This window comes from Anguilla anguilla, chromosome 4, assembly GCF_013347855.1.
Source record: "Anguilla anguilla isolate fAngAng1 chromosome 4, fAngAng1.pri, whole genome shotgun sequence".
NCBI classification, from domain to species: Eukaryota; Metazoa; Chordata; class Actinopteri; order Anguilliformes; family Anguillidae; genus Anguilla; species Anguilla anguilla.
Window position 1 is genome coordinate 10551902 of NC_049204.1, and position 142093 is coordinate 10693994.

General features: G+C 42.7%; 8 protein-coding genes and 1 long non-coding RNA gene across 19 annotated transcripts; 7 read left to right on the forward strand and 2 right to left on the reverse strand.

Moving 5' to 3' along the window:
* The first annotated feature begins 732 nt into the window (after positions 1–732).
* scinla (scinderin like a) lies at positions 733–13786 on the forward strand. 2 transcript variants are annotated; one of them, XM_035415677.1, is made up of 17 exons: positions 733–845; positions 3649–3832; positions 6614–6768; positions 7561–7722; positions 7833–7982; positions 8240–8329; positions 8821–8953; positions 9048–9136; positions 9456–9671; positions 10068–10201; positions 10300–10390; positions 10675–10845; positions 11628–11802; positions 11968–12083; positions 12307–12384; positions 12590–12650; positions 13050–13786. In XM_035415677.1, the coding sequence occupies exons 2-17, from the start codon at positions 3652–3654 to the stop codon at positions 13208–13210; spliced, it is 2163 nt and encodes a 720-aa protein (XP_035271568.1). In that variant the 5' UTR covers positions 733–845; positions 3649–3651; the 3' UTR covers positions 13211–13786. The 2 variants fall into 2 exon arrangements, with proteins under 2 accessions (XP_035271568.1, XP_035271569.1); XM_035415678.1 differs by lacking the exon at positions 733–845 and adding an exon at positions 882–898.
* Positions 13787–16340: 2554 nt separating this feature from the next.
* Positions 16341–18846, forward strand: zgc:109982 (uncharacterized protein LOC553564 homolog). Of its 2 annotated transcripts, XM_035415759.1 has the most exons (6): positions 16341–16644; positions 17085–17246; positions 17483–17662; positions 17753–17846; positions 18149–18332; positions 18573–18846. In XM_035415759.1, exons 1-6 carry the CDS (start codon positions 16548–16550, stop codon positions 18804–18806), a joined length of 951 nt encoding a protein of 316 aa, XP_035271650.1. In that variant the 5' UTR covers positions 16341–16547; the 3' UTR covers positions 18807–18846. The 2 variants fall into 2 exon arrangements, with proteins under 2 accessions (XP_035271650.1, XP_035271649.1); XM_035415758.1 differs by having other exon boundaries at positions 17483–17846.
* Positions 18847–19126: 280 nt separating this feature from the next.
* Positions 19127–22371, forward strand: dr1 (down-regulator of transcription 1). The gene is made up of 3 exons (XM_035416145.1): positions 19127–19962; positions 20338–20501; positions 21237–22371. The coding sequence occupies exons 1-3, from the start codon at positions 19743–19745 to the stop codon at positions 21384–21386; spliced, it is 534 nt and encodes a 177-aa protein (XP_035272036.1). The 5' UTR covers positions 19127–19742; the 3' UTR covers positions 21387–22371.
* Positions 22372–24658: 2287 nt separating this feature from the next.
* Positions 24659–28137, forward strand: LOC118226481 (GTP-binding protein Di-Ras2-like). 4 transcript variants are annotated; one of them, XM_035416142.1, is made up of 2 exons: positions 24659–25812; positions 26715–28137. In XM_035416142.1, the coding sequence occupies exon 2, from the start codon at positions 26891–26893 to the stop codon at positions 27488–27490; it is 600 nt and encodes a 199-aa protein (XP_035272033.1). In that variant the 5' UTR covers positions 24659–25812; positions 26715–26890; the 3' UTR covers positions 27491–28137. The 4 variants fall into 4 exon arrangements, with proteins under 4 accessions (XP_035272033.1, XP_035272034.1, XP_035272032.1 ...); XM_035416143.1 differs by having other exon boundaries at positions 26768–28137; XM_035416141.1 differs by having other exon boundaries at positions 26823–28137.
* Positions 28138–36197: 8060 nt separating this feature from the next.
* si:dkey-44g17.6 (guanine nucleotide-binding protein G(I)/G(S)/G(O) subunit gamma-12) lies at positions 36198–88991 on the forward strand. 5 transcript variants are annotated; one of them, XM_035412336.1, is made up of 6 exons: positions 36198–36364; positions 36436–36504; positions 57225–57284; positions 87274–87312; positions 87423–87531; positions 88110–88991. In XM_035412336.1, exons 5-6 carry the CDS (start codon positions 87439–87441, stop codon positions 88233–88235), a joined length of 219 nt encoding a protein of 72 aa, XP_035268227.1. In that variant the 5' UTR covers positions 36198–36364; positions 36436–36504; positions 57225–57284; positions 87274–87312; positions 87423–87438; the 3' UTR covers positions 88236–88991. The 5 variants fall into 5 exon arrangements, with proteins under 5 accessions (XP_035268227.1, XP_035268226.1, XP_035268229.1 ...); XM_035412335.1 differs by having other exon boundaries at positions 36198–36504; XM_035412338.1 differs by lacking the exon at positions 57225–57284.
* Positions 88992–95777: 6786 nt separating this feature from the next.
* On the reverse strand, positions 95778–98758 carry gadd45ab (growth arrest and DNA-damage-inducible, alpha, b). The gene is made up of 4 exons (XM_035412454.1): positions 98559–98758; positions 97857–97958; positions 97454–97667; positions 95778–96587 (listed from the first exon to the last, which is right to left on the reverse strand). The coding sequence occupies exons 1-4, from the start codon at positions 98606–98608 to the stop codon at positions 96474–96476; spliced, it is 480 nt and encodes a 159-aa protein (XP_035268345.1). The 5' UTR covers positions 98609–98758; the 3' UTR covers positions 95778–96473.
* Positions 98759–101674: 2916 nt separating this feature from the next.
* On the forward strand, positions 101675–120750 carry sec16b (SEC16 homolog B, endoplasmic reticulum export factor). Of its 2 annotated transcripts, none has more exons than XM_035412380.1 (25): positions 101675–101867; positions 102977–103315; positions 103946–104049; positions 104188–104290; positions 104409–104496; positions 104718–104859; positions 107566–107717; positions 108087–108148; positions 108387–108525; positions 109051–109293; positions 110095–110192; positions 110885–110966; positions 112755–112872; positions 113110–113221; positions 113487–113592; positions 113919–114056; positions 115123–115236; positions 115806–115890; positions 116007–116276; positions 116606–116634; positions 116848–116961; positions 117088–117186; positions 118204–118315; positions 119447–119514; positions 119626–120750. In XM_035412380.1, the coding sequence occupies exons 2-24, from the start codon at positions 103008–103010 to the stop codon at positions 119512–119514; spliced, it is 2886 nt and encodes a 961-aa protein (XP_035268271.1). In that variant the 5' UTR covers positions 101675–101867; positions 102977–103007; the 3' UTR covers positions 119626–120750. The 2 variants fall into 2 exon arrangements, with proteins under 2 accessions (XP_035268271.1, XP_035268272.1); XM_035412381.1 differs by lacking the exon at positions 101675–101867 and adding an exon at positions 102549–102655.
* A 3520-nt stretch (positions 120751–124270) lies between these two features.
* Positions 124271–129640, reverse strand: znf648 (zinc finger protein 648). Its single transcript, XM_035413102.1, has 2 exons — positions 129241–129640; positions 124271–127583 (listed from the first exon to the last, which is right to left on the reverse strand). Exon 2 carries the CDS (start codon positions 127573–127575, stop codon positions 126106–126108), a length of 1470 nt encoding a protein of 489 aa, XP_035268993.1. The 5' UTR covers positions 127576–127583; positions 129241–129640; the 3' UTR covers positions 124271–126105.
* LOC118225077 lies at positions 128991–131470 on the forward strand. Its single transcript, XR_004764762.1, has 2 exons — positions 128991–129071; positions 130648–131470. It is a non-coding gene; the product is annotated as an uncharacterized LOC118225077 (long non-coding RNA).
* The last annotated feature ends 10623 nt before the right edge of the window (positions 131471–142093 follow it).

The window sequence follows — 142093 nt, forward strand, 5'->3', positions numbered from 1 at the left end:
CTATTGTTGTGTTCACAGACTGGAAAATGAAAGTGTTAAAAAGTTTAAAACGTTTAACACTCTAGCGTTCGTAAAATGGCAGACAGTGGTATTACAGTACATAGACGTAACTGACGTAGGATAAAGACACCCTGGCAACTGACGGAGGGTTTGGAAATGAGATGCATCTGCATGGGATTTTCACCAACAATAGCCGTGCGTGCACGATTGATAACTGCAAGGAAGCTTTTAAATACATGTCTTTTTCAAGATATTTATTCGCTTTGAATGCCCGGCTGTTTGAACTGGAAAAGTTTTGCAAACCAAATTTTAAGAGAATACGCCCTGCTTGGCATCTTGTGGTTGTATTTCCTATGTCCCCGATTCTACAAACACAAACGTTAATTCATTTGTTGCTTTTCCTTAAGCAAAGCAATATCGTTTGGAAACCAAGACTTCCTGTCCATATATGCCCTTACCATTACAACTGGCAATGAACAGCATCGCATATTGTAGCAATAGGCAATAATGCACAATTTCAAACTGCTGTAAAATACAGAATGGTTAATATAAAAATAAAATCAGTAGCTTGATAAAATATAGGTAAAATTTTGCTTATTCAAAGCTTTGCCCAGAATTGCAGAAGGCGAGTATGAGGTTTAAAAAAGAGAAGAAAAATAGACAATAGAACCTTCGCAATGTGTTTCCTTGACTATTGGCGGTCGGCCAAAAATACCCCTCCCTGCCGAATGTGCCACACTATATAATCGCCACTTTTTAGTAAGCCCGTTGCAGAACCTGGACCACAAAGCAGCAGCCACATCTGCCTTCTTCCCTGAGTACGAATCTTCAGTTCTTTGTCGCTAGTAAGTGACGACGATTCCACAAACAACTGGATGCATTTTCCAGTATACAGTAGGTCAGCGATGACAGAAATTTCCCTTTTGCGGATGCATTTGTCTTTATTTTTGGAGATGCACATTTAGAAACGGATTTAGGCTTTGCAAATACAACTTTTTTATGAAGCCCATTTTCAGATTAAACGTATTTTTCACATGATAAATGTGCTTTACAAGCAGACTTTCACGCTATAGCTTACAAAATATGTTAAGTCGATGTACAGATGCTACTGGCCTCTTTTTCGTTTTGGAGGCGGTGGAAATTGAATGCACTGTTCAGTTGTATAACTTTCTTGGGGTCCGTTTGCTGCGGATGTTCGTTTATCTATAATGTCAATGGAGGGTGGAGCCCAGTAGAGCCAAAAATAACTATTTTGACGTTGTAGTCGATTCAGCAGATTGTGTAGGGCAAAGTTTCTAAGATTGCCATAACCCATACAGTCAGAAGTACAGCGCGTTCCGACTGTTTTTTTCCGGGAAGGAAAATTCCAGAGTTGGGTTCGTGGTTTGCCTTGAAAACCCGCGAATTAAATTGCTACGCCACATTGTATGAATGGTGTTTGAAACATACAATAGTGTATGCAGTGTGGTTTAAACGTTGTTTCTCTTCAGACGTGTATTATTGCATTTTGTTTCTTAGTGTTATTGTTGTGAAAATTTGCCCAAAAAAAACAAGTTTGGGTACTTTTAGTACATCTAAGTAAATTGCAGTTGAATTATTGAGAATACTCAAGTATGGATTGTGTTTAGAAATGGTCCACGTCAATGGGAACGTCACTGACTTTATTGTATCACCTGACTTCCCTCATTTCAGAACATAAAACATATTAAAGCATACCTACTGGCAGAAAAATCTGATGGAAATGTACAGAACTTATCTTTAGGTGCTTTCCAAACCACATTCCTCTCCATATGTTATTTGTTTGAGCAAAAAATATACACACTTTGCAGACAATTTGCGAAAACAAAAGTTTGTGATCATCCACATCGTAATAAACAAGGTCGGTGGTGACTACCCTGACTGCATATACTTGCAATTGTCATCCCGACCAATCAGTGTTGGTGCAGGGCAAAATAATCGACTGCCTTTGTTGCATGAACTTGCATAGCAGATTTGGATTAGATCTGACTCACTGCTGGAGAAGTGCATGGGTGTGTCTGTTTAAAGATGCCTCCTGAATGTAAAATATTTTAAAGACAAAATACCAGTGGCATCAAAGTGTGCTGTTTTCCTGAGAAGTTGACATCTGGGGACTCTTCCTCATTACGACTCTCTGAGCCCACATTCATAAAGCATGTCAGTATAGGAGTGCTGATCTAGGATTAGCCTTTCCCCATCCCTATGTTGTAATTTAAAGGCTAAACAAATCCTAGATCAAAGCTCATACTCTGAGGCACTTTGTGAATACAAGCCTTGAAAGCTGACTTGCTGGGTTTGTGCACAACCTCATGGGACATAATGATGCACACATGCGCTCATACAGTACATTAAACACACATGTGCACACAACTGCACGCCAACATGCACACATACACACACACTCTTGCTAAGGGGAAACATTAATTTTGTAACATTCCAGACTGTGACAACATTACCCCCCCCCCCCCCAAAAAAAAAAAAAACAATGATATAAACTATTATAAAAAAAATATTTAAATAACAAATACACTACTGTTGCTTACAAAACAGGTATGGAAACAGAATAAATAAATATAATTGCAATATTATTGAATTAGGATAAACTTATATATTATAAAACTCTATATTATACAAAATTCACAAGGAAAGAGGACCTTGTGAATTTTATCCTAATTCCTTGTTTCCTTGTTTCTTTTCCCTGAACATGCCAATACCAAAAATTCAGGTAAAGTCAGATAAAGATAACAGATCAAGAAGTGATTTTATTTCATGTTAATGCTTAGCTACTCCTGTTGTGATTAAACAGAAGCTTTGAGCACGGGGACAGAATGTGCGGTGAACTCATGAGTCAGTGTTTCTGTCTGTAGTTACAGCATCTACACCCTGGTGTGTAAATGCTGCTCTCAGCCATTTTATCATTATGGCCTTTGGGCAGAAGGCCATACAGTTTGAATCATAAATGGCTTTCATACCAACAGGTGCTTTCCCAAGTTTTTTTTAAAGGTATATTACATTACTTTATGTTGTTTAAGTTTAAGTTTCTGCAGCCAGTAATTATACCAAATTTGTATAATTACTGGCATATTATTCACTTATTTCTACCCTAGCAGTCTAGAAATCCATTTTACCATTGGTTTATGAGCCATATCATTGCATCACCAGCAAGGAAGAGCTGGTGTATAAATTGTCTGATAAATGTGAGAGATACATATTTAACGGTATTTGATTATACATATATTTTAAGGGGGAAATATGAATATTTAGTCAGCCATGGTATTTCCTTGCTAAATATTCAAATTGTGTGTAGTGCAAAGGTACCAAATAACACATTTGTGAATCTGCCACTGTAGTCAAGAAAGTTGTGTGAGAAGTCTCAGATATAATTTATTTTATTATTATGTAATTGTGAAATACATTGTAACTTCAAAAGTGGATGAAAAGTAAATTAAATGGCAATATGAGAAATTAACTAGTTTTTTGTGCACCCAGCACAAAATTGTATAAAATAATTTTATTGATTATTAAATAAATTAGCATATTATTGGGAACAATACAGAGTGTCTTGGTTTGGAACAGCATCTGTCTGGAAGTTTAGGATGCTTCTCACTCTGGTTTCTTACCTCCCTTTAGACCATGGTAACCCACAAAGAATTCCAGAATGCTGGGAAGGTGCCAGGACTTCAGATCTGGCGGTTGGAGAAAATGGATTTGAAGCCTGTTCCGAAGGAACTCTACGGCAACTTCTACACCGGAGATGCCTACATCTTGCTGTACACCACCAAAGCTCCATCATACAGTCTTCACAAGTGGCTGGGTATGCTTTGAGATCTGTTTATACTCTGTTTATGTGCTCAAATTCCATCCTCATCATTTAACCTAAGTTATTTAGATTTCAATCCATTTCTATCGCGATCCAGGGTTGTTAAAAAAACTGGGTTGAGGTGTATTTGAGACTGTGATTTATACATTTTTTTGGTGGCAATAAATCACTTGTGGTTTGGCTCCAGTATTGCGGATACATCAGTCTATCTTCAGCATATTTTAATAATGTTTGTATTTTTTTTTTATTCTTGAAAGGCACGCACTCTATTTCAGCTTAAGTCAAATGCAGGGGGCAACGCTATTTTGTATTAGCTTAAGTACACCCCAGTAATTTTCTTCATAGTGGATTTTCAACAAAATGCCATGATGTAAATTCCATAGTTTTGAGTACAGTTCCATATAAATTGATTCTAGGTTTGCACTGGTACTGGGGCAGTTCTTATAGCATCATGTTCTCTGTTTTACAATTCAACGATTCCCATGAATTCGGCAAAAATATGGTGATTCAAGCAACCTGTCAGGGATTGTATCCAAATGTTAGTATTTCAGAGGAATTGCATGTGAGTTTTTTATTTTATGTAATCTGCAGATTGGTGTGCTCATCTATATTAGGCTTCTGCGGGTTTTTTTTATGAAGCAATGCTTTGAGCATCAGATGGAAAATTGCTACAGCATTTCCTGTTTCAAGTGCAACTCAGTCTGGAGAAATATTTCATCACAACTATGTCTGAAGAGTCCAAGTGCTTTGGCTGAAGGCAGCGCTCAGATAATCTCTTAAACCACGGGAGTTGAGGCCTTCTTTGCTGATGCATGCACAGACATGTACAACACTATCAACTGCTTGTTTGGAAGTATGTCATCATGCCTCAATAGATGTAATAAGTGTAATTATGAGCAATATAGTTATGAATATGAATATTATGAACAGTGCTTCTGTAGAGTAACCAGAATAACTTTAACGATCCATGTGCATGTGCTTCCCCCACCTCCTAGCATTCACTGCACCACAGATGTTCTACTTACTGTAAAGGATAACACTGTATTTTTAGTGTTGGCAACATATCATATGAAAAGACCAAAACCGATAGTGAAGTCAAATCCTTGAATAGCTTCAGCATACATTGTTTGGGGTTATTATGGTATGTATAAAACACCAGCAACAGTATAAGAAATCAATGGCATTGCAGTATTGCTTTATATCAGTCTAAATACTTCCATCTATTCCTATGTGGGGATTAAATGGGTGGAGTTCAATTTATTACCAGGCTCGGAGCTATTGGGTCCAGGTTCTTCATGAGGTAAATAAAAGTATTATGCCCCACTAAAACAGAATCGTTATAGAGATTTGTAATAGTCAGCTGTCGTTTGTTTTCTATGTTTCCTTTCTTAATCTATCTATCAACCTTATCCTTCTCCCTGTCACTTTAAGTAATTAATCTCTTTTTGTCAGATTTTTATGGGAGACCTGACTTGCCTCATCTTGCTATCTTGTTTAGTTTTGATGGGCAGGCACAGGGTTTAGTCTGGGGTAGTGGGGAGGTCGGTCATTAACTCTGTAGTTTTCAGTGCTTGATGACAGGCTGATATTGAGCACCATGTGAAGCTGTCCAAAGTAACAGATTGTTTGGCAGACAGTTTTAGTAAAAGAATGCCCAGCTCCAGGTAGGTAAATCTGTTCTGCTAGGGTAGCTAAGGTAGATAGTTTTAGCAATTGGAATTTCTTTATTTTGCTATCTGATATGCCTGAGGTCCATTTCATTGCACTCACAGCCTTAAAGCCCACTGCCATTCATGATAGATAGATGTAGCCACGCTAGCCACATGTGTTTGTATACTGGAATGTTGGAACGTTCTGGAAGGAGTTGAGGGGGAAGTTGGGGTGCCCTGGGCGGTCCTAACCACGCCCATACAATCCTGCGGTTTTCAGCTGCGACTGCAGCTCTATAGCTCTGTCTGTCGGTCGGTCGGTTGGTTGGTTGGTTGGTCCACAAAAGTGTCCCACCCCATAGCGTCCACAGTTTTTGCCCCAGGAGGCAGGAATTTGACATGGAGGATGGTCATGACCGAAGGTAGAGCTGAGTAACTTTCAGGCCGATTGACCAAGAAGGGGAGTGGTGATGGGCGTGGCCTATCACGAAAAGGCGCATAACTCCCGAATGGATTCACAGATTTGCACAAGATTTTGTGGAAAGGTTGGTCATGAGCCAAAGAAGAGGTCACGTGTTTGTGTGAGGGTGTGTACATGGGTACATGCACACATGGACGCATGCACGTGTGCAGTCGCAGCTATTGCAGATTCGTGCTTGTTTCTATACAGATTTAATATCTGACTTTTTGAAAAGTTATTATAGTTATTAACTTCACTTTAAACAGACATTTGGGGGATGTGTAGTGGAGACATCCCTCTGAGATAATTCATGGTTATTTTAACTATTTTCGGCCCCTTTACAATCACTTTAAGACTTGATCTGTGCTGTTCATGTATCTGCTATTCTCCATTGGCAAAATTCACAGGAGAGATTATGGTTTTGGAATACAATGAAAAACAAGCAAAATCAAAAGGTTATAATAATAATAATAATAATTATTATTATTATTATTAGGATTCTTATTATTATTTATTTATTTTTTTTAATTTTTTATCTGCATCTGTGGCATATTTTCACATTTGTTTGAAATGACCTAAATGGGCAACTCTAAACTATATTAGATTCCCTCACATCACATGCAAGAGGGCACTTCCCTGATGTCATCTGATTTTCTCACCTAACAGGAAGTGAGTGCTCTCAGGATGAAAGTGGTGCTGCTGCCATCTTTGCAACACAGCTCGATAACCACCTGGGCGGCAAACCAGTGCAGTACCGCGAGGTCCAGGGGGAAGAGTCCCTCACATTCCAGGGCTTCTTCAAGTCTGGGATAAAGTACATGGTGAGATTCCAGCATACCAGTCACTGGGACAGACATAGCTAAGTAATTCTGTGCCAAAGTGTTGCATTTGTAAGATAGGCTTACAAACTATGACTTCTGTTGTAATTTTTATATGTTGTTATTTATTCAATTTTGTGATCTCTGAGTTTAAATTTGCTCTGTTTTGACCAAGGATTCACTCAGACATATTTTGGACCCAGGAGTCACAAGAGTCAGCCTTGCCCTCAAATGTGGCCTATGGCAGAATTGATTAAATCTGTGGAAATTTACAGAAGGACTGCACACTACTAATTACGTGCCTCTTCTTGTGAAGAGAACAGTGTCTTTGTGCCATTGGTATCATTTCCACCCGTTTGTGGTTTATTTACTTCACAAATCCATCTGTTTTATTCAAGCCATTTGGCTTTATTTCAAAACTACCTCAGAAGGGCATGGCAGGATTTGAGTTTGGATGATGAACGATTTGTCCGCTATGATTATGAAGAAGCCAAAACAAAAAGTTTTCATAATATAAAAGCCTTTCAATTTAAAAGCCTTTTGACAACATCAACTTCAATAGTTCTAAAGTCAGTTTGTTTATATAGAAATATTGGCAGCCTGTTTCATGTGGAAGGAGCTGCTAGTTCAATACCTCAATATAACAAATCGAACCATTTTATTTTCTGTTACTGTGTCACATGATGCTATTAAAACCCACAGTGTTCTATAGTGGTTATGCAGTAGAACAGGAAAGTGCTTTGACGACCACATCCCATCAACGCTTGGCTTGATTCTAGTATCTTCTCTCTCCAGAAAGGTGGAGTGTCATCTGGCTTCCAGCATGTGGTGACCAATGAAATGAATCAGAAGCGGCTGCTGCATGTTAAGGGTCGACGTTCCATCCGAGCCATTGAGGTGGACATGTCCTGGGACAACTTCAACAAGGGCGACTGCTTCATCATTGACCTGGGCAGTGTAAGGACAAGAGCGACAGTTGTCCTGGGAGTTGCTCCATAGGCACTGATACATTCCTTTACATATCTGAATGTGTACGTTATTATACATGTATATCATCCTCTTCTCAGATTATCTACCATTGGTCCGGTAGTGAGTGCAATCGCTTTGAGCGTTTGAAGGCCACCGAGGTGGCCGCGGACATCCGTGACAATGAGAGGGGTGGCCGTGCCAAGATGGAGATGATCGACGAGGGGGCTGAGCCACAGGCTGTCATTGATGTGAGACAATTTAGCCGTTTCACACCACGCAGGGAGTTTGCATGCAAATTCCGTTTGCACATTAGGATGAAGATCAATAGGAGTTAATTCAGTCTAAATTCTACCCGCTTATTCTTCCCTTTGGAAGTCATGCTAATTTTTTATTTTAAATTTTCTGGGTACAATCACATTGCTTATTTGGGGAGCTGGTTGTAAATAAAGAGATTATTTTGGCTTCCTCTCCTCACAAAAGCACTCACAGTATTTGTTCATTTTAGGTTTTGGGGCCAGCACCTGCAAACATTGCTTCTGCAGAACCCGATGAGCCTGTGGAAATGTCTAATCGTAAGAAGGCCTCTCTGTATATGGTAGGTTGTCATATTTCTGTACTGATGTGTCCAATATTATCCTCATGATGCTACTTTATATACTTCACAAAGAACAATATTTTAGCACTATAATTAAAATTCTGTTGCTTGTAGAGACAATGCAATGTATCATCACTTCTACACAGTAAAATGTCCAGTTTTAATTCAACTCTAACAGGTTCATTCAACTGTTCACAGATAACATTTGGTCCCACATTCCAGAGTGGGACCAGATGTGGTCTGTTGAGAGTTCAGCTAACACTGTTAGAGTTAAATTGGCACTGGACATTTTGCTGTGTACTTATTCTGGTCTGGTCATCCAAGTTCCCCTGGCGACCACACGGGCAAGTGCATTAGTGGCTTGGTCATTGCAGGAAAGGAGACTTGTGATATTGCCAGGACCACGGTGCGGTAGTCTGCACTTTAAGTGTTATATTGCAGTATGTGGCACTTTGGTAGAAGTGTACAGTAATGTGAATGCTCTGGTGCAGATCTCCGATGCCTCTGGCTCCATGAAGGTGACCTCGGTGGCCGAGTCCTGCCCTTTCAAACAGGACATGCTGTCGCCCGACGAGTGCTACATCCTGGACAATAGCAAGAATAACAAGATATTCTTGTGGAAAGGTAAGGGATTGAAGTGGCTTTTCAGAAATAACTGGGGACAGCAAACTCTTGTGTTTTGAAGACCACAGAGGATGCTGACTGTTACTTACTGTAGGACAAGATGCCAACAAAGCTGAACGTGAAGTTGCCATGTCTGCTGCTGAGAAGTTTGTCAAAGATAAGCAGTACTCCAACTCAATCCAGGTAAACTCGATGCTAAGTTATTTGACACTATAGTCAATGTTTTTGTGCATAAATAGCATTCAAAACAAGCAATGCAATGTTCCACTTCATTGCTATGGATGCTTAGAAATATTTCAATGCAACTACGACACAAGATGTAACAGTTTGGAGCACTTTGGCTCCTGGTTTGTGGAGTATCACTAGTGTGCCATTTAGTGTTTCTCTAGACATTAAGCCTAAAGCAATACCCAAACAACCTCATTGTGCTGAATTTCTCTCTATGTCAGAGCCACTTACTGGCCGTGGGTTTATAAAACATTTTGGTCTCTTGTGTGTGCAGATTGTGGTGCTCCCAGCAGGAGCAGAGACTGCCCTTTTCAAGCAGTTCTTCTTTAACTGGAAGGACAAGTATGAAACCACAGGTCCCGGCCAGGTCTACACCATTGGTAGTATCGCTTGCATTGAGCAAGTTCCCTTCAACGCCTCCTCCCTGCATTCCAACAACGCCATGGCTGCCCAACACGGCATGGTGGATGACGGCTCTGGAAAGGTCCAGGTAATCACAACGTGTAGCTTATGACTCAAAAGCCCTGCACAAGAACTACAGATGCAGCGCCTCACCTTGTGTAAGAAATATGATTGTGGAATGCCAGATTCACAGTGCAAACTGCAATGCATGAAATACAGCTGAAAAGCAGTGTAGCAAGGTGAAATCCATTTCTTCTTCCATCCAATTCTTGTGATTCAGTAGAATCGTTCAAACATCAGAGAAATGTGCTGCCTATTTTATAGGTAAGAAGCAACACTGATATGGCATTGCTCAGTTTGCATATACTGTGGATGAAAAAATGTCTGCCTCTTTTTTATTTAGTCAAACTGAAATCATAGTCGTCTACAGCTATGTTCCTTGTGTAATAATGGCTTTTCCTCTGTATCTGTATCTTGTCTCTAGGTCTGGCGCATTGAGGGGGGAGAGAAGGTTGAAGTGGGGCCCGCGACATATGGGCATTTTTATGGGGGAGACTGTTACCTCATCCTGTACAGCTACAGGCTGGGCGGTGGGGAGAAGCACATCATCTACATCTGGTGAGTGTTCGCTGTGTGTGTGAAATTTGTGCGCAGCGTTTTGAGGTCGTGCATAAAACGTACTGAAATGCTGCCTCATCTATAATTTTGTGTTTTAGGCAGGGGCTGAAATGCACTAAAGATGAGCTGGCCGCCTCTGCCTTCCTCGCGGTTCAGCTGGACGACTCCATGGGACAGACTCCTGTCCAGGTTGGTTTGAAACCTTTCGAACTTTCAGGGAACTGGTATTTGGGGTTAACCATATTGATGTGTATCTTATTCATACACCGCTTGTACTTACCTCAGTTTGTATTGCATTTGATGCCTGTCTGAGAGTTTGAAAACTCAATTGCTATATTTATGCACAAGGTGTGTTCTGGGTAATAATACTTGTTCTGGTTATGGTAACATTCGAGAGGGGAGGACATTTTGTGCTGGCTTTAATGTTAATGGGAAGGATGCGCGTTCAGCTGCGTTGGTGTCGTGTCCCGCAGGTGCGTGTCACACAGGGCCGGGAGCCGTCCCACCTGATGAGCCTGTTCAAGGACAAGCCCATGATCATCCACTTGGGCGGCACGTCCCGCAAGGGGGGCCAGACGCAGGCGGGCGGCACCCGCCTCTTCCACATCCGCCGGAGCACCACCCAGGCCACACGGGCTGTGGAGGTGAGCCCTGCCTCGACCCGACAAGTTATCTGACCTGTTAAATCCCTGTGAAATTTGGGGGTGTGTTGGTAGCGGTAGTTTCTCAAGCTGATCCATGTTTTCCCTGAAACTTTTGCGCACTCCCGATCAGGGATTTCTTCCCTCGGATATCTCTGAGTAAATCATGGACATGATCATTTCAAAGCATGTGTCGAGAGGGGGATGGCCATGTCTGGTAATTTATGCCAAGAGCACCTCTGTGCACGAGATTATGTCAGTTCCTGACATTGATACGCATCCACAAATTTAAAAAGATGAGATATAGGCCAGCTCGCTGTGGTCAGATCAGTCACATCCCAGCCGGCAAGCTTGCAGAGCCCATTAGCGGCCGCCTGTTGGCGCATCCATCAGTCCACCAGCATTTCGCAAACACACTACAGCGAGATATGAGGCCAGGTGTGAATATGAGGGTTAGCTGTTAAAAGAATGCAGACAGGTGGTGTACAGTCCCTGTCACTAGTGGATCTAGTCTGATCTACAGAATCTCGGCAGACCAAGAGATGGCGCCGGTAGCAGTCCGATAGGTGCCGGCTTGCCAGGCTGTTGCATGTAATGCATATGAGCTAGAGACACTGGTTAATAAAGGATGCAGAATACTGTGTTGTAGATTGGCCAGAGAAAGTTGCCGATTACACAGAAATTCCACGGAGCTGAGAGCCACACATTTCTTATCAGGGGAAATGGTAATTTTGTTGTGATGTGGACAAATGGACACACTGACCAGTCAAGACGTATCCCCCCAGGTTGAGCCTTCCGCAAAGTCTCTGAACACCAACGATGTGTTTGTGCTGAAGACGCCAAACTCCCTGTTCACCTGGAAGGGCGTGGGCTCCACAGAGGAGGAGATGGCGGCTGCCAAGTATGTGGCCGGCTTCCTCGGAGGAAGTGTCACCGCGGTGACTGAGGCAAACGAGCCAGGTTGGTGACCTGTGGGTGCCCACTGACCCATCCACTCAGACCCATGGGAAATGGAGTCACATTTCTGTCATTTGTACAGCCATGTATACAGTGAGGTTATTCTCATGCTTGTGTTCAGTATGTGTGAATTCAAATAGCTATTCTGTAATGACATCTCCCAAACAGCTGGTTTCTGGACCGCTCTGGGTGGGAAGAAACCCTACCAGACGTCAGTGGCTCTGCAGAAGGTGATCAAGCCTCCTCGCCTGTTTGGGTGCTCCAACAAAACGGGCCGCCTCATTGTAAGTGATGTGACGTCATGTTGGCATTATAGTGCATCAGGGAGGTTATTGCTTACTGCTTAAGCATGTTCCTTCCTGCTTTTCCTAACAAGTTAGTATAGCCTTGTAACATGGGTATGTATGTTAAGTGCATTTCACTGTGATTTTTGTCACTCTCAGAGGTCAAGCTCTCTCCTTGGCTACTTGTCTTACTCCCTCCTTTTTTTACATCTGTTTCTTCCAGGCAGAGGAAGTGCCCGGAGAGTTCACTCAGTCTGACCTGGCCACTGATGATGTCATGTTGTTGGATACCTTGGATCAGGTAAAAGGATGGCATAAATCTGTACCAGCAGTGGCATAATATTTAAATTTAAAAAATATTTACATCGGCCCATAGTCTTAATTTGGTGCACGACAAAGGATCTACCTTCAGGGGAGATGGTCATGTTCTCCCAGTTATGATTTGATTTTTTTTTCTAAATCCCCCGGGTAAAGAAATCCACTGACTGTGTCCTTTCATTGCCCAGATCTTCCTCTGGGTTGGAAAGGATGCCAATGAAGTTGAAAAAAAGGGATCAGAAAAAATTGGTAAGAGCCAAAAGCGTGGTTCTCTGTTCATAGTGACACACTGCATCATTGACTTGTGGAAAAACACTTTTCACATTTATTATTTATATGATCATTTTCTTGTTTAATGTGAGGTCTTCAGTAAGACAGATTTGGTTAGTTTTCCAGATCGCATTCTTGCATTCAACTTTTACTATTGCGAGTATTATCAAGCTTGAGTTGCTCAAGGGTACAGAAACAGGTCCCATTTGAAACCATGGCGCATATGACCATAGCCACTAATGGCCACTAATTCTAAATAAACTCCTTTAAATGCTGGCAGTTGATATAGGATGTATACTGAAAATTACCGAATTTCGTGAAATGCATTAAAGAATGACAGTTCAGCCAGGAGTAATATTCACATGTCCTTTTTTTCAGCCAAAGACTATCTTGAATGCGACCCCTCTGGCCGCACCGGCATTCCCGTCGTCACTCTCAACCAGGGCTCTGAAACCCCCACTTTCACCGGGTGGTTCCAGGCCTGGGACCCCAAACTGTGGGAAAAAGACCCCTTTGAGCAGATCAAAGCACGTGTCTAAATGTCACGCATCCATCCTCCTCCAACCACCACACCCACGCACGGCTTTCCTTACTGCCTAATACACCTACATATCTCGACATGTCAGCAGGTTTCTCATCTGTCAAGCTTCATTCAGTACAAATTGATAAGTGCCTTAAGCTGCAAGGTCCCCATACATAACAGAAACACTCTGCTTCATATATTTTCCTCTTTCCTCCACAGAATATTGTTTACAATACAGTTCCTAAGTACTACAGTGGGTTTTGCTGGGAAAGCATTAATCATATAACATTGACATATGAACCCCATGCGGCAAATGACCCCTGTGTTTACAGGTATCTACTCGGGCTGTTATGATATTTCATCCAAAACCAGGATTAAGTTTTAATTGCATTAAACAATAATGAATACATTGGTTATGCTTTACCCTGATACCTGTAAACCTTAAGTCTCACTGTAGCGACCTTGCCATAGAATGGGCATTAATTCAACCAAATGAAAACGGCTGATGTTCATATCTACTCATATAAATGCAACAACATATCAGAATGTGAGGGTGATTCATTTTTAATAAACATTCTGTTTTTTGAAAGTGTTTTTTTTTCCTTTTTTGGGTTTTGTTACTCCAATAACAACACAAATAGCAGAATGTATAAGTTAGTGTGAACACGATGAATTACCTGACATGAACAAGAGGCATTCTTGAATGACAGCTGATGCCTTAAGGAAGATGACATATTAATATAAATTAAACCAGTTCTAAAAAAGTATTACATTTCTTTCATCGCATAAACCCGGACCAGCTCACTAGCTGTGGATTAAATCTGCACATGACCATTTAAATTTCTCATGAAGGGCCACATCCTGTATATCTGTTAACAGAACCCTACCTGCCTACAAGGGCCGTATTTAGTAAAAATGGGCGTAGCAGCTAACTGAGGTGGTGCTTTATAACCTAGACTACATTTGCACCACCGGTGAGGAAAGGGCCAGATGAAACCATTGCCACCAGCCTGTGAATGAGTAGCCTGCAGGTGAGATTTATAACACAACAGGCTACTGTACTGTTTGATTTTCCTTTGGGTTGAGTCTGAGAACAGGCGGAACAAAATGGGAGCTGCCAAGGCGCTCTCCGAGAGCACTGATGTACCCCGTGGACCGGAACTGAATTTTTGTCATATAGGTGCCAACTTTGGCCAGCAGTCTGAATACCCGAAACCAGTTCTAAATATCATTTTATACTGGAAAAGTACAAGGCAAGTACTCAGGAACTAGGAAGAGTAACTGTGAACACCTTTGCAGCTATACTGTACTTTGTCACCTCTTTCTTAGTCAAAGACAAAATTCAGTGATACATTACTTATTCTGGTACGGTGTAAGGTTCTATTATTCTTCTATTCAAGGAATGAATCTGTAAGTAACCAATCTGACATGACTTTATTTAGAGATTTATATCTTGCAGAGCTTGATTGAGTGGCCCGCACATCTAAGCCACCATCTGTTACCACCAATCTTATTTTTTAAAAGCCTAATGATCTGTGTGAGAAGTCCATGCTTGTGACAGATAATGGAAGAGTGTGGAGACTACAAAAATGACAGATTTGAATGCATCACAATGATGATAATTTCTTACATGCATAATTGTTTCTTCCCCCATTTCTGTGATGTAACAATAAAGAGTTTATACACAGCACATAGATATAGCAGATGCTCCCTCTACTGTTATTTGGATTTAGGAGCACTAAATGGCTGTTGACATTGGCCAAAAGGGACAATTTTACCATCTTGAATGTTGGATTACATGTCACAAGTTGACCAACTGTTTATAGTTATATTCACAAAATGGCAAACCAATGAAACGAGAGATATAACTAGCATTGGTACATTTTATTTAACATGAACACAAACACAATCACGAACACAAGTTTTAAAAAAAGTAATTGAGATCTTTTAATATCTATATACAGTACACTTTTATCATTTATTTATCAGAAATTTGACTAAAAACAATATTGATACTGAGGAATAATTTACAATAAAGTACTATCAAAAACTGAAAAATGCTAGCTATATAAAGAATGCTGAGCAACCTTCTACACAATTCTATGTACAGACTTTGCAGTTAGTGTACACAGTTTCACGAGACTGAGCTTACTTTGCAGTGTTAGAGTGATGACCTTTTTTTGTAGGCCAATTCTTCCACCATGGGTTTCCTTGGCAGATTTCCAATGCTTTTTTCCCATAGGGATTTTGTTTTCTGCCGAAAATAAGGTCTGTGGTTCACGTAAGCCTAAAAGAGTTTCAAGAGAGTTTTGTTCTGCTAGATAAATTACACCCATTAATATCTCTACTGTGAATTTCAAAGCCTTTACGTGCTTTTTAAAATTAAGTTGCTAACAAGTAAGTTGCTATAAGTTGCTATATTGAAACTACAATGGCTGTCGTGTGCAGTCGGGGTAGTATGGCAACTTGAGTGGCAGTTGCCAGAATGCAACCATTGTTGTACTTTAAATGTAGCAACTTGTTAGCATTGTTACATTGTTAGATTGAAACTACAACAATGGCCACATTCTGGCAACCGCCACTCAAGTTTCCATACTGCAGAAATCAAAATCCCTATGGGAAAAAACATTGGAAATCTGCCAAGGGAACCCATGTATCAAAAATGCAAACTCACTTCCATGCTTCAGGACTACAACTTCTAACACTTTATTTGGTGAGGCAAATACAAATTATTTTATTACTCACCTACAGCTGAGGAGGCTATATCTGATGTTACTGAGCATTGTGTGAATATGCTTATATTCATGTACTGAAGTCAATGTTGAATCTCTGCTGATTCACTTTAACTTATCCTTTTTACTTTATCTTTATTTTTAAATTGCAATTACAAAATACCAGTATTGGCAGTGTGGCAATAACTACACCTGTGTAGGCTTACACACTGTCTGCTGTGCCACCGGTTATATAATTTCTTTTCATAGAAAATGCTACCGAAAGGTCACCCCCCAAAGTGGCTAGTAAGAGTGAATGAATTACAGGCTACTGGCAAAATGTACCCACATTTGGTGAGTGGTGGGTGTTAATCTCAAGCCCTGATCATGAGAGTAATTTTTACTTCAGCAGGTAGACTTATGTAATTACTCTAAGCTGCAATGTGTGCTTCACACCATGTGTGCGGCTTTAATTTGCTCAGTAATCCTGTGTCCAGGTGGAGAGGGCTGCATCCCTGAAATCCACCTTCAGCTGAGTCAGATACCAGAGGATTAAGGGCTGGATGCTCAGAGCCTCCCCTGAATCTTTCACATTTTCCCTTGAGAGCAGATACACACACACACACACACTCAGACGTTACCATGAACCAGAAGGTTGTTCTCATCACTGGCTGCTCCTCTGGCATCGGCCTGTCTCTGGCAGTCCGCATCGCAATGGATGAAAAAAAGAGATTCATGGGTAAGCATAATTTTCTGTAGAAATCATAGGAACTCCAGCAGCACTGTACTGAATGGTACCTGAAATATTCAAATACATGCCGTAACGCCAAAGGAGTAACATTTAAACGTAAGCAACAGACATTTAACCTAACACTGCAAAGCATGTAATTACATCAAAAGAACTGTTACTATCATTGTTGTGTTCTGAGTCCGGTCTTGCAATATCTAAACAAAGGTGATCAGTTCCAGTTACAAATGCATTCTTATGAATTTATGTCTCAAAACATAATCATTTAAAATATCACTTTCAATATGAAAATAATCAGATGTGATTTTTTCATGTTCAAGGATAGATTAAGACTCAAATGCTAGATGCCCAGTGACATATTCAATAGGTGAGAATGTATCAGTTAAACAGGGTGTATTTAGCTGTGGCTGTGATGATACTGTGACCCTCAGTGTATGCTACCATGAGGAACCTCAGTAAAGGGGGGCCCCTGGTGGAAGCAGCAGGCCGGACACTGGGAAGGACCCTGGAAATAAAACAGCTGGATGTGTGCAATGAGAAGTCCATCAAGGCTTGTGTGGATAGCATCCCAGAGAGGAGAATCGACATCCTCAGTAAGAAACTTCTGAAAACAGAAGGATTCATTCTCTGATTTCATCCCCTGATCTGTCATGCCATTTGATCATTGGTATTGTCCTATCGGTCAGCCTGTTGAAGTTCATTTAAAGAGCATCCAGGAAAATAGCTGAAGCTAATGACAAAACTGCTACTTTGTGCTTGTGTTCTGTGAAAGGCCAGTCAAAGTCTAACTATGTGTAAGGTCTGATGCCTCTTTGAACTTCCCCCACAGTTAGCAATGCTGGGATGGGTCTGATTGGGCCCATCGAGTGCCAGACCATAGAGGAAATGAAGACCGTCATGGACACCAACTTCTTTGGCCTGGTGCGTCTCCTGAAGGAGATTCTCCCAGACATGAAGAGGAGGAAGAGTGGTCATATCGTGGTCATCAGCAGTGTCATGGGCATTCAGGGTGAGAGAGACTGCAATGAGGATTGTGTTTCAAATGTCTTAGAAGCAAAGCAAAGTTTTGTTTTAATGGGGTATTGTCTTATTTCCACAGGCATATTGTTTAATGACATTTATGCAGCATCCAAATTTGCTGTAGAGGGGTTCTGTGAGAGCCTGGCTGTCCAAGCATTGAGGTTCAATCTAAAGTAAGCAGTATTCATTTCATCTCAGTCAGTCTGTTGCAACATAATGTTTCTCAATAACATCCTCAAACAAATGAAATTCACATATTCCAATCTCCAAACCAGGATGTGTAAAAAAAAAACTCTCCCATCTATCTTTGTCCTCCTCCAAGCTGAATGCTGAATTCTTCTTGAAGAATATTGCCCTTTTCTAATTTGATTCATATGGAAGTCTGAAAGCATCAGAAAGTAGACCCACACACACACACACACACATATATATATATATATATATATATATATATATATAATTTTTTCATTTCCAGCATAAGCCTCATTGAGCCTGGCCCAGTGGTGACAGAATTTGAGCGCAAAGTCTATGAAGAAGGCATGAAGACGGACTTATCAAAAGCAGACAAAGTGACAGCTGACATGTTTACCAACATCTACCTGAAGAACTATAATCAGATCTTTTCCAGTCTTGGACAGACACCAGAGGACATAGCAGAGGTAATGCGATGTCAATTTTAAACATTGTGCAAAGTAGGCTATATGAAATATATTTTTGCCGAACAAACTTAATAACTATGGAGATATTCTTACTCATTTAAATCAACCATATACTTATACATTTCTGCTTAAAATAAAGCATTAGATTTGCTATTGTTATAGTACTGTAAGATCATCCTATTAATATAACTGGGTGTTTGTGTCTTTACAATCTTTATGAAATATGTGGCTTTTCTCCAGCACACACACAAGATCATCACCATGGAAAATCCACCATTCCGTCACCAAACCAACACCCTGTACACGCCCATGACAACCCTGAAATATGCTGACCCTAATGGTGATCTGCCCATCGATACCTTCTACAAGATGGTGTTTGAGCATGATAAAGTCTTCAACGCCAGCCTCAATTTCCTCAAGCTGCTCCGCTGGAGGAGTCGCAAGAGCTTTACTCTGGACAAACCTCAATCATAGAGCTTTACTGTTCTTCAGTTTATCTTGCACTGTTATTTAAATGCATCTACAAATGTGCTGAGAAATGCATTAAAATGTGTTTCACTGTGCGCAACAAATCACCGTTGTTTAATTTCTCATTTGACTTGCCCAATGTATAATATCAGTTATCATAAAGGTAATGAAAAATGAATACATACATACTCACTACACCAAAACTTTCGAAGAAGTTGCTATAAGAAACTGCGTAGGATCTGAGTTTTTTTTTTTTTTTTTTCAATCTTGTAAATCCTGATTCATACTCCTGTTCAGATGGTGGCGGTAATGCACCACTATGCTGTGTACCAACCTTCATAAAACAGAAAAAGAAGTGTGCGGTTGTTTCCGGTGGAAGCCAACATTTACAGCTTAGTAATTGTAAAGAATTAATTTAGCTACTTTCTTCTTGGATTTATTTAGTTTAGAAATCTCGTGTAAGCTAAATTATTAAGAGGACTTGAATCGAAGTAAGAAAACTATTTTTTCTTCGATAATAGTCAGCTAACAACCATGTTCATAAACGCGGACGGTAGCAGGTAGATGTCTGACTGGCTAGCTTGTTGGTGGATACATTGCCATCTTCATGCATAAACCTAGATAGCTCACGTTAGCTAACTGGGTTGCTAGCCAGTTATAATGAGATTTTACTGAATGAATTTTATTTTTATCACTGAGGAGTTCGGTGTTTATATTCTGTTTTTGGAGAGAGCAGCGAGAACAAGCTAGCTCTAACGTTAATTTATTTTAATGTTAGTGCTACTCTAGCTACATGGTGTAGCTCTAGCTAGCGGCGAAGTTCCTCTGCAGTTTAATTAGCTACCCGGACAACCACAATTGACAGGGCACTGTGCGACTCTGCTAGTTGGCTGGCGAGCTAGTTTAGCTTGCAAGCGTGTTTTTGTTGTGCTCTTACCAAGGATGGCATCTTCGTCTGGAAACGATGATGATCTTACAATACCCAGGGCAGCTATCAACAAAATGATAAAAGAAACTCTTCCTAACGTAAGGGTTGCAAACGATGCCAGGGAACTCGTGGTGAATTGTTGCACTGAATTTATCCACCTCATCTCTTCCGAGGCAAATGAAATTTGCAACAAGTCTGAAAAGAAAACAATTTCTCCTGAACATGTTATAAACGGTAAGATAGTTTTAATGTTAATTCACACTACGATGTATCATTTGTCTTTTCTAGCTACTAAATACACGAATAGTCTTACCAGCTTTGCTAGATTTCCTTACCAGTAGATAAGCTAGCAGTGACCTACGGTTCGTCACTTCAATTCAATATGTCCGGCCCGCGTAACTAATATGGTGTGTTATATTTGCATTTAAGAACCACTGCTTCTGTCCTATTTATAACTAACAAAACTCAAGCCGTCATCTGAAGTGAGTTTCAAACCCAAGATGATCTCCCTCGCTAGATGGACTAATCAGGCTTTTACAAAGTTTTTGAGCTAGGTTCTATAATGGTCACATTTGTCCTGGCTGCTCTTTTCCCCATTATTTTGCTCAGCGCTTGAAAGCCTTGGTTTCGCATCCTACATCACCGAGGTGAAAGACGTTCTACAGGAGTGTAAAACAGTAGCGCTTAAAAAAAGAAAGGCAAGCTCCCGCCTAGAAAACCTTGGCATTCCCGAAGAAGAGCTGCTCAGACAGCAGCAGGAGTTATTCGCAAAGGTAAAAACCATACATCTGTTTAAACTTTGCCTCCAGCAATTCATTTAACCGCTTTCAGGTTTTCTTTTCAAGGTGGTCTGCTTGCCGCAGTAGCTCATAGTTGACTATATTAAAATCACGAATGTTAACGTTACATTGGTTAAGTGCAATCACAAAAGTGTTTTGACCACGGTGTGTATACATTTGTTAGAGTTTTTGGACCCGTACCTTGTGTTTTAATGACTGTTTGCATACGGAAACCGCACTTCAAATATGCATAATACTAGACTATAACCGGTGCTTTTCTTAAAGGTCACTCTTGTGATGTTAGATGTAAACATGTATATAGTTCTACACGCTATTTTTATGTCGACTGAGCGCTGCAATCTTTGTATAAAAGCGTGCACTTGAACATCACCCGGATGTCAAATGCGCAGTTCTGTATAAGCAGAGAGCAGGAGTGGATTTCACCTTAACCCAGATCTTTTTTTTATTTTTTTAAATGATTGTTGGAGAGCACCTGCACTGCTTATCTTTGCTAAGTCACGCAATCACTGTTCCCTGCTGCAGTTCCACTTTATTTTGAACTGTCAGTCCAAAACAAATCCCACCCCTCACCCCTTTCCTTGTTGTGTGGACACTTGTACCAGTGGTTACTTTGTGTCTCGTCAGCGCACGCGGAATGCAGGTGTCCTTGATCTGACAGCGCGGATCGTTTACGAGTCCGCGGTGGTCTGACGGTGGTCTGTGTCGCAGGCACGGCAGCAGCAGGCGGAGCTGGCCCAGCAGGAGTGGCTGCAGATGCAGCAGGCTGCGCAGCAGGCGCAGTTAGCTGCGGCCTCCGCTAGCGGGGGTCTGCAGGCTTGCTCTTCTCAGGACGAAGAGGACGAGGAGGACGACGTGTAGCCACCGGGGCAGAGCACGTCACAGGCTGCTGCCCCCTTATCTCAGCGAGGCGAGGCCAGCACCGGCTCTGCTAGTCTCCCCAGCACTCTGACTCTCAGCCCTGACTGCCTTGTGCCATTTCACAGTGGAGATTTCAAAATCAGATTCTGTTTGGTCTTAAGGTAACTGTGTTTTTGTTCCTCTCTCATTACATGCAGGATGAGATCGGTCAAAAGTGAAATCTTTGTCATATGTACACTCTTGGTTAAGTTAGAGAGGGAGCACTTTTAACCTTTGGGGTACTTTCCCTTTTTAAAGTCAGTTGTATTTATATTTTTTCCCTTTGTTTGATTAAAATCTTCTGTTAGAATATTGAAACAAAATGTTCTTGCCGAGTGAGGATATTGTTGTTTTTCCCTGGTAAATTATTTTCCCTGAAATAGATTTTTTATGGAAAGTGACTCTTCACTCTTGATGTATGAATTATACAGAGTTTAACTCTGAAACACTTCCAGGCCTGCCATGTAAATTTAGTTTGATTTGTAAATATAATTTTAAATAATGCTTTTGGTTATTTCTGGGTAGCCAAGCTATGCTATGGTGTATGTTGGTTTTTGGCTTATTCCACCCCTTTTCAGTATTGCTGTCACTGCTTTCAGAAGTCTAAATGAGGTAAGAGACACTTTTTTGCTAGAACCAAAGAGAAGAGAGGAGGGAGCCCTGTATGTGGTTGAGTAAATTTTTCATCGCAGTCATGCATTTGTTCCTCCTATATGAAAAACAGAAAAGTTTGGTTTGTACTGTACTTATTATCTATTAAGTGAACCTTAACTTTCACTTTGTAAACCGTTGTTTTGATATATGAACTCTTTTTCCATTGTGATGCATAGAAGTTGCATTGTGGATGTGTGTTGAAATCCAACAAGTAATGATTGGTTGACACCCATTCTCATGCCTTCTCATCATTTCTCTGAGCAATAAAGTTGACATGTTTTGTTAAGTTAAATGTTTTTCTTTCTTGCTTCTTAGAATATATTCAGCACGCACATACTCATTTGGAGCACTTCACCCTATGCTCTACTTTCCGTTTGTTTTTATCTTCAGTGAAGATTTTTAAAGTAGTTGGGATGGAGTCCAGGTCACACCTGTTTTGCAAACAGCAGTGCGTGATTTGAGTGGAAGATTTGTTAAGGAAATGTTCAGGTTGTCATGGGTATCTAGGACTCTGCTTCTGCCATACTGTACTTTTCTCAGAATTCTTATGATTTCGATCTTTACAGAACACAATTGGAATGCAAAATTTGTAACTGGCAAAAGTAAGTTGAGCTTGAATGGGTTGGAATTTAGGTGTGTACATGACATTGAACTGCTGTCAATTATCTTTATATCCACAGTGATATTTTTGAGTTGATTAAATATGCTTGCTGTGGCATAAGGCGTTGAACAAGGGGAATATTTTTTGAACAACTAGGTACATTATCATAGGAGATATAAGTTTAATTTTGACATCTTGTATTTTGTAGCCCATTGATTGAATTATTTTTTAAATATTAAGCCCCAAATGTTTCACTGACATATCAGTATTGGAATGAGTAATTTCTTCTCTAGCCTATATATCTACCTAAAGTAAATTCCAAAATATTCAATTTAATTTTGCATGACTTGCAACATGGATGCTTTATATGTAATGTGACAGAGATGAATAGTCTTAGTTGCAGGTTAAATTTAACTTTCTTCTTAACAGGGGCATCCAACTTGAAAATCCTTGCTACAGTATTTGGGCTTCATATATGGGGACAGTACTGACTGTAACCTTGGAAGCCTCTTTGGTAATTTGGAAACCTTTTTGGTAATTATGAGTTTCTAAATAAAAATTAAATCATAAGTCAGATATAACAATTCTTTCCGCTCAAATATTTTGAAATTGTATTTCAGTCAGGACAACTCACATATTTAAATGCCCTGTTAGAAATGGCAAGAAAATGCAAATAAATTACAACATGCCTATATGTAGCTGGCTCTGATGCTATAGATATCAGCTTGTGATAAGATTAGAATATGTTTTTTTCCCCCCACCATTTTTTGTAAGCAAGAAGGCTAGCATTGCCAGTTTTTTTATATAACTGAGAAAATGAAGATATCAGGAGTTAACACTAGGTGGCAGCGTTTTGCATATAATGAATCCATTTAATTGCCAGGAATCCTATGGGGTGACAAAAAATGAGTGTGTGGGTAGTTGCCTGGGTTGAATAAGCACTGGTAGGCTAACCTGCCTGCATCAGTGGCACCAGCAACACAGTCCTTGGGCACAGTCACTGCAGAACTGCGATATTAGCAGATGCTCTTGTCCAACGTATCCACTTAGCAGATGCTCTTATCCAACTTCTCCACTTACACAGATTACATTATTTACATACAAACAGTTTATGCAGCTGGAGAAATTGAGTTTAAGTGTTATCTCCATGCACTTAAACTCAAAGGCAGCAATCCAGCTGCAAATTGAAACTTTTAGTTACAAGCCCAGGTCCCTGACCATTCTACCTGACGTGTTGTGGAGTGAAAAGAACTTGTGTCTGACTGAACAGCTTTTACAAGATGCTCAAGTAAGAAGACTTTGGTAGAAGACAAAATATGGAAAAAGTTGTTTAAAACAATATGTCTACCTCCAGAATTTATATAATATATGTGTAGAGTATATGCACATGTCTATGAACGACCGATTGAAAGATACAGATAGCTGGGTAGCTTTCAAAACACTTTTTATGCTTTACTGAGGTTTTTGTTTTGTCTGAAACTCATGTGGTGCACACTTGCGATGAGCAGGCCCATTCAAATGAGCTTTTGGGACTATTCTGATGTTGGAATGAGATGAGCACTGACATTAGCTACCTTGCTCACGAGTTGACAGAGCAAGTGTAACGTTAGTATAGACGCCACTGAAGCCAGTGTGCCATAGTGCTACTGGATTATAGTACCCAACCCTGTTCAAGATTCTGACAACTACATGACTACGAGGTAGGCCCTAATACCTAAAACTACTATTGCAGGCTTAGCCCAGCCAAGGGCTTGTTTTGTGGGGCTGCTGCAACGTTACAAGCAGTGATCAATATCATTCAAAACATAGAGAAATGACAGGTAGTTTGACTGTTCATCGCCATTTAAGTGAGTATGTGTTCATAACTTTATTTCCTTTATTTCCAAAATTGCTAATCAGGGCAGCATGGTGGTTCAGTGGGTAGCAATGTTGCCTCACAGCAAGAAGGTCTTTGGTTTGAATCCTGGCCTGGGCTCTGTGGAGTTTCCATGTTCTCCCTGTGTGCGTGTGGGTTTCCTCCAGGTACTCCGGTTTCCTCCCACAGTCCAAAGACATGCAGGTAGGTGGATTGAAGAGACTAAATTGTCCATAGGTATAAATGTGTGAGTGAATGGTGTGTCCCCCCTGCAACAGATTGGCGACCTATCTGCTAAAAGTATTGATATCAAAACAAGGCCAAGTAACAACAAACAATATCTTAGCTCACACAAATTTAACAAGCTTTATTCCAAAGCAACGCTACCCAATGTTTCCTCATTTATTGAATGTAATTTGGCTGTTTGTTTTTTCATCTTACCATCTGCAGAGAATGTTGTGCATTCTAAATTTCCCACATCAAATAATACTTAGATAGAATACTTCATGATCCCCATTGGGAAATTTTTATAGCGGCATGTAACATTCACATTTACAAACAGACATTTCTACCAAGAAACATACAGTCATTTATACTAGAGAAATGGGGAAGGGAATTCATAAATAATCAATAATAATAATAATGCATTTATTCATGGTGTGTTTTTCATACTCTAGTACTGTACTGGATGCAGGAAATTGTTCAGACATATACTGTAGTCATTTTTACAATTTTTAGTGTGATAGCTGAATTGCAGATTATTATTTGCAGATGATTGGCATTTCATACTTTCATGTTATACATAACATTTGAATGACCACATTCTCTTCAGATGGTAAGATCTAAAAAAACACAGGGCCAAGATACATGAAATAAACACTTGCACTAACATTGCTTTGGAAATGTGTTTCTGTTGAGATGTATTCGTAAGCAGTGTCCCGCATGCAATTTACCAGTGTTCCATGAATGGACTAGTCCATGCAAAAGAAAATGAATGAAAAAACAGGGTGGTCATGTTTACTGTCTCGGAAATTGCTGCGACATTTTAGGCTCCACATTTCATCAAATCCAATTGTTTTGATTAAAATAAGGACATGAAAAGTGATGTTGACCTCTAATAGCGAGACAAAATGACAATATTTATCGACCGATATTAACGTGCGATTCCCCCGTTGCTAAATGGTATTTTCCTATCTGTGTCGGTCATATAGTAAGTACACAACACTGGAATTTTATTTACAATAACGTACAGCATCCCGACCAGCCGATTGTATCAGGTAGGTGTGCACAGATACGCTTTTTAAAGAATTGGAATCCAGCAGGAATAAAAAGCAGTATTTGCATTATTGTAAGCAATAGAATATGTTCGCAGAGCAGCGAATATAAATGCAGTGAATAGTTTAAAAAATAAAGAAAAGGAAAGAGAGTCAATACAGATTTGGCACCGTTTGGGAGTGTCTGCCGCGTCGATGTGAATCAAAGGGCTCCTTCGGGAGTACTTGCCATCAGTCCAAAAAGTGTGGAAAGGATTGACATTCCAACATTTGTTTCCGTGTTGTTTTCTTGTGGTGGCCGGTAAATACAGCAATTGTACTAATAAATGAATAAAGCCAACAAAGTGATATCTGCTGCGTGAACTGATACTGTACGCAACCACTTCATCCCGTTGCTCTGTTACAGCTACTAATTTAACTGAATCTGGCGAACGTTGAATACTGTATTGTAGCTCTACATTACACATTGAATTGACTAAATCTAACACGAACGGCTTTATATAAATACTTTTTTCACTTTTGCGAAATCATTGATGGTGTCCTTGAGATGTTTAAATAGGAAGCTTGTTTTATAGCTGAAGATATTTTGATGTAAATCAATGTTACTGTCGTTTATCTGTGTTCGTGTAATTGTACTTTCTAATGCTATTCGGGCGTCTTCGTAGATATCACCGGTATAATTGCACAAATGACTATGTGACCAAATTATTTTCTCTTCTTGATAGTTTAACACTGGCTTTATGCCCCAGCAAATGAATGTCTTATCACTCGCTAACGTGATTTTTCTAAACATTGTGCGATGCATGTGTTTCACAATAAACTTACTGAGATGGCAGAGTCTTACAAATGTCATGTTATAAATGTCATGTTATTAAGTACTGTTCTATATTCTACAATTTTTCCAGGCACTCCACATATGTGAAATGTCATTGGCAGATCTTATTCTCTGTGTTTTCAGCAGTCTAATTGAGTCTGTGGAATGTGTAATCTCAACTCTTGCCTGACATTAACAGACTAACATCACTCTGCATTCTGTGATCTGGTACCCACTGGAACCTCCAGAAGAGGGATTGGAGAAGCCATGCCCGAGCAGAGCAATGACTACCGGGTAGTGGTCTTTGGGGCAGCCGGTGTTGGTAAGAGTTCTCTCGTGCTGCGGTTCATCAAAGGCACCTTCCGGGAGACCTACATTCCCACCATTGAAGACACATACCGACAGGTGATCAGCTGTGACAAGAACATCTGCACCCTGCAGATCACAGACACAACAGGCAGCCACCAGTTCCCTGCCATGCAACGCCTCTCCATCTCCCGAGGCCACGCCTTCATCCTGGTCTACTCGGTCATCAGCCGCCAGTCTATGGAGGAGCTGCAGCCCATATATGAGCAGATATGCCAGATAAAGGGCATTGATGTACAGGGGATGCCTGTCATGCTGGTGGGCAACAAGACCGACGAGACCCACCGAGAGGTGCAGACCAGCGAGGGGGAGGGCCTGGCTGCCCGCTGGAAGTGTTCCTTCATGGAAACCTCGGCAAAGACCAACTACAACGTACAGGAACTGTTCCAGGAGCTGCTCAACCTGGAGAAGAGGAGAGTGGTCAGTCTGCAGGTGGATGGCAAGAAGTCCAAGGCAATGAGGGCCAAAGACAGACTAAAGGGGAAGTGTGCCATCATGTGATTGGTAATGAAACTGCATGGCATCACGTCAGCCCAGAACATTCAATCAAATATACCCAGTTCTGTTCTAAATCAGGCAACCCTGGTCGTGAAGTGTGAAAGATGTTCCTGGTTTTTTTGCTCTATCCAAACCTAAAACTGCATAATTTGATTAATTATTAGGCTTAATGAATGCAAGTAACCATGTTCTGGAGGTGTTCTGCCATTTCACCAGTCTGGCTCTTCAGTCTCTAAATAATCAATCAAACTCTTGTGATCAGCACAGAAGATGTGCCTAACCATGTGCTGTATATTAATGTATATACATGTAATCACGTGATGGTTCCAAATTGGAGGACACAACAGTTATATGAACATTCACCCAAAGCATATTATCCTCTGACAAATTAAAAAATTAAAGTGCTTTCATTAGTATCATGAGTGTAACGGCGACCCTGGTACACATGAAGCTCGGTTAATGTCAACCTGCTGATTTTTTGTGCCTGAACTTTATTCGTAAATTTTTTGTGATTATGTTAAGGCACTTTCATGTTGCAGCATGATAAAAATGTTTTCAATGGTAATATGTTGCATGAGTTTATATTCTGATCCTACCAACTATCATTAACTTATATCATTATGTGAACCATTAAAATCAGTTTTTATTTACTGAAGTGTTTTTAACGAAAGATGATTTTGGCCTGACCAGAATAAGGTTGCGTATTGGCATGTATTTCATTTGTTCATAAAAGAGTACAAAATGCTGTATCACATGTTCTGTTTTCTTAATTTGAAACTGATTAAATATAGGATATCCAAGGTCTGGATCTGCTAAGCTGTGATCACAGCTATAACATAATCAAGCATGTACAGAGTGGTCCTCGTGTTGTTGCAGTAATATTAGTTATTAGTCAGTGTGTCCAAGACTGGTGTGCCTAAATCATGATTTAATGGGGTGTAAATGAATGGAAATGTCACTGTTCCTCGGGCTGTCAATGTAGGTACATGTGATGAATTATATGTAGCCATGCAACTGCAGTTAGGGTTTAATCTTTATTTTGCATATGATTACACTTGGTGACAGCAACAGTAAACCAGGAACCCAGTGCATTAAGCAAGACTGTTATTATTTCCTGAATAAGTCTAAGCATCTCAAGTTAAAACTAATTATGTATTGATCAATATTAACACAATGTGTCGGTACTTTAAATCAGTGTAGACCCAGCTCACCTAAAATGGACGAAAGGGAATGTTGTAAAAGGCCAAGGTGCTATTTTTATTGGTGTGCTCATTGTTTATACACATTAAAGATATGAAGTCTCTTGTAACAGTTATTAAACAAACAGTCATGAGGTAAAGTATGCTTCATTCCATTAATCTGTGGATGGTGTTTATGTGGCAGACATATTCTTAATCTTAGTTATTCTTAGATAAACATTTTAACACAGGTGACAATCTGAAAGTAGATAAAAAACAATGTAGCTTGTTGCATACAAATACCTAAAAGATACTCAATCATACTATCATCTAATTACTACAAAAATCACAAAATGTAGCTATGAAAATCTGATTAAATGAGCTGTAAATCCTCATTTCCAGTAATTAGCCCACCAGTTCTATGAATATGTGTGAGGTATAGTTTTCAGAATGGGACAGAGGTAAGTAGATAATAGTGCTATTGTAGTCTTTTAGTGAGAACAGATGACTGACTAGAAATGTAGTTTCAAAAAGCACAAGTCAGCCTGTGGAGACAGATGACATAGTTTAAGTAAATGGAGACAGTGTGGTTAAGGTACCCATTATTCCAGTTCCATATAGGATGAAATTGGTGAGCAGCAGATGGCTATGAACACATAGATGGTCTTTAAGTAGATGGGCACAAAGAAATTGAGACAAGGTTTTATGTATCATTTTTGTAACTAGTTGATACAGACAGCATATTAGGAAACATGCATAGATAAAGTAATAGAGAATAGATAACATCTGAACTCTTCACTTCAAACACATGGTGCACACTCCTGATTGTCCCAGAGATTGTCACTCGGGGAATGTGTGTGTGCAGAGAATTGCAACCAACCTAAATATTTGTATACAGCAATTTCAGTGCTCAGAGGTATGGCAGAGAAAGGGAGTCCCTTCTGCTGTCTTCTCCACTACATTGCATTAGCCAGACCCCCTTCATTATGGATGTTCTCTTGTGTGTGTGGGAGGGGGGGATTGCCACCCCCGCTAACAATGTGATTCCTCACAATGGGTGCTCCCCTGGGCCCTGCTAGGCCCAGTGTCACTGTGGGGGAGACCTCACGCTGTCAGAGTTGCATCCAACAGTACTCCCAGGGTCTGGATCCTGGGGCTATGTGCACGACTTCTCTGCACTCTCTCTCTCTCTCTGTGTATACTGTGTGGGAGGAAGATCAATAGAAACAGGCATCCTTTCATATTTTTTTGTCGCAGCGTGATCACTGACGTTCAGCGGGGGCAGAGGAAAGTACGGGTCGCATGTTAAGGATATCCACAGTTCTGAGGGTGTGTATGTCTCCTGTAATGGTGAAGGAATGCTTGGGTGAGGAAGGATCCCTCTGCAGGTGGTTTTCTGTAATGGTGAGGTCACATGGAAGTGATACAGTGGCCCACACCAGTCTTAATTAGTCTGCCTATAAATGTTTTACCTACAAAAGAATTGTCCTATATGGATGCGCTACAGAGACATGTCTAAGAATGCCATGCAGTGTAGTGTACTTATCAAGCACTTTATTTTATTGATTGAATGAAAGACAATTATAATTATATATACATGTACAAAACCTTTTTAATTCTATTTCCATGACAATTTCCAGTATGATAGATTAATTTGTTACTTGTAATATTGTGTTCACAGTGGAAATAAATTCCAAAAATATATTACAAGATGATAATAAATGAATACATTAGACTTGAACTCAACTCATTTAATGCCTCTCTTTATAGAATCCACTGAATTATTGACTTGAATCAAAGCTCCAAATTAGAAAAAATCTCAAGTAAATTTAGCAGATAGAAATATATTCAGCTGTCATTCATGTCTATTAATAAATAAATAATACACTGTACATATGGTGTCTAAGAAAAATGTTGCATGAAAATCTACGTGGCAGTGGCATTTTGTGTCCACATTTTAATGAATCTAAAGGGGGCTGTGACAGCAATATTATTTCAGTCATGGAGAGCTACATTGACTTTGCAATTTCCAAAGTCTACTTACACCAAGTCTCCAATAAATTACTCCCTTGGCCCACATGACCATAAAGAATTATGGCAGGAGTTGGCTAAAGCAATAAACCACTCAGGAGGTGACCTTTTTAAAACTGCTCTATAGTATCCCAAGGCACTAACTTATTATTGTTTCACAACAATAAAATAACAACGGCATTGGAATATGTCCTATTGGAGTGTTGTATTATTCTTCTACAGATAATTGCATTTTTAAATAGGTTTGTATGGTCTGAAGAATGCAGTTAGCTGTAATGGCAAAATAGTCTTTTCTGAATGGAATTTCACCACACCTAAAATTTAGGTTTAAAGGGACAATTCACTTCATGGAGTAACACACAGTAACAGACATATCATGGCTAGTAGTGATGAGCTAACTGTATACGCCTGCATTGCTTACTGATTTTTCTTAAACTCAAGGTCATTGACTCAATCTATTTCCTTTAATTTTATAGACATACCCAGTTGTGAGCTGGTGAGGTTAATATCAGTCTGCTGTTTTTTGGTCCATTTTCCTTCAAGACTTACCCCACCACCTTCACCTCTCTTTGGTGATTTTTGTTAATGCGGAGCCACAGTATATCCACATCTATATCATATTCTAATTATGAACTAATCATATACAACATGCAACTACATACAGGATTTCCTGCTTAACAGCTTTGGAATGAATTGAATACATAGAACAGTATATATCTAAGGAAAATAATAGTGACACAAAAGAAAAGAGAAACAAGATTGCGCACTGGGGAGGAGAAAAAAATGTATATACATAATTTGCATGTCTTGATAGCTTTGTTGTTACAGGAAAGCTTCAAAGAATTAATATATTGTTCTACATATTTGCTGAATACATGAAAAAAAATTGTGGAGGGAAAATTTACAGGTATGAATATAAAATGAGGATAAAATTATAGGAAGGTTAATTAAATATATCTCATTACTGTGATTGTCTTCTGTCACAGTCAGTGCTGCTTGGATGGGATTTCCTCTCTCAACATCAAGCTGTTCTTGACGTTAGACATGGTTCACTTCGTCTGAGGGAAATTCGGATTACTCTGCTACAAATGGGGGCCTTTGTACCTGCATGCTGTGAAGTTTCGATTTCATCTAGTGTGTCTGTTCCCCCATTAAGCAAGATGACTGTTCCAGTGTGAGTGGAGTCTCCTACTGCATCAGGCTCCAAATGACTGCTATTTGAAGCCTAGTACCTATGACAACACCCAGCTGGAAATGGCATGCCCTATGGTATTAGTGAAAAATGGCTTTCCAGCAGCTCTACTAACCAAGCCCTGGAGGTAAAGCAGGGGGCACACCTGGGAGTGTTCAATCATATTGAGGAGGGGCATCTTATCTGTGACATACCTAGTTCCTCCTGTGAGTATTATGCTACTACGGACTCAATGCCCTTGCCTCCAATGCCTCAGCATGGTTCATCACTCACACCTGAGCTGAGATACACCTTATGTAAACACCAGAACACCTTCAGCTCAGCCATGCAAAACACAGGGCAATGCGGACCGATCAAACACCACCTCAGGACTAGTGACTCTGCCCCTCTCAAACAACAAGCACATCGCACATCACCTGACAAGCGACAGGATGTTGATGGGCAGGTGCCCCCTCTGCTTTCAGATGGAACAGAGGATAAAGCTGACACGCATCACGTTGTCCCCAAGGAATCTCCTTGAGTTTTTGTTTTTTATTTTCACTAACTCCAGACTCCCAAATTTAGCAAAACTAAGACGAATTAAAGTTTTGTGAATTCAAACCATTCATTTTATTATTGCTATATTGCATAAGGGGGGAAAGTTACCCATGGACCTAGCTATAGCTGTAGCTTGTTTTCTGCCCAGTGGCTAGCTAACTGGTTTTCAGCTCATCTAGGATTTAACCCTCTTTTATTTCAAGCCAATGTCATTTAGCTTGTTCTGTTTTTTCTCACAGGGCTTGCTGGTGAGGAGTTTATTTTGTTGTTATTTAACACGTATATACGTAACAAGCTCTTGACTCATTCATTTACACCTGGTATTCTGAGTTGCTTGGTACAGCCTTCATAGTCACTGTCTGTACTAGAGCCTAATATATCCCAAGATCACCATTATAAAACAGAGAAGCGATGAAGCTGTCTCCAAGCAATGGATAACTCAAAGCATTGGATGTTTGGAGGAGGCTAGATTGGAGCACCATCACAAGAGTAAATAAATGTGAAAGTTCCAACTTTGATGTATGTTCCAAAACTTTAAATCACCAAGAGGCTTCTCCTTAGCTTGTTTGTAAAGCGAGACTAATATGGCTTTGGCTGTAGCAACAACCACATTCACTGCATTAATTGCCAGCGGCCGCAATGATAGCTTCACTGTCTCTGGTCAGATACAATCTTTCTTCAACAGGTCCAGCTCAGTAATTGTAGGCGGGTGTGGGACCACTTTCATTATGGGAGAAGGCACAGAGGCCTTTGTGTATCGATTGGGCCTTGATGATGCATCCGTTTCTCTGTTTGAAATCTGTCAGCATCGAACACAATTGCCTGCAGGAAACCCTGTCACAGACAGATAACTACATTGTGGAAAATGACAGACACCATCCCGCTAAGATCTTTGACAGCATTTTGCTGCAACTGTGTTGTCTCAAATAATTTGTGCCAACATCTATGTATTTTCTCTGTTGCTCAGTCATAAAGCATTTTGACAATATTTGACACAATGAAGCACAGAGGTTTTTGATCAGTCATGACTCATTGCTCAATCATGCTCAGCGCAGAATTAAATAAAAATAAAAATCATATTGTTTGTGGAGCTGTTTATTTATTTGTAACAGAAAATGAATTAGATGAACACTGGCAAAAAAAATAATTAATAACATTAAAAACATTAATAATAATAAATAATAAGAAACAAAAAATAAGAACATCAAACTAAACTTGGAATTCACAGCCAGTCCCAGGTATTCTTCACTTCTGAAGAAAAACTACACAATTCCTAAAGAATGAACGAGTCTCTTTCATACTCACATTCAAATGAAATAGCAGCATAATGCATGTATTTCCCATATTACTGCAATACTTTTGTTTGCATTGTATCATTTTGTTTTGCTGTAATTTCGAGTAGTCCTGTGTGTTATTTTTCTGTGCAGCAACATCTATCAAGATCATGAATCAATCTGTCTCGTATCACTAAAGATATTATGCGTGGCAACTTGATTGATTTTCCTTAGAGGGGAGGAAAAAATGTAGACATGTGCTTCCTTAAGCTTTTGGCCATTAATATGTGGAACTTATTTCCAGTAATCCTTTGTTCAGGAGACCACTTATGATGAAGGACAGGAACAATGAATCTGCTAAGAGTGCTCTTTAACTAAGCCTCCAAGAGCTCTTAATCATTTCTGTTTTATTTTTGGTCTTGAGTAACCATAACAATTTTCTGCAGAAAGCCATACTTGCCGTCAGATTTTCTTTTCCCTTTCAGCTACACAGGCTACACCACTCATACTGACCTGTGCCATCTCTTAAAGGGTAGTTTTGGTTACCAAACTAGACAATGGGCTTCATTCATGAAATGTATATGATAGTAAACTGAGCGTAACTGCATGTTTCCATGAACATTTTGCCATTCAGCATCTCTTTTACTTTGTTCTTCAATATGATCAAAATCTATGTGCGTTTTGAAACAAGTGTAAAGGCATATACACAGGTTTTAGATTACTTTTGATTATTTAAGTTAGGAGGTACCTGGTAAAGAGCCAGATGTCACGTTTCCTCTCCTTGTCTCTGCCCCTTAACCATTCGTCATTTTTCATTGGTTAAGGTTTCAGCTTTGTGTTTGATTTCTATAATTACTACTGCTCTATAAATTTGGCCTAAATGCTGTTATTGTTTCTGTTTTTATAGATCACTGGAATCAGTGCTGTTTTCCTATAGGATGATGGTAGTGAGTTGGCCAGGTTCCAAATTTCTCATAGCTCTCTGGCAACTCCCGCCGGTCAGTCTACTTGTTCAAACTTCACATGTATTGTCTTTCTCTGACTCACGTCTGTGCAAACTTGGCTTGTGGGTTGTGGTGTGACAAGAAACAAAATTGGTATTCACCTGAAAAATGTTCTAAAGGCAATTTTAATCCCAAAAGTTAAGAAAAAGATCATTTTGAATGAACTGAGAGCAGATGGGTATGTTGATGACCTTTATAAAGATATACCCAAATGTATGCAATAAAAGTACAACAATTTTTAAAGACAAGCAAGAGTATGCAAGCAGATTAGACCAAGGCCACAAGAAAGGAAAGCTAAATCAAATTACTGTACTAAAAAGTATACCTAACATGCCTTGTTGTGAAGTTCCTAGCTTTCTGGATTATGTTTCATTTTCTTGACTGCTGTTCCCTTTTTATCTTTTATATGGCTCAAGCACATTTTCTGGCTACATACTTATCAGAAGTGAATGCCTTTACCAATGTCAATCAGCTTTAAAAAGCATTCCAGTGGATCACTCCCTGTGACTGAGATTGATTGTCCTGATCGCATAATGTCGAGCCCTGGCTCAGTCAGACACACTTGTAAATTCATAATGCATTGTCATCTTGCTGAGCCAAGATCCCACAGATAACCTTCCAAATAACAGCTTGCCCATACTTCTTCAATTGTCTGAATGCACCTATCTCTCTCCCATGTAGTCTGTGTTGTACTGAATTGGCTTTAGGATGGTGTTATTCATTTTACCTTTAATTTACCACTAAAAATAGAATCATACACATTGTAAATGTAATGAATTTTAAATATTTTAAATATTTAGTCTTCCATTTTAATTAGATTGCTCTGCACATCTGAGGGATATAACTCTTTCCTTTAGACAAATCCCGCATTCAACCACTTGGATGATGAATAATGGCGGCCCCCATTTAATCCCTTGGCTGTCAAAATAATTGATTCTTGAATGTGTCCTCCTTGCAGCTGTACAATTATTACAATTATTCCGTCCCCCCTTCTCCCTTAGTCATCTTAGTCAGTTTCTTGTGATGGGAGTTCATAAAAATATAATTTTGAAGGTATGCTTATTAGGTCTGTTGATGTGTTCTTTTTGAGGATACGTTTACAGTTTGCGTGTTTCTGATTCTGAAGTATTTACATTGTTTTAAATTTTATTTCAAATTCTGGCTTAAACTTTATTTGTATTGGCAGTTTTCAAATATGCTCTGGCTATGGGCCTACTTTATCTTCCACATTTAACAATAAAAACAAACATTTGTAGCGTTTTTCAAAAAAATTTCACAAAATAATGACATCAAATAGACTAACAGTTATTATTTAATGTAAGAAACAATATTACAAATATAGTATATAAAATGACTGCATATAAATTTGAGCCGTAAAGACCACTGTTTAAAAAAAAGCTGGAACATAAAAGCTGAAACATTCACAGACAGAGGGCGCCTTGGATGAAGAAAAAAAAAGAGACAAAAAATAGTCAGCACAAGTCCTCCATCGTTCCCACCATTCCGTGTCTTAGGCGGAGCGACGTGAAAGGTCGGCTCTTGGTCAGCGATATAGTCGAGAGGAGTTGGTGAAGTAAACGAATTATGTTTTTGTACTGTAAAATCGTGGAGTAACAGCAATCTATGAAAAGTGAGATAACCTGAAAGACAGAGAAAACGAGGTAATTTCTTTAGACTATTACAAAGAGCTCGGATTTGGTATACAAGTGTCAAAGAACAGTTTTGTTCTTAGGTTGGGAAGCTCTCCACCCCTTCTCTTCTGGTTTACGGAAGGTCCATCGTAGGCAGAAGCTGTGGTCAGGTAAGTGTACACACAACTGTAGATCGCCAGCTGCCTCGAAGTAATAAATAAACAAAACTGGCTTGGCACTCTAAGCGGCACCACAACGAACGTGATCTACCATTTTTAAGCGAAGCATTATTTAAAGGTTAAGGAGTAATTTCGCGTGACAGTAATCGGTACCATTGATTAATTATATACAGCTGTCTTCATGCAATAATAACAATGTTTCGTTACCCTCGCTTTAACAACTACTGACGTATTTATTCTAATGATAAATGAATTTTACACGTTTCAGTCGGATGTCGTTTTGACACCTTTAAATGATTGAGGTAATGTAGGCTATTGGTCAGTTAGATTTTACACCTTTTGGTATATTGTTTTTTGCATTTTTCTTTAACTTGATGGAAACGATATTATGAAATGTATAGCTAGCCTATAGGTAGTTAAAGTATTGATCTTTGAGAAACCTAATGCTATTAGTGAATGTGGCTATTTTCAGTTTGTTTTAAGCACTCTTGTTGGGGTGGTCAGGGTACTGAAAGGATGGTAAGGTCTTCAACCATGTGACGTGGAAAGCAATTATGTCTGCCAGTCTTAATGCAGGGTAGTGTTAGCTATGAATGTAGGCACAGGTACTTTTTATTTTTTGTTGACTAGGTTGATGTTTAACCTAGTCCATTTCGAAATTTTGAAAGACTGTGTTGTTAAAATAGTTATAGTTTGTTTGTTCTAATAAAACCGCTATAGTTTATTATGTTTTAAACCAATAATAAATCTTAAATGGATGTCATACTTCCACATTACTACTTCAGCTTCTCTGAAATGCAAATTTAGAAAGGGCTGGATAAAAAGAGATTTCAATGGTAGTTTACATTTGCAGTGTTTTTCAAAGGTTTAACATTTGTTTAATTTACAATCTGTGATTTGTGTGCATGATGATGATGATGATGATCTTGATGCGAGTGAGGTCATGTTTTCATTGTGTGGAGAAGGAGTAGTTACATCACTGAGTCTTCAGGGTTGGTATTGGAATGTATAGTAAGGTTTTGCATTTATTGCTATGCAGTAAAACGTCCAGTGATAACTAAGCACTAACAGTAGAATTAACACTGTTAGTGTTGAGTTAACACTGGGCATTTTACCATGTGTATTCATATCTGCCGTGTTATTTCTGACCAGAAGAGTGATAGACTGTCGTGTCATGTACCTCTTTGCATCTTTCAAACTCAAAAGTAATGGTATTGGGATATGTTTTTGATGGTTTGTTAATTCTGTTTTGGATGTTACCTGTAGAACTGAATAAAAATATAAACTGGTATGGTTGAAAACACTCATGTAGAAGTGAACAGTTTGCGAACATGTCTCAAACTTACATCTTATACACTGGCTGGTTAGATCTTGTTTAGTTTTTCTGAACTAAATTCGCCATTGTTATTTTTGGTGTGCCTACAAAGGAAAAGGCCGGTGTACCTTTGAGTAGTGTGATTTATAACTTAATAATATACTTTTCCTTTCTATCTTTACGAAAGACACCAGATATAATTTTGATAGGTTGCCAGTCTTTGCCATGTTCATGCCATGACCAAAATAACAAAATATAGTGTATCATATCACTATCATAAAATTATAAAAATGATTAGCAACGAGTAGCCGCTCTCAGTTCTGGCTTTAATGCCCTTTGATAGATACTTGGCTGGTTAATGAAACGGGTGATGGAATTTTCTGTCCATGTGATGAAGGGATTGAGGCCCTGGCCCCAGGCAAGTACATGTGTGCAAACAAAACATCCCTTTGTGTTCTTCCTGCAACAAGCACCCGAATACGAGAAAGATCACTGACTGCAAATAAGCTCATCAGCAATTTTCATCTATTCCACATGCCTTCATAGTCATTTTTAAATCAAATTTATTTTTGACTGAAATACACATAACAACACATTTCATGAAGACAAATCACTGGTCACCCAATATACACTATTCCAATTGGTTATTGCATAACTTGTGATGTAAAACAAGAGTATACAACTAGACATGTAAACATTCAACCACACAAATAAAACATTTTAATTCCTTAAATGAGTACCTACAGAGATTTTGTTAATGTGTCATAATATGTAAAAAGTCATAGGAATACATTTTTGCATATTAGGGGGTTAAGATGTAATCATGTAGGGCGGATCAGGGGGGGCAATTAAAAAAATATTTTTTTGTAGAACAGCTGTGAAATGATCATTTATGGTGAATTCTAATGGGAAAATACTTCAGACTAGTCTACTGATTGGTATAACCTAATTACAAGATGAAATCCCCATATTTATTATATTAAATCATTTCTTCACATGATAATGATATATTTATAGGGGGGTTATTTGGCCTGTTTTGTAATATTGGAGGGTGTGGGTTGTAACTCCCTTATCCCTCAGAAATTGTGCCCTTGTTGTAAAGAATGAAACATCAGCACAGCATCTCACAATTACTGACAATTTTTCGAGCACCAAATGATGTGCCACTATTATTGTTATGAGCCATATGTTCTGCCCCGTGCCACATTTGTTTTTGGGTCTAATTTTGTTCCATAATGTCGTGCCGTGCGCAGCTGCCTCTTCAGTAACCCATTTGAGGGAGGTGTTAACTCTGAACACACTCTCTGGCACTCTGAGGCATCTTTGGCCACACACAGGGTCTCATGTGAACAGAAGGCTTTGTCTCTCTGTACTGTCTGCCAGCATAGGGTGGTAGTGTCAGAACAGGGCTTGTGGCTGTATGTACCTTGGGGGGGGGCATTAATTCTGCTTGCTTGTGTTTTAGGCCTAATTGCAAATCTGACCATCCTGACCACTGGAAGGCTTCAGTTTTCCCTCTGTGTATTTCATCCTATGCAGAAGGATCTACTTTGCGATTGATTAATGGCCTGTCACTTGTAGTATGTCACAGTGCATATTTAACCTAGGACATGATGAATGGTGACATCATTCTTCCTCTGTTACTGGGTGATTTCATGGCAGGCATGCAGTCTAGTAGAGACTTGGGTGTTTTTAGAATATGTCATTTTTTCAGCCACTGTAAAAACTGGAAAATAAGCACATTGTAACTGCTATGTGAGACAAATCAGCTGGAAGTTTGATTGTAAATATCATTTAAAAAATCAAACTGGTGTCATAGCAGGCACCACTACATAAGTAGCATATAATATGATATATCTTTCCTGAAAAATGGATCTTTGAAATCAAATCTAGGTTTCATGGTTGATATTTCACCCCTTACCCTGTAACAGATTTCATAATTCCCTCTGCAATTAGAAACAGTAGCCTACTATTTTATGTGGTTTACTTATTTTCTTTGTGCAAAATAATGCCATTTGCTTCTAAGTTTGAGTAGGATTAGATAGGATTCTGGGAAATTGAGTCTAATAACCCTTCCGTATCACAGTAAATCTTAATAGGAATACCAACCCTGCTACTGCAGATCGACCATCCTGTAGGTTTTCATTTCATTTTACACCTGACTCCATTAATTAGCAGATCAACAAGATAGGCCTATCTAGCTCTTGAATGAGGTGTGCTTTGTTAGGATAAGAGTGAAAACCTACAGGATGGTAGATCTCCAGGAACATGATTGGTTACCACATCTTTGTGGTGCGCATACACTCACTGTATTTGGGGTAGACAGCCCTTTGAACTGTCTTACCTGGAATATGACACCACGACTGTTCTTCAGGGAGGAACAACTTTAAAGCACCAGCTTGATGACGATGAAAGGCAGTAATGATTTTTGATCTTGCAACATTCAGGCTGTCAGTAATCCCATGATGCAGCTACTCTTCCAAACCATTGAAGCTGCTGGTGAAATGGCTTCCTGCTGTCCTTTACAGGTGTGGCTCTTGTACATAACATGTAGGCCTACTCTGTGTGCTGAATACGCATTCTGGAATTCACATGCTGGCACTGGGGACAGTCCAGGGAGTATCTCTGGCTGAACTGGCTGGCTTCAGAGTAGGACTCGGATTGACGCTGACTAAAACATTTCAATATATTTACAGTGCAAAACAGTGCATTCATAGGTGTGCTGCAGGTCGATCATCAAGCATTTTGCAGGGTGTGCTCTTTGGCCTCCGATTGAGAAACTATCATCTGATGTTTCAGGGGACTGTTATTGTTATTGGATTTTCTTCGAGAACTGACTTGTACGTCAGATGGACAGTGTCTACTGGTCCTTTACTCCTTGGCGATATTTAGGAAAAGCTGTTGAAACATGATTTTTGATAAACACAGCTTGAATGGTAATTTTACCCAAAATAACATTTTTCTATTTAGTCTTCAACCTGCAGGTTATGTCTGAAAATAAAAAAAATTCTAGATACCCCATGCTTCTCATTTAAAAAAAAAACACTGGGTTCCTTGAGCGGCAGGGAATGTTTTTGTTTTTTTTAAAACATGCCTTAAAAGAGGAAGTGATATGTTAGACCAGGAATGCAGCACATTGGTGGAATGAAAATGTGAAAAATGCTGCCTTGATGCGGAACAACTAGACAAACAACATGACTCGGCTGCAGCAATTACTGCCTGGAAGCCTTTCATGGTTATGTACCAGCTGCAAAATATTGAGGTTAAAATGAGTGGCGGGTCTTGCCCTAGGATCTTCACGGATCTTCCAGGTTAATGGCCTAGAAGTAGATGTCTAGCTTCATAAGAAAGGACTCAGGTCATTTATGAAGTGCCTTTACTGTATTCATCATGTAAGCACACTTGGCTGGGCCATCTCATTTATCCGATGTAGCTCAAACTGGACATGCTTTGTGTCACACAAAGTCCTGGAAATATGTTCAAGTGTGTGCTGGGTTTGAGTTGTATTTCATTAAAAGGCAAAGCTTTGAGCCTTGTGGCTCTTGGGAACGTGGCAGTTTAGATAATTCGTGGACGTCGTTCCCGAGTTGTAATTATGTCAATCAATGTAACAGGATGTGGTCTGTGGAGAAGGTTTATAGAACGTAATCTAATTGAGACATCTACAGCTGTGGTGGGAACCAGGAGACACTGCTAATGTGAATTTGCACAATATATGTAAATGCATTTTCTGTATTTCTTTCACTATATGTGCCAATGCAGCAGATATGGTTTTGGCACAGTCAAGGTATATCAGTGTTTCTATAATAATGCTCAGTCACTGACAATGAAGAACATTGTTTTGAGAAGAGTAATTTTTATCCCATATATAGATATATCATTTATATCCATATCCATATATTTACTCAGTGGTACTTCTCTGTATTTGAGTTAAAGCCTAATGCTTTGTCTAATCATTGCTACACTAATCATTAAATTTTGTAACGGTGCCCAGACGTTCTGATTAACTTGCACGAGTTTTAAGAACATTTCATTCCAGGCGTGATCAGGCCAGGTTCCAGTTTTCTTGTCAGCATCCCCCACCACTGAGAGCGATGGAGTACTGCACAGAGTTGTGGGTGGGGGGGGGGGCTCATTGTTCAAAGTGGATTGCGAGAGCTGACAGGGTAAAAAAATATCGTTTTTATGCAAGCCCGTTCCAATCAATTGCCCGATTCATTCGTACATGCCTCTCAGTTAACTGACAGCTTTTATGACCCACTCCCCCCCCCCCCTTCTTAGCATTTAATCTATTGGAAATTCAGCAGGGGGTGGGGTCAGTCGTGCACGAACGTTGTTCGTCTCCAGCCGTAACTTAGAATTGGGTTGAGGCAGGTGCTGCAGGGAGCAGTCCTGGAGTAGCGACTACGTGTTCAGGGGAAAAAATTTATCAATGCTAAGATGTTTTGATGCTGCAAGAGATTATGATCCCAAGAAAGGCTGCACACTTGACATGACAAAACTCCCTCTGGACTCAATTCCAGGATTTGACAAGAACTGTTTTTCCAATCCGGTCAGTTACAGATTTTTGCCACAAGAAATCAGCATTGCTGTGGTACTGGGGAGTTCTGGGAAAGTTTGCAGATGTTCCTCATAAGTCATAAACTTGTCCTTTCAAACCAACACTTGTTGATGCAGAAAGACGTGCCGACAAGTTTTTTTACTGCAGGTGATATAACTGCAGTTTTTATGTGTGTAGGTTACTTCCCTCTGATTAAAAATGGACAACATAGCACAGCACTATAAAAATATGCTCCTGCGACATGTTTGTGGTTTTAAAAACCACACTGCATGCAGTATGTGACAGTGTGGGAAATGTTTTGTTAATCATTGGCAAATGATGTATAGATGTGGATGACTGGGGAGGTGTAGTGTAACACACGCCATCAGAGAAGGCTCTACTGATGTCATGCTGAGAGACGACTGAAGTTGAGAACTGCATTAAAGGTGACACTAATCATAACCATTCCAGGTCTTTGTATTCAGTGGCTATAGTAGCTATTCTAGGTCTTATTAGGAGCAAGTTTGTGCAGAGTGGAATCCAGTTAGCAGACAGCTCTCACTCAGAATACTCTCTAACACCTGACTCATACCTCATTGGAAGAGGTTTTTTTTTGTTTAGAATTTTGCCACTGTTTGCCAGTCATTGGACCATACCTGTTCCAGTCTTGGAGAGGCGAAGGAGAATAGCACCTCCTTGCTGATGTTGCTCCTTGCTGAGCACAGGTGGTTTTAATCCCGCTTTGTTCAGTTACAGTCCCCTCCTTCATAAGAGCAGCGTGATTAAGCTGTTCCACGGCTCAGATGTCATTAGCGCTGTCGGGAGGATGGCACCCACCGCTGTGACGGATGTCTGCTCCAAGAAGCAAAAAAAATGGCTGGCTGCAGAAGGAATTAAACACGCTGTGATGCGCTATTTAAAAATACGTAATTAGCCCCTGTTGAGTATTCTCTTGCAAAAAGAATCTGCATACCAGCTTTTAAAAAAATTTTTTTAGCAAAGAGCAATTTAGCTTTACATTTTTTGGTGCAGATGCATGTACGGTTGCTTGTTTTTTGCACCACCGATGTGGTTCAAATGCTCGAGCGAAATCTGATCAGGCAGCTGGAGGGACGTCCTGAACCGAGGAAGACCAGAACGGGTCTTCATCGTCCGCTCCCTCAGGAGACGGCCGGTCACACGTCGGCGTGTCAGGGAGGCGTCCCGGCAGCGGTGCACCGCGAATGCGGACGGCGGCCGCGGCAGAGCACGCGCGCAGGGTACGGCTAACGGGCATCCCGGCTGCAGGGCGGCCCTTATCTCTCCCGTGTGACCGCTTGATCCAGCTACCTCTCTTAACGCTTAACCGCGCCACGCAGCGCCTAGCTGAGGTCAAGCGAGGATAGCCGATAACGAACGAATGGAACCGACGCACCGACTCGCCGGGGTTTCGCATTCCCGTGAAAAGTTTGTGCGCTCGGAATGCCTTGGGCCGCGCGGCGTTTATGAACGGGCCACCTCAAATTGCCACATCGGGTCTTTCCAAAACCGTTAGCCCAATGGCGGTGTAAAGCAGTGTTCGCTGTACCCAGCTTTGACGATGCAGATGTGGACATCGGCGTCAAATAACCCTGCGAATGCTTATGATTAGGCTAGCCAGACAGACTTTTACTACGCCCTGATGAATTCCCCCAATCGAAACTGCAGGCAGGATTCCATCAGCACTTTGACCCGCCCACCATTAAAAAAAGCTCAGACCCACAGCTCACAGCAGGTTGTGTTTTGTGTCAGCATTTTGCCTCTTCTGTAGTGTTGAGAGGACACCAGGTTTGTAACAAAGCTTCTTTGGGTGGGTTAACAGTATTGATGTGGCTGAATAATTTAATTTGGCTACAAGTGAATATCACTCCTAGCACTGCCAAAGAGGGAAGCGTAGCTTCAACTCATGAGCGACACAAGTAACTAATATCTGGTTATTCACCGAATACCAACTATATTAAGATGGTTAGGTGAAAAGTTAGCCACACCATGTGGGTTGTGCTCTATCTATAGGCGGCGTGCCAGTTCATTTAATTACACAGCTAACAGAACTCATTCAAATGATCAGGAAGAAAAAGGTTTACAGATTCACATTAATCTCAGTTAAGACTAAGCTAAACTGTAGCTACTGCCTGGGCTGTTTAGTCGGCCTTACTGAGGCCATTTTGCACACGTAGATACACGCAGGCTGAGGTCCTTTTCCGTATGCGCTGTCATCTCGTCTGGTCATCTGAGGATGTGCCTTTTCTGCTTGGAAAGTTTGTTTTGCTGCAGTTTCTTGTGGTCAGCTAACACAGCACTGGGTGCATGCTAGGTTCCACATGGGTTGGAGTACTCACTCCAGGGCGAGCTAAATTGGCAGCACCTATTTGCTGTGGGAAGCAGCTTCATCTGTTTGTTCAGATTGAAGTTTCTATGACGATAACAGCAATAGCTAGACATTTTACGAGTCTTGGAATTTAGGAGAGCTCCACAGAGGTGTGAGAACTCCGGAGATAGGTCAATGGAAGTTCCGCTTAGTGTGGGAACTCCAAGGACAATGTCCGATCGCCTGAGGTGAGAGGGGAAGAAAGGGGAGCGCTCAGTTTTATTACCTTGGTGGGGGATGGGAACTTTCACACCTGTTCACTGTGCGACGTGGATTTTAAATGCTGCACGCACAGGTGACATCATCAGATGTGCTTTTATGTTCTTAAAGTGAAAGTCACTGTTTCTGCAAGGACTGTACAGACTGACTTGAGGGTGCCTTCAGTTTTAATTTAATTCCAAGCCTGGAAACTGTTTTTACAGGTTCTGTGTGGTTTTTAGCAGTCTTGCTTTTCTGGGATCGCTGACTCTTCAACCACATCACAGTCCAGTCAAGCTGCATTTGGGAGTTGTTTTTTAAAAAACTTTTCTGGTGTGTGCGGGGCTTTTGGGTGCAAGGTTTAAAGGTGTGTGTGTGTGTGTGTGTGTGGGGGGTCTTGATGCTAAGAATAATAATTTATAGATCTGTTTTTGTATTTTACATTTTAGAGCATTGTCTTGTTGTTTATCCCAGGACTGTGTAAACACATCTAAAATGAATTCTTTATTTGCAAATTGTTCTCTGAAAGTCCAAAGTCCCACTTGACAAGGCATCATAGGATGTGATCTATAAAATAAAAAAGTTCTGTGGGTTTTAACGATCACTAGTGACCAGTTATACCGTACTCATTGTGAATTAAATTGAGCTGTTACTGCTGGAAGGCCTTTTGAACTGACGGGTTGCGTGGAACGACACCGTAGTAAATTGGTGTGATTCTGAGGAAGTAACTTGGATGAGAAGAAGTGGTTGTTATCTCTGCAAGGTCCAGGAAGCTGCAGTCTATCAGACGAGATTTTTGAATAACATTTTATAGGCCAAGGCATGTGCGTGTGACTTGGAGGGACGTCAGAGGCCGGTTGCCAGGGCAACTCAACAGAATAGATGTAATTGTAAAGTTTAGTCAGTGCGAGTCTGATCTCATCTTGTGTCGCTCTGTTAGCAGAGTGTTTTCTGTTTCCTGTTTCATGCAGACACCTGATCTTGTTGCCCTGCACATCACTGCTCCTTTCTGAGCTGAGGCTGATTTGGATAATGTACGTGATGGTGTGGATGTGATAATGAAGGAACTCCATTTTGTCTCAAAGACCTGATTGTTGACTTACTTCCCTGGGAAAAGGAGCTTCAGTTTGTTTAGCTATAAAACAAAAATAGCAATAAGAATGCTTGGCCTTTTTTATTGGCTCCCCAAGCAATCACATTTTAGCCAACTATGGGAAGCTCATTTGAATATTATTAGGCCTATTGGTAGCACTGATGATTTCATATGGGCAGGCAAACTACAGCTACCTATAAAGTGTTGTTAAATATTGTCACTGAATAGATCTGGTGTTGCTGGACACCTGTAAAATTGAGTGGAGCTGTGTCCACCACACATTTCCCAGTACATGTCAATCAAGTGACAGTCATGGGAGAGTCAAAATAAGGTTGTCTCCCCTCAGGTAAACATGTAAAGATTTTAAGTGTCAGAGTGTTATATTTTGCGGTCACTTTACAGTATAAAGATGGCAATATGATTTACAGTGAGACAAACTGACATGACGGTGATATCTCTGCTTTGAAACTATTTCCTGCCTGCTTGGCTTTTAAGCGTCTTGAGAGTCTTTCATATGCTGGAGCCTTTTGGAAAAATCCAGTTGAAATTGCATTTTATTCCCCTTGAGTTGCGTTTAAAGGGGCTGTTTCCCTGAGGGTGAGGTGGGTGTGAGCAGGGGAAGGGGGGGGGGGGGCTATTTGAGGAGGTTATTTTCAGAAACAGGCAGCAGTGGGATTTGGCCCTTTGGTGATGCTCACCGTTGCCATATGGAAACCGCTGTGCCGGGTATCTGGCTTAGCCCCACCAGCCTTTGGTCCCATTGATGGCGCTACCCTGGATTAGACTGGGCTCACAGGGAGTTGATTTCATTTCTTTATCTGCAAGCAGCAGGGGAAGTGTAAAAACCATCACAGTGATGTGTAGTGGTGTCCCCTCTGGCTAGTGATCTCAAGGGTCATGACCTGCAAATAAACAACGTCTGACTGCAAGTGTCAGCTTTCATACGGCTTGGCATTCAAACCAATACATCACCCACCTTGTCTTTGAAGAATGATGTGATGTATTGCCAGTGCAATTGACAATTCAGTGGTTGTCCAATAGAAAGCATTCAATGGTTGTTCAAAATGGTAAAATTCCTGTTTCTGCTTGCATAAGTAGAGTAAGGCATTTCTTATGACTGTTGGTATATATTCTGCTGTGCAAGATCTCTGTACCATTGCCATTTTCCATTAACGAAATCCCAGTCAATCATTAATCACTGCTCCATCTCCCAGAGGAATGTCACCAACTGTTAATCAAACAGGGGGAGCGGGGGGGCGGGGGGGGGGGCAGGCTGGCCATTTACTCTGACAGCTTCATTAATGAATACAACCGAGCTTATGAACAGTGCCAATCTGGGAAAAGTCAAAACGTGCTGCGAGAATAGTTCCTCTGTTTGCAGAGTGAGGTTTCTGTCTGCAGGTGGTTTTTGGCCAGTGACTCCGGGCCCCAGACATAACAAATGTGATTGATGGGCCCTGAGCCCTCATCCTTATGGACTCCAGAACTGCTTCCCAAGAAAAGACTAAATGGAAAGAAATTATCTTATTGTTTCAGTTACCCTTTTTCCCCTTTGACTGGGCAGTAAAATGTTGGTGAGGGAAGCATTTCACGATTGCTATATTTAAATAAGGCAAGTCACTGGCACATTTTAAGTGCTCTTGTTTTTAATTAGTCTAACATGGACTTTTGTATACATACTATCCTGTTAATTAAGTAGCCTTAATTAAGATGAGGTTTTTTGTATGTTCATTTTGTAACATTTTTTAAGATTGAACTTATTTTGTATTAATCAACGTACTTGAATAGAATACATTTTTTTTGCTGCCATAAATGCATCACATTAATTTATTTCGCTGCTGGAGCTGCCAGTAATGGAGCAGCATTCTTTTAAAATAACGTAAATCATGCGTTAAAATCCCCCGACATGATTCTTTCTAATTCGGTAATCCTGAATTATACTCATTGAAGCATGAAACCGTGTTTAAAAAAGCGCTCCTTCGTGGAGTGAGCGAAGGTCACGACGCGCTGCTCGGATAGCGCCGTTCGCACGAGTAGCTGCCTATCTGGGTCATACTCAGCCGACCCTTCTGCTGGCACTCTGTGGATGACTGAGCCAGGACTCTCCGAAAATGCGCTGGTCACGTGACAGGATGAGCCGGTGAAAGCACGACGCGCCGGAACGTGTTATATCTGCATCGCTCGCGCTCCTCAGCTACCAGTCCCCAGCAGAGCGACGCGTTTGGAGAATTTAAACCACTTTAACACCGGAGGTCCCAATGTCTCCTACTCAGATTTCCAGTTTAGAAATATATGGGAAAAAAACATCTGGTTTTATTGCCACAGTATATGTGTTACAGTCAAATATGAATCTGGTGAGAAAAGGCTATGCAATAGCAGAGCACTTACAAAATGTACTAGAGGCTGGTGAGTTTCCTTGTAAGTTGGCAGGAATATTCCAGGTAATTGACTGTGCTCACAGCTGCTATCATGGAAGGGCACATTGAATCTGCCTGTTTATGGTGTACATCCAGAGTGTCAATTAATCATTTTTCATTTTTGATAGAGTAGCCATGTTATAAATGAGTTTAAATGCTATTTAAGCTTAGCTATTACTAGCTAATGCATCATCTGAACTTATTTACCCTACACACCAATTCACCCGCTCAGATCTTCTGGCACATCTCCATTCCACACACACAGCTATCTAACACGGGCACCAGATCATTTTGTGCCACTGCCCCTAGACTTTGGAACACCTTACCACAACACCTCCATGAATACAGTAATCTCTCCTCCTTACGTAAAAATGATACTATCTCTGGTTTGTATATAGTCTCTGGAACAACATGAGCCCAAATAAAAGTTTAACCAGTATGGGTTTAGCTGTCATCCATCCAATGGGACCTGCCATGTGCAAGCAACGGCTCAATATGGAGAGCATTCTTCTCAGTATGAAGCCAGCTAATGGCAAGTTTTTATAGTGACGACTGGAGAAGCATTTTAGCCAATGAAAACACATTTCTAACTGTGTTAGGTTGTTAGGCTTGAATAAAAGGACACACATTTTTTCTCCTGTGTAAACAAACCATAACTTTTTTAGTATGCCTGCTGAGCACGTTACACACAGGACTAAAAGCTCTTGAGACTTTATTTCAAATAAGTTTATTGTTTTCCAACACACTTTTATTTTGCAAAGCCTAAAGTCTAAACAGAAGACTTGGCATTTGGAGGCCTTGGAAGTACTCACTCGTCTGAGTGAAAATTTCTGAGGAGGACTGTGAAAACAGCTTTGACTCCACAGCATAGGGCATGTTCAGTGACTAACTTGAACCCATTTTATATCTGTGAGCATCTAAATACATCTAAAATTCTCAAAGTTTTTTTATTATTATTCATTACACTTATAAGTAAGGAGTAGGCCTGATTTTGAATAATAATAAATCTGAATTTGTGGGATGTGTTTCACATGATGGTGGTAGGGGTGGGGTATTTGATTAAAACTTCAATCAGTGGATTAGTAAACCAGATAGCTCTGCTGCTGCCAGAGCTGGCAAGGGGAGAGCATGGAGAGGGAGACGTTGTGGGAGGGGGAGAGTGACAGACAGGGGGAAAGCTAGCTAATTTCAGCACACTATTTTCACAAGCATTATACAATATATAGCATTTCATACCTCTAAAGACCCATAATATAATTTGGTTACCAAGTGTCCTTTTGGAGTCTTCAAATGGCCTTTTTGGAAACCTGCCTAGACATAGCTACGAAAAAATAAACAATGCAGAAAACTCATTTTTGGTGGTATTGTCATCAAATTTGAACCAGGATTTGTCCAGCGTTGTGTTTCTAAGCTGACGAGACACAGCCACAAGCATCTATATCCGCTGAAAAGAAAAAAGATTTTTTTGATGAGAAAAAAAGGTAATATTTAGAGTAGAGACTCTTGAAAACAAACTCCCAGGGATTACCTTTCTGAAGGTATCAGGATTATGCCTGTAGTAAAAAGGGTTCAGGAATAGTAACAATTTTATTTTGGGTATGTTATTTTCAGGCTTGTGCTAAAAAAAAAGGGGGGGTGGGGTGCTACAGATGGGGTTAACAGCTAAATATAGTAAAATGCATTCTTATTTTTAACATTTTTATCCAATGAGATAAGGTATTGCTTTTATAGTACTATTTGTATAATTCCTGATAAAGCACACCATGTTCCACTTCTGCATTTTTCATGTCAGTGTTAATACCACGTTTTTCATCGAGGGCTGGAGAACAATGGAGCCGATACACTGTATGAAGAGTCCCAATGCGATGTGGTTTAAGTAGCCACGAGTGCTGATGTTCTGCGAGCAAAAAATAAATAGAAATAAAAAAAATACGGCAGGAGCCACGGCGAGCCCAGAACAGGAACAGTAGTAGCAGGTTGCCTAGCAACTGCTGGAAACAGTGGCTCACAAAATATTTTTTTCCTCAGATGTCTTGCAGAAAAACGCATATTCCGTATCCGTACGAAAACCAAGTGTCACCTATTGTCAAGGCCAAAGTGTGTTCTGTAATATGTTTTGATTGAAACTGAGACAATGATTATGAATTTGTTCTAAGAAGCAGAGATGTCCCTTGAATACAAAGCAGTAGGTTATGGATTGTTCTGTGTTGTTGACAAATAGGCCATACAGTACACTTGCTTTCAGTTCTTTTGACATTGAGGTTTCTCTGTTCTTAGGATTATAACCAACATAAAATAAATCGCATGGCACTTTGCACATGGTACAGGTTATGTTATGCTGCTGTTACTTCTTGTAAGTGAGGGAGGCTTGTACAGTATATACAAAGCAAATAATTTGTTATCTTTACATAATTTTAACCATGAATTTCTATATGCAGTTTATATTTCCATTACCTGTACGTGTGTGATCGAAAGTAATGTGCTGGTTTCTGCTGTGTGGTGTTTGAAACATTTGAATAAAAACAAGGAAGAAAAATGTTTGGACTTTGACTGCTGTCATCCTCAGTTTATGACCTGCTTTATTCAAAACCTTTTTATCTGGAGAGCTCACGCTATCCATCTCTGGTGTTCACATACTGTAGAGTTGCCTGCCTGTTGCCTAGCAATCCATAAACCTGCATGAAGGCTTCCACCCTTCACCCTTCTCTGAGCGACAGTAATGAATTTTACATTTAATACTGAAAAGCACTGCAATACCTATGAATTTGATGGGCTCTTTTAATAAAGATGAGTCAATTTGTCTCTTGCAGTGTTAATACAGAGTCTAAATGCCAAATCTTGTGATATTGCTTTGACTGCTGTATGGTGTTTTTCTACTGTTAGAGATTGGAATTATGGGATGCAGCTGACTTATTTGGAATGTTCTTTCTGGTGATCATTTTCACTATAGACTGAGGGAGTTGCATGCTGTTTTAGAGGGACTGTGCACCAAGGCATTGGCTTCTGGCAGGATAGTTATTGAAAAATGACAGATTGGACAGATGATTAGAGAGAACGACAAAAGGAAATGTCTGTGGAAAGAAACAGCACAAAATAAAAGCATACTTTTGCAAAACAGAAAGTCCCGGCAAGGGGCCATTAAGGGCAATTGTCTACTTATGACTTGATGGACTTGGATACATTTTTAAAAAAATCAGTCTGCCTGTCCTTGAATGCCTTGAATTTTGTGTACATAAAGCAGGGCAGTAATTAATGCATTCCATCCCTCGTGTTTTGTATTCTAAAGAAACCCTGCATAGTGTGCCTTTAAGAGCATGTGCAATTCAATCAAACCAGGGCCGTGTTTCAGGAAGCAGGATTATGGAGCTGTCGCTGATTTGTCACCATCTATGCTCACTAACTTTCACATGGATGAAGGGAAAATGTTTTGATTTTGTGATTATAGAAACAATGTAGGTTATCCCCCGGTGCTCTGTGGGTGCAATCAATGGCACCCAGAACACCAGGGAAACCAGGCAATGTTATAAAATTCGTAATATTCTTTTTTTTCACCGTCAAATGATCCTCTGACGATGGGAATTTAATAAACTGCCAGCCAGCCTCCACAAGAGCATCTGTAACACCACATGTTACCGTGCATATGGTTGACTGACTTACACCAGCAATTTCACCCATTGCAGTTTGAAAGGAACCGCCAGCATCGAATTCCAAACAGCACAGGTCTTTGTCTCCACAGATAGGGAATGATTGCGTGCGAATATGTTGCCTTGTAAATGGTCCTTCAGAAGCTGCTACAAGGATTTTGTGCTGCCTCTATCAAAGAAATAATGATTCTGAGGGAGACGATCTGGCAGGTGTTCAAAATTTCGATGGGCTTTGAAAGTACAAGGCCCAACTTTTCGCTCCATTGCAGGACAAATTACTGATGCCATATTGTCATGTATTTTTTCTTTTTATCCGAGTGCTTTGTCAGCTGCCTTTTATTACATTAATAACAGGACGCCCACCTGTTTTGAATAGCGTCTTTTAGTAACAGATGTGTGGAAGCCATTGGCTTAATTATATGGCACTTATTAACTACGTCACTTAATTATAAGTCAGCGTTAAGGACAGATAATTATTCACGCACCTGGCCAAAATTTTATTGTTGTTCGACTAAACATATTTCATATTCTGATCAATGAGGATATTTCATAGCTATGACATTTGCCTTACTTTTTATGAAGGAATGATTTGGAAATTGATAATATGTGCAGGGTCCCTTTAAGAGAGGTCCTGCCTCTGTTGCCACTGTCTCTCCTTTCAGACCACACCTGTTCCCGTTTTCTGGTTTTTCAGTCCTCATAAGAATCAGGCGAATCCGTATGGACATAAAACAGGTTTGATTGAATCTGCAGGTCTGGTTTGCCCTCAAACTGGCAAAGTGTGTTTGATTGAATTTGCATGAATTGTCCATGGACCTTTTTTATTTGCAATTAGTGCTGTTCATTGGTCTATCTCAAATGTATTTTTGTTATTAGATATTTAGTCTTCTTTATAGTGTTTTCAGTTGTCTGTGAGTGCTGGCTGTGTTTTCGGTTTTTAGTTGGCAGTAATATCATTCCTGGGTAGGGCTTGGTGCGTACTGCAGCTCCCCCAGGCCAGCTCCGTGGTTGACTGATCAATCAGCTGATCCATTTGATCAGTTGATCGCGCCCATTTACCGTTTATGGAAAATTAAATGTCACAGAGCAAACAACTGAAAGGCAATGCACAGTTGTATACAGTGCCTCTGTATTAGTGCAGTCAACCTCATTTCCTGCTTGTCAGGTCTCATTTCATTTCCACTCATACACAAAAATAATTCAGAGCAGGCTTTGCGCAGTGAGCTTTCAGTATGATGTGACAGACCATGGCTGCACCTCTGAAATCTTGCTTTGCACACCTTACCTCATTCATGAACTGGTGTCTAAATGGTAATGTCACAGTAGGCTTTCACATAAACCCAAAGCAGACCTGTAATGTCTGCAGTACTCTGCAGAAGTTCTTCAGCAGTAATGCCTAACTAATGAAACCTTAAGCCATTGAGAAGGCAAACATATGTCAGCAGTCTTCACGCAACGCAGATGTTTGAATTGGCAGGTATGGACAAAAGCTGCGAGGAAACTAGAACCACAACTCACTGAACAAGGGCAAGATCCAAGGCTAAGCAATAACTGAGACTTCCTCTCAACAGACAATGACTGCATTTACAGTACATGGACACATTATTCTGGATAATACTCCTTATCCTGGTTATTGTCATATCCTCCTGGCAGGAAAAGTATTGAAATTTTTGACAGAAAATGTTGCATTGAAAATATTTTTGAAAATATTATTTATTTCTATGTCCTCTACACAGGCCAACAGGTTTCGGCGTAGTAGAACGTGGTTTTTGAGATTAAGACCAGAGACTTGTGTCCTCTACTGAGGACTAAAATGAATTGTCGGGACTTCCGAACGACCTGCTTACATTCACCATAAATTCAGTTGATATTCTGGTATAAATTGCCTTCAGGGTACCCAGCCTTGTAAAGCACATGCATGAATTTTCCTCCCCTGTTGTTTGGCAGTGATGCTCACTTTTACTTTATGATGTATGTTTTAAAAGCACATTATGAAACTATAAGCAAAATAGCTTGTGAATCAGGGGAATGTGGCACAATCCATAGTGCAGCTGAATCTCAACCTCTATATGAATTCTGAATTTGAATTGAGTGACCACATAAACGAAATTAGCCATTTGGCTAAATTTGGCACATTTACATTACAGAATAGTGATGTTGATCAATGTGTATTGTCCCTGTCAAATAAATAAATAAATAAAACTAAAATAAATTTTTTGAACGGCCCTTCACAATTTAAATGCAAGCTTGTCATGCAGTACCAGACCACATTGCTGTCTCTGGCTGTTCCACAGCGTAAAAGGTCAGAGAGGCACTCCATGTTCACAACCCAGTAATCCATACTGGTCTTGTGTAAACGTGGGCTCAGCTAGCCATGCAGGAAGCACTGTTCCCTCAACAGCCTCCCCGTGTCCATTTCAGAACCTATGGAAAATCAGTTGGGCTAAAAATGTCTTTCTGCGTTTATCAGCCGGTGACCCGCTTTATCTTAAGTGTGGGTTCTCAGGCTGAGAGCCCTGGGCTTGGGCCTCCTGCATTTGGGCCCTTTGTTTTTCGTTCCTGAGTCAGCCTTGTCAAAGGCTCTCATAACTGACTGTGCCTGGTGGCAAACATATGTAAGCCAAGGTCAGCTTCTGTTGGTTTTTATTGCAGTTTGTTTCGTTTGGATGGAGGAAAGGGCGAAACAGGATCAGCAAGCGCAGACGTTTGGTAGAGAGCTCTGCCCGGGCTCCTGGCACGGGGCCCTTTTCTGAGAAGGGCCGCATTCTCCGCCATTTCTGCCGAGGTGACGTGTTCGGTGTGCTGGCGGCACGCGCAATGAGGAAGAGGGAGTCTGCCACACTCCTGTTTGCTCCTGGTTTCTCTCCCTTCATGAGCCGTTGATAATGTATAATTGCTTCTCTCAGCCTTCCGGGTCATTAGCGAGCCGGTCTGAACCGGGGAGCCCCTGTCTTGCCTGGTTGTCGACTGAGTAGACGTCAGCTTGCGTGACTCCTAAGTGCTTGACCGCGCAGTGGAGAATCCATCAGCACGGGCCTGTGGACGGATATGAAACCGTTAGCGGCAGCGGCTATTATGGTTGAGCGAGAGAACCGAGAGTGGCGGTGTCTCCGCCCCACGCTGCACAGGAGTGCCGAAGTGCCGGGCCAGGCAGGAGAGCAGCGTAATGGAGCGCTGGTTGACCACAGTGTATGTCCCAGCGGGTGTTTCCAAAAAATCTGTGATAATGAGGACCTGCTGGTTTTAACGCAGTGCGACAAGGAACGTTTGACGAGAAGCAGCGGGCTCCAGTTCCTCTTGGAGCCACGCTGCTAAAATATTTTCCAGTGACGGTAAACAAGAAAACTATCCATTATATTTAAATCGTTTAGCGCCTGACACTTGTCCTATTAATGGGTTCTTTTTGATATGACTGCTGCTTCGAATGGCGATCAAACAAGTCGTTCATTGCTATGTGCTATAAGGCTTTGTACTAAGTTGGGTGAACGCTTTGCCCTTTTCTTTGTACTAAGTGTCTGTGTATGTTCTGTAGTCTGTTCTTTACTGTCAAAGCACATTCTTGTTTTAATGCCTCTCGGAATTTAACCATGCAACTTTCTAAGTCGCAATGGACAGGAGTGTCTGCTACATACCAAATTGCAAATTGTAATGTATTTTTGAGGTGATTACAAGTCAACTTGCTGCAACATCATCAGGTAATATGCCTGTTATAAAACATGTATAGTAGCCCAAAAAGTGGAACACGAATGAATGTGACGTCACAATAATAGAGCATTAAGCCTCCATGTGCCACCAGAACAGCTTGTGTCTGATGTGGCTAAGAATCTACCAGTGTGTGGAATTATGCAGGGGGGATGTGGCACCATTCTTGTATGAGGAAATCAATCAACTTTGGTGACTGAGAAAGCCAAACCACTGGGTGACCACGCATACTCTGTGGACAGACAAGACACCCCTCATGGCTGGAAAGAAATGGTGCAACCTGGTTTTGTGCAATCACAAAGCAATGATTAGCATTGACCTTGCCCTCTAAGGGATTGAGTGCGCCAAATCCTTTCCAGGAAAATGCACATCATTACGGAACCACCAGAACCCTTCACCGTTGGAACAAAGCGCTCTACTTAAGGTCGCTTTACTTGTGCACTCATCCAAGAACAACGTCGAGGATGATTCATCTGGCTACATCACATTTCCCCATTTAATTGTAGACCTTTTCCTTTTCTTTTCTTTCTGGGTCACTGCTTGCAAGCGCCAGTTAATTGATTTGGAGCTTCTCGCCTGTTTAGCCTTGAACCTAATGCATGGTAATCCAGGGGTATGAGTGTTTCCATGCCAACATAACCTTAGGCACTGTTCTTCTTGAAACATCAGGAAGTTGAGCCGTTTTCATCATGGAAGCTCCTGCCAAAATGTTGTCTTGTGGTAGCCATGCTAACCTTTAGTATAAACAACTAGTGTGGGAGTCACAGATGGAACAGCAAGCGCAATAATTAGGATATCAGTCTAAATGCATAGAATCAGATGTGAAGCATGTTAAAAAATCAAGTGAAATCAGACGGTCGTACATCATTTATAGATCCGATTTTTCAGCTTTATCTGATGTGAGTGTGAACAGAGGCTTTGTGGACAGAACATTGTTTTCCCGACGCTCGACAAAGTTCCATTAGCCCCATGGATGTGGGTAGCATTGCGTTTTAAACATCAATCCATGCTCATTTTAATGAGCAAGCTGCCATGGATTAGCCTACTCACAAAGCATGTTAGTTCTCTACTGGGAAAGGGGCTATTTTATGGTTTGTGGGACTTTCAAAGGGAAACTTGAATGAGCCACAGGTTTTTTTTAGCAATTTAGCTAGGCCATGGGTGTTTGCAGCTGGAAATGTGACTGCCTCCAGATTGTGTTTTCCTTGCGGTGGCAGCATAGACTTTAGCATGTTTTCTGGCCTCCCTACCCCCCCACCCTTATGGTTCTGGAAGGTTCTGAGCGGCTATATAGTGGGCCATTGTTAGCGTGGGCCTCTGCATCCTGGGGTGTGCATCGCGCCCCCCTCAGCCTTGGGGCACGGTTGTTCGTTCTCGTTGCTCTGACTCAGCCCTCTGTCGTCTCCTCTCCTCCAGGTTCGACATACGCTGAGGGGCAGGACACGTCAGAGCTCCAAACCCCGATCTCTGCACACGGTCAGTTTCCATCCGCTGAAAGATACCACTCGCCCTGCTCATTTTTTCAGAATGCGAATGTGAATTGAAGGGAAGTGTGATGTCACTTAAAGTACCATCCTCATCACACCAAGATGTTTGTGTTCTGTTTGACGCATTGGTCTTACCTGGGCATTGTTATGTTATGTTGTTGTTCCTATTTGAAAACACAAAATGTAATTGACTACTGTTACCTGGCTTACCTTGCATATTTAAATACAGACAGTAGGCCTTCCTACTTTTACGCTTTTTTCAAGTGCAAGTTGTCTGCACATGGAATTATGATAATGGAAGTCCTTGACAATCATGTTTAGTGTTTGAGGCTTTGTAGGAACTGATCAGGTTCCATGCGTTGTCTAAAATATCAATTATTTGTCTCGTGCGGCCAGAACTCCACCTAGTGAAAAAATCAAACCTGCTTGAGAGAATTGTGGGATACTACTGCCAACGTGTGGTGACATTGCAGTACTGCTTGAGACCTGACACAAGCGCAGCATTGTTTATGAGGGAATTGCCAGTACCCATCATGCCTTTGGGAATTTCCCAAAATTTCTTCCTTTAGCAGTCCCAGTTTATTTTTCATCGGCCTTAATAAGGCCTTCGTACAGCATACACTAAGCCTTCACAAGCATGCATTACTGCATTATAAACTGTTGTTATTTACCACGGGGTGTGTAAGAGTAATGAATTATGTTGATTAAATGTTATAACATCATGAGAGCCTGTAGTATGCACAGAGAAAACATAATAAAGAAGCTACAAAGGCCATTCACATGGACTCACAGTTAGGAGGAATGAAAAGAGCACTTTGGGTGCATAGCATACAAGTATGCTGACAAGTATGGTGTGCATCAGTTTTTACCATTTGCATTAACAGAAAAAATTGAGTCAGATATACGCCAATTTGAAAAAGTATTCTTTCTAGTTTCATTATTTTAACTTTCAGTTGCCTTACCATTGAAGTATTTACATTGGTATTTTCTTTATTTTACTGTTTGGTGAAACTTGTGAACATTTTGTTAGTTTCTCACACAATTAACACATAAATGATGCCTTGTTGTGATAATTGATCATGTAATTAGCATGCTAATAATTTGAATCATCTAAAGACTGTGCTTCTGCTTTCCAATCAGGTGATGGCACATGTCACAATTCATTTAGCATGTAGCATGATTCATGTAGTGTGTTTGTGTGTGTGTGTGTGTGTGTATGTGTGCGTCTGTGTGTGTGTGTGTGTGTGTGTGTGTTACAGTAATCCTTACTGTTATTACAGTGAGACCCCTCTGCATAACATTATGAGTAAATATCAGTTATTTTATTCTGAGCAATTGCAGAATAAAACTTTTGTGCTTTTGTAATAAAATTGTCATTCATGATGTTTGGTAAAAACATTGAAACATTGTAAAAACGTGCAACCATTGCATTTGAAAGAAAGAAAGAGTGAGGAAACCTACAGTAAGCCTAACTCAAACATGAGCTGTCATTACTTTTCCTCCACTAGAGGTCGCTGTTTGTCAGTAAGTGGGTTGTGTGTGTTTCTAAAAAAAAATGTTCCCCGATTGCTTTCCTGAACTTTTTATTTTGAAAAATATGTTTAATGTGCACGTGAATTAAGCTACACTGGTGATACGCAGTGAATACTCTTGCACATTGCACGTAATGTTAGGTAGGCTCCCCTTATTATTTTCTGTAGTTTTTGTCCTTACCTTTGTCCAACTTCAAAATTTTGACATCTGGTCCTCGAATGCGATTTGTGAAGGCCTGTCCCCAGCTGTGTTTGGCGAAGGTATTACCGAATCGCCTCACGTAGCGCCCGGCTAACGACGACGTACGGGCTGTGCGGAACGGGCCTCCGTCAGGCGCCAGGCGGGGCGCTGACTCGCGCGGCGGGAGACGAAAGGGCGCCCGCTCGAGCGCAGGTGCCCCGTCTCGCCCCCCGTCGGGAGTAAACTGCGCGCGCCGCCGAAAGTGACTGTTGTGCGCTCGTCCCCCGTGATCGTCGCCGGAGGAGCGGGCGAGCGAGGCTGAAGCGCCGCCCGGCTGGCTGCGCAGGTGTCTGACAAAGGCTCTTTCTCCTCCCGGACAGGTGTGCCAAAATGGCTGAACGAGGCCTCTGTGGAGAGTACGGTCGGCCTGCCCCCAGATGGCTGTTTCTGTAAATATTGCCCCCTCGCCAACTTGTTGTCGAAAGTGTCGGGGGGGGGGGGAACCTGCCCTCCAGCTCGTACGCGCGGTGGATTGGCTTCAGTTTACCGCCAGAGCCGTGGCTGTTTTTAATGCTGCTGAATCGGTGTTTTAGGCGATTCCTGGAACCGCAAGCTTTCCTGCTAAACGTACGCAGTTTTTTTTTCACTTTTGTTTTGACTTGGCTTTTTTTTTATTGCACGGTGATCCAAAGCAAACCTGATAAATAAAAAAACAAACCGTGAGAGCATTGCTCAGGATGTTTAGGGTAATTGTGAGGCTAATTGCTGTTTGGGTGAATGCCGCGCGTGCTTTCCAGCCTGCGGTTACAGACCATGTGACCTGGGCCGCGACGAGGCCTTCTCCGGTCGCAGCCGAACTTGCACAACTTGCGCACGTGCGCACAGTCGCGGCGACCGCGCTCTCTGTGGAACCGGCCCGGCTCCCGTCGGCCGCACACGCCCTGAAATCCCGCCGTGAGTCGCCGCTCGATCGCGTGCCTGCGTGCGTTCGCACGTGCGCAGTTTCGCGGGGGCCGGGGCCCTGTCACGAAGCTGAAAGCCTCTGGAAATCTCCCGGCGTGTGGCCTTGTGGTTAAACTGGGGATTCGTTGCGTGTGAGATTAATGCAGTTTGGGCTCTCTGTGCTCCTCGTTCATCTGGAAATCAGTGGCATGTGCACAAGTCCATTTCACCTTCATGGTTTCATTTATAGTTTTAAAATACTAAACATATTTAATGAAAAATGCACTGAGATTATTTAATGTCTTTTTTTGCTGAATTGAATGACAATGATAACTAAGAGAATAATCTGTTACCTCCTAGGACGTAAGAGCAGTTTTAGGGATAGGAGAGTTTTTTTTTTGTTGGGAATTAGGTGCTTCTCTCAATACACTGTTGTCAAATTACATTGCCTGTGCTGGCCATTTCCGAGCCTTTCTTGTCACCATTTTTCATAAGCGGCTGCCCATATTTGGGCATTTTCCTCCCCGTGGGTGTGACCTGCTGAGCCTGATTACAGGCAACCACTTCCTGCTTTTCATGTCGAGAAAGCGAAGGAGTTGCTTCTCCAGTGCAAGGGTGTGCCTGAAGGAAGTGCTTTCTCACTGCTTCTGATGGCAGCTGTCAAACAGACCTTATCTCTGTGTGGGTGAAAAAGAGGAATTGATATTATTTGGGGGAGGTACAGGATGTAGGCTGGTATTTAGTTCTCACAAAAGTTTGCATGGAGTTGCATAATTTAGCAGTCCAACTTTTTTCCCAGTGGCTGAAATTGTCTGAAGGCCAGTGAGCAGTTCCTCTGTGTGTTCTGGAGTAAGATACTCTTTGTATCCCCAAGCAGGATCCACACTTTACCTTGGAGTAAGATACTCACTGCATCACCATGCATGATCCACACTTTAACTTGTAGTAAGATACTCACTGCATCACCATGCATGATCCACACTTTAACTTGTAGTAAGATACGCACTGCACCTCAAAGCAGGATCCATACTTTACCATGGAGTAATATTACTACCCTAGAGTAGGATGATTGGGTGTTGAGGAGTATGTGAGCGGGGCGAGTTCTGCTGAGTCACTGTGCACTCCCACTCTGAAGGGCTCTCCGACCCCTATTGTTTGTGTCGTATTCCTGTGAGTAAATGGTCGAGCCGCTGGGTGCTCCACTTGGCTGAGGGCTGCAGGAGGTGGTGGAGCCATGTTCCACATGCACCCAGATAGACTTGATGATTCACAGATCTCGTGCTTCATAAGGCCACAATCCATTAACGTGCCTTTCAGTCAGATGTGGCATGCTGTGACTCACCTGCTCTAATGCGATTTGGAGAAACTGAAGTGGAGATCAATATTGCAAGAGCAAAGCCACACCTAGGGCAGTGACACCAGATGACGGGTTTTCGTGGCAGGTGTCCAAACCACTGACCTGTACTTGCACTATATATGCTGTTCTATTCAGATAGGCCACCACTCATGTATCGCACTGAAGTCACGCTAAAAGTGCTTTGTGTTGTGTTGTCTGACTGTGGAGCTAAACTTTACAGTAGAATGCTTGGCAGATGGAACAAATGTAGTGATAGATGTGACTCTTCTTTGAACTGCAGCCCAAAGACCCTGAGGATCGCAAACAGGATAATTGGAGAGGCCAGTAACCTTGATTGCTGTATCTGCTGCCTGTAACGTACAATATAGTCATAGTAATGTGGCCCAATGTATGTATGGGTGGAGAGCAAATTATGACCATTTAAGATGAAGCCAGTGCACAGACAAAAGAAGTGCATGCTTGGTATTCCCACCATCAGGCCATGTCTTTAGGTGTGTGTGTGTGTGTGTGTGTGTGTGTGTTTGTGCGCATGCACACGTGTTGTGTGTGTATTGTGTGTGTGTGTGACTGTGTGTGCATGCGTGCGTATGTGTGTGCGTGTGCGGGCACGCAAGTGTTGTGTGTGCGTGTTGTGTGTTTTTGTGTGTGTATACGCACGTGTGTGTGTGCATGCACGTGCGTGTGTTCGTGCATGTGTCTCCCATTTCAGCACAAATGAGCACAGCTTAATCCTTTCTGAGCTGATGTCAAAGTCCCACCTTTCATGTTTGCCTCTAGGCAAATTCTGATTTAAACGCAAACCGGACAAACATTGTTGATTTTGTCTGCAACCGCTCTGCTGTCTGTATTACCCTAGCTGTGCCACTAGATGGCATACTAGTGAACGTTGCTAATCTGGGAGTCAGTCAGGAAGCCAGTCAGCCACTTGAGTAACTGAGCGACAGACAAACAGAGATACAGACATTACCCTCTGCGTTGGTGGATAAAAAAAAAAAAATGAAGGCTCAGGAGGTCATAGCAGAGCAATGCTTTGTCACATAATCTCTGCTCTTCCACTTCATTGTGAGAGCAGGTGAGGGTGTCAGAAGGCCATTGTCCAAAGGACAATACAGGAAGAGCAGAGGATGCATTCTTCCCAGGTAGCGACTTTATTAACCTGGATCCTCTGGCCCCAGCCTGTGGCCCATTTCAGCCTTTTCACAACTAGGTCAGGGCAGATCACGTTGCCCACAGCATGATTTTTTTCCTCCGCGTTGTTTTCAGCCTAGCTTCTGGCGTGAGTAGCAGTCGTTCCCCCTGAAACCAGTATTTTTCCATCCCACGGTAACAGGCGCTAGGAGGAACAGTTTCAGCTTAACGTTTCCAAATACCTGAAATCCCCCTAAATCTCCATCCTGTAAAAAAAAACTAAAAAACTGCTAAAAATCACTCATGTTTCCTGTCCTTTTGGTTTCACGTCCTCGAAAAAGCCCGCGGACCCCGAAATGTTCCCCCCGTGGGCCGCGCCGCCCACGGCCGTCCCGCCCCGGGCTTTTCGGGGAAGGGCGTCGCCTAATTAGCTCGGGGGAGCGCGGCGGCGAACACGGCCTGTCTCTTGTGGGCAGGGCCGGGTCGTTTCTGACGTCGTTTCATGTGGGGCCCGGCCAAGCGCGCGCTCTGCCCCCCCCCCCCACCCTCCGTTTGGGGCCGTTTTTGAAATCCGACCCCGCCGAGACGCGAGCGCAAGCGGGAAAGAAACTCCTTTTACGCGCGTGCTCCTGGAGCCGTTTCTGGCGCGGGAGCCGGCTGCTGGCGCGTCGGCGCGGGAGCTGGACGGCGGCAGGCCGCTGGGCGCGAGGCGCAGTCGGAATCTTTGTGCGGTTACGCGTAGCGCTCCTTCCAGGGAACGCATGCCTCGCATTCCAGCCGTCTCCCTTTCATTTTTTTCCCCTCCTCCTGTCGTCCCTTTCAGTGCCTGTTTGAAATGGTTCTCTGCCGGTTAGGTCAAATAAAGCACACACAAGCCTCAATTCATGCCTTTCATGGTAGAAAAGGTACGTTTTTGTTAAACGTTTGATATCATTTCAACGGGGGGTTGTTCAGAGCGGAACCTGATATTAGATCTATGATTATTTCTCTCCACAGTCACCGCCTTGCATTTTCCTAAAAATTCTCATGGTGATGGATACCTCGTATTACCACTGAATATGGAACCGGATCCCTGGAATCCCTAACCCTTAATCCCAGATGTAAGGTGTAAGGTTACACAAGCAATTGCTTAAACCAGCCCTGGGCTGTAATTTACCACCTTTTACATAACCTCTCTTACTGCCCCCCAACCCCCCCCCCCCCTCCCAATCGTGGAGAGGATCCCCCCGCCCCCTGCCCCTCACTGCCTTCCCGTCATGCTGCTCAATTCTGCCCCTCCCTCTGCACCGCTGTCTGCGCTGCTGGAATGCTCAATGAGGCAGGAGGTTTTGTAAAGGAACTGGGTCAGGGCAGCAGTGGTGCTTCCTGCTGGATAAGCCCCCTCCCGTGTCCACTAACTGATCAATGACTGCACCTGTTTGATGTCTCACGGGCTCTGAAACAGCAGTAGCTCCACCACAGAGCTGGAAAGTGAAAGTGCAGAAGCCAGGTATCATCTGTGATATTTTTTGTCACACAGTTCTGCATGACAGAGGAGTGGTGAAAACCCATCTGTTAAACCCAAGCACCACAAAGAATCTTCACATCCTGTCTACATCAGTTCAGTAATTTGCATCATAACGAGCCCAGATCTTTATATCATGCCGATTGTTGTATAGGTTCTCTTTTTTGAGGAGCTCAATCCTTGCCCCTCAGTGGACACTAAAATGTGATCCAGTCTCTACAGTCAGGAGGTAAGAACACCAGATGATAGCAGGTAAACACGTGCTTTCGCCTCCTCTCCATCCCTGCCCTTTTGCTGTTCCCATGCTTCCTCCACTTGGCGGTCAGCACATACCAGGCACCTCGCAGGATGACGTGCATACCCATAATTCCACTGGTGTCCATCGCGTGCCGCCAGGGCCGTTAACGTAAGCCCATCGGATCAGTCTGATCCGAGAACTTGGCTGGCAGTGCCAGCACGGCAGGTGGCATCTCCCGGAGCCCTCTGCCATGGACGCGTGGCGCGCGGGCACGAAGGCCGAGAGCGGCGGGGGTGAGTGCCGGCCGGGGGTTGGTGACTCAGGCTGCGTCACCCAGGTGCAGCTGAAACGTGTCGCGGTGTCACCTTTACTTCCGGCGGTTCGCATTGTCGGGCTTGTGATTAAATAGCTCTCGGCTAACGGTACGGGATTCTCATTTTGGTTCATTTATCAGTGAGAGAAAAAAAAATGGAGCAATGTGGAGTTTGGGGGGAGCATGGAGTTTACTTGTTCACAGAGAGCTGTGAGCGTACAATGCCCTTTTTTCTACCGTTATGACAAGGCTGTCAGGAAAACTGAAACCGTTGATATGCTAAGAGGTGTCAGCAGCTATTTTTAAAGATAGCAGGTTCAAATCAATCTAACATTTGTTTGTTCTGCAAACATTTCCACTTCTCTCTAGAGTGATGGGTGTGTAATAGCTATTGTTTTGTTAGATAGGCTAACTTCGCATTTATAACGGAAACCATTGTCACGCGATTCAGTGGTTAATATAGAATATTGTTGCCGGTATTTTTTTCATGTTAACATGCAGATACCATTTGCAAGTTTTATGAGCTTGTATAAGTTTATATGCTTAAATTGCTTCATGTGCTGTGATGTCACAGAGCCCTTTTATTCTAATTTGTTTGGCGTCATATGTTACCCTCAAGTTTCTGCAGTGAATACACAGGAGGGCCTCATAAGCCAACCCTGGCTTTGTTTTGGACGGACTGTTCAGCATGTTCCCTCTGCGGTAGCAGAGTACCAGGGAACACTGTGGCCCTGCTTTTGGGTACAGTACTTCATCTGAAATGCTAAACTAGATGGCTACTGTGCTATGGCTTTAATGAATATACAATATCTGCTTTACAACCTCAACCCAGGTGCAGTACTTTCGTTTCATGACTATTCATTCGGTAAATATCTATATGAACTAGTGCTGTGTATGACGCTGGGCTTTTAATCAGTTTTTTTTTTTGTCAGTGATTAACATTTGTTTTAGATTGGCACAGCTACAGTGTATAAAGGCTCAAAAATGAGGACGGCTAGGTGGCGCAGTGGTTAGCACTGGTGCCTTGCAAGAAGGAGGGTTTGAGTCCCGGCTAGCCCAGATCCTCTCTGTGTGGAGTTTGCGTGTTTGTCCCCGCGTTAGCGTGGGTTTCCTCCCACAGCCAAAGCATGTAGCCCAGGGACTACAGATGAAAATTAGCCTTCCTGGCTAACACGTACATTTGCAGAAGCACTGTCCCTGTCAAGTGAGCTAATAAATTAAAAGGGACGGCTTTAGGTTTACTGTCTCCACCTCTTCCTTGACCACACCCAGGAACTCCATTGAGTGAGAATGTGGCCTCTCAGGTTTTGTTACCTCCTATACGTTCACAGCAGGGCAGCAATCCTTGATGACTCCCAGAGGGCTTTTTGAAGCAATTAGGCATTGTAAACCTGGACTAGGACTGGCATGGCCTGTAATCTGCCATTATGTGGTACTCTGCAATAGGGTGCAATAGATACTGAAATTGAGGTCAAAACATTAGTTTTTAAAGAAGCTAGCAAGAATTCCCACATTGACCAGAGTAGTGTTTGTTTCTCTAGGCTAAGCATTCAGTGTTAATGGACTTGTGGCTGGCCATGTTAAAATGTAATTTGTTATGTCAGTGGTTCTGAAACTTTCATTTACGTGCGAAAGTGTCTTCTCAGGTTGATGCACGCATACAGCTAAACACTTGTGGTTGATACATTGAAGCTGTTACCGTAATAAGCAAACAAGTTTGTTTAGTCAGATCCACCCTTTTATTCCTCAGAATAGCCCTTGGGTTGTGAGTGCGATGAAGATACTTCTGCTGCAAGTTTCAGTGCTGTGTCATCATCTGCAGGGCACACCAAGAGATACTAATTATTATTTATTAATGAATTAAGAATGCTTTTTTTTTTTTGCACCAGGGGGGTTGCATCCCCCATTGCTCAGCAGGTATTCACTCACATTACTGAAGTCTACTTCCTTCTACAGCTCTGCGTTCCTGTCTTCAGCCAACTGAAAGGCATTGGTCATATTTCCTCAACGCAATGCGTTTCGACAGAGTTTGGATGATGCAAAGTTTTCAGTGTTTTCTGTCCTGCACGGGTACTGCTTGACCCTAATGAAGTTACGGATGTTTAATCATAATGTAAATATGCCAGTGAATCATTGTGTGTCATGAAACATTGAAGGATGTCCTTGCCTCTATGGTTTTTGGAAAAGTACAGGACTCAATCAAACACATTTCTTGGCTACAGATGTCCTCCACTGTGGGCGTTGCAGGACATTTAATGATTGTGGTTTGATTTGCAGATTAGTGTTGTAATATTTGAGCGCAAGCTTTCTTTGTGAATTAATGTCAGTGTCAAACTGTTTTGCTCATAAAAAGTAATGTTTGTCTTGGTATGGCTCCATGTGCCTTCCGGGAAACATGAAATGTGTCTCAGCATATTTCGCTACAACTACGTGTACAAACTTTTGTATAAAGGTCTAATGGAGACTGACAAATTGGTGCATTATTTTGAGTGATGATATTATTCTAGTGGTCTCTGATTTTAAAGAACCTCTCATTAGTTTTTCCTACATGGGGTCGTTATAATTAGAATTGGACTCGTACAGCACAATCAAAGCGGATTTAGGATGGAATGTGGGCTCAGTTCTGGAAAATTATTTGGGGCAAACAGCTTTGAGTGGGGTCAATACTATGTGTACATTTTGAAATGTCTCCCCCCACCTCCACCTCCATTCTCTAATGAGTTTGCTCTTTATTTATCAGAATGAGGCACAGTCTGTCCTGGGTAAGTTGACCCTGGATTGGCTATTGTAGACAGGAAGCGTGAGGTTACTGTATGCCTGCATAACCTACAAGTTACGGGAACGCACGCACACACACACACGCCACTCTCAGAGCCAAACCTTCCATCTATTGCTTCCAGCTCTTTTTTTTCTCCTGGCAAAAGCCCACATTTGAGAGGAAATGAGCGTGTGAATCAGGGAATGGAACCTACTCTGCCTCTGGCACACAATGGCACTTTGAGAAAAGCAACCTGGGGCTCTTCCCACCACTAATAAAGTACATTTTCACTATTCTCTCTCTCTCTCTTTCCTCTCATTTTCTCAGTCTCTCACTCTCTCTCCTGTGTACGTTTCCCCTATTGTCTTTTTTCCCTCTCTCTTTCTCTCACTCCCTCTCTGCTGTGTGAGTTTCCTTTTGTCTTTTTTCCCTCTGTCTCTCTGTGTGTCGAACAGGAAGCAGGACTCGAGTGGAAACGCATGCCCTCCGAGCTCGTTCGAGGCGGTCATTCCCATGAAATGCCGCACAGAAAAGGCTTTGGATAGCCCTGAGAATCTTGCTGTTTGTGGTGGGATCCTTTTACCCTCCCTCTTTACCCTGCAGTGTAAGGAATGGGAAATGGTGATCTGGCTGTGGACTCACTAGTGACAAGTTATAGCCTATTCAGTTTGCGCGCCATTGTTTCAGAGATGCGACACCCATCGGGCATGTATGTAATGTGCGCCGGGGGATTTTCACAAAAGACGTACAAAAATGTGTAGAAACCTGAACCGCCTTAATGTAAGTACAGTACTGCCTCTTTTAGACGTCTTGCTCTAGATGTTTCAAAGTGTTGTTGTCGTTCCTGCAGAAGCTATTATCATCAGCATTCTCCACAGTGAGGGAAAATTAAGTTTGACTATCTTAAGAGGGGAAGCGTTTTTGGTTGACTTACTGTAAAGCTTGCTGTGCTTCCAAGCAAAGAAGGCAGAATTCATCAGCAACCCTGATCCCCTCAAGATATGGAAATTCACATTAATGTGCAAATGAACTGGGAAGGAAGCAATGAGCAGTTTATAAACTCCCAACCTGACGACAAGGTCTCTGAGACCCCAGCACATCGAATGCATTGCCATTGGTGTTATATATGTGCATTTTTCTCTGCTGCAGATGAATGGCAGTATTAAGCAGCAACAGAGAGCGGGGGATGGGTGGAGTCACAATGGCTGACGGTTTCATTATGCTACCGTTGCAACTTTTGAGCGTTGCCCGCGGCGACACTGGCATCTGGCGAACTTGGGGCAGCCCTTTCTCTTGAGTGCTGGCTTTTTGAATGAGGAGCATTCATTCCAGAAAGTTCCAGCTAAGCCCCCCCCCCTTCCTCTCACCCACTTGCCACTCTCTGCTGCCGCACAATGGTGTTTGTTTTAAAAAGGTGAGCCCTGGACGCGGGCTACGCTGTGGAGCTGCGCCCTGCTTACGCAAATCTGGCATTATCTACGCCGATCGTGTTTGCTTTGGATCGGGTCGCCCTTTCCCGCTGACACTTAATACGGGCCTGGCCCGTCAAGTGCGCGCCAGAGAGGTCTTTAGAACGTGCAGGCCAGAGCCCCCCCCCACCCCCCATACCCATCTGTCCACTGGTGGCACAGCATAGGGAGCTATTTTCGGTACGTGGAAAAAAAGACGGCAGCGCACGTTTGTGAGACTGAAGTGCTCAGTTTTACTTAACCTGTCACGCGTTCAGTTTCTTTGCAATGCGTTTAGCAACGTCAGGAATGAGATGCAGAACCGGAGTGGAGTTTTGAGATTCCGGGAGCTTCGACTGGTGCTCTTTCACTGAACAAAACAAGCAGCGCCTTTCATTATTCAGAAAATAAGATGTATGCATTGGACCTGGCTGAGTGTTGTTAGTTTTACTGTTGCAGTAGCATTTTGCTTGTCATTGAAAAAGACCTGGGCCCAATTTTCTGAATCCTCAGTAGCCCTATCATTGGAAAGTGCATCACATAAATTTTCTAGTTATTTCCCACAAGCTTTGTATTTAATGTTGTGTTAAAAATCTTTATAACAAGTACCACAAACCTCTTGTAGAAAGGCTAAATGCTTGCTATGGACAAGAAATGCAATTATAATGCTGCACAGTTGCTTCACAGGAAAACAAATTTGTCCAGAAAACAAAACCTGTATAAATTTAGCATGTTGGCAGCATTGCATTTTTGTACAGAAAACAAAACCTGTATGAAATTAGCATGTTAGCAGTACTGCACCATAAGAACCATCCTAAAGACTTACTGTAAGTTCTGTTGTGTAAATAGGGCTGATGGTAGTGATAGAAATGGACTTTGGAGCAGGTGGTAGTTAAGGATGAGGTGGCCAGTCCAGACATTTTGCAATGAACTCAGTGTTAGTGTATGTGTGTACATTCCACTGGCTTCCAGGCAATGATTTCATATTGTGCCTTTCTGTTTCCCTTAAAGTCAGACCCTCCTTCTTCTGTCCCTACGCTGAAGGAGAGGAATATCTTGGCAGCTCCCTCAGCCTGTCACAAACTCAGTACTTCTCTGAGCTGCTCAGTATTCCTGGCCACTGCTCTGGAGCTTTCCAACAATCCTGCGAGGGGGGGGGGGGGATTTCCTGTTAGTGAGGTCAGCGGTGTGGCTGCAGAGCTACAGAGAGGCTCCGCCTCCTCAAACCTCTCTGGCTGGCCGCGATACCGTCACCCGAGCCAGCGAGCCTGTTAGGCGGCTGCAGCAGGGCCTCCGTTCTCGGATCATGGAGGAGCAGGGATGCACAGGAATTCCTTATATGGAAAGTCCACGAGCTTTCTGGTGATTTCATCCCCCCCTCCCCTACCCAGCTGATGATGCCATCATTAGATCATCCCTATACCTACAACTGCATCATCTTTTTTTTCCCAGTTTGTTTTCAGATTGAGTTGAGTCGTCTCTATTTTTACCTCCTGCCTTGTCTGTGACAAATGCTTCAGGAGAATCCACTGGACCACGGTGAGCAGTAGTGCTCTGCGTTGCTTCTGCTACCCCTCAGCGAGGTGAAACACACGTAGCTCAGAAGAATGAGACACCATGCCCAACTCCTGGTGCCCATTTGCATCCTGATTTTTTTCCAAATTTCTGTTTTAATGCTGCACTATTGGTGTGGAATTTGCGGTCCATCCTATTTCAGTGACCTTTTCCTAAAACACCTTGGACATATTAAAAACAAACCAATGCCTCATTTACAAGAGGTTCTTGCAGATGGGCAGACCATTCGTCCATGGGTTTCGGATTTACTAGTGGAGTCCTGAATTACGCGCCAACGACTTAGTCATTTCAAATGATCAAATATGCAGCTTGCTACCACGCCTGGCTCATCTGCTAATTGTGCTACTAAGCAGAATTTATGCATCTGTTTGTGTGTATAGCCCACCGTAACCCCATGCACCAACAGGTCTGGTTTATGCGTCTGTTACACGTGGTTTAGGGTACATCTTGGTGCTGAAATCACTGCTGTATGACAGTAAATTGGTATTGAACAGTGGCCACGGTGGCACTGTAGGGTGTGAAACTAGACACCTGCAATGTGTGATGTTCATGACTGGCTTGTTAATGCCAGATTGACCCAGTTTGTGCTAATACAAGTGTTCCTGTTCTGGTGCGGCCCTGGTGTTCTGTTTCTTGGTCAGAGTGTCCCTGATAATCAGTTTGTCTTCCAACTCAGATCGACTAATGATGTCCTGCAAGGCCGGTTAAGATCAGGCTCTGGCTGCGGACACTGTGAGATGTGCAAGCAGTTTCCCGCCCATTTACACTGCAGCAGTTTCATCTAGTATTAATCCTGATTAGTGGCTATTTCAGTCTGGGTTGCTAATATATACACTCCTGCTGCCTGACAAACAGTACTGTAGGTTGGCTCATCACATTGTACCATGAAAAAGCAATCTGAGCTTTTCACAGCCAGGAATAAGCACTAAAACTACAGCTAAAGGGTTTTGAATTACATCATTTGATTGATGTTTGGGGGTCCAAGATTCAGCATATGTACATCTGTGGCAGGAACAGAGAACTTAACGACTTAAATCCCACTTCTTGTCGTACTTTGAGAAGTGTGCATTAATCTCCTTGCACAAGACGTGTCTGGGTAGGGAGTGAGTTGTTTTGCTGTGGAGATTATGTAAGAATGGTATTCTAAATTTAGCCCTGAACAGACTGTTTTGCACCTGCATGAGGCCCGAGCTTAGCGACAGTTGGTTGATTTGGCATTTGATGGAACAAAAGAAAGGACGGTCTATAGGCTAATCAAAAGGACTAGGTTCTACACCATAGAGATTTCTATTCACCTCCCATCAGAGATTAACCTATTTGCTTGGGTACCAGAGTGTTTCTTTTTCAAATCCGAGACATCGTTTATGCTTACACATTTTTAAAAGTCACGTTTAACCTTCTGTGTAGGAGAGCTTACTGTAGCAGTGTGCACATTGCATGTGATACTGACCTGAGAAAAAAGAGAAATGACACTGTGTGTGTGAGTGAGTGAGTGAGTGAGTGAGTGTGTGAGTGTGTGAGTGTGAGTGAGTGAGTGAGTGAGTGAGTGAGTGAGTGAGTGAGTGAGTGAGTGAGTGAGTGAGTGAGTGAGTGAGTGAGTGAGTCTGTGTGTGTGTGTGAGTGTGTGAGTGAGTCTGTGTGTGAGTGAGTGAGTGAGTGAGTGAGTGAGTGAGTCTGTGTGTGTGAGTGAGTGAGTGAGTGAGTGTGTGAGTGAGTGAGTGAGTGAGTGAGTCTGTGTGTGTGAGTGTGTGAGTGAGTGAATGAGTGAGTCTGTGTGTGTGTGTGTGTGTGTGTGAGAGTGAGTGAGTGAGTGAGTGAGTGAGTGAGTGAGTGAGTGAGTGAGTGAGTGAGTGAGTGAGTGAGTGAGTGAGTCTGTGTGTGAGTGAGTGAGTGAGTGAGTGAGTGAGTGAGTGAGTGAGTCTGTGTGTGTGTGTGTGTGTGTGTGTGTGTGTGTGTGTGTGTGTGTGTGTGTGTGTGGTCACCCACATAAAGGCCGATCTGCTGCACACATTCCATACGGGTGCAGCCTGTGCGATGCGTCACTGCTGTGTTCTTCACCACAGACCGAGGGTTGCTATCTCTGCTGCTTAAACTCTTTTGTCTCCTCTCTCTCCCTCCCTGCATTCCTTTTGAGTGGGGTCAGGTGAATTATGTGCGTTTATGTACAGTTCTGCACAGAGCGCTTGGTTCGTCAGGAGCGAAGCTCTCGCCCGAGCGGGCGAAACTCGTTGCGTGACCGCAGGTATCCGCACCGCTACGGCACCGCACGAAGTAAACAACAATTCCGGTTCTGGTCTTATTTATTTATTTTTTTTTAATTTGGAGTGAAAGCAACAGGCAGCAGCTTTAGGTTTGATAACCAACCAGGGATTATCTGTTGCATGACTGGACACATTCCACTGTCGTGAGTGTGTCTATTAAGAGCTTTTGCAGTACATGCAGGAGAGATTTGTGATCTGACACCCTGCTGCTCACGTGGGTGAGGAGATTGCCAACGTGCTTGGCCCATTGCTAGACTGCATCACGATCGGGTAGGGCTGGCATTTAGTGTCAGTAGTTATTGGTACATTTGATTCATGGACAGAGATGCACATGATTAAAAAAAAAAAAGTTTATGCAGTAGTTATCATATCCATTGCATGCGATGGGAAATCTGCTCTATACATTTTTTTCTGGCTGTGACATCCAGTTGGTGTATAAATCCAAATAAATTAAAGGGGTAGTTGCTTAGTTACAACATTATAAATGGATCGAGTTGTGCATATTGTACTGACTATAGTATTTATAGTGTGTTTTGTGGTGCATCTATTTAAAGGGATAGTTCACCCTTGAAATTTGTTGTCATCTTCCAGCTGAGGTGACTATTGTACTATTTTGCGAAGATGTAGCTGGTTTAACCCCAGGACAAATGATGAGTCATACATAGTCTAGCATATTCATCAATGAATTATGTTAATCACACTGAAAAGGTGATTCTGGGAAGTCATGTCTAATACTGACAAGTGACGCTCAGGGTTTATATCTGCCCAGAATGCACTGTTTCCCTTGAACAAACACTTTTGACTTTTTAGCCCATTGAAAAATCCTTGAACAAAGTATACAAAATCCTTAGACCTATAACATACAGATTAATTAATTCTCCAGTCATTCACTCCAAGAAGCTACAAGATCAAAAATCACTGTGCTGTATGCATATCTATTATCATATTGCAGTTGACATATTCTGGGTATTGCTTGTCAGTGAGGATTATGTTTTCATATGGGTGGAGTGATGAGCTCATTTTAAGGCTGATCTATTGGGTAATTGACTCTGTATGTATTCCCTTGCTGAAACAGCAAAGCAGATTGTCACAAGCTTTTTCAAAACAACTTGCTTTCTGGTGCCTTCTACATTTCTCTCAACCAAACATAAGTGTAAGGATAGTATACTGTACTGCAAGTGTACTAGTTTTACGGAAAGTGGGATACAAGCTGAGGATCAGCCTGTGAGTGGCGATGCCCGTTTCCCCTGCAGTTTCAGTCATTGAACCAATTTCGCAATAATCTTGTTTACAGTTCCACTGAATGAGTACCAATAAAGATGCAGTCTGAAGTCAGATTTTTATACATCCATCCATTATCTATACACGCTTATTCCTGGTCAGGGTCGTGGAAGGTTCTGGAGCCAATCCCAGCATGCATTGGGCAAGAGGCTTGAATACATCCGGGACAGGTCGCCAATCGATCACAGGGTGCACACACACATCATTCACTCACACACTCATACCTATGGGCAATTTACGGTGTCCAATTAGCCTACCTGCATGTCTTTGGACTGTGGGAGGAAACCGGAGTACCTGGAGGAAACCCACTTGGACAGAGAGAACATGCAAACTCCACACTGAACAGCTCAGGCCGAGATTCAGCCTTTTAGCTATGAGGCGACAGTGCTAACCACTGCACCACTGTGCCGCCCTCAGATTTATCATGTTTATTTTTGCAATCAGATTCAATCTGCTGTACATGAAAGCAGCGGTTTCTTTTTTTATTTGTTTAAAACAAAGTCACACTTTAAGAGTCAGTAATGACAACATAAAACTCTTTTTTTCCCTGCAAATATAAACGGCTGTAGAAAATCTGATGTTGGCATTCTTTCAACCGAGCTTTGAGTGGCCCTCCCTGTTGACTCATTTCACATTTAGGTACCTCACACTGGCTCAGTAAGTGCCAAATAGGGGCATTACAGAGTACTAAACCGTTGCTTCTATTTTTACCTCTGTTTGGGAGGGTATGTTTATTGGAAAAGGGGGAAAAGTTTGACGGTGGCCAACTCTAACGGCCTTGGCAATGTTATGATAGGGAAGTGAACTTTAGACGTTCTGTAATTGCATACCTAAGATAACGTGACTGAGTGTCATTCTGCATCAACGGGACGCGCCATGAAAATGAGTGTGCTAATTATTGTATTAGCCGTGAGCTGGTATGAACTGAAAAATGTTGTGGTTTGAGAAATGCAGAGGGTCACGAGAAAAAATGTTTTTTTTTTAAACTGTTGAGTATCTTACTAAATTGAATGCCAGACAGTTATTTCCCTTTTGGTGCAGGTAAGCCAAAAGGCATTTAATTCTTGTGGGTACCTGTAGGCTAGCCTATAACATAAAGGATGTCTGCTAAATTCAAAGAGGCTGTACATCACCTCAAACTTCTTAGGGGGTTGGAGTAATAAACATGAATCGCGGTTTGTTATTAAGTGCAGTTGTGGGTTTGTCGGATTCCTCCAAAATTAGTTCAGTCTAAGCTGCTGTCTAGACGGAGAAGTTAGCGGAGCGAACATAACAGCTCGGCCCTAGAAGTCAAAGCCAATCAGAATTGGCAGGAAAGTCTCCACTTGTATGTGCGTGCGGAAGGGGAGGGATTTGCTTTTTGGCACTTTTTTCCTCGTTAGAGCTGAACAAATTACCGGTTTAACCATCTTTGGGTCCACTCCAGCCGTCCAATTGTATCTTCCCTGCGTCCCGCGAGACGGTGGAGATGCTTTATCCGTGATACGCGACTCCCTCGGCTGCAATTGCAGGAATGCGGTCTCTAGGGATCCGGCAACGCACTCGGCTCGTTTGTGCGACAGGAAGCCATAACGTCGTCACGACCACCTAACTGATAGCGTTACTCAAAATAAAAGTCCCTGCCCAGAACAGCTCGGCTGAAGTTGCATCAGGAGGCAGCCAAGCCAAGCTCTAACAGGAAGGGAATTATAAGCCGTTAGTTGTGCAAATGCCTGGCGAAAGCGAGTTTCCACCTTTTTTATTGACTTGTGTTTTCAAATACTTTATACTTGGGAAAATATTGATTTAAATGAAGTAGTAAATCGTTTTTGAACATTGTTTTCGTGTTATACTTCTGGCTCTGCAGGCACGTGTTCATAGTTTATTTTTGGTTTCTTTACCATGGTAAATCCTGGACACCTTGTTTCTTCTTCTTGTGCCGATTGCAAAGCATCTCCATCTTGTCATTCTTTTTGATCACTAGTTCTTAGACACTACAATGGCCCTGCTAATTTTGTTCTCATAACTCAGAAACTGCCCTTCCGTCTTTACACAAATTTACACCCTTATTTTTCTCTAGCAGGATTCTTAATTTATTGTTTTGTTTGACTGTCAAGGCAATACCATGAATATTAACATGCCCAAATTTTCAATTTACTACTTGGGCCTATCATAACAAATAATGTGTATTTTAAAAGTTTCAGAAGCAAAATTTTGATTGATCCCAAGTGCATTGATTTAAAAAAAAAAAAAAAGTTTAACAAATCATCTCCTGTAGGGGTCCTGTAGGTGTGTGCGATGCAGAATGAACAGGAACTGGATGATGATGGTGATAATAGTCTTTCAAGATTAGCCAGAACTGTCAGGATCACAAACAGAACACTACAGCTGCTAACTTGCATGCTTGGTGCTGAGAGCCGCTGTGTGGCTTGCACCTGTGCCAGTTAAAGTCAACATTTGCCTCCCATGAGGGACTGTACTTTTCAGAAAAGACGCTGCAAATTTGCATCTGAGAGTTTTATGGTTTTTTTTAATGGCTCTCACCACTTGCTATTTTCAGGTTGTTTTGGGGGAAAAGCATTTCTTGTAAATGGAGCATGCACTGTGACTAAGAGTCTGAGCCAGGGTCTCCACGTGATAAAAGAATCTGTCCCTGAATTGTGCATCTATTGTGACTGTTAAGAGAGCGTGTTGACTAAAAATTTATCAAATACATTTTCTGTCCACTTTCATTTTTCTGCACTACTGCATGATATTCTTAAAATAGATCTTCCATTCTCAGGCTGGACGCTGTTTCAACTGATGTATGTTTCAGTCATTTATCCCCTTTTTCATACATCCCCTTGGAATTCTGGTCTGCTGTTGATATTCCTTCAAATGTGTGCCATAAATCTTGGACAAAAGAAGTCCAGGTTTCTGCACATTTCTGCACAGGCAGAGATGTAGCTTTGCATCATCGAAAATTATACGTACAGCACTGAATGCCCTTATAAAGGGTAGAAAACAGGCATGCTGTTTCTCAGTGGGTCAGCCGGCTTGCTTGGCACGTGAAATCTCTTCATTACAACAGGTGAGGTGGGAGGTCAGGGGTTTGCGCGGGTTTTTTTTGACGCACCGCGTAATTCACGGCCGACGTGCGAGCAGAGCCGCTGAGGGGGCGAGGAGTCTGGCCGCGGTCGCACCGCGGTCGCACCGCGTGACGCGGTCAGGGAGATCCCTCGGATAATCGCTGATGAAGGGGGGCGGGGGGTGGGGGGGGGAGTCTCAGCTCCCCAGATGCATTGGTGGACCCAAAGGCCTCGTGCCCTTCTTATCCAGGCCAGGTGAAAGGGAGTCGTTGATAACTTGTGCTTGTTAGGGATTCATTGTGCTTGTTAGGGATTCATTGTGCTTTCATCTAATTAGGATGAGAGGACGAACATGCTTGGTTTGAACAACAGGGCGGGAGGCTGCTGATATCTTAGCTGGGCAGGAAGAAAGTTTTGAGTTGAGAGGCACGGCAACAGCGGCCTACACTGTCGGAGAAATTTGCAGGCTGCTGCTCTAGTCTAACAGAAGAACAGCGCCAGAGAGCACGCTCTGCACTGAATGGAAAGGTCGAGGTGTGCCTCCCGGGTTTCCCCTGAAATCAAGAGGAAACTCACCGAGCTCTCCATTTTGATGCTTCTGGCTCGACGACAGGCGGAGCGCTCAAGTGAACTGCGCACAATGCTTTTCGCTCGTGGCGGCTGCCTGCACCAATCAGCGGGTGGGTGAAGTTAAGGGCATAGTCGCTGCCAGGCACTGCCACAACATTCACCTCACCTCACGCACACCTGGCCGCCCTGGAGCGAGTGTGCGGTAGGTATTTGCACCTATCGCGGGGTGCTTCGTAATGTTTTAATAAAGTTCTTTTTTCAATTCAAATTTGCTCTGAAAAGCAGGCCCCCCCTTTTTTTTTTCTTTTTTTTTGTATTGCAGCCAAGTAGATCAGTGACTCTGGATTCACGTGAACAGCAGCTGGTGAGCATGAGGAAATGCGTGCAAAGTGTTTCACTCCACCTTTTCAAAGTCAACAGACTCGCCTGCAACAGGTTTGGGCGCCTGTCCGCCCCCGGCCCCTCGTTCCCCCGCCTGGCAGATTTTTTTCCACTGGTGTCGCACGCGGCCGCCCCGCCTGCCTGCCAGGCTGAGTAACACTCCAAAGAACCGCCCGGCTTCCCGCCCCTCCGCCGCGGAGAAGCTGCAGCCGCTAAACGAGCTGCAGAAACGCGCGTCTCCATGTCGGCCCCGCAGGTCTGGACGGTTTCGCCCGTGCGACCGGGGGCCGCGCGCTCCTTCCTGTCTGGCTGCGGTACGGACGGACGTGGCACCGGGGGAGTTGAAAGCGCGCTTTCATCCCCAAAAAATGTCTCACCTTCCCCTCTCTCTCTCTCCGGCATGCGAGCCGGTCGGGCCGGGAGTGCGGGAACGGCATTCCTCGCCCTTTTTCTGGGAACGGGAATGCGCTCGAGCCTGCGGCCAAGGGCGTCGCCCTCCGGATCGGAAACCGCACTGGGAAGCACGCGACCGCGGGCTCATCTGCTCCTGTGCGTGCTCTGGTGGTTTAGAGGGAGGGGGGCGAGGGCTGGGGGGGGGGGGGGGGGGGGGGGTGTTGGGGCACAGGCACAGGTCCACAAATGTGGGGGGAAAAAAAACTTGAACCTGCTTGTCCGCTTCCCCTCCCCTCTTCCGCCCACCTGTGCTGTGGCGCAGGCGGAGGAGGAGACGCCGAGCCGCTACGCCCCGTCGTAGCACGATCGTCTCCGTGCAACAAAAGCGCCCCGATCCGCCCTACCGGCTCCCCCTCTTTCAGCAGCTGCGCAGCGCCCCAGAGTCGACGAAGATTTACGGCTCGCAGCTCGACCGCGCATCGCCTCCCAGTACTGTGAAAGACTAAACAAAGTCCGCTAACACGTGCTAGGACTCGGGAGCAAAAAAATCTGCATCCTCTGTCTCATTAAATGCACTTTGTGCTGAGTAGTCACAAAGGCAGACATTTCCTCCCTGTAAATATAGAACTGTGAACAGCACATAATTCATCAGCGGAAACTTTTCATATGTCCTCATCTCAACTGTGTCATGTGACCGCTATTTATGCTAAGCCGTTCGGGGAACTCGAACGCAGCATGTTCTCATTTTACAGTATCAAAGTTAGTACGAGTCCACAGCCTTAAATGCATACGGATGCACAGTGCGGCTCATGGCAGTTTCAGCCTTTCTGTGTTGACCTCAGGTGGGTTTTTGCAGACATTCTCAATGCCTTTTCTATGTGCATGTGAAGTCTTAGCTTAGCTGGCTGGCCTGCAGGCAGCATGACAGCAACTGAGATGCTAACAATGGCACAGTTGAACTGCCATTTATATCTCCTACACTCCAGTGTTGGTGCCAAACCATTCACAATGCCCATTGAGAAACTTGGTAGGTGTCACAATGCAGATGGTACATCTGCTCTGACCCGGGGGTGTCCTCAAGTCTCCTGGGCTCAGCCTTTTTGTAGTAACTGGAGCTTGCGAAGGTTTTGGCCTGGCAAGTGGCGGGGGCATCCTGTTGCTAGGAGACTAAGAGGCGGGCATGTCAGCCGACAGGTCAGGTTCACTAAGGGCTGCTGGCGGCCAGGAGACTGATTGGACGTTACTTACCGAGGAAGTGTCTCGGCTCATCGCTGTAGGTTTTCTCGCGGTTGCTGAATGGTGCTCCTGCTGCGGCTATCGGCAGATTTTCCTCTTGGTAATTGAGTACGGCCCAGCTAGTGTATGCACTGCAAGTGATTCCGTTCATACCAACACAATAAGTTAAGGTGATCACTTATCGTATCATATTAACACATAAAGGTGTCGGCAGCAAATGATAGTGATTTTATGCAAACAATAGATACCATTCCTACCATTCCTGATTCCAAAGTGGTGATTTGCGTGGAGGTTATTTCCTTGTCTGAAGGTTAGACAGCAGTGGTTACTATGCTGCTGTGTCACTACGTCCTCTCATTGGTGCCATATCCCACCTTACTGTAGTAGTCCCAGTTGTGTGGAGCTTTTCCTTTACATTTACTAAACTGTACAGGTCTTCCTGGTTACAGGGGCTTATGTAATATGGTATTGTATTCTATTGTTCAGGGTAAAGCACGGCATGTTTGCACTGCTGTATTTTAAAGGCTTGTGACAGTGCTAGCAGGCAGAACAGGATTAATGGCAAATTATATGTTCGTGAAGGCTGCTTCCTTAGCCGTGTTTCCGTGCTGAAGGTGGTCCCGTCGGTGTGTTTGTGGAGGCGCTGGGAGAGAGGGGGCCCCATCCTTTCTGGGACCACCTCCTCGACGCTCGGGCTAGGTGGTCCCGCCGCGGCTTTCCCGCGCAGCGCGCCGGAGCTATTTCTGGAGCGGCGCGCCTCGGAGGCCAGGAACTTGACTCCGATCAAAGGGATCGCGGGAGCGGAACGATCGGCCGCGTTCCTCCCGGAGCCGGGAACGCCGAGTGCCTTCCCCCCCACCCCGCCGCGGGGCGAACAGCCGGGCGCCGTGAAGAGCAGCCGGTCGCCATGCAACCGGCGCTGGCGGGAAATGTGGGGGGGGGGGGGCGCTTTGCGCCAGGCCTCACGCCGCGCCTGGTGATGACCGCGCTCCGAACAGAGATAACGAACGCGCGAGCGGTCGGAAGCAGCGGGAGGATTCGCCCGCTCAGTCCAGAGGCATTAGGCGTTACGTAAAAGGTCTGGGGAGTAACGTGCGGCTCCTCCCTCTAATTATGGGGTGGTTCGCGCGCGCTTGTCTCCGTGAGGTGCGCTGTCGGTGCATTGGAAGGCTGAGTGGATGAGGCTGGCCCGACGCGTGGCTTGTGGGCCGTGGTCTTAAGTCGGTCTCATCAACGGGATCGATGGCGCTCTTCAAAGGATGGGCCGGCTCTGATCTTTGACCAAAGCTCTAATTCAGCCAGGAGCCCCACTGCCCGGCCACTCGTCCTCCGATTCGTCACAGAGCTGCTTTTTGGCTGCGCTCTGATTTTGGCCCGCCTCCCAGCATAAGTCAAGTTCCCCAAAATCTCTACGCATGGGATGCTTTTGTGTCATTCATGTCGTGGACTGTGACGCAGCTAAAGCCTGGGCAGTGTGGAGGGAAAGGGGAAGTGCTCAACAGTCACAAACCTCTGGGCTTTTCTGCAGCAGGTTACCCATGTAAAAGCTTAGTACCCAAGCTTTGACTCCGCCCACCTTGCATCTTGTGATGTCCTGGTACAAAAAGCCCTGTCTGGCAATCAGACCAGAGATTGACCACCCCCACATTTGGTTGATGTTCAGTCCCCACCGTCAGTGCCCACCCCAGCACCAGGATGCCGAGCCCGATCCGGACCACACCACGTCCTGCCGAGCCCTGCCCTCAGCCCCTCCCGTCTGGCTCGCCAAAAACCGCCGACTGTGACCGGTGCCGAGCCCGGCTGCGGGGCGCGGAACTCGAGCGGCTCTCTCGGTTCGGCTCCGGCGGGTCGGGGCTGCGGCTCCGCCCAAAACCAGGGGCGTCTGAAAGCCGGCGTCTGCTGCGGGAGTGTCTCCGGCTTCACGCGTCTCAGTCGCATCAAAGCGGGACTTTTAACTGCAGAGAAGAGCGTGCTCGAGCGCGCTGCTTTCATTGCTTTGTGGAACGATTGTTTCTGGAGACATTTGTATTTTGCTGCGTGAGTCATCAGATGGGGAAAGGATGCGCTGTAATAAGTTGGCCGTAAAGTCATCAGCGCTTCAGGAGCACGATGCTGATGCTCGTCTGCGTAGGAAGAGCACAGGGACCGGCGGTGCGCGACAGCGTTTTGTGCAAATGCTGCTAATTAGGAAAGCGTTTGCGCTTTTATATTTCCCTCGTGATGAATGTCTGCCCCTTGGACGCTCTTCAGCTCCTCTTCCTGTTCCGCTGCTATTTTTACACCCCGACACATCTTCAATCGTTTAGGCCGCGCCGGGCAGAGGAAGCGGGGCTCTAGGATCCTGCAGAAAAGAGGTGGGAGGGGCTGATTAAAGCGATGTGGGAGCTTTATGGTCTCCGGCGAGCTCTGCATCCTGCTGCGGCTTCCATCCGCTTCTTCCATTTCCTGTACGGTTCCCAGCTAACCCCGCCCCCCCCCCTCCTCAGGTTCTGTCAGCCCCCGCCCGGTCAGCCGTCATATTAGCCCCAGACCGGCGGACGGAAGGGTCGTCCAGAAACGGAGATAATGCCGTCGGCAGTTGCAGGCTTCGGATGGCTGCAGGTCGTGGAGTTCGTTTTGGCTGTGCCAGCGCTCCCCACAGCTGCAGCTGTGCCCTCACAGAAGTGGTGTATACAGGATGCACAGATATCACGATAAACAGCATAGTTGTAGTGTTGATTGTTGATGATTTTTGCTGCTGTTATGCCTTGCAGTTAAGGCATATATAGAAAGAAATATACACAAAAGTAAAATATATTTAATATTTAACCTTGCTTAAAAATTGCCTGGACATATACAGAATATTTCATTTCCATAAGGGTGACTTTGCAGGGGTGCCGGATTTCGCCTGTCATTCATCCGCTGCCCTCTGTGTGGTGTTCTTGATGAAGCACTGAAAGCTGCGTGCCGGCATGTGTTTAGAGCGGAACCCAAGAAAGCACCACTTCTGTAAATACACAGTGAAATGTAACAGTGTTAATTCAGCTCTAACAGTGTTAATTCAGCTCTTAACAGATAACAGTTATGTGTTGGAGTTGAATTAACGCTGAACAATTTTGCTTTGTACTGGCAGGGGGGTACCTTATTGGGGTGGGGTGGGGGGGTGCATTTACGATGATTCCGAGGTCTCTGATTGACAAGGTGCCTCTAGAAATCGTGCTGTACTTGTGCAGGGATGGGGTGGCCTGGGGTGGTGGAAGAAGTCTTTTCTGAATCTGAATATTGGCCCCCTTTGCATTGCTGCTCCATCCCTCTGTGGCCTGCCAGCAAAGGAGCATGTTCTGAGGGATGAGGTATACATGCCCCTGCACTTACCAGTCCCTCCCAAACGCCCTGTACACGCGTCAAGGTTTTTTAAAAAAACGCTCAGTAGTTGCTGTAAGTCTACGACTGTGTTTCCACAAGCGTATAACCTGTGGCATTCTGGAAACTGAATTAGCCAAGCCAGAACACACCGGAGGGAAAACAAAAAAAAACAAAACATGAAATCACCGCCTGTAGCCTGTGGCATGTACGCAGAGGAGAGAGCTTCCGAAGCCCGCCAATCGCGAGGACGAGGTTCCTGTGTGCGTGTGCATGTGTGTGTGCGTGCGTACACAACAGCGTCAGCCCTGACGCTATCTCCCGTTTATGGCCCCATGGGTGGCCTCGTGTACTGGAGAATCGTGCATCCGATAGGAGATCATGTTAAGGGCACAGCTACGGTTCATAAAGCAGCTCCTCCTGAGTTATATGGTGCCTGTTCGCCGCTCACATGCACATGTACAAGAAAGAAGAAGGAAAAAAAAAAACCTTCCCCTTCCTTCCTGGCACTTTGTAAATCAGTGTCCTCCAAGGCTATCTTCACTGTGTGGCTGCAGAGCAAAACAAATACATGAGTTGCATGCAGGGACGTAGGAGTGAGTTTAACATTGGGGGGGGGGGGGACACATTTGCTCCCCAGCCTCTACCCTCACCCACCCCCACAATAAATATTATAGTTAATGAGAAAGTTCATTGGTTCCAGAGCTAGCTGTGGGTATTAATGGTGCAGACATATCCTAGCGTCACCCATTCTCACCTGCAAGGGCTGGCTTTGTTGTTTCTTTGTTGTTCTGTATGTATGTGAGATATCTCTTAGTCAGTAATGGGCTAACAGTAGACACCCTCAAGAGGGCACAATAATGAATGAATCATGTTTAATCAACTTAAATTGCATTTAACCCTCTAATATTGAAATGCATGAATTAAATACATCACAAACGCTCTGTTTATTTGAAATGGGTATTGACTGCAAACTTCCTCGCAGAATCTTGCGGTGCACAATTTGAATGGGGTTATTTTCTAAAGATTGGCCTCCATTAAAAGAAATGGCATTTGCTGTATCGGGTGGACCCGCAGCATGCCTTTCAAAATAAAAGCACATGGTAAACTTTTTTTCTCTCTTATTTTCAGTACAATTATTGGGTTGGGCAAGTTTAGCTGTATCCAGCATTGGGGGGGGACATGTCTCCCCTGTCCCCCCGCTTCCTGCTCCCCTGGTTGCATCCTGGGAAATATCAGCATAGCCGATGAAGCAACCTGCGGCAGTTCAGCCAAATCAGAATGTGTTACCACTCCTCTCGCTGGGTGGAAGTACACACCACCAAACCTTCCAACGGTACTCACCATTACACGGGGATGGTATTCGAAGGAGTCATGTTTGGTGCCAAAACGCTTTTCTTAATTGAGGTGTTAATTGAGGTGTGAAGTGCATGGGACCTGCGGTTAGTATGTGCTTACGAAGCTCTGCCAGAACTAATCTTACGTCGTGCGGGGGGGAATGTTGTTGGAGCTGAGTTAATAGAAGGGGGAAGCCAGGCCAGCGATAGGGTGCTGAGTTTCGCCAAGACCGATGCCCGCAGGCCGCGTGCCCTTCTGCTGAATCCAGATGCGCGATAGCCTAATCGTGAGGAGGAATGCCAGGCATTTCCTTTTTTTTTTGTGCTGACTAGGGTGGCCAGTGCGCTTCTCAGACACCCCTCTCGCTTCCTCTTATCGTAAGAGCGACGGCCACACCGCCTCCCCTCCCGAAAAAAAACTGCGTCCGTTTGCGTCAGCTGCCTCAGCGCGCGCGGGAAAAAAACCAGCGGGGGAAGTCTGCGGTCGAGGTGGTTGGAAGAAGCGATGCCGTTTTTTTCAATGACTCTCCTCTGTTCAGTGAGGACATAGGCAGTCTGTTCAGACAGCAGCAACCCAAAAAAAATTAAGAAAAACCTCCCCAGGACAGGAAGCAAAGCACTGACTCACAACACATCATCAGGAGTCCTTCCTGAGGAGAATATTTCACACACCCTTTTTAAATCTTTTTTTTTTTTTTGCATAATGTCGGTGTGAGTGTGCGTTTGGGCGAGCCGGTGCCCTGCAGCTCGACTCGGTATGAGAAAAACGTTCTCCTCTGAATGACCTTTGACATCTTGACTTCCTCGAACAAGATATTTGACACTAATTCCCAGCATACAAAGCACCGCTCAGCTGAAGCTAACGAGCGCTGGTCTGTGGAGCCGTATTGGAGCAAACGCAGGGGCGGAGTGAGGTGTGGCTGACCGAAGATGTTCAGGGGTCATGTACGGCATGTCATTGCATATCTGCGGAAAGTCGTGACGAACGCGGCCAATTTGAATAGTTCCGAGCTGCCGTGGTGCACAGTAGGCGCGCTCGAAAGTAACCAATGAGAATACGTCGTCAGAGAGAAGGTTTGTGTGTGAGCGAACGCGAGGACGTTTACGTATGCGTGTGTACTTTTGTCAGAGTACTTGTTGCTTGCAGGACCTCCCGTGGTCCCATAGCTGAGCAGAAACCTTTCTGAGGTGGCGGGTTTGAAGTGAGATTATGCGGAAGTTGATAGCAAACAACCCCTTCCAGAAATACAAGTGCACGCCAAGGAGGATTACAAGTAAACTGGTTAAAGTAATTATTAACCAACCACCCCCCCCCCCTCCCAAATGCATTCCTGGCTTCCCCACTGCAGCTGAGGGCGCAGTAGTCTGTTTCAGAAGAGGAGAGGGGCAGGGTCTGAGCAGGGAGGGCAGAGAAAGTGCTTATCTTTAAAGGGAGGGAGAGGAGCGGAGTGAAGACGCACAGGAAGCGCAGGAGCGGGGCTGTGTCCGGGCATGTTCCTTCTGTGCTGTAGATCATTGACAGGAAGGGGAAACGTGCGTTGAGGCCAGCGAAGCGGGAACTAACGCGCCGCGGCCAGACGTCACCGCGGCGACACGCCGCTGCCACGAGCTCCGTTCATCCGCGTGCTCTTCTCCTGCAGGGCTGAGCGCGCCGCTAATTTGTTTTTCCGAGGAAGAAAAAGATCGCAGGTGTCCGCACCGCATTGGCAAAACAACCTCAGTAATGCAATAAGAATGTTTGGAGTAAAGCTCTGTTGTTACTCCATTAATTCTTCCCAAGGATGCATTCTAGAAAAACATCCGTTTGACAAGCTGCACAAATGGCCTTTTTCCTGTCCAGAATGACTAGGCTGGGTTTTTTTTCTTTCTTTCTTTCTTTTTTGAATTCAGTACACCAGTTAACTGAAAACATACAGATCCTGGTGCTGAGCTTTGAAGCTTCCAGCCCAGCCACATTCTGGGCCCCTATTTTCTTACAGTGCGGTTCCGCTTGTGCAATGACTTCCGTCCGAAAGTGAGAGTTCTGAATGCACGTGTGTGTGTGTGTGTGCGTGTGTATGTGTGTGTGTGTGTGTGCGTGTGTGTGTGTGCGTGCGTGCGTGTGTGTGTGTGTATGTGTGTGCGTGCGTGTGTGCTTGTGTATGTGTGTGTGTGTATGTGTGCGTGTGTGTGTGCGTGTATGTGTGTGTGTGTGTGTATGTGTATGTGTGTGCGTGCGTGTGTGTGCGTGTATGTGTGTGCGTGTGCGTGTGCGTGTATGTGTGTGTGTGTGTGTGTGCGTGTGTGTGTGTGTGTGCGTGTGCGTGTGCGTGTATGTGTGTGCGTGTGCGTGTGCGTGTATGTGTGCGTGCGTGTGTGTGTGTGTGTGTGTGTGTGCGCGCGTGTGTGTGTGTGTGCGCGAGGGTGTGTGTGCGTGTATGTGTGTGTGTGTGTGTATGCGTGTGTGCGTGTGTGTATCTGTGTGAGTGAGCACGCACACGTTTGCCTCTGCGTAAGATGAGTCTACAGATAACCCGCAGATGTCACTTTTGGGAAAGCGCTCTGGAGGCGCGCTCAGGGGACCAGCTGCTCTCCTGCCTGTTTGGCCGAGCTTCAAAGCCAAGCGCTCTGTTCCAGGCGTCCCGCGGTCCTGTTTGACCCTCCGGTGAAGGCCAGAGCAGAGCGCGGCGTGACACACTGCTGCAGGAAGCCATTTGAAGTCTGCCCTCTTCGTCTACCCCAGCTGTCTGTGCCAGTGTTGGCCCTCCCGTTGGTCACGATATTCTTTTTTTAAGGACTTTGATTGGAGGATTCGGGCCAGTGCCTCCCACCCAGTTGCTATGAAATTTTTTTTTTAAGTATTTTTTTTTTTTTGGCAGTTTGCCAAAATGCCTGAGGGAGGAACTTAATATGGGCAGATTAAGTTTCTATCTCAGGCATTTATAAATACGGGATGTTATGACATATTTTTTAAGGCTGTTCATAATGTGTGGAGAGGGCTGCGGTGTAAAATTATAAATATAAGGATTCTAATCTGCTTTGAAGATGTATTACTAGGCGTGGGCCTGGGCCCTGTTTGAGTGAAAGACAGCTTTGCAGAGTTTGACTGGGGACTGCAAAGTGTCGGGGTGAAATATGCATGCGAAAATGATCCTTGTTTGTATTTTATTTCCAGGAGTAAGACGTCAGGGTTCGCCTGAAAGAGCTGGATAAGGTGAGCGTTTCCATCCAATATGCATGACCTTGCGGCTGTTGATCTTCTCACTTCTTCGTTCCGGGACACGCGATAACGTAACTGTTGTCCGCCCTCTTGTTTGAATGCAGGCGCGCGCGGGTTGAGATGTCCTCTAAAATGCCGAGCTCCAACAACGTAGCGCAGGCGAGGAGGACCGTGCAGCAGCTGAGGATAGAGGCTAACATCGAGAGGATAAAGGTGACCGCGTGCTTTGACAAACAGGAGTGCCTGAACTCCGGGTCTCATTCCACACATGCTGCACCATCGCTGCTTCCACAGGCTGGAATGTGCTGATGTTAATGGGAAGGGCGGGGCGATCCGCTCTCACCGGGCAGCTCAGCGGCCCCATTGGCTGAAACTCCTCCGGGGGCGGCGCCGTGTTCTAAGAATGTGCTGATGTTAATGAAGTGGGCTGGGCCGGTGTTCGTGCCTCTTCCAAGAACCCTGGGAGCTTCTTAGAAATGGAAAGCCCAGGGGGCCTCAGTTCTGCCTCAGGGGAATGTGTTCACTCACCTACTGTACACAGAATTGTTTCTCCACCAGTGCACATCTGCTCACTGTTTTTGAGTGGTTGTTTGCTTCTGGCTGTCCATTTGTGTAACTGTGCGCGCATGTGCGCGTGTGTGTGCATGCGTGTGCACATGTAAGTGTGTGTGTGTGTGTGTGTGTGTGTGTGCATTGGCGTGCGTGTATGTAGGTGTGTGTGTGCATGTGTGTGTGTATGTGTGTGAGAGAGCATGTCGCATAGCCATAACCACTCCACCTCTGCCTTTCAGGTGTCCAAAGCATCAGCGGACCTCATGCACTACTGTGGAGAACACGCCAAGTACGACCCCCTGCTCATGGGCATCCCGGCCTCTGAGAACCCCTTCAAGGACAAGAAGCCCTGCACGATATTGTAACGGGATGCCTGAACGCTCACGATTTTTTGGTGTTCTTTTTTATAGACCAACATCCGATTTAAAACGATCGTCCTCTACTCGCCTTTTGACCCCCCGAGACCAACCCCTACTAAAACTAGAACCCCGAAGTTACCCCTACTGAATTAATGCAAGTATTGACAATTTCGTTTTTTCCTGTATATTCAGCGAGGACAAAAACAAGGCGCTGAAAAGCACAAAGATTAACTTGCAGCGGTTTTCACTCCCAGGAACAAAGCGTGCGGATAGTTTGTGAGCGAATGCCGTTTTTGGGTCGGTCCAAGCGCTGATTGTTATCTGCGGGGGTTGAGACCTAAGTTATCTGAGTGCAAAGAGTGGAGTCAGAATGGGAGTGTCCAGAGCTGTGTAATCTCTGTAAGCAAGAAGTGCGGTTTTTTTTTTTTTACCCCACACGCACTCTCTTTAGTCTGTTAGGACCCGATTCTAACCGGATCGAACAGGTCCTAGAAAATAATCTGTTTGAGCATGAATGGTACTGATAACTGTTATCAACCCAGCAGTAGTTTCACTATCTTCGACGCAACTTGTCTGCATTGTTATTCCCCCCCGACTGGAAGGAAGTTGCAATGGCTTTCTGTCACAGGAGGAAAGGGGCGGGGCCAGTGAAAGGCCACTAACAACAACTCAGAAAGCTGCCTTTTGTGTGGCAGGTGTTTTCTGTTATCTCACTGCATTTACGCAACTCCGGAAGCTAAGACCCTGCCTCAGCCCTCAGGGGGGTGGGTGGGTTGGGTGGTAGTGATTGGAGGTGGGGCGGGGGGGGGCAGGCCAGCCAAGGACCATTGTGTGCAGTTGCCTGTACAAAATTGCACAGGCTAAAATTTGACACTTTGTGTCCAGGCAGCGTTCCGGGGGTATCATTGTTTCGACGGCTTGATTTCTGGACACGAGGAAAAAGCAATAAAACAAAGATGTCTCTAATCCCATTAATCATTATAATTCATGCGATTTGTCGTGAATCTGAGATTTAGCTCAAACTGTTTTTATGCCTTGCACCCACTGCTTCTTTCCGCAGGAAGATACTAAATGGAGAAAGGGTGTCTTTTCTATTTGCCTTAAGTTCAGTCTGGTTTAGATGTCTGCAATTTTACAATGAACTGAGACTACCTTACCTTTCACCACTCTTCAGTTGTGCTCACTGCAAAAGCCTTGGTTTCTTTTTATTTGCCCGTCTCTCTGCTTTGGGTTGTTCATTCTCACAGTGAGATACACAATCAGATACACTGTTTTAAATCTGGTCCTGGCCTAAAGATCTGCAGGGACAACTTGTACGCATATGAACCTTTGAAACCTAAAGTCTCCAAGTCAAAATGGTTTTGGTTATTGTGTCAGCACTGGGTTTTAAACAGTGAAATCCATAAGCGTTATGTTCCAGGATTTCTACAGGTGGTCTGCGTTTTCCGGAAATGATCCATGAGTGTTTTATCAGTTTTAGCATTCCTTTTATTGAGGTATTGGAACAGCGATTTGCTAATGCTAGTATTAAGATTTTCCAATGGTTTGAAATCTCACAGGGAAAAATGTGGGGTATATTCACTGCAAAGAAGTCTTAACAAGTGTTTTAGTCTTGCAATGAGACTTAAAATCTTTTTCTTCTTCTCTCAAGTAGAAAATATTAGCTTGTTTTAAGATTTTTCTTTGACAAATGAAATCAGCAAATCTTTAAATGAGTAAAACTTTAACCACATTGGCAATCTCAATGTGTCAATTAGCAAAGAAGGTTATATAAATAAAATAGAAGGCTATGTAAGGCTAGAACACATGTTAAGATTGACTTATTTTGTGTTTTTTGCAGTATTTTAATGGAACGTATCCTCACGTCAGGCTTTTGAAGTTGCATAATTGAGCCACGTTCATTTCTCAGTGTTCTCTGGACCGGTGCCAGTGCCAGCAGCTGTTCTACTTTTCGTGAGCACACCTGATGAAGGCATTTAGACACGCCCACTTTGCCCACACCACTTAGGCCATTTCTTGTGCTGTAGGACTTTTTTTTTTTTTTTTTTTACAGCAGTAGCAACCAGTCCTGTTCCTGTAGATCTACGATCCTATAGGTTTTCATTTAAACCCTAATATGGCTCTCTTGACTCTACTAATTAGCAGCTGAACAAGATCTCTAGCTGTTGAGTGAGGTGTGCTTTGTTAGGGTTAGAGTGAAAACATACAGGATGGTAGATCTCCAGGAACGGGATAGGTTACCACTGTTTTACAGCATTGAAATTTGCTGTACTTATTCGAATTTACTTTTGTTTTTGAAAACAGAAAGCAACACGATAAAGCGCCATTAAATTTGCAACTGTGGAAGAAAGCTGTTTGATATTTACCCAAAATGGCTACAGTAGCACTTGACTGACGCTGTGCGTTTTATGATGAGCTTGAACTATAAAGCATGGTGTATGTCCTCTACATCCCTGCATTTGCCTTAGAGATCGTGCCCTGTGACTAGCATAGATATCTCGATCCGCTTGTAAGTATGTAGTAGGCAGCAAGTCATCGTATTGCAAATCGCAGTAAATATATTGTAACCCTTTAAATGAATATGCCTTATAAAATGAAGGATATTTTTATGTCTGTCTGTTTGTATTGATTGGTGTCTGCTATAAAGTGTGTGAAAAGGAATTTGAACTCAAGTGTGCCATCACGTCCATGGATTGTACCAGCAATAGAAACGATTACTCTGTCTGATTGTACTTCACACACGGTGCTCTTAGCGCATTGCTCTCGCTTTTTGTTTTTTCCTGAGAGAGTCTTGTTTAGCTGTTAGGTAAATGTGTATTTTTCATGTGACTGTTGAGGGTCTCCTAGTGTTGACATTCCATCTTTACTGCCATATTTTTCCATTTCCTGGGTTGGCTGTACAGCAGGTGTATGTGCCACGACACTACAGGCAGACTACACCAGCAAAGGCCTTATTGAAGTGTGTCTGCCTCAACTTTGCTCTACTGTTAAGTAACACTCCCCAAGTGCTATACTGTGAACAAGCTACAGCCAAGCCAACATGCTGACACAGCCACTGCAAATGAACCCGTACCCCCCTTTGTAGAGAATGCTAATGGTTAGCCTTTCTGCCAACACTATGGTGTACTGTTAAATATGCCATGGTAGCTTCGCTAACTGCAAAAGAATGAGCATTATTTGGTGGTACAAGTGACAGAATTTTGCGCAAGTGAATCTGTGGTACCTTCATTAACCATGGAAAAGAGTATTGAGTGGTGTTACTACTTAGCAACATTGCTGTACCATTGTCCAACAAGCAGCCCTCTACATTCAACGTGTTTTTATTTTTATCCGCAAAATATATTTTACAGTATGACAGTGGAGGCCTGCTAACTATACTGTATGTGATTCATACTTTCTGTCGTCATCATTCACTGTTGCTTTTGTATTTGTAAATGAATTAACCTGCTTAAATTGCTTCTTTACTTTTTCCTGCTGTACATTTTGCCTTTGAATTTCGGCATCTCTTAAATTTAAAATACATTGTTTTTGCCAACTTCACTTATTCTGCAAGTGGATTTACGTTATTTTTTTATGCCCTGTTTTGCTTTTCCCTGAAAATTCTGCAGCTGCATTTTGTTTCTGGTATTGTAAATGTTGATATTTCTTTTGCCCCTACTTCATTAAATGTCATTTTATTTGAACTATCTGTATATTGGTCTTTTTTGTTGCAATTGCAATTCACAAGCCTTGGTGTAAAAAGCAATTGTCCATATAGAAGGCTTACAGGAAGGATTGCTATGATTGTCCTTATTTTAGAATACCGCTTTATGCTCTCTAACTTCGATAAGTCTCAGGTTTTATGGAGATGCATCCGCTCTGTGGGTTAATCAGCTGCCAGGTTTTACCCTTTCCCTGATCAGGGCTGCCGCAGCTCACTGGAGTAAGATAAGTGTCCCGTCCGTAGTCCACCTGGTTCTAAATTCCTCCGCTCTCACCCTCCCGCCTGTGAAGCTGAATTCCTCACCCTCAACCATGCCGTGCGTATGGGAACCGGGGGGGGGGGGGGGGGGGGGGGGGTGGCTTTACGGCTGGTTCCCACACCGGTGCTCGGCTCCTGGATTGCCCCTACCTCAGGGGACTTGGGGACCCCCTGCCAGGCAGAAGCTCCTCTTTGCATTCCACATCACCTCGCCACATACTGAGACGGAATGCAGCATTGTTAGGCAACAACCACAGACCCATTAACTAGCCGTTTCTGCGTGGACATCGGTTTAGAACAGGCACGGTGCTCCTTCAATTACCTTTACATTACTGCATATCTAATATTTATTATATAATATAACATGTATAATATATGCTGTTTAGCCCACCTAAACAGTGGATCAGCTCAGAATCCGCTCTTAAATAATAAATAGTGCAGGTCACGGCTCTCCGCTGTACTCATTCAGATTGAGTCCTGATGAGTGGCTTTTGCGTCACAGATTAAAATTTCTGTTATCATCGCTAATGCATCTTTGCCTAAGATGTACAATTTTTCATATTGCTGTGACACCCCTGCCTTTGTAAACTTCGTAACTACACAACAATGTGCTGCATCACAGCCATCAAAGAGTAGTGATCTGCCATGTTACACTGAAGCCCATTCAGCTGCCATTAGCTGCGCTATCCAATATTTGAGTTTTGTTTTCTTAGAAGGGCTCCTTTCTGTGAGCTCTTTATTTCCTATCGCCTCCGAAATATTCTTTCCATTGCCACTAGCAATCTGCCTTGCCATGTCTCTCACTCCTTCTCTGTGGATGTGCTGTCTTTGATGGCATAGTCCCCCACTCTCTGCTCGGATCACATCAGGTCCTAATAGAGTCATGTTTTATTTTGAATCAAGCGTTGCTGCCTCTTTGTGTAGCCCCTATCCGGGATTGCTTACGAATCCTCCTTAATGGCACAAGGTCTCCATGCACCGGTTGTCACACACAGCAAAAGCAGGGGTAAAAATAGAATCAGCAGGAATTCTGGTTTCCTCTTTGCACGGGGGAATCTATTTTTAACCACTTTTGATGGTAAGTTGTGGAACTATTTTAACTTGACGTCCTTGAACATGAAAAAAAAAAGTTCTTTCCACTCAAGGCAAAACAGTCAATTGTGAGAACATGACACAAAGCTGAAAAGGACAAGTTTTGAAGGACAAGTTTTTTTTCTGGACCAGGGAAAGACAAACATTACTCATACAGTACCTTATCATGCCATGCAAAGTATTGTGTTGAGCTTAAATACCACAATACAACTGTGCGTTTTGAAAGGTTTTAAATTTCATTGGAATGAAAAAAAAAACCAAGCAGGATCTTTCTCATTCTTCTATACCCACCTCTCTGTGGAAATATCTTGACTGTATTTAATCTAACTGTCAGGATCTATGGCGTAATATTTTCTGTTGAAAATAGCCTGCGGTCAACCATCATGTGACCTCTGACCTGATTACCCACTTGCTGCAGTCCTGGGCTGCTGAGGGTGCTGTGATAATGAGGTGGGTTATATTGATGTCCTGCTGGGAGCTAATGCCGGTCCAGGGTTTGCATGCACTATAAAGCACTTTGCAAAGGTAGGAGCAAAATTATCTGCAGCTCTGTGCTGTAATAATAGTGGGCCACTTTCCACTGTAGTGTGACTGACCAACAAGAGAACTAAGATATATGCATGGCTGTAGATGGTCCACCAGGTACACGTTATCTCAGCACATTGCTTGTCATTTTAGAGCTGCTGTTCTGTTGATTGTCTCTGGTGTGAATGGACAGAAGCTCACACCGCTCACTGGCTCAGAGGATAACCTGAAGCCACGAGTAGACCTTGCAGGATCACGTGATATGGTCTACAGTGTGATTGACTAAGAATCAGTGTGCGCACATGTCAGCAATCTACCAGCTTTTGAAGGCGGTGTGCTTAGAAGGAGGAATGTGGCGGGTGACGAATACAGTATGAGAGAATCCCATGTCTACTCTTCCTCAGTCATGATTTTCTAATAGAAGAGGAAAAGGTCACCTTTCCTCCCGTTTGCACACCTCTTAACACAGAAGGGGAAATTTGAAAAAAATGCATGCATGTATCATGCAGACATAGCGTCAAAACCATCTTTCCCATCTACTTACGTTAACATTTTTAAAACTTATGTTGAAACATAATGTACAGTATGTTAAATTGAATTGTTTTACTATTTAAATGCTACATGTTGTTTACATTTCATAACAGTCCTCAGACAAATTCAATTTAATAGTCAAGAACAGCTTCATACAATATTCACTGGGTGCATTTCAGTACAGAGTAACTGTACTCATTTAGCTTGGTCAATGGTCATATGATGACATAGCTGCTGTAACACTGTAACAATCACGGGGTAGGGCTGGAATATGGTTTTGTTTCCATGAATATGCCCTGATAATGAGTTAGTTACCAGGGGGATTGCCTGGCTTGCATTAGTCCAAAAAAAAAAAAAAAAGTACACCCCCATGTCATGAGTTTCAGCGTCAGTTAGGCTTCAGGTTAAGTTGCACAATCAACATACCAGTACATTTCCGTTTCTGCCTGCTCTGAAGGTTCACAGTCACCTGACATAATGTGCTGTCTGCCCCTTTACCGCTGTGCCACAGCATGACAAATTTAAGTTATATGTATTTCAATAGCTATATAGCAATATCCGGTTTCCCCGATTACAGATATTACTCAAAATACCCTATATTAAGGGCATTTAGAACAATTAGGGAATTGGTGCACTGCTAGTTGTCTTCATATAGCTGGGGAAAAGTACAGAAAACTGGTTGAAACATTTGGCAATAATTTTCCACTTAGGCAATAATCTTTCCGCAATAATCACTCCTTTGAAGTACTGTGTGTGACCTCGGTCACTGTACTGGCTGGCACCCAGGATACTTTTAATAGGTCATCTTCTGCACCGAACTGTTGCGGAAACTGCTCACTTGTGGGCAGATTTATTGGCTTCATTTTATTACATTTTTTCTAAGACATGAAAGCAAATTTCAGACAACGCTAGAGACACCTCAGGGCAAATTTGCAGCCACCTGCAGAGAATGATTATGTTCATTCTGTTTGTAAAAGCACCACAGCACCACTGGGCAGCAGATTTTAGAAGTCAAATTTGCAATTACAGATGGTTACAGTGGTGAATTGTAATGAGTTTTATTCACCACTAATTCACTCAGAGTTAATGAAATAATGAAGATATACAAATTTTGATGCCATTGTTATTGAAAATGTTTTAAGATATGTGTATTAATCATAATGTAATGACAACGCTGAGAATTGATGGCATCAAATGGCAAAATCAGTAAAGATGTCTAGTTGAACGGGATTGTCGCTTTAATGAATGAAGACAAGATCTTGGATTCAGAAGCGAAAACTTAAAAAAAAACTCTGTCATAGTGCCAGAAGGTTTTCTCTGAGGACATGGAGTAGACTTCCTTAATCCCAATGTGGTTACCATGGCAAAGCTCTAACAGGTCCCAAATAAACATGCAGCCTAATTTAAGCAAACACACATAAAGGCACAGTCACCGCCCATGTTTGGTTCAAACATTTTATTACGTACATTTACAGGTTTTAAAAATATTGCAACATAAATACAATTAAGTTAGTACAATACAAAATAACTTAATGACAAAGAGAACACACAGACCATTTGATATCATAAACACCAAATGCATTGCTTGTTGCTTTCTTGCCCTTCCCTTTTTAAATAATTATGATAAAAAAAATTTCAACAGTGTCAACGGAAAGTAATAAAAGTTGCAGAAAGAAACTCCGGGATTCCTACAATGTGTTTCTGCAAACTCTCCCCAAATCTTAAACCACCTTTGAGGCTCTCTTCTTGTGCACTCCTGAGCTGATCTGTGCCCAACTTACACTCAACGTGGGCTGGCATTCCCTTGCATGATATGTTGCCTATACAATGTCTCTTTTCCAATACAGTCTTACAGCATTTTCATGCTCTGGTCATCCAGTGGTTCACAATCCTGAATCACCACAACTGTACCGAGTTTGGCCAAGAGTGCAACTCATTCAGCTGGGCCGAAATCCACCCCCCATTGCCTATCGAGACAGCTGGAACTTTGAAGTCCGTTCTTTCATGTATTTATTTTTCCAGTTATCTTTCAGAAAAGTGGATTTCTCTCCTGAGGGGTCCACCAGAGCATTACACAGATCCAGTGCAATTTCTTGAAAGGTAAAAGAAAGTGAAGAAATCCACGCTCTCCGCTTTCATCGCTCGGGAAGGTTAATAACCGGCACCCACTGGTCCAAACAGCGGCTGTCTCTGCAGAACCCGTTCACTTTGCTCAAAGCTGGATCTTTCCATGTGGATGACTGTGGGTTCTGTAAATAAAAAAGCATAGAAAGAGTTCAGTCTCTCTGCAAGCCCTGCTTTAAAAGGGTGCACTCCACCAAAAACACAAACACAAAAACACAAAAAAGGGAACCAATACCATTTCCAGGTGCAAGGTTCTGCAAGCATGGCTTACTGGCAGCACATTGGCCTCAATCAGTTTTACATGGGAAAATATAGCCAGCATGTGTCTTTTTTAAAGACATGGCTGTGGCTTGCTTTTGGGAATTTGCATTCACAGAACCTTCTTTCATGATGAGGAGTCATCACCCCAGCGAACAGTTCCTGGAACGTCTGTTTGCATAACGCCCCAGAGGAGGTACGCAGTCTGCCAAGTCAGCCACCCAATCTCACAAATTGGAATTAGATCACTCGCTAAACAGCCAATTACTGAAGCCCCAGACTCCTGGAAACCCTAGCCCGCAATCTACATCATAGACAAATTAGCTTCTGTGCAACAGCTTGAAAGAACTTCAGTCTGTTCTATCAAATAAATTATACAGATCGTACTTCAAATGGGGGTACTTTGTACTGTCAGATAACTGCTAAGAAAACCAAACCAAGTATGTGCTTGCAGCCACGAACTGCATACTAAAGACCTTATATCCAGTCACATCCTCCATTCCAAGCTGTTCAACATTTACGAGCCTTGCACTGATAATTATAATTATCATTACCTAAGTGAACACGTACAGCTCTGAATATGGTCAGCACTGTGGGAACAGTTGCATGTGACTGGGTCTTTAGTAGTGACTTAGAAATACCAATTCAAGTACAATAGGTTATGTGAATTAATCATGGAACACAGTCTGTACTGTAGAATAAGTAAAAACGTCGATGTTCAAGTGAATCGTACCGTGACTAAAACGCAGTGTAGATCCATCGGCTCCCCACCCTGTTTTACTCCCCCAAGGATCTCTGCCAGACGTCTCATGTTGTTCACACGCAGGATGCTGATGTCATTCTCACAGCAGAACGCCTGGATCAGAGTAAAATGGATTTGGAGAGCTACGTCCTTGACATCCTCTTCGTCTGTAGCCAACAGGCATAATACCACGTTATCCGGATCTCTGGTGGGAAGAAAATGAATCACGCTTCGTTAGACTACTTACCGCAATAAAGGAACACACCACCAATGATTCATTTCCATGCAACAAACCCGCAGTACTGCTGTTTAAAACATTAACATTGTCTACAAAAAAATTTTTTTTAAGCCACGTTAATCACAGAGTAAAACGGACAGCATCAACTTGACTTACACGTTCAGCGATTTTGCCGCTTCGTAAACTCCGACAGTAATACATCCTTGCGGTAATGCAGAACTGAGAACTTCTTCCAATGCTTTTGCCACTGAATCCATTCTGTAAAGAAATTCAAAACGTTAACTTATCGTTGAACGTACAAATATAAATGTTTCAAACGTGCTGCCAAGTTTACGAGAAGGTAGATAGCTTGTCCTCATTTTCACAACGACGCGGGCTTCAATGAGTGCGAACTCCCCTTCAACCGAAACATTAATCTTACAAAACGATCCTGCATACCATATGTGTTCGAAAAGTCACCTATTTCAGAGAATGTTCCTGAGATCACATTTGTCGACTATGTCTCCTTCAAAATAACATAAAACTGACATTTCAGTTTAAAATGCCACATAGGCTATATTCAGAAGTTACAATCCAGCTAGTGTGGCAAGGGTAGCCGGTACCTAGCTGACGTTGGTTACAACTACGCAAGCTAACAAACGACTAACATTCACTGCAACAAAAATCGCTCGTGAGCTTCATTCGTTTTTCACCAACTTCAAACAATGTCGATGTCAACGTTTAGCTAGCTAACATATGATCCAAATGCTGTAGCGGGTACTCAAGCACCAGCGTCTGCAAAGAAAATCCATTGGTTTGAGGATACAATTTTAAACATATTAGGTATGTAGCTATGCAATAACAATGTGCAAATCGTACCTTTCTGCAGAGTGCTCCCCACTTAGCTCCTCAAATGTCATATTGCACATAAAATCCGAATAAAAATCCAATGACGTCCTGGTTTCTGGACAGTGACTGCCGTTGGTGCTGTAGCTCGCAATAGTAGTGACGTCCCAGCAGTAGCTAAATTCTCACAGTACCTGACCTACTCACGCTAGGTGGTCTAATAAAATAACTTCTGCAGCTCCTTGTGACTACATTGTCCAATATTTGCATTTTGCAGCGCATTGGCCACATACTAATTAGCCAGACCAGGATGTGCATGCATACTGGCTGTCGCTGAACTCTCACAACAGGACAAGCTCTGATTGGATACACAAGGCTGAAGAGGTGTGGTTAGTTACTACAACAACACTGATTCCCTCCCTCCGCCTAAAACAAGGCAGAAACTTCCCAGACTGGAAAGGAAAAAAAAAGAATATATATATATTTTTGACATAAGTAGTAAATAGCAAAATATAACGTCCTCTGAAGGCAACTTCTGGCTTCAGGATACTCTGTTTAACATAGCTGAGGCTATATGTATTTTACAGAAAAAAATAAATAAATAAAAAATAGGGAAACGGATGGCATCTCAGAATCTGTCTTGTTATAAACAGATCATGCATGAAACGGTGGTTCAAGTGCGACGTCCCGTGGCTGAAGACGGTAATCGATACCCATTGTTAAAGAAAACGCATATCTCAATTGAAACGACCTAACGTCACCACGTTCATTTAGGATTTTATTTATTTAGAAAATGCAGTTTTTTTTCAGTTTCCCTTAACGTAATCAGTACAAACTCGTAACGCGCTATACAAATACAAATCATCACACTATCAGAACAAAAAACTATTTTATTACAATTAAGTCCGTTGATATAAAATCTTTATTGAAACAAACACCGGGAACAAAAATAAGTATTACAAATGCTCTGTAAACAATAAACTGTTCTTAAACGGTTAATTTAATATTCAGTCGATATTGGAGCTCTCAAAGATTGTCTAATCGCATTTTGGTGTAAGAACAGAAACATGATATTACAGTATGTATTGACTTGCCAGCTGAATATTTCCCGCACTTTCACCCAAAAAATGAAAATGTTCCTTAGCATCATTTAATATTGGTGTCAGAATAAATGCCACTTTAAACGTGCATCTACACGGACGTCTACTTATGTCATCCACTTTTGCCCAAATTCTCAAATGCATTTCAACAACAGTTTTGAGCAGTCTGTTTTCCATGTTAGAAACGAACAGCCCATAATTCATTGCATGGTAACACAATTAGGCCTATGTTGCGGGTGTAGTTTCATGTAGCCTGAATAATTGCATTTTTTTGTACATGTGTAACGTGATTATTAGATCTGTACGTTCACAATCTTGGCCAGGTAACATGCCATTGTATCAGATTTTGTTCAGCACATAGGAATGTAGGCCCACCTGTAGGCTATGTCCATTTCCAGGCTTCCAGTGTAAACATATGGTATGGGTCTACTGTACATCTCCCATACATCTAGTGTAACTAATGACCAATAGGTGGCGGTATAGGCTCCTACAATGCCCAACTGAAATGGTGCAGTGTCAGGTTATGTTCTGCATAGAACAACATGAAAGTATGACAATTTTCTATGCTTCAGCTCAAAAGTGGTCGACTGCAAAACTACTGCACCTGCTTACCTATAGGTGGCGGTGTATGGTTCTACAATGCCCAGCTAAAAGAGTACTGTATCAGGTTGTGTTCATCACAAAAAAGCTGCAAGTATGACGATTTACATGCAAAAAAAGTATAACATTCTTTAGGTTGGGGTAATTCACCAGGCCATATTAACCAGTAGTGCACCTTAACAACACAAATGGCAATATCTTCATTCTTGTGAACTTCGACCTTGAGACAGTGTTATTGGGTAGTATACCCCGCCCAGGGAAGTTCAGAAGTGTTTGTCATGGATTTTATAATTATCCATGGTCTGACATCACGGACACATGCATTCCTCCATTGGCTTCCCTGTCTACCCTGTGGTGCACAATTGTTTTATAAAAAGTATTTATTTACACACCCATGGGAGCGAACACTGTCTTTGTGCTTAGGTATTGTATCTGTCTCATTAATGAGTTGTATATCAGGCTTGGCCCTTAAATGTGTAATTTGTATCTGTTTTTTTTTTTCCCTCCAAAAAAGAACCTCTGCAAAACTGTCTAAAATACAATAAGTCATATAAATCATAATCATTTTGGCTACTGAGGTTTAATATTTGCTTTAAAGTTCCTAGCTGGGAGTGTCAGTGGCTGTGCATTGTAACAGTACAATCTGTAGAAAAACATGTTTTCAACATACAAAAATGCCATGTTACTCACACATACAAGGCACTGTAAACCATTAACACTTGCAAAATCTAGGCCTGCCATTAAAAGTACTGATATCAAAATTACAACAAGTTAAAATAAGCAATGTTGCCTAACTTAGCTAACACAAATGAAACGCGCTGTAAATCCTAAACAATGCTGCTACCCAATGCTTTCTAATGTAACTTGGCCCTGTGCTTTTTCATCTTACCATGTGAAGAGAATGTGGTCATTCAAAGCATCTGTGTCAATCGAAGTGTGAAACGGCAATTATATATGGTGGGAATAAACTTATCGAATAATTTTAGCTGTTTTACAGCAATGTATGTTTTTTTTTTTAATGACACTATATGTTTTTAAGAACTGCGTGCATGCAGCGCTTTGGGTGTATCGGAAGCACCTCTTGAATTAAACGCATGAATGAAATAGTTTTTTTTTTTAGAAAATTGTGTTGAGAACGATGATATGTTATTGTTTAACATTGCAGAAAAAATTATACTATTGTAATTAGCTGGAGAAACTTCATGGGAATATTAAGCCTATAGTACATGATTGGGGCAAATATATGAGTGATGTGATATTCCATGTGTTAAATTGCTTTTGGTGGATTATTTCATTTAAGTGGGATAATAAGTTCCACCACACAGGCAAGAAACTCCTTACTTATCCAAGCCCTGCGTATTAATGACGGCATTACGAAAGGCAGATTAGTACACACTTGATAATTGAGCGCGTTTGCGTTTCCCTTCTCAATATGGAGGTTATCCCACACCAACGCGATTTGCTTGCACTGATTCATTTTCCGTATGCTCCAGCCTAGGCTAGTGAATGGTTCCGCGCAACGTGGCAACGGCGAATTCTCTCAAAACCGGGAATTTGGAGTTTGCAATCTCAGTAGGAAGATAAACAACGAAACATATTTCAGTGCATACGGCTGTGAAACCAAGTACATACAAGATCAGATGTAAGTAGCCGATGCTAATGTATGCACATTTTTTTCGATTTAACTGAGAAGTAGCTATGATTGTTTATGTATAATTCCTTTTAAACTTTTTTGACTGTGCAAAGGGTGTGTTGCTTATTCGACAGCATTGTCAATGTGCTCAGAAAAAGACCAGTGACATCTCGTTAAGTAGTTTGAACTGAGGTGAGGTTATAAAATGTAGCTCTCTTAATAATTTAGCTACTGCTTCACTGAATTTGTACTGAAGTAACAGTTATATTGGATTGTACAGAACTCTTAACGTACCAAGAGACGTGATGAGGAGCATCACCACTCAGAATATTAAAGTATGCCATTCATACATGATCTTATTTGCTTTTTATAAATTTTAACATTAAGCAATGATTTAAAATGGGTATTCATGAATCAAACAATAGAAAACCGCGAAGAAAATGCTTTATACTAGTCATTAGATCTTTTGTCTTCACTGTATCGCCACTCTAGAATCGTATTCTGTAGCCTACCATTCCTCGTCATGCTCATCATGGGCTACATGTAGTCTTAAACTAGTCTTGTGTCAGGTCGATACATAGACTAAGACATTGGATTGCGATTGCCTAGGCTGTTATACGATGCAATAAATCAAAGCAGTTGTACTTTGCCCATGCACCAACGGGAAGGGGGTAGCTAAGGTCTGGGTAAAATTGGCAGTCGGTGTTGTGATTTGTAAGCTGATGTGGAAGGTGTACTTTGACAGCGGTCAGATTTGAGAGCGCTTTGAACTGCGCAGAGCAAAGCCGAGTTGAGCTGTGAGTCTGAATCGCTACTTTTGCTTTCCCTAGCTCTTATTTCTTTCGTATATCATTTGTATGAAGAGTCCCTGTCTCTGTAGTAACAAGTGCTGTGTGCCCGTTTTGCTAAGATCGCTCTTCAGAATTATATTCTATTGAAGATATAACATTTATGAAGTGAACAATATTTTGGCAAATTTTAAGCAGAGGAATGCTAACCAATATCAAACCTCTGACCAAAATCGTAGTAAACAACATTTTGTAGATTTTGATCTTGGTCAGTTAGGCGGATAAGGTTTTTTTTTATCTCAGTCAGCTGCGCGGTTCTGCTTTGTGTAGGTGTGTAACACCGGGCTAAAGTGCAAGCAGGATGGATCCCAGAGGTTACCCCTGGCATGGTTGCGAACCCCAGGGACCTCAGTACTACGCTCCCAGGCATGCGTACCCACAAAGATCTAGAGACAGGGATGGGTACTACAGAACCGGTCACCATGGCGATGCATACCAGCCCCACTGGGACCCTAGAGTGAAGCAGTGGTCGGCTTTGGACCCCAGGTCTGGGAAATACGTCATCTGTCTCCCACCCCCTAGACCAGACGTCTCATCTGATCACTGGGGCACCCCTGCCACTAGGCCGGACTACGATTCAGATAGGACAAGTGGTCGGTCCCACTCAAGGTTGGTCTTCACAGGCAAATCTAAATCTAAAATACAGAAGATTGCATGCTGTCTTTACTCCTTTTAAAATTGAGGAGCAATTTGAGGAGTGGAAATCAACCCTGTTCCTGGAGATCTGCTGTACCATCCTGTAGGTTTTCATTCCAACTGCAACGCAAATACACCCCAGTGAACAGCTAGAGATCTGGTTGAGCTCCTAATTAGTAGAGTCATGTGTGCCAAATTAGGGCTGAAATGAAGACGTACTTGGATGGTAGATCTTCAGAAACAGGGTTGAGTACCACTGTATTAGAGTGTAGTCTTCCTTCTTTTGAGTGTTTATCCTCTGTTGATTTGCACTTTGTTAACAATTACATATGGATAACCTAATTTACACAAGTTCAGATGGATTACACAGGAGCATTACACAGTGTGGTTTTGTTTTATTATGTTTAGAACAAAATATAATATTGACATCTGATCTTAGACTCTAGCATCATAGAAAATGTACTCTATGTAGTGTTAAAGAATCCACAAGTGAAAATTCATTTTCCTTTGTAAAATGCTGTAAATTTAAAGTTGTTTTTATATGGGTATTTATATAGCTATTTTTAAATGGGGCATTGTCCTTGCATGTTCATTTGTGTTCAGACAGGGTTATGACCATCATCCGCACAGCTATTCATCCTGGGACACGAGAGAAGATTATGGGTACTACGATCATGGCTTTCACACAGGGCACTACCAGCACCCAGGTACACATATGCTATTACACTGTTCTAGTTTTGCCTAGTATTTGTGCACCTTTTAAGGGTGTGGTTTTCATAAGTGCTGAGCGTGGAAATGAATGCAGTGCTTAATTACTCTGATTATCAAACGTTAATGATGTCCAGATACTGGCCGATGGACTCATCAGGAGCACTGGAGGTCAGGGCCCTATCAGGAGCAAAGATATGAACAGGAGTGGACTGGCACTGCCTACCCAGATCAGTACAGGTCAGTGAGATTTGTTTGGTTCATGCAGAGTTACTGTATATTGGGAAATAGTTATTATCTTCTAATCCAAACACTGTGCGGGCTACGTGACCAGACATAACTGTCCCTTTTATTTCAGAATCAGTCAGCGAACAGATAATCCTCACAATGACTTTAACAGCCCCGACAGAGACCATGCCAGGGAAAACGGAGAAGATTCAGGACAGGTAAACTCCTGTTAGGCATTTATCATTGAAAAAGGTTTTTTCTTCCCATTCCTTTCTTGCCTGTGGCTATATCATGATTTGATACAGTGTCTAGACATTGAATAGACGTATATTTGCACAAAGTACATTTGTGAAATTAAGGTGTCTGAGAGACAAGCTAATGCCAGCGTAAAGTCTCGCAGGTTCAAGTTAGATCATGGCTGTGTGTCGCTGTCTTTCAGGCCTCTCTGTATGGAACTGGTACACTGGCGGAGTCCAAAACCTCCGGGCTGTCCTCCAGCAGCTACGAGTTGAGTCAGTACATAGATGGAGCGCAGCAGAACGACCCGCCCCCACAGTCTCGCTGGAGTCCCTCACAAACAGGTTCGTCTGACATGCAAATGGTCCATCTTCAGGGCCAGAGAGTGAAACTCAGTTCCTGGGGCTCTGTGCGTATGCTGGTTTCAATTCCATTGATTTGATTAGAATTTTTTTTTTTTTACAATTGAGATTTAGACCTTAGCTTTTCCCGAAATGTGAAGCAACTTGTGGGTACAGGCCACAAGAATAATGCCAATATATTATGTACTGTTCGCATTAATATGAAGGTAACTGAGTACTGATTGGGCTAATGAAATAATTAAGAGAACAGTCAGAACCATAACCCAGCACACAGTGTGCACACAGCTTGACATATTTGTGTTAGGGTCTTTCATACCAGAAAACGATGAGAGCCACCAATCAAAAACCTTTTTATAAACAAAAAATTAAATAAATGCAAACGAGGCTAATTACATTGAAGTATTGGTTTTGGTTTTTGTCGTATTTATCATGTCTCTGGCATTCAAAATGTAACAGAGGTAAAGGGCTACCTAATTTTTCGTGTCAAAAATGAGTTTGGCTCCTACTACTTAACTGCTAGGTTGCGATTGTATACGGTTTAATACAATGCAAAAATATTTCAGAAGGGCTTGCTTTGCATTTTTTCCAGTAGCGACTGTAGTACTTAATCAATATTTAAGTAAATGAATCAGTAGAAATATATTGCATCCATGTTGAGGGCCATCACCTGGCTTTAAAAAACCAAAAATCTCTGAACAGATAACATTTGAACAGATATCCATCAATCACTGTAAAGTGTTGTACAGAAATGCGCTGTAGTTCCATATTTCCCCTTGGGGTTTTTTTGTTGTTGCTTTTGTCCTCCATTCTCCTAAATTGGAATGCTTAATCATATGTCAGCGTTCATAACTGGACCATCGGTCCTCGATTTGGAAGAGTGCAGGCGAGCATACTCTATGTGCTGCCCTCCAAAGTCTGTGATGTCAAGTGCAACTTCTTATCACGCCCCAGCCCACAAGACGGGCTTTCACAGAGGTGAAAACAGACTTCACACGCAGCTTAATAAGCAGACTTGCAGGCGCCCGATTGACTGGAGACTAGCGGGGTCACTCTAAAATGGTAAGAGGTGGATCCCTGCCGATCATACCCTCCCTAACTGCGAAGGGAAAGTGGCTGATGGATTTGGATAGAAAAAGTTGTGTTTGAGGGCATGCATCTTTAGTTTGGGTGTGAATTGTTGTAATAGATTATGCTAATGAGTTTCGTTGCTAATTACAGCGAAAGTGAGTCACACCTGCCATAGTGAAAAAAGCATAATATACATAATTTACGCCTTTTTGTTTATCGCTGAATTTATAAGGGCACTTCTACTGAGAGTCCGTGCCAGAAACACCTTCCAACTGCTATGCTGGTATGACATGAAAGTAGCTTTGGGGTATGTTGATGTGCATGCATTAGATAGCTAAATTAATTATGGTTTTATCATTTTAAATGCCCTGTATAATCACTTTTTTGCACTTAAAGTTGGTTTAATTGGAAACCCACTAAAGGATAGCACCACTGATTCAAATTTGAAGTGCCATTTATGTTCTGCAGTAAACACGGTCTCCAAATGACCTATACCATCTCTGCCTGTAGTGGACAGCATAAGAAGTTTGATAAAAATGTAAAATTGCAGCTGAATAAAATAAGCTGCTTGTCATAGTATCTGTTTTCTTGGGTTATTTATGTAAAAGAACTTACATTTTCATTTTATTACACAGGGTCCTTAATTGTTGCTATGAACATATAGACCATGTAGATACCCTGCTTTATGGAAGCCATAGTTCAGTAGAAGGCCTTTGGATGTCCAAATAGACTTGATTCTCAGTGGGGTGATGCACCTCTGGCCTGGAATGTACTCCTGATCATGACATTGGGCACAGTAGCTGGGAATCCTGTGGTGCGACACACATAATAAGCAATAGCGCCACCTGGAGACGGTTGGGTTTCAGGACACACGGTGTGCCTCAACTCTTTGTCCAATAGGAGTTGTTCTTGTCCGCTGCACTCAAGCAGCAGTGCCTACTCGGCTTAGCTGGTGGACGACAGCAGTTGGCATTGTGATGCTAGCCTGCATGCTCCTGATTTGATTGTATTGCAATGATGGGACCAGCTTATGAATACAACTGGCCATTGCAAATTTGGAAACAAAGAAAAAAGTTAGGGAAATGATCAAGAAAGCCAGTGCCGTCACAGATTATCAGAATAAAAATGTAAACATTTTTTGAAGATGTCTTTTAGAATATGGAGAAATTATGAAAATGATCTGTATTGTAGCTTATGTCTGTGATTGAAATTGATAACCTGAATCCAAATATCATATTCTGAAATGGGAAATGAGCAATGTAATTTATTGGCGCACTATTGAACCAGCCTTGTACTTCTAGGTAGTGCATGTATTAAACAACAGTGCAAACCAACAGATAACATCCCCCATCTATTACCAGGTTGCATGCACTCCCCCCATTCTGGATACAGACAGAAAGAAGTTTTCTTGGTTGAACAGATACGTCGTGGTTCCTCTGCACACCCCTATAACTTCCACATAAAATATCTTCTTCCACTGCACTGGAACGGATCAAGTTAAAATAAGAGAGAAGTTAAAACATCGGCATCGTTCCCGCTACAGTTCACTTCTGCCAGGCTGCACACGGTGAATAGTCTCCATCGCTGTGAGGTCACGGGGGCTCCTGTGTGTACCTGCAGATCTGGGCGCCGTCCCGCGGGTGGAGGCCCCGCTGAAGTTCTCCCTCCCTCACGTGCGGGCCAGCTTTGGGCCTGCGGGTCAGCTGATCCGGGTCAGTCCCAGCCTGGCCTCGCAGGGAGAGCCTGCCCTGGTGGAGCTCCACAGTCTCGAGGTACTCCTATGCGAGCCGATCAGACATTTGGAACCGGACGTGAGTCTGGTTGGAAGTCACGACACTGGAATTCAGCATAGATGTTAATTATTACAGCTGTAGCGGTAAATCCTGGGGAGATCATGACCCTAATTGTAAAACTGCTAGCGCTACACTTAACTTTATTATAACAGCAAAAGAAAAACAAGATTAAATCTGAAACAAGTCTGGTTTGACTGGTTTTTGTCTTGTTCTTTTGCCAATTGATCTGCTTTATCCCTTGAATAGACTAGTTTCGACTAGTTTTATTTTTCTTTAAAGTTTTTTAATTATTGAAAGGTAAAAACAAAGTATTAAGACCAGTACTAATGTGGGACTTGCCTTCTACAGATAATCCTTGTGGAGACTCAGGAACAACAAGAATTGCGAGACTTTCCTGGACCATTGGCAAGGTACCGTTGTCAGCACGTGGGACATCTATCTAGCCTTATTTCCAGTCATAATTTCTTCAATAATGTAGAAATGAAAGTTAGATTTTCTCATAAATTTCTGATTTGCACCTCAGCAAACAACTATTGTAGGGCAGTGAATGATCATTAGCCAATAGACAATAGGCAGTCTGTGAGGCACTTGTGTTCCTGGCCCGTTTGCTATGTGTCCGTTGACAGTAGTATCTGTTTCTTTTCATAGGGAAGACCTGCACAAGGTGGATGCAATTTCTTTTGCCCTGCAGAGGGCAGAATCCTGCCTGAAGGATACCTCACTACAAGACAACACCTCTGCTGCCCTCTTGTGGCAGCTGTTGGTACTTCTATGCAGACAGAATGGTGTAGGTACAATACACAACACAAGATCACTGTGTAAGAAGGGAAGTCACAAATATACAAAAATTGCATTTGGTACAAAACCAGGCAAAAGTAGTTCATTGGAAAAGAATTGACAGACTGATGCCCTTGTTTTTGGGCCCTTGTTTTTGGTCAATTGTTATTGTAATGTCTTGATATATGTGTAAATTGGTAATGGTGCTATATGTAATTGCATGAATAATCAATTATCAGTGCTATCTATCTACGTTGGTGGGTCATTTGTACGCCCTACCTGATTTGTTTATACTTTTGTTGTAATTTTAGTAAGAAATTAATGTATGATTTTGGCGCCGTATAAATACACTCAGCCTTGGCATCTGAAGTATTTTGTTAGCATGTTCATCCTTTATCCTGCTTATTCATCGAGGAGTAACCCTTCAGTCTTGTAGTTAAAGTTCACGCATCGCATCTGCTCTAATCTGTGACAAAACTGCTGGGTGGCCTTGGCTAATGGCTCTGAAAAGGCAATCTGCTGTTTCTCTGTGCAGAGGTTCGTGGGTTCCGACATCGCGGAGCTCCTGACGAGAGATTCCCGCGCCCCGGGGAAGTGCGACGGGGAGGCGAGGGTCTCGGACGGGCCCAGCCTCATCGACCTCAGCGAGGACCCCACCCCCGAAACAGAGGTGCCGCAGGGGCCTGACCTGCTGACCGGAGCCCCGGCCCCGAGCGTCGAGTCCGGGGACGAGGCCCTGCAGAAGTACACGCAGCTCCTATTGGCTGGGAGGAAGAAGGTCAGAGTCATGGGCGTGGTCAAACACCAGAAAATCAAATTACTATTGTTGGGTGCTCTTAAAGAAGAAAACATAGGGTTCACCTGACTGATGAGTATCGCCATTTATGGAGTATCCCCAAGTAATATCTCCATTTAATGTTTTATTGATATTTTATGCCCACAAATACAGATCAATTCACATTTTTACATATTCACAGGCATAGGCAATGCTTTTCACAGGCATGACTTACACATGACAACTATTATTGCACATCACTGTAGAGCATGGTACAACAGTGTGAAAATGCATTGACATCGAAGAGGAAGATTCCCCTGCTCTCTAAGGACACAAAATTAGCTTTTACCTCTAAGTATACATGCTCCTTTTGTTATCCAACAGTTGTTTAGTAGACTCCGGTCTTATCAGGAAAGGCCCGGAGCTGATTAAAGCTAATCGGCTAATCATGATCTTGTTTAGTCAGATCAGTTGTTTTGGTTCTGATCTTTCAACCTCAACTGGCCCTTCTCAGATAAGACACCTCTAACCTAATCCGCAGTGTCCTTTGCTCAACCATTAAAACAAACAGCTTATGAGTAGAGCATCTCTGATGAATGGCAGCATTTTCTCACAGTGGATTTGAACCCGTGGTGCGCAGGGACCTGGCGATCCGGTTACACCCGGTTTTACGCACGGTGAAATATAGCACCGCTCGTAAGTCACCTCGGGGCACCTTCTCATGACACCTCTCACTTGACGGCGGTGCCCCACGTTGGATCTGTTTCAGGTTACTGTGTTACTGTACTCTCGTGCGATTTTCAGGAGGCCCTGGAGTCTGCCATGAAGAGCGGCCTTTGGGGCCACGCCCTGTTTTTGGCCAGTAAAATGGACAACAGGTCCTACACCACTGTGCTGAACAGGTACTGTAACTGAAAAATCCTGGAAATGTATGAAAATGTATTTTGTCTGTATGGTTTCATTTCGAGCGGTACATGTGTTATCTCCTTGTATAAACTGAAATCTGTACATATGGCTAAGGAGAGTTACATAAATGTATATTACGAGGTAATAGGCTTTTTTTTAACACTTAGGTTTATGACCGCATAACGCAGCGCCCTAATATTCTGTGTAATTGCATGGCTAGTTTGCTAAACACAACACTTTATTTCTTATGCCAACTATTCCATTACAGTCTCAAATTAGGCTGGCTGCAGTACAATTAGCACAATTCCTTGGCTCTATATTTGATATGCGTGCTGTTAATTATGGAACTGCCCCACTCTTAAGTTACCTCTCTATAAATACCCTTTTTACTTACGTTCCTGACAGGTGTAGCTTGTTATGAAACATGGGTAGCCTGCCTAGCATTACAAAAGAGGAGAAGGGCTGCCCAGCAAACCGGCCGCAAGCTATTGCTAGCTGGCTATCTACTGCTAGCTTGCCAGCTCAGCAGCTTGTCCATCTGGGACAGCACGTGTGACTGAAAAAGGGGGTTGGGGGGGGGTGTGGGGTGGGGGGGTGGTGTTCCTGGGGGCAGGGATTTGTTAACGGCAGGAGCGTGGCATTTTACAAACGTGCGTCATACACCCTTTTGGCTGGTGCTGCCTTGCAGGTTTACGGGGAGTTTGGTCGCCAGTGACCCCCTGCAGACCCTCTTCCAGCTGCTGTCCGGAAGGATCCCTGCCGTTGCCACGGTACTGATCTAGCACCACGCTGTTTTTATTACCCAGTTTTTCGCCACATCATCAACACCCACCAAGTTGGTTATTTCCGGTATTTTCCATCCAGTTTTACAGCATACTGTAACTGGTGAAGCAAAAAATGGAGTGTTGCGGTCTCATAAAAAAAACCCAACGCAGTTCTTTAACATTTTTCTATTGGTTTGATAGAAGCACTTACATTTTACCTATTGCCTGCTCGCACAGGTTTTTGTTTACTGTCATTTCAGCTGAAGTGCCCCAACAAGTATTTTAACTCTTATCCCTTTCATTCCAACTCTGTATCTACATTTGAAACATTATTATTATTATCTAATTTTAGGGTTACTACCTTAAATTAAAAAAAAAAGTAATTACATGTCATCCTTTTTTAAATCCAGCCTTCTTTTTTATATCAATAATGTTAATTGATAACCTTTATGAAATTCATCTTATTTGTCGCTGTTATAAGACAATTTTGCAGTGGAAAAATATTGCCTTAAAAGGTGCTTATTTTCTCCAGACTCCAGCTTCACTGCCTCTAGTACATGAGCCAGCAATGGGAATGTGCGTATCTGTAGTTGTGCTCAGTGTAATGTTTCCTGTTCCCCGTGCCATGGCAGTGTTCCAGCTATGTGAATGTCCACTGGTTCTGCTTAGTGTTGTGTGTCCTGTTCCCCGTGCCATGGCAGTGTTCCAGCAGTATGAATGCCCACTGGTTCTGCTGAGTGTAGTGTGTCCTGTCCCCCGTGCTGTGGCAGTGTTCCAGCAGTATGAATGTTCTGTAGTTCTGCTCAGTGCAGTGTGTCCTGTTCCCATTGCTGTAGCAGTGTTCCAGCAGTAGGAATGTTCTGTGGTGATGCTGACTGTTGTGTGTCCTGTTCCCATTGCTGTAGCAGTGTTCCAGCAGTAGGAATGTTCTGTGGTGATGCTGACTGTTGTGTGTCCTGTTCCCATTGCTGTGGCAGTGTTCCAGCAGTATGAATGTTCTGTAGTTCTGCTCAGTGCAGTGTGTCCTGTTCCCATTGCTGTAGCAGTGTTCCAGCAGTAGGAATGTTCTGTGGTGATGCTGACTGTTGTGTGTCCTGTTCCCATTGCTGTAGCAGTGTTCCAGCAGTATGAATGTTCTGTAGTTCTGCTCAGTGCAGTGTGTCCTGTTCCCATTGCTGTAGCAGTGTTCCAGCAGTAGGAATGTTCTGTGGTGATGCTGACTGTTGTGTGTCCTGTTCCCATTGCTGTAGCAGTGTTCCAGCAGTATGAATGTTCTGTAGTTCTGCTCAGTGCAGTGTGTCCTGTTCCCTTTGCTGTAGCAGTGTTCCAGCAGTAGGAATGTTCTGTGGTGATGCTGACTGTTGTGTGTCCTGTTCCCATTGCTGTAGCAGTGTTCCAGCAGTAGGAATGTTCTGTGGTGATGCTGACTGTTGTGTGTCCTGTTCCCATTGCTGTAGCAGTGTTCCAGCAGTATGAATGTTCTGTAGTTCTGCTCAGTGCAGTGTGTCCTGTTCCCTTTGCTGTAGCAGTGTTCCAGCAGTAGGAATGTTCTGTGGTGATGCTGACTGTTGTGTGTCCTGTTCCCATTGCTGTAGCAGTGTTCCAGCAGTAGGAATGTTCTGTGGTGATGCTGACTGTTGTGTGTCCTGTTCCCATTTCTGTAGCAGTGTTCCAGCAGTATGAATGTTCTGTAGTTCTGCTCAGTGCAGTGTGTCCTGTTCCCTTTGCTGTAGCAGTGTTCCAGCAGTAGGAATGTTCAGTGGTGATGCTGAGTGTGGTCTGTATTCATCCTAGAGTTGTCTCAGTGAGAAGTGGGGAGACTGGAAGCCTCACCTAGCGGTTATGCTGTCCAACGAGACCGGAGATAGCGTCCTGCACCAGAAAGCCATCGTCACTATGGGGGACACTCTGGGTACAGACCACAGCGTCGGTTTCGGAGCTGAACACACTGGTGCACACACACACACACACACACACACACACGCACGCACACACACACACACACACACACACACACACACACACAGGCAGCTCTTGCCACAAAGGAATGGTTACTCCATATGCTTCTGCTGAGAGTGTCTGACCCTGTTCCACTGTAAGCCAGTTTCCGATGTCCTCACTGTAGGTTTATCTTCATGTCTTTTTCCAGCCACTAGGGGCGTGTTCAGCGCCGCCCAGTTCTGCTATCTGACAGCACGTGCTCCTTTTGGTGTTTACACCTCCAGAACAGATAGACTTGTCCTTCTGGGAAGCAATCATAGGTAAGATCTGGTTCATCTCAGTCCAGCTAGCAAAAGATTCATTTTGAGCGTAAAGCAAGAGCCAGAAGCAGCTTGGTGTTGAATGGAAAGACAATGGCCTATATTGGCAGTAAATTGAATATCCTACTTTCTCTTCAAAAGGAATTCAGTTCTTTCACAGAGACATATTAAATTTGCATACTGATATACTGTCGTATAGTATGGGGTGATTTGCTGAGACATGAATTGTGTTTTTCCTGACATGTAAATCTGCCCTTTTCTGCAGTTTACCTTTCCCGAAATTCGCTCGGAATGCCGCTATCCAGTGCACAGAAGTGTTTGAGTACTCCCAGAGACTGGGAAATTCCTCGTTCTCCATCCCTTCATTCCAGGTAACTGGCTGTGTATTAAGTGCATATCCACTCCAGGCACTGATCGAAATGTACACTTCTGTTTCTGATTCAAGGCCTTGATGGGGCGGCAGTGTAGCATAGTGGGTAAAGAACTGGGCTGGTATCCTGAAAGATCCCAGGTTCGATTCCTGGGTAGGACACTGTCGTTGTACCCTTGAACAAGGGTAACCTTCATTGCTTCAATATATCCAGCTGTATAAATGGATGCAGTGTAAATGATATGTAAAAAATTGTGTAAGTCTGCTAAATTCCTGTAATGACGTTGTATGTGTAGCCATTAGCTGTAATTCTGAATGTGATTCCAGGTCTACAAATTTCTGTACGCCTGTCGCCTGCTGGACTGTGGCCTGGCGTCCCAGGCCTTCCACTACTGCGAGGTGATCGGGAAGGCCCTGTTAGGGCAAGAGGTGCCTTGCACCGTCCTGCTGGGAGAGGTCATTAAGGTAGCGTATCCCGTTCCACATGCTAAGGGAATCCACATACATAGACATACGCGCACGCACACACTGGTTTGCACATTCAAGCTGTTTCAATGATTTTCCCAGAAAGTATTCTAAAATTTAGAAAGGTATTTGAATATATTTGAAAGTACATTTGTAAAAGTTTTTTTGGGATGTATAAATATCTGTATTTGTGCTTGCTAGTGTTTGGATATTTTTGGAACTGCTCTCCTACACTTGGTCCCATTACATGGGATAGCAATAAACAGCATTGGTTAGGTTTATTTCAGGTTATAATTACAAGGCGTACTCACAGTAGGATACCCACATTTGCATCATTCGCTGAGAAAATGAGCCATATTGTCAAATTTTATTCTGCATTCCAAAGTAAGCAGAAATGTATCCCAATTTATTTCTCCAAACATTAGTCAGCAGGCTTTAAAATGAAAATGGATCTCATTTTCAGTGTCATAAATTGACAGATATTATTTAGTCTATGTACTGTATCTATGAAATAAACTCTTCAGTTCTCCCACTGGCCTAAAGTCCTGGGCATTGGCCTGGTGTTTCTTCAAGGTATTTGAAATGTATTTTAAAAATACAAATTAAATCTCAAGGGAGTGTTAGAAAAAAAATTATTCAAATATAACAGTGCGTGTGTGTATGGGCGACATGGCTCAGGAGGTAAGAGAGATTGTCTGGCAGTTGGAGGGTTGCCGGTTCAAACCCCAGCCTGGGCGTGTCGAAGTGTCCTTGAGCAAGACACCTAACCCCTAACTGCTCTGGCGAATGAGAGGTATCAATTGTAAAGCGCTTTGGATAAAAGTGCTATATAAATGCAGTCCATTCATGTGTATGTGCGTGTTTATCTGTGTGTTATGTTGTGTGCGTGTGTGTATTATGTGTGTGCGTGTTTGTGTGTGTGTGTTTGTGTGTGTGTGTGTGTGTGTGTGTGTGTGTGTGTGTCTGTGTTGTGTGTATGTGCATGTGTGCGTATGTGTGTGTATCTGTGTTCACCCCCCTCTCCATGTTTTGCCCGCTCAGCACTCTTCCTGTCTGTCTCGTACAGCTGGCGGAGAGGCTGAAGCAGTCAGAGCCGCAGTTGGGCGACGCGGGCGGCCACAGACCCGCCGGCGATCCTGAGTGGCTGGCACAGCTGCGGACGGGTCAGCGGGGAGCTCAGGTGCAGATGGATGTGTGGGTCTGGGCCCAGCCGCAAATATCAATCAACTCGCTACGTCCTAGTTTCAGCACTTACGTTTTATTTTTCAGAAAGGACTGTCGGCAACTTTATATTTCTGATATTTAATGAACGCGGAATATGAATGATGCAGATATGAAGCTAATGCCGATAAGCAAGAAATGATTAATCGCTTGTAGGACTCATCGGCGTTAATGATTTATAGCTGATCAGAAAATGAATTACTGGCAGTTTTCCCCGCTGTGTTTCCACATGAGAACTGAATCGGTTTTTGCCAGTTGTATTGGAAGACTCAAGATTTCTTATTATCCTGGTTCAGTCAACACCACAGAAATTTGATACAATTTTCCTGTCCTTTTCTGTTTATTTTTGTCTGAAGCCATGAGCCGTAAAAAGTTATGGAGGTCATAAAATTACATGATGTGTGCAAAGTTTTTATTACTATTTATTACCGTGGAGGGCAACGGTCACAGAAACTAAAATGAATTGTAAAGCATATTTTCACAGCAACCAAATGATGATGTCCGTGTAAAATTTATGTGTTTGCATAGATGGGGAGCTGTAGTTTTAGTGACACCTACCAGTCAGCTGCTGAAGAAAATGCATTTGCAAACCAGGAAAATGGAGTGTACCCAGGTAACTCTGAGGCCCAGATCATTATTTCAGTGTTAAACTGCATGGTGGTATTTCTCCCACCTGGTAGAAAATGTGTGTCATTAAAAAGTTGAGGTTTATCTTTGGATTTCCCATAGATCCCTACACAGGCGATCAGGAGTTCTCCACAGGTGGGGTGGTGGGTGACGTCCAGCCACCAGAAATTCTTTACCCACAGTTTGAAGGTGCCATGGAACAGCATGCTTCCCACGGCTGGCCAGAGCAGCCAGTCTGGCAAGCTCACAGCCAGCCTGCAGCACCCCCGGTGGTCGGGGGACAAGAATACAACCTCCAGTTTGATAATAGCACATATCCGCAGCCTGAACCTCTGAATCCGCCACTTCACAGTCAGTTCTTGGACGGTCAAGGTAAGCACGTTAAAAAGAACCTCAGGTTTCAGGTTTAATGAATGTCTTAGTGAGACTATGCCCCTGCTTCCTGAAGGGCCCCTAAACAGCGAATTGCAAATCTGGTATGGCCTGAGCTATGCTACCGCTATTACTTTTTTCTGCTGTTGTTGTAGACACACTGACATTAAATCCCATTGCTCCTAAAGAAAGTATCTATACAATATTTTCTTACCCATCATTAAAAATTGTCACTTTATCCAAGAAGTGTGGAGTTATCCCAGCCTTAAAATTGTACTTCTGTACTATTTATTATTTGTTATTTGTTCATACTTTTTGTGTCTACACAGGGGATGAGATTCAATCTTACGCTGTGAGGGTAAGTGACAAGAGCTCTTTGAACACTTTGACCATTGGCTTAATTTCTAATGTTGATAATGCTCCAGGCTAGCCATGTATGCACACCAACAAGTGGGGTCTGATGCGTGATTTTTCCTTGTGCCAGCACAAAGTTGCCTGTAGTGAGACGAAGTTAAACGCTGTCTTTTTTTATCCTTATGAATGAACGCCCTTTTTGTGTCTGGTGGAGAAGGATATGCAGATGAGTGGGGCGGATCCAAACACGGGGGAAGAGGGAGGGGCCAGCCAGCTGACAACCACCCAGGAAAGGAATGCTGAGGAGCAGAATAATTTGCAGCCTGAGAAGGTGTGTCCCTGTCCACAAACCAAGTCAAAATGAATAAAAATGAATTAAGAAAGACTGCAAATTCATCCGTGCATTGGCGGTTTCCATAATACAGTTGGAGAGTGTGACAGTCTGTTTGTTTTCCAGGGCACTAAACCTGGATGGTTTAGCGGCTGGTTCAAATCAAAGCCTAATGACGTCCAAAAGGAGGGGAGTGAGGATGCCAGTCTGGGCGCTTCGGTAAAGGTAAATCGGCTTATGCTCTGCAATGGAGCCCACAAGGGACACAGATCGCATGACATGGTGTTTATGAGCGCTTTTGCGTTCAGTTTGTCGGGTTGTTGTTTTCTGTGAGGTTAGTTGTAATTTTTTATGTATTGTTTTTGGATAAAGCAGTGGTTAATGGGCGAGATTTGAAGCTGAAAGTTCAAAGGGCGGCCAACATAAGCAGTGCCCTGCAGAAGTGTGGGAACGTGGAGTGAAACTAGATATTTTTGTGATATATATTTAAGCCATTTGGATTAGAGAAATATGGAGGAGGTATTGGCATTGCTTGGCCATGTAGGGGTATTTCTGGAACAGGGTCACTCATTTTTATTGATGATGTAACAGTGGATGGAAGCAGTAGGATGAACTCGGAAGTGCACTGACAGATTTTATCTGGCAGCATACAAAGAAATTCCTTGTGCTTCATCCTGCAACAAGACAGTGACCCCAAACGCACACGCAGCCAAAGCATTCGTCAATGAGAAAAGTGGAAGGTTTTGGACTGGCCAAGTCAGTCACCTGATTTAAATCCAATGGATCATGCATTTCACTTGCTGAAGAGCAGACTGAAGAGAGCACCCCCCAAAAACAAAGATCAACTGAGAGCAGCTCAAGTGAAAACCTGGAAAGGCATTTTTAAAGAGGATTCCAAATGGTTGGTGATGCCAGCGGGTCGTAGACTTGAATTGGAATTTACTTTTAAGTTCATCCGTTATCTTACTTTTGCACAGCTCAAAAATAGCTGTTTCTGTAAAATGATAAAACATATTTGCATGTATACACCACTAAAATAAGAACTAATTGTCTGTATTTTTGTGTCAGATTATTTTTTTGATCACAAATCCAAATGCCTTAAGTATATAGCAACAATATCCAATTTCACTCTACTGTTTCCAAACGTTTAGAGGGCACTGTAAGCAACAAAGCTGTGTAAATTGCTTTGGATAAGAGTTTCTGTTAAATGCCTGTAATGTAATATTTGACTTGCTTCTACAGGAGACCACAGCACCTCCTCTCTTCTCCACCCTTCCCCCACCAACTGTCAATCCAGCCATGTTTCCTCCTCCACCTACATCCACAGGGATTAACCCGTTCTCCAAGAAGGCTGGTGAGTACATGGCTGTATTGTCCCAACGTTACCGTGGAGCAACAGCCAGATGATGCAGTATCAGTAACCCAAAATCCCAGACACAGGCAAAAATAGTATTAACCCCTTCATGCAAGCGCTCTAATGGCCAGGATGCCGGTGTCTTGAGATTGCTCAACATTTATTGCTCCTGCAGCCATTCTGTCAGTGGAAATAAAACCTGTGTTCTAGTTTTTTTAGTACACTACAGTGATGCCAAATACAGAATTTCTAATTGCCACCAATGTAGTGTAGTTTGTCCATTTAACAAACAACCAGAGCCCAGTTTCATTGGCTACTATACCAACCAAGTGTCACAAACTGGACAATAGCTTCTCTATGGGAGTTCATTAAAAATATTAATTGACAAAATTGATAAATGTTCACCAAAGATTTGTGTAGAGTAATTATGCCGCATCATTCTACTGCCAATATATGCTACTAAATATGGAATAAATACACAATCCTACCATTGTTTTACATTTAGGGATGTCCCTGTCAAGATTCAGTGGTCATTTATTGTCTTGGATAATCTGATCTGATAATCTGTGAAATATACTCCCATTTGCAATGCCTGTATACCTTCTGAGATAGCTGTGCGCAAAACCACAATTGCTGTTTACGCCGCTGTGCACAGACTGACTGGCCTGCACAGAGCCCTGACCTCAACCCCATTCAACATCTTTGGGATCAGTTGGAAAGCCAACTGCGAGCCAGGCATAATCGCCCAATCAGTGCCATACCTCACTATTGCTCTTCTGGCTGAATGGAAGGAAATCCCTATAGCAATGCTCCAACATCTAGTATATAGCCTTCCCAGAAGAGTGGAGTTTGTTATAAGAGCAAAGAGTAGACCAACTCTATATTAAATCCCATCATTTTGAATGAGATATTGGATGTCAGGTGTCCACGTACCTTTGGTAATCTAGTGTATATTGACCATGCATTAAGAGTAGGTTTCTGCTATGTAGGAACATAGTAATCACATTTGTTATCTTACGCCTTAAAAGGTTAATATTGCCACATGGCATGATTGAACACGATACCGCATGCAGTATAACCAAAATATGTCAGTGCTTACTTACTTGTTGTTATGTGATCTGGTGTGTACAGGGAGGCAGCAGTCTTCAGTGCAGGGTCAAGTTGCGTCCCCTGGCCCGACCTCCATGACGCTCTCTTAGGTAAGGGCCTGACCACGGTGGACACATAAGTGAACGAGAACGTAAAACTCTTCAGAAAGACTTGAGTATTTGACTGATCAACATTGCCTTCTTCTCTGTATTCATTTACAGGACCTTTCCTGTTATGATTTGTGGTAATGCTCAGAGAAGCTGGGTAACGGGGGAGGAAAGCTGACGAACGATTTTGATCGACTTGAAGCCGATGGCACCTTCCGGGACCTCGTTGCTAGGCCAGTGCCCCCAAATTTCTTTTTCTGGATCACCCCTTGAGCCCCTAGTATTCCCACATCAGCGCAGTGCGGTTACAAAAATACACGGGACGCGCTAGCCCCATCGCTGGGGTTTTAAGGTCATGTTATCCATCACATTTGATTCGCTGAAGAATCCGAACAGCTGAGGTCGCGCCTCAGGGAGGTTTCCGTAGGAAATGGTGCTCCGAGTGGGTTGTGATGGGCTGCCATTAAAACCACCACCAAAGGTTTTCTGATTTGTGTAACATGCACCAAGCCAAAGAAAAGCCTATGGCTTCAAGAAATGTATATGTGTTAATGGCTTGTTGTGGAAGGACAGACTGTAGCCTGGAAGTTCTTTTTTCTTTCACCATGTGGTTTAACACTTTGTCCATTCACGTCAGGTCACATGCACTAAAACATTAAGCGTATCGAAAGTATATGGAAGCAAAGGCCTTGTGTAATGCATAGTTTCTGTCAGATAACAGCTGTGCCATCACAATTGCATTGTGGTAGGGTGTGTCCATGTTCAGACAGAATTTTATATATTTATGCACACAAACAAGGTCCTGTTATGCTATGCTGGTTTGTTAAATTGAATAAAATAAAATAAAAAATCACATCTAAGATGAATGGATCCACTTCAAGCTGGAAGGTGCTAGCATAAAATGCACATCATTAAATTATCTCTATGGTATTTAAAATGTATGTTAGGAGTTGGCAGAAAGCACAATATAAAATATATTGTTGTTAATGGGACAGTGTAGTTTATATAGATATCATTATCATGATATCCAAATGAATTTTGCATATATTGAGTGATGCTCAATATGAACGTTTAAAAGTATTTTATTTATTCAATGAATGCAGCTTAAGAGCATATGTAAAAATACTGAAGCATTATGTTTTTCAGAAATCAATTTTGTTTTTCTTCAATTGGGCATTTTCGTTTTGTATTAGCCCTTACCTATATACATGACATTTAAATAAAAATGTATTTGCTAAATTGTTTTGTAATCTTGCCTTCTTTGTTTTTCATCCTAATTTATGCTTTATAAAATGCAGTCCTCCTGCACAAAAGCTACCCAGCTCACCATGTATGTGTGATCTGGTTTGTCCAGCTACCCATATTTATGGATGTAATGAGCGATGACCATTTATGGTGTTGTTGGTCAGGTTCTCTTTATTCGGCTAATTCATTTCCCAAACTACTGTTTCTGCTTGAGCGAGCAGTAGCTAATCTATGGACACTGTTAACACCATTGGTCCCTTTTGCCAAAGAGCAAACTGAAATATGAGTCAACTAGGATGTCCTGGTAGCTGACGGTGGGATCTTGACTGGAGTATATGCTAGAACGTTCTTGTTGGCCCTTATTTTGGTTATGTTGTATTTAATTGCAAATAAGCAAGCCTAACTGTGGCGCACTGATAAAAATGTCATAAGGCTGCAATACGACCAAAGATGCAAAATAACCAAATAACACATTACATTACATTACATTACAGGCATTTGGCAGACACTCTTATCCAGAGCGACGTACAACACCAAAGTGTAACACCAAAAACCACCCACCACATTTTCCCATATGTATGACATTCTTTTCAACAGAAGTATACTTCTTCCGATGCAAAACCCACTGCTGGTGTGCATGGTCAACAAGCTCGATTTGGTCCTCATTTGACCATAACACCTGGTTTTAATTGAAGTTCTAATACTGAACTTCAGTTGGAACTGGGTGCTGAGGTCAGATGAGATCAATGTTTTGTTAAGGTCAGTAATCAGTGTACTCTTTTGGAGAGATGATGCAATGCTATGAAGTGAGGTTCTGATGAATTAAGAATGATAAATCTGATTGGTTTAGAATACAAGCTGGTGTGGATATAACAAGTTGATGAATTGGTCAATGTATTAAACAGCACAAAAAATATTTTGTTTGTTCAAAAACAGAAATGGGCTTAATTATGTACCCTCTATTCTGAATTTATATACAGTATTATATATTTTACTGGTGTTGATGACAGAATATCAGCCAAAACACAATCAAATGTTTATTACCTTCGAAAGAAAGTCTTTTTCCTTATACACGCCTGATCATTTCATTTCATTCAAAGCACATTTTTAGTTACAAACATTTACCAACACACTTCTCCAAGTTTCCCATTGATGGGGCATGTAAATTTAATCCCGTGCAGTGGTTAATTTTTTTCTTGCAACGGCCACATTTTGGCACAATGGTAAACTCAGCCTTTTTTCTCCATGCCAGATACAGTGCCGACAGACTCCTTGGTGAATGAGATGTGTTTGCTTGTTTATTAAATGCAAATACAAGGAATTACAGTAGCCTTTTGCTGCTGTTAGAAAATGATGCTGAGGGCATAATTCACATTTCACATCAATTCAAAAATAAAATTTTCTAATGTTTCATTGAGTTTTGAATGAATTGAATGTTTTAGCTTTCATGAGGTGAAATCACAACCTTGATGTTTGGAGATGAAAATTAATGATCAGTGTATGATTACAAACATGAATTAGATGATGAAGCTAATAAATATCTAAATGCAGTAAATTGCAGCAATTATGGCTTGGAAAAATTATATATTGCATTACATTTATCTGGAAGACACTTTTATCCAGAGCAGCAAACAGTACTGGAAAACAACTGTTACTCTGAGGACTACAATAATGCAGTATCACCATGAAGGCACAGGGACCCATTTATAATTTATACATGTACTATTAACCTAACAAACAACAAATAACTTTCCTTGTAACAAGAAGGTATGGTTAAACAGACAATCTTACACAGCTATACCTTCAGCATTATCCAAAATAAATAATTAAATAATTTTAAAAAAGGAGAGCCATGGCACAATCTGAAGAGGTGAGTCTTCAGTCTGCATCAGACGATGGGCAGGGTTTCTGCTGATCTGACTGCAGTGGGAAGCTCATTCCACCACTATGGAGGTAACTGTTGGTTCAACTATAGATAAGACATAGAAGGTCAGGGGTTGAGAGGGAGGTGCCAGATGCCCAGAGGTAGCAGAGCAGAGAGGTCTGGTGTGGGATCTGATGATCTTTTGAAGCTGTTTCTTAAACTGCCTGATAGTCTAGCACCAGAGTCTTGAACTTGAAGCTGATATTGGTAGCTGCTAGTGGACAGCGATGAAGAGGGGAGTGACAGCTGAGGCTGGGGAGGTTTTAGATCAGACGAGCGGCAGCATTCTGCAGAGGTCTGATGGCAGAGGCAAGGAGGCCAGCAAGGAGGAAGTTGCACTAGTCCAGTCAGGAAATGACCTGCGCCTGGACTAAGAGCTGGGTTGAGTAGGTGGTGAGAGAGGGGCGGATTCTCCGGTTGTTGTACAGGAAGAATCTGTCGAATGGCCATCAAATGTGACAAGCCCTTAGGGCTTTCAAGTTTTGACCTGATGCATACCTCAACATATTTTAGTCAGAAGGCAAATGATGAGCTTAAATGGGCTGTATGTCCTGTTCCCTTCATATATATTCCTACGTTCTTATATCTTGTTACTTGTTCGAAGCCAAAACTATTTTTATCCAAGCACACATATTTACAGGGATCTACTTTCTTGCATTTTATCACCAGGAAATAAATTAATCTCAGTTCGTCTTAATCCTAGTTTAATACCCTGGGACATATGTTACCTCTACAGAAAGTTTCACTGAAGTAATTTTAATAACAATACATATTAATACCCTGAAATTATGCTATGAGTAAATTAAACTGAACACATAGACACAGTCAGTACCAAAACAGCAGTTTATATTTTTATATTTTCTGAAACTTTACATCATTTTTTTGGCATGGGTAATCAGAATCAGAATCAGAATCAGAATCAGGTTTTATTGCCAAGTAGGTTTACACATACGAGGAATTTGTTTTGGTCAACACACCGAGGCAGCCATCCGCGGCGCCATCTTATTAGATGAGAAATGAGAGAACAGGAGGAAGGAGGAGGAAAAAAAACAGTCCTTTCAATGAAACGAGAGGGCACTCGTTTCATTGAAACGAAGAAAAACCTCAGCACATAGCAACATCATAAAAACATTACAAACATTACAACAAAACTCGAAGACTTACACATGGGGTAGGGGGTAGGGTGTCGGGGAGGGGAAGTGTCGCAGCACAGACACTGGGGGGAGCGCGCAGCCGCTCAGGCGCATCGCATCAACCCTCAGCAGACTGCACTGTAACGGGGGAGGGAGGGGGGGTGGGAGCCAAGAAGGCGTTGAGTAGGAGTAGGTGGTGTGTGTGTTATGTATCTTCGTGTGCGTGTGTGTGTAAGTCCATGGACTTCATCTCCACCACAGTCTCAACATTGTCTCTGCCGTCTGATACTGATGACGAGGACACGGCCGTTGCCGTGGAAACGACCTCGAAGAGTCCTGATCCAGAGACAAAGTTCATAGGAGCAGGGAGGTGGGGGTAGGGCCGAGCATCTGTCTGCATAACAATCCAGGAGAGTGGAGAGATATCAGCCTTCCAAGGCCGATGTGGGGGAGCCAATGAAGATAAGGATTGTTTTGGGTTCAGGCAGACTTCTGCATTTTTTGTCTACCTTTAGTCCTGTGGTTCTCTCAGCGTTGTTCCAATCATCCGAATTTGATGGACCATTTCAGTGAGCCGAACCGACAACTTCTCCAAGTTGGTATCCGTCATGCGAATTTGTGATCCACAGTGTAATGGCAGTGTCTTTGTATTTGCTCTTGGTTTTCATTCTGACAGCCCCTGCGTAACCCTTGAGACTGTTAATAATTCTAAAGTATAAACTGAAATCAATTACGTTTTTTTTCATAACGGAGAATCAGTGCCTACATTTTACCTAAGTACAGTTAAAGCATTGTACATTTTACAGTGAATGTATGGAAGACACACTGTGAGGGTTGCAGCAATAAAACATTTTCTGATACCCTTAAATATTTGCTGAATGTGCAAATAAAGGTGTTGTAATTTAAGCTTGTAAGGTTTAGAAATTTCTTCCATACCATAGGGTTGTAGCACAACAAACCTACAACTAAGCTAAACTAAACTAACTACTAAATTAAGATACGAAGACGCACCAACAGCTGACACTTGCATAGTACTGGGGTTCAGGTTTCAAGTCTTGGCAAAGAAGCAAGAAACGAAGCTCCTTCCATGAGAGCCCTCTCCGTATTATTCGACCTGCCCTCAGTGTGTGTGTGTGTGTGTGTGTGTGTATGTGTACATGTGTTTTTGTTTCGAAACTGAAAAACCAACTTGAAAAATAACTTCATTATGTAGTCCAAGAAAAATCTACTTAATAATTTTTTTATACATATCTTTAGTACAATTCTAAGTTGAAGAGAGAACCCTTCCTTCCATTGTCATTGTCTGGACTATTACTCATTATATATAAATTAGTTTCCTGCTGTAAATACTTGCTGTTAAGTAAATACGTATTGTTCTTACAGTAAAGGAAATACTTTACTGTATAAAATGATTTTTCTTCTCATCTTCTTCCTAATTTGGAATGCCCTAATCATATACAACTGCAATTGTGCGTGACAGTTGAGACAAGCATGCGCTCTCCTCTGAAGCATGTGATCAGCTGCTTTGATTCGGCCCTCCCAGCCAAGCTTTCACAGACATGAGCTGGAGGAAGACACTTCATGTGCAGCTTTAGCAAGCAAACCGCAGGTGCCCATTTAACCCACAGGGGTCGCTAGAGACGAATGAGACATGGATCCTGGCTGACTGAACCCTCCCTGACACTGGGCGATGCTATCACAAATTAAATAGTGCCCTGTGGGTTGGAACTGGCATTCTTGGGAATCAATCATGGACTATGGGACCCATCAACACTCGAGAACAGTGCCTTAAAAGGATAAGCCACTCAGCAGCCCTGCAGTATGATCTCTTAATGATGAGAAAAACAATTTGACAACTTAAAAAAAACCCTGTAGAAATTTGCCACCTACAGTTGGTGGTATTCATATAAGCCTTCTTTAGTTTCAGTTAAACCGAAAACTGTATGTCCCTGGACAAGAGTCAAGATAAGTCAAGTGACTTACAGGATAAGATATCTTCGTATTCTGTTATACGTCTGCATGGTAGGCTGCTTCGTTTTAAAGATATGAGTATTAAATACCAACGGATTAGCCCATTGCCTCTGTTCAATGGAAAATAATGACAGGCTTTTAAATGTGATTAGTTAAAATATTTTCTTGAAAGACGTGCCAGAGGATAGATAATCTCGGCTTGGTTTTAACACTCTGGCGATTGGCTAGCATTACTCGGCACAGGAGAATGGACTTGAAGATTCTCTGTTCTTTGCCAGAAGTGGTTTTGCGTGGCTCAGCCGCGCCGATCCTGGCCGGCCGCTAAACCGCGTGGGACCCCGACGATACCGGCGGCTCCCGCGGCTCGGCAGAGCGAAGCGGCGACGCGCCCTGCCCCTGACCGCGGCACCGTTCCTGGTGGCGCTTGAGCATGCCGGAGCGGCTGAAGGCCCTGCCGCATCGGGAGCAGCCGAGCGGCTGCTTGACCGCGTGGACGCGGCGGTGCCGAACCAGCCGGGACGCCATGGCGAAGGCCATGCCGCACTCGGGGCACTTGTGAGGCCGCAGGCCGCTGTGCAGCGTCTGGTGCTCCAGGAGGTTGGAGGACTTGGTGAAGGCCTTGAGGCAGACGGAGCAGGTGTACGGACGCACGCCCTGGTGGGTCTTCTGGTGCTCCACCATGCGGCTGGCCACCGCAAAGGCCTTCCCGCAGTCCGGGCAGCTGAAGGGCTTCTCCCCCAGGTGGGTGCGCTGGTGGCGGAGCAGGGACAGGGGCTTGTTGAAGGTCTTGCCGCACTGCGGGCACGGGTAGGGCTTGTCATTGGTGTGTATGTTGCGCTCGTGCTTGCGCAGGTCGGACGAGCGCACAAAGTCCTTCCCGCAGGTCCCGCACGCATAGGGCTTCTCGCCCGTGTGCGTGCGGATGTGCTTGCGGTAGTCCGACGACCAGATGTAGGTCCTGTTGCAGAAGGGGCAGAGGTAGGGCCTCTCCCCGGTGTGCAGGCGCTTGTGCTGCTGCAACGTGCCTTGATGGGAGTAGGCCTTGCCGCACAGCTCGCACACATGGGGCTTCAGGCCTCTGTGCGTATCAATGTGGCTCAGCAGGTTGCTTAACTTTTTGAAAGCCCAGCTGCAGTGCGTACACTTGTAGGGACGGTCCACGGTGTCTCCCTGGACGCCTTGTTTCTTTATAGCGGGAAACACAATTGGGGTTGTCTGCTCTTTCAAAGTTTTCAGCTCTATGGCTTCCATTTTTAGTCCAACACTTCCGGTCCCCTTTGTTGAATGCTCATCTGAGGTAGGTTCCTGGTGGCTGCTGCTGCTGATGTGGACCCCATCTTGTTGAGTTGTCAGGATATCTTTGATGAGACTAGCCGACTTGCTCTGAAAATGGTCACTATTACACGTACCTGTCTCATCTTCAGAGGCCGATCTACTAACTTTTTCAGGTAGTGTCCATTCAGGTGAGTCATCAGAAGGCTCACTGACACTGCTGGCTGAAGACGAGTCAGTGGATTGAGGGTACTGTCCTGACAATCCCTCAGCATTGATAAATGTGATGTTCTTGGACAGAAGGTTAACAACCTCATCCCTTCCACAAGATTTTTTGTTTCTTCCCAGTAAAAAGCCCTCATCATTAAAACTCTTTAAATTCCCCTCAAGTCCATGACTGAGCACTGCTTGCATTTGTTCAGCCATCTCACATTTTTTGGAGCCTGAATTTATTCCTGCTGAGGTCATGTGCTGTAAATACGATTTCCCTTCACAAATGTTTAATGTGGTTTTTTCCATTTCAGTACCTGAAAGAAATCACATATACAATGATCAGAATAATGTATCACACCATAATATCATTTAACTATCATTCTTCCACATTAGCATCTCCAAAGGAAGAGTTCAAAGAAAGATTTGGGTTGCTACAAAAATCCTGTATGCTCTGTGGAACTATCCATTGTTATCAGAGATATGCACGTAATGAATAGATTCTTATTAATTATTTGCAATAACTGGCTTTACTGTTGACCCATAAGATTTAATTGACACCCCTCCACTGAAACCATAAAGCCAAATACGTTATGGCGATGCAGAAAAACATTCTTTATTCAAGCTGGACTAATTACACACGAAGCTGGCATCCGGAAGCACGTGCAGAAATAATTTGCGGTAGGCCATAGAGCATGGGCATAGAGATGGGCAACTAGAGCTGTATCCATTTCTCGCTTTCATCTCAGCTTCTGTCCTTAATTACTTAATTAGCCCTAACACTTATGCCACCTGTCATTTTCGCTACATTTCATGATAAGCGCAAAAATGTCGAAGCCTGTTCTTGTGTCTATACATGAAACGCTTTACTGTGATCCAATCTACGAGTGTGAACCTGTGTTGCTATACACAGTTCATTTATTTCACAGTTCCTACACGTCTGCATGAAGACCGGTAAGAGTTTTTGAATGTGGAATTAGCAAATTCCCCCTATTTTACAAATGAGATGCAAGTATATTTCCAGTAATTTGCCAATACTTCTTTCAGGTCTAAAACGGGTATCCTTGATCTCAACATATCAATCACCACTCTGCCCCATGCTGACGACTTCCAGTTTTCCAGGAGTTTGGCAGGATTATATTTCTGGGCTAGTTGGCTGTTGACAGCAGTTTATGTACTTTGTAATACATTAAAGTGATATTTAATATTTAAATCGTGCACGCTTACAATCCTAAATGATGTGACCGCAGTTGGCATAAGTGTCCAGTGTCAAATGCGTCTGGCCGTGCAGAGCCCTTTCTGAATGGCAGGTACTCAGAGTGAGAAAAGGGCGCACCAACCAAAAAACTGTTTTACAGAACTCAGTCATAGTACAGGATATATTTCACCTAAATGAATGGATTCTCTAGACCCCCACCCCCGGGCGCGTGTATGTCTGTGCGCAGTCATTTCATATCCGCAGGTAGTACAAATGTAAACTTTTTTAGGTGTTGAAGTCCTGAAGTCAGATTAATTGAATATTTCACGTGAAATGCATGCGATTTAACCCATCTGAATAAATACTCTGTAATGTTGACTTCCGGCCCTGAGACCCTGGCTATCTGGGTAGTTTAACCCAAAAACCGTAAAACAGTTAGCAGGTAAACAAAAATAGGCTATTATCAGATAGGAGGGCACGCTTGTAAATGTGGTCACATACTTACACCAGTAAACCTATGCTGCTACAGAATTAAACCCGGCGCATGTGTGGACTCCGCTGTCATCCAAATGCGGCACGTGCAAGGATCCATAAAATGAAAATATTCGTGAGTAGGTTGTTAGTAATGCATTTATGCACTGGTCTATTATATTAATTTAGTGGGAATGTACGGAAGCGGCTATCGTACTCCTAACTGTCAGCACGTCCCCGATAAATGTATTCTCTTAACAATAACAGCCTAGCGACTGCACACTGACAGGCATTCAGTTTCTTACCTTAATACATCACCGTAGCCTACAGCTTCTCTGTCTTCCCAGTGTCCCACTTATTGATGAATAGATAACTTTTTCAGAAATTGTAGTTATTCAGGATGTTATTCAGGATATAGGCTACGGCGAGTTAAGCAACGCCAAACTGAATCCCAAGCAGTATACGAGTCAATATAACGTGTCTCATTCTGAATAGTCAGCAGGTTCGCTTCACGCGACACGCCAGTAGTTGACTACTTGAAACCAAGTTGCAGCAAGATCTCAGATTGCAACAGAAGTCGTAGGATATTTCTTGTAGGGCTCCAGAGCACAGTGACCTCCAATTTACTTAACACAAATCAAGTTTATCTCCGTGCAGAATAGGAAAGAAGGAACGGTTGGGTCACTGTTAGGACATACTATCAGTTCACCACCCGCTGATAGGCGACAGTTTATGAAATGGTCACGTGTCTGAGTAGCCGACGTTTAGCTATAGCATCTAATTTCATGTTATGTGTGAAAGATTAAATCCTACAATAATACCAGGCATACAAAATGAATTTTGTAGCTAGTATTAAAACATTACAGTGTTAAAATTGCAATTGCTTCTCTTTTATTAGTTTCCAAATATAATGATAAGATCATACCGTTTGGTCCGATTATTTATTCTTTTTTATTTTATTTTTACAAGCACCGTTTCTGTTTAAATTTCTGATTAGAGTTAATTTTGGACAATAGTAACAGATGCTGATGCCTTGCATAGCTGACCACTTGATAACCTACTTGTAAATGTAGGTATGGATATGGAAGGAAATTCGAGAATTCGAGAGTTGATCCAGATGAGTTTAGAAAAGACACCTGCTGGCAGTTACTGTATACAGTATGTGCCACGCATGCTGGTAGAGAGCAAGTCACAAGAACGTTGTCTACACCTGGCCATGTTATTGCCTGTACTTCAATCTGTAGATAGAACCAGGACAGCTTTGTTTTTTCTTATTTCACTTGAAACTTTTGATTAAACTCTCCTTAGACACACTAGCATTTGGAAAGGTGTGATGGGTTAGGGATCTAACAAGTCTCATTACATCCATGTCTATGCTAACAGTGAATGCTCCCATAGAGCATACTGGATTTTTACAGTAACCCAAATCTCTCTTTGAACTCATCCCATTGAATTATTATTGTGGAAGAATGATAGTCCAATGATAATTTGTACATTGTAACTTACAACCTGTAAACTTGTTACTCTGTCTAACTTGTGACCTGTAATCTTGGATCTCTCTCTCTCTCTCTCTCTCTCTCTCTCTTGCTCTCTCTCGCTCTCTCTCTCTCACTCTCTCTCGCTCTCTCTCGCTCTCTCGCTCTCTCGCTGTCTCTCTCTCTCTCTCTCTCTCTCTCTCTCTCTCTCTCCCTCTCTCGCTCTCTCGCTCTCAGCTCTGCACATATGATCTCTTCTGCAGCGGAATGCCTTGGACGTTAAATTTCTTTCCGAGTGACGCAGTGGGGCAGATGTATTCAGGCCATGCGGCTGGTATTTTCGACTTTCCTGGAAACTTTTGGGAAGGACTTCTCTGTTGTGCTGAGAGAGCACGGGCACGGGCACAGGCTCTCCCTACAAGCTGTATCAGCAAGCCGTCCTAGCTCTGCTCCCTAAAAAGGGAATCTTTCGCCCTCCTGAGGAACTGATCTGCCCTGCCCAGATTACAAGATATTGTCTAGGTGTCATACAAACAGACTCAAGCTGCGGCTGGATGCCTTGATTCACAAGGACCAGTCATGCCGTGTGCCTGGTCGGTTCATATATAATAATCTCCTTCTAGCATGTCAGCTGTTTGGTTAGGCAGGACATCAGGCAGGGGTGTCTAGTATCAAGGCAGCTCTACACTAGCTCTGCAGGCCTTGCTGTGTTTGTTGTAGAGGGAACTGACAAGAGTCTCTGCAGTGGGGCAGGGGCTAATTAAAGGCTCCATAGCATACTGCTAATGGATGGTCAAGACGAGGCCGCTGAGATGAGAATAGGCTGTTAAGAGAAGACTTGTGTATAACCCTGCCCCTAGCAGACCACTGTAGTCGTGATTTGCATAATTTTTTGAGGCGTAATTTATCAAATATTTTTTGATCCTCTGGATGCGATTGGATCGCAAATTCGCATGACGGATACCAACTTGGAGAAGTTGTCGGTTCGGCTCACTGAAATGGGCCATCAAATTCGGATGATTGGAACAACGCTGAGAGAACCACAGGACTAAAGGTAGACGCAAAATGCAGAAGTCTCCCTGAACCCAAAACAATCCTTATCTTCATTGGCTCCCCCACATCGGCCTTGGAAGGCTGATATCTCTCCACTCAGCTGGATTGTTATACAGACAGATGCTCGGCCCTACTCCCACCTCCCTGCTCCTATGGAACTTTGTCTCTGGATCAGGACTCTTCGAGGTTGTCTCCACGGCAACGGCCGTGTCCTCGTCATCAGTATCAGACGGCAGAGACAATGTTGAGACTGTGGTGGAGATGAATTCCATGGACTTACACACACACGCACACAAAGATACATAACACACACACCACCTCCTACTCAACGCCTTCTTGGCTCCCACCCCCCCCCCCCCCCTCCCCCGTTACAGTGCAGTGTGCTGAGGGTTGATGCGATGCGCCTGAGCGGCGCTTCCCCCAGTGTCTGTGCTGCGACACTTCCCCTCCCCGACACCCTACCCCCTACCACATGTGCAAGTCTTCGAGTTTTGTTGTAATGTTTTAATGTTTTTATGATGTTGCTATGTGCTGAGGTTTTTCTTCGTTTTAATGAAACGAGTGCCCTCTCGTTTCATTGAAAGGACTGTTTTTTTCCTCCTCCTTCCTCCTGTTCTCTCATTTCTCATCTAATAAGATGGCGCCGCGGATGGCTGCCTCGGTGTGTTGACCAAAACAAATTCCTCGTATGTGTAAACCTATTTGGCAATAAAACCTGATTCTGATTCTGATTCTGGTTGTTACATTGATTAGTTGTATTGCAGAGTCATAATACAACTGTAAATATTTTCAAAGCAAATGTTGGCGCAAACAGAGTTTGTGCATTTTTGATGTCATAGGTTTCCCTAAACACATCAAACTCCAAAATTCACTCCTGGCCAACCCTAACCGTCAGTGCTTAAAATGTTTTTTTTTTAAGTTTGGGCACCCCCGGTCAAATTGCATGTTTTGTTCATTTTCAAAGTGAAAATAGTTTGCAGTCTGCAGGGAAATTGAACTTTGCATATTTCTGTAGATTTTAATTCAGAATTACTTTTTTTGCCGAAATGAACAGATTGCAGAACCCTTCTAGTTCATATTTTCAATCATAGTCAAGTCTGGGAACATTCAGACAGTCCCTGTCTTGTTGAAATATTCAACCACTTTTCAATCTCTTCACTGACTCTGGGACATTAGTTTTAGAATTTGTTGATATTTAATTGAACCCGTTCTTCGCTCCACCTGCTCAATAGTTCCTGTGCCACTCGTGGCCACACAACCCCAAACCATAATAGCTCCGCCCCCCATGTTGGCGAGGTGCTCATTCCTTCAAATGCTTTCCCTGAGTTAAATTTGTGTTTCAACAGTCCACAGCATTTGTTCCAAAATGTCTCTGGCTTCTCCGTGTTGTGTTGCATGCTATAGAGTTCTGTGATGAGATTGCAAGAATGTTTTCCCTTCCAACAACTCTGCACAGTGGAATGGTGCTCCACGTCTCCGGTTTCGGCTGAATCTTTCTGCAGATCCTTTGCAGTGATGTATGGGTTTGGCTTTGCATACCTTATCAATCTATGAGCAGTTATACCAGAGATCTTGCCTTGACTTCAGCTGTTTCCCTTTACTTCAATTTTTTAATGTTTCTGACAGAGGAAATCCCAAGCTGAAAACATTTAATTGCGTTCTTATAGCCTCCCGCAGTGCTGTGACCGTCAATTATCTTATTTTCAAATCCTCAGTCAGCTGGTTTTGAGGGTTGAGTCCCAACCATGGTTGTTGAGAGTAAGCACAACACCCTGAGAGGTCAGAAAGGTCAGAGGATTTATTAAACTCTGGATTTGTCTTCACCTGGTTTAATTTGAGGCCTGAAGGGTCAATCAAGTTTTGTAACCTTGAAAAAGTATTAATGGATCAACTGTTATTAAATAGTAATTGCACATTAAAATTTGCTGAGAGACAGGATGTCATGTTACAATTTGTACCCTGTAGTGGTTGTGTCAACTTCTATTCACTTAAAATTCAAAAAAATAGGCAATCTGACAATGGGATCTCTAAAAATGAGTGCTCCCTGCACTTTCACTTTAATGAATGGAATCATAACATGGGTCATTTTGTGAAGAAGAAATTACTTTCTATTACAGCTTGTTGAGAATTCATTTTTTTCAAATTTGGGCAGCAATGTAGTGTTCAATGTAGTTTACCTAATACCACAATTACACTTTCTGATGCATATTGTTACTCCATGTTTTTCATGGTAACACCATTAGGGGTAGCCAAAGTACTATTATTGAAACAGGATTATGTAATGTTGTAATTCTACTTTTTTCCAACAGATGTCAGTAAGACAACATTCACTATTAGATAGATCTATCTATCTATCTATCTAATCTGCCCTTCCCTATGTTACACTCTTTTTCCTTTTGCTCATTATTAGTAAAAAAGGAGTTTTCAGACTGAAGCTACTGATAGATAAGGATAACAGGAGGTGAAAAAGTTCAGAAGCTCTAACTGCCATGCTGGGGGTTAGATCAGTACAGGAATAGGCAGCCCTGGGAGAAAAAGGGATTTGGAAGCACAACTATAGGGTTTTGAGTTGCATACAAGACCTGACATAGCTGATACTACTGATACTATAGGGAAGCCTTTACAGTTTGTGCCCAGCTTGTGTTTAAGGGAAAGGCAGGTCTGTGACCTCTTTGTAAAATAAATAAATAAATACATAAATTAATTAATTATATTGCTCCACCAAGCTGTTAAGGACTTGCCAGATACCCCTTGGAGGGGGAAACTAAATGTACATTATGACTTACGTGAAGGGCACGTTATAAGCATTGTATTATAGAAATGAGTTGAAGACCTGAGAATTGCAGTTGCTGAACCTGAATTACTGATAAGAGTTCAACCTGGCACAATGGATTCATTAGTTTTTAATTTATGTATTTATTTATTTATTTATTTATTTATTTGGTCTAGAGAAGGAGACTGTTTTTAATTTCTTTCTTTTTTGTTATAGGTTGATAATCACCTTTATTCAGAAAATGTGTAATGATTTGGCCTGGTTTTGGTCTGCAGTGGGGGATATGGAGTGGTGTTGTGTGTTCACTGTGTGGAGGAGAATTGCAAATGGAGTGAAGACTGGAATATTAGCGATGATAAAATAGTAAAAAAAAAAAACAATAAAAAAAAACTATCTTACCATGAGCAGAAAAACAATTGAACCATGAATTATAGCTGTATTTAAAAAAAAAAAAACATTTATTTAGTCAACTGAGAGCCATGACATTTTGTATTTGCACAATACCTGTCCATGGTATTTTGAGATTCAGTGAATCAGCAACTGCTCACAAATATTTAATATTATGTACACAGCTGAGATGATCAGTTGCCAAGTAGTCATCATACTAATGGATAGACAATTAGCGGTTCTCCGTTAGCAGTGCAATTCAGTATTCTTTGATTGTTCTACATTTTCTCAGAGGCAGATGTGACATAGTTTTATGCACATAAAAAGCTACTACTAAGTTTTTTTTTTTTTGTTTCTTTTGGCATACAAACAGAAAGAAATGTCTATGCTCTTAGCTGCCAACTTCAAAGATACAGTCACAGTCACTTGTGTCACTGAAAATAGAACTGAAACACGATTTTCAGACTGACATCCGTGCTATTATTGTCACTTTTATCTGTGCATAAAATTAGATTTTCTAATAAAAGCAAATCTTTATTTGTGAAATATCTAAGTTTTGAAAGTCACAGAGACTTTAGCAGTACACATTCAAATGGACTTTACAGCATGAAACACCAGAAAATATTTATATGACTATTGACCTGTCTATTTACCCCTAGTCCAATAAAACATACCAGTGTTGGCATCTCATTCTTTTTTTTTTCTCATTGTAATCGACAGTTATTCCACATCATTCCCAAAGAACATTCTTATTTTTCAAATGTGAAAAATGTAAATTAAGGTTGTGAAAAATTATGAATATGAACTAAATTTAACAATAAGCTGACCACTGGTGAATGAAAGTAACTGTTCTACTTTTGTATGTACAATGTAAATATCAGGACTTTGCTATAAATCCAACAGTAAATTCAAAGAGAGATGCACAATAGCAGAAGAGAAACACTATCATATATTGCTACGATGCATGCTATTGAACAGCTGAGCATTAGTCTTGAAAGGCACTCATTATTATGATGATTAAGTACTTATGGACTGCCCATAATTGCACTTCAGCTATGCCAAGTGATGACCTAAACAGTGATTTAGAGCCAGCCAACTGTTTGACCTTGGATGGATTATTTCATGATCTCCTTCAAAAAAGTATATTAAAGTAAAAGGCATTTATGAAATAATTTAAAATATAAAATCCTAGTCAGTTTTAGTTTCAGGCAAAATGTACTATGTAAATAATGTTTTTTGATTCATGTGCCTTCTTGCAGGAGACACATATAGTATTGCAGCCGTGAGTACTGTTCAACATTGTGTGTTTCAGTTCCACAGACTTACATTTCTTTATGTTCTTTATATAACTACACTATGACCTGTAGAGCCTGTTCTAACAATGCATTGTTTTATAGCATCCCAAAGCAAACTCCAATTACACACCGTGCCAGGAAGTCCTCTAAAACCGGCCCCAAACGGAATCAGAGTATCGGAGGGAGGGTAATGTGGAATAAAAATGAGGGGGCGGGCAGGGAGGCCGATGCTGTGAATAGAGAGCACCGGTTTGAGGTCTGGGCCCACAGCAGTTATGTAACACTAACCTACTTTCCTCTGCACTGGAAGGCGATCACTGCGCATCAGCCTCCCTGCAGTAGAGCGCAGGCCGGTGTCTGCGCATACGTGCGCGTTCAGCACAGCAGTAAGACAAGAGGAAGGGGAATATGGGCAGTAGTGAAATCAGGTGTTGCATTTCTGCGGCGATGATGCCCATCATTGTTCTGACAGTCATTATAAAATTGCAACAAAAAAAAAAAGATTACGCCCCGTAATGTCCCTTCAAATGGACACATATGCGCAGGGCAGATTCTGATAACAATACGTTGATATGTATTAGAGCATCGATTGCATGAAAGTTTAAATATGTGGCGTGGTGTTTTTATTTAGTTCATTTATATTACTTCATTTTGGTTAACCACATGAAACATATCATGGCTTATTGTAGGTAGGGTGTATACGAGATGATATGGGACAGACCGTTTTTGGATTAAACATGGGACATCCCATCTACTGCAAGTGACACAGTAAGACGCAAGACCTTAGCGACCTTACTTGACTCTGTTTTGTAGAGTTAATGTTTCTTGATGTGAAAATTGTTATTTGCCCCCAGATATAACTTCAGTTGTATATGTTTGCCTATGCTATTGTGCAAGGAAACAACCGGAGGGCGCTGCTCCAAATAGAAGAAATCTGCTATAAGTTCAGCCTTTCCCAAATGCCAAGCAGTAGCTGACAGGGTGAAGTGAATCATGGGAAAAATCTGAATGAGCCACAGGTAGGAAAAGATTGCTGCGCTGTAATTGTGCTGAGATTTCGCCGGATCGGGCGCTGGCGACGCCATACGCGGAGCCGTGCCACCCTGGCTGGCACCGAAGCCGGTGCCCCTGTTTGTGCCAGCGGACTCGCCAGTCAGGCCTCCGTGAGAGCTCCGGCACAAAATACCCCGTGCCTCCGGAACAAGTGGGAGCTTCAGATCAAGAGATTTAGACTTCGCAAAAAAATAAAAAATCCTCATCGCTCTAAACAGTCTTCGGAATACCAATCGCCAGCGACAAAGCATCTGACAACTGTACCGCTTCCTCGCTGAGGACTACAGATTGTTCCGATTGGCGGGCTGTTACATAACACTCCTTTCAGACTGTCCAATAAAACAGCTCTGAAGAAAGTCCTTGTGTGTATTGAAAGGAAAGTCTTTCAGAAGCACTTTCAGCAAAAATAACTACCACAGATAGACAAATGAGTTTGTTGTTTAGCAGGAAGTTGCTGAGAAAATATATCGCTATCCCCACTGTATTTTACTGTTTAAGTACGGCCATTCATTTTGAGACATTCAAGTCTATTAATAATCCTACAGTAGGCCAACAATGGATGATTATTAAATATTTTGTAGTGAATAAACAAAGAAAGAATTCATCGAGACCGACAATCTAAAAGCGTTTATGGGATTATTTCATTTTTGAATATTATGCGTTTATTTTATTATTTAATTACTTTTTTTTGTTGATGGATAAAAATAGTTCAGTACTTCTGGGCTGGTTGGACTTTAACTACCGATTCTTCCTTTTACTGTGTGGTCTGAGAGTGTCCATATGGATTTTAAGCATTTAATGGAAACGAGGTGGGGCCTGTAGATTTAGGGCTACCGTGTGGGTACAGAATGTTCTGTACGTTTCCCATTTATCATCATGGCTTTTTGCAGCCTTCTTCAACACAAGGGGGTTGGTAAACAAGGTGTAATTTTGCTCGAAACCAGTAGAGGCCTCTATCTTTCAAAAAATGATGAAAAAAGAATCCTTTTGGGAGGGAGGGAGGGAACTACCAAAAGGTTTGTGTTATGCTTGTACTAAAGATTGTTTACTGCTGTGCCTCTCAATTTACTGGAAGGTTTCAATGCCTGCCTAAATTTTTTTTAAATTTCACAGCACAGACCATGTTTCTAAGCCTTCTGTAAAACAATGACAACAGAAACACAACAAAGCAAAACTTTTTTTCTCCATTACCAAGTCACTTTTAACCAAACTGTGCTCCACTTCATCATGACCATAACCTAAATGAGTACAGATGAGTACTGCTTTTCTTTTGTTTTGCAATGCACTTTCATTTGCCAATGCTTTCACACAAAATGCAAATGCTTAGGCGTTTTGCAAAACACAATTCCACGCAAATCAATGAAGTAAATCATGTCGAACAAAACTTAAGTATTTAGTCCTGCTCGGTGTAAGCTCCCGTAAAAAACCTGTCTGTGTAGCCTACATGCATAAAAGAGGCTACCTCAGAGTTGATGTTTGTGAGGGGAAGCAGGGAAGAGGTTCATGGCAAGTGCAGAGGACAGGAAGATGGGCCTGTAGAGGAAGGAGGTCTGGATGCACACAGTGTGATAGAGCAGATCAAAGGAGCAGAAAAGAATAGAGCCAGTGTTCCAGATTAAATCCCATTATCAATCAAATCCAGTTATTCATCATGTGAATTATGGCCTTTCATCATCATTTGTCATTGGTCAAAAGCCGCCATAAATGTGCCAGGCCAAAGCAGCGCCAGCATAACCACAGTTTCCACAATCTCCAATAAGAACCTTCTCACCTACAGTTCCTCTACTGGGCCATTCCTCACACAGCAATCTCATTGTATTTCGGTTCATTTCAATTCTCTTTTTGTGGCGTCATTGTCACAAAGATACTGCACAGAAATCAGGAAACAGGACAAATTAGACAAGACCAAGCCTGAACCCTCAGAAATCCAGAAAATCAGGTTAAAAAAAACTCCCCTCTAAGAGGAAATCTCTGTAGGACCCTATAGAGTGGGAGCCTAGCCTTTGCTTTTTAAGTACATTTCTTGATGCATTGTACCAGAGCATTGTGCCATCAGAAGAGAGGGCAGGAGAGGCCTGGTGTGTCACACGTCATTGTATGGGACAATGTCCCATTTTAGCACTCCTGTCATTTGACTGATTGGCTTGCATCCCTCTCATAGATGATGATGCAATTTCTCCCCCTTATTCTCCCCAGGAAACATCTGATGTGATGTCAATGAGGACACATGGTCTGACTGACAAAGAAGAATTGGTTGAAAGTGAAGTATACAGTTTTATATTTGTTTTCCCCATTTGGCCTGGCTTTGTTTCACAGAAATAGACTTTTTTTCATAAGCAGCTTGGTATATTTTATTTTGTTTCCTGTATTTTCAGTATCATTCAATTTGTAAGGAACACGATGTTATAAAGTAAAGCCTTTTGGTGAAGTTCTTGTTCTTTAGTGAAATTCTTTCTGCCTTGGTCTTCTTTGAAAACAAGGAAACAAGGATATGGACTGTGGTCTTAGTTTGTTTTATGCCTGGAAAGCTGCCAGAAATGGATATTCACTGATGTCAACAAATGACTAATTACTGTTCAGCTGAAGGAATGAATTAAATACCTGCGCTGCCCAATGCTATTGCTAACCCCAGCACACCATGGGGTTAGCAAATACTTATATTGTACACAAGTTAATCTGAAAGGCCTTTATTAGCACAATATCAAGGCCACATTAATCGTGCTCTATATAATTGGTTCTCTGTCAAAGCCCCTAGAATTCCCATGAAGAAGCAACTCTAACATGGCTGATGTACTGGAGAACGAACTGCAATGACTGAGTTAAAGGCAACTTGAGAAATGAATCTGTCTTGATAGACTTTAGTAGATTTTATGTATTGTGCAACATTGGCCCACAGTGGCTGTCCAACCAGCTCAATAGAATGCTGGGGTTTAATGGATTTCTTTTGCTCTTACCTGTTTCAAAATATTTCTTTATTTCCCCTGTAACACAAAACTGGAAAGTAAAACACTTATCTGTTATAGGACAAAAATGTTATATGTCAAAGTTAACATAAGTTATGCAGTCACACTGCAACAGGCTTGCATTTCTAGTTTTAAATGAAACTCAGCCATGCAATATATTGCTTCATTAGATTTTATAAGGGGAGGCCCTGGGTCAGAGGGTATACTCTCATTCAAGAGCAGCCCAACAGCACACAGCACCTAGCAGTGATTCTGTCATTCCTCATCTCCAATGAAACAAAATCTTCCTCCGGCTTAAAAACTCCCTTAAAAAGAAATAAAAGGGGAAGTATACGCTTTAATGACTTTCCCACAGCCTTTCAAAACCCACTCTGTAGAGGCCCGGGCAGAGAACCCTCCCATAGAAAAAAGCTGGGACATACAAGTCCTTCTCTTCCCACTCTTGCAGTTTGTCCCCCTGCCAAAAAGTTGGATAATCGGGCTTTATCGGCCTGGGACCAGGGGGACAGCGTTTGCATTGTCTGTCCCATCACTGTTTGGCACTCCAGGAGCCACGGCGGGGTGATCCCGCTACTTTGTGACCCCATCTTGTGTTTCTGTGGCCGTAAAATATTTTGCCTGGTTCATTTGGTAAATTAACTCACCAAATGGCTGCCGCAATACGGCCTCCATCTCCAGTATCCAATCAGGATATGGCAGCTGACACCAGTCCTGACTTATCTTCTTCTCCCAGTTGCTCTGTATTTATGACATTTGTTGTTGTTTGCAGTGCACACACCTTTGTGAAATGGTCAGCAATGAGTTGTTCTGGAAAATCAAACCTCAAAAAGGCAGGGGTTTTTTTGTGTACTTTGGTAAAGTGTCTGAGAATTAAGTAATTAAAATTATAACAATGTCGATAATGGAACAATGGAAAAAATACATGTCTGAAAGAAAATTTGCTTTCATCTAGATTAATCCTTTGACTCTTGCAATACAATGAGACTCCAGCAGCAATAGGGTTTCATTATGACAATTAAAAGTAGCATTGATGTTGTGTTGATACAGTATGAAATACCACATCAACACAACAGCATTTTTTCTTTATATATTGTATTGTAATTGTCTGTGAAACCAAATGAATTTCCCTAAATGGCGTGACAAAATTTCAATTGACTTGGATGATTGAAGATTTTCCCATCTTCAAGTCAATAATTGAATAGAAATGTGATGTCAAAAGTGGTTCAATGTATAGTACACCTTCTTCAGATGTATAACCATAAAACAATCATTCTAATGCTGGAAGGTGTGAGAAATTTGAAATATTTGAAAGATTTCAGTAACCACAGAGTGTTTTAAATAATAAACAACAGAATATACATTATTTATTTATAAAACAAGTTTAATTGATAATGGACATAATTAGTATACAAAAGTCCTCTGTTTGTTCCCACATACAGTATAATATTAGCCATGAATTGATTTTAATATTAAAATCTATTTTAAAAATATGAACCACTCATTTTTTAATAGCCAGAAATGAAACAGGAAGCCACATTTTTCTACATATATCTACTTTTGTGGAAGAACTTACTTAAAAAGCAAGTGCAAGACCCCAAGAAACATAGCCGCCATTATCTTGAAAAATAACCAACTCCATCTGTCACTAAATTGTAATTTTCACTGCCATAGTCATTTTCTGGGCTTAATGGCATTCAGAGGACTTTTACTTCTCCCCTGTTTTCACTTTGGACAAAGAAATACTGAAGGAATTATAAAACTGATGTCAAACAGGCTTTCTCCATGTATTCACGTCATAGCTAAAGAACAGGAAATGGAATGATGACCTTACAGAACCCTAGAAAACAGTGTTTGTTTGTTCTCTTTTATTGAATGCATCCACCAGTTACATAAGCAAATGCACAGTATTGTGAAATGTTCAATGCCTAAAATGGCCCTCCAAGTAGATCTCCTGCGGCTGGCAATTCATAAACAAATCACTGTCGGCCGCCACAGGAGGGAGGCTGGCCACAATAAAGACTTCATGCCTTCCCTGACGTGTCATCACCAACCTGAATCACAAGTTCTTTAGCTAAATTTAAAAGCACCACAGAAGCTGCCGTTAATGTAAACAGCTCGTTGAACATCATGACTGTTATGCTGTGGTTACTGTTGGCCAG

What these genes read in the sequence shown, in the direction of transcription:
- scinla (XM_035415677.1), top strand. Translation starts at nt 3,652, where the DNA reads ATGGTAACCCACAAAGAATTCCAGAATGCTGGGAAGGTGCCAGGACTT. An exon ending in AGAAGGCCTCTCTGTATATG is followed by an intron (nt 8,330 to 8,820) that starts GTAGGTTGTCAT and finishes GCTCTGGTGCAG; the next exon opens with ATCTCCGATGCCTCTGGCTC. An exon ending in GACTGAGGCAAACGAGCCAG is followed by an intron (nt 11,803 to 11,967) that starts GTTGGTGACCTG and finishes TCTCCCAAACAG; the next exon opens with CTGGTTTCTGGACCGCTCTG.
- zgc:109982 (XM_035415758.1), top strand. Translation starts at nt 16,548, where the DNA reads ATGAACCAGAAGGTTGTTCTCATCACTGGCTGCTCCTCTGGCATCGGC. An exon ending in GAGGAGAATCGACATCCTCA is followed by an intron (nt 17,247 to 17,482) that starts GTAAGAAACTTC and finishes CTTCCCCCACAG; the next exon opens with TTAGCAATGCTGGGATGGGT. An exon ending in GCATTGAGGTTCAATCTAAA is followed by an intron (nt 17,847 to 18,148) that starts GTAAGCAGTATT and finishes TTTCATTTCCAG; the next exon opens with CATAAGCCTCATTGAGCCTG.
- dr1 (XM_035416145.1), top strand. Translation starts at nt 19,743, where the DNA reads ATGGCATCTTCGTCTGGAAACGATGATGATCTTACAATACCCAGGGCA. An exon ending in TCCTGAACATGTTATAAACG is followed by an intron (nt 19,963 to 20,337) that starts GTAAGATAGTTT and finishes TATTTTGCTCAG; the next exon opens with CGCTTGAAAGCCTTGGTTTC. An exon ending in AGCAGGAGTTATTCGCAAAG is followed by an intron (nt 20,502 to 21,236) that starts GTAAAAACCATA and finishes TCTGTGTCGCAG; the next exon opens with GCACGGCAGCAGCAGGCGGA.
- LOC118226481 (XM_035416142.1), top strand. Translation starts at nt 26,891, where the DNA reads ATGCCCGAGCAGAGCAATGACTACCGGGTAGTGGTCTTTGGGGCAGCC.
- si:dkey-44g17.6 (XM_035412335.1), top strand. Translation starts at nt 87,439, where the DNA reads ATGTCCTCTAAAATGCCGAGCTCCAACAACGTAGCGCAGGCGAGGAGG. An exon ending in CTAACATCGAGAGGATAAAG is followed by an intron (nt 87,532 to 88,109) that starts GTGACCGCGTGC and finishes TCTGCCTTTCAG; the next exon opens with GTGTCCAAAGCATCAGCGGA.
- gadd45ab (XM_035412454.1), bottom strand. Translation starts at nt 98,608, where the DNA reads ATGTGCAATATGACATTTGAGGAGCTAAGTGGGGAGCACTCTGCAGAA. An exon ending in GGGGAGCACTCTGCAGAAAG is followed by an intron (nt 97,959 to 98,558) that starts GTACGATTTGCA and finishes ATTTCTTTACAG; the next exon opens with AATGGATTCAGTGGCAAAAG. An exon ending in TACACTGCGTTTTAGTCACG is followed by an intron (nt 96,588 to 97,453) that starts GTACGATTCACT and finishes TTTTATTTACAG; the next exon opens with AACCCACAGTCATCCACATG.
- sec16b (XM_035412380.1), top strand. Translation starts at nt 103,008, where the DNA reads ATGGATCCCAGAGGTTACCCCTGGCATGGTTGCGAACCCCAGGGACCT. An exon ending in GCCTACCCAGATCAGTACAG is followed by an intron (nt 104,291 to 104,408) that starts GTCAGTGAGATT and finishes CTTTTATTTCAG; the next exon opens with AATCAGTCAGCGAACAGATA. An exon ending in TCTCCATCCCTTCATTCCAG is followed by an intron (nt 113,593 to 113,918) that starts GTAACTGGCTGT and finishes ATGTGATTCCAG; the next exon opens with GTCTACAAATTTCTGTACGC.
- znf648 (XM_035413102.1), bottom strand. Translation starts at nt 127,575, where the DNA reads ATGGAAAAAACCACATTAAACATTTGTGAAGGGAAATCGTATTTACAG.